This window comes from Triturus cristatus, chromosome 11, assembly GCF_964204655.1.
Source record: "Triturus cristatus chromosome 11, aTriCri1.1, whole genome shotgun sequence".
Lineage (NCBI taxonomy): Eukaryota > Metazoa > Chordata > Amphibia > Caudata > Salamandridae > Triturus > Triturus cristatus.
The window spans coordinates 379,191,005-379,335,183 of NC_140594.1; positions in this window are offsets into that span (position 1 = coordinate 379,191,005).

Consider the following 144,179-nt stretch of genomic DNA (forward strand, 5'->3'; position numbering starts at 1 on the left):
ATCTTCTCCACGAGGAAGTTTCGGCCCTCTTGGCCAAGGGGGCCATCGAGCGCGTTCCGAGCCCAGAAGTAGGTCGTGGTTGTTATTCCCACTACTTTCTGGTTCCCAAGAAGGGCAAAGGGGGCCTACGCCCTATCTTGGACCTCCGGAACGTCAATGCCTTCCTCCGGAAGGAAAGGTTCAAGATGTTGACTTTGGCTCAGGTTCTAGCTGCCCTAGACCCCGGAGACTGGATGGTAGCGTTGGACTTGCAGGACGCATATTTCCACATCCCCGTCCTGCCGGCCCACCGGCGTTACCTGCGGTTCACGGTGGGCCCAGAGCACTTTCAGTTTACCGTGCTCCCCTTCGGTCTCACCAGTGCCCCTCGGGTGTTCACGAAAGTGATGGCGGTGGTCGCAGCTCATCTGCGCAGATCAGGGGTTCCAGTCTTCCCCTATCTCGACGACTGGTTGTTGAAGGCGGGCTCGCCCCAGGCAGTCGTCTCCCACCTCCAGACTACGGCGGATCTCCTGCATTTGCTGGGGTTTTCCATCAACGTGCCGAAGTCACACCTGAGTCCCTCTCAGAAGCTCCTTTTCATCGGAGCGGTTCTCGATTCGGCGCAGTTCCGGGTCTATCCACCGGAACAGCGGGTCTGGGATAGTCAGGCCCTGATTCCCATCTTTCGGCCTCTATCCTGGGTTTCGGTCAGGCTAGTGTTGCGGCTTCTGGGGCTGATGGCCTCCTGCATCCTACTAGTGCATCACGCTAGGCGGCGCATGCGGGCTCTGCAGTGGGACCTGAAGTTTCAGTGGGCCCAGCATCACGGCAACCTGTCCGACCATGTCTTGATCTCGGAGGGCACTGCACAGCAGTTGCAGTGGTGGCTCACGGACCGTGATTGGGTCAAGGGCAGGAGCCTCTCCCTTCCCCAACCGGAGCATGTCGTAGTGACGGATGCGTCCCTCCTGGGATGGGGTGGCCATATGGGAGAGGCGGAGATCAGAGGCCTCTGGTCTCCGGCGGAGTCTCGTCTCCACATCAACCTGTTGGAGTTGAGAGCGATCCGGCTTGCACTGAAAGCCTTCCTTCCCTCTGTCAGGGGCAGTGTCGTGCAGGTGTTCACGGACAACACCGCCGCCATGTGGTATTGCAACAAACAGGGCGGGGTGGGGTCGTGGACCCTTTGTCAGGAGGCTCTGCGCCTCTGGACGTGGCTGGAACACCAGGGCGTCACCCTAGTGGTTCAACATCTGGCGGGCTCTCTGAACGCCAGAGCAGACGAACTCAGCCGCCGGTGCATGATGGATCACGAATGGCGTCTGAACTCCGAAGTGGCGCAAGGTCTCTTTCAGCAGTGGGGAGAGCCTTGGTTAGATCTATTCGCCACCAAAGAGAACGCGCAATGTCAGCAGTTCTGCGCGTTGGAATTTCCAAGGCGGCACTCGCTCGGCGACGCTTTTCGTCACGAGTGGAGTTGCGGTCTGTTGTACGCCTTTCCGCCTATACCACTTCTGCCCAGAGTGCTGAAGAAGATCAGGCGCGACCGGGCCCAAGTCATCTTGGTGGCTCCGGACTGGGCACGAAGGTACTGGTATCCCGAGCTACTCAGTATGTTGACCGATCCTCCGATACGTCTGCCCCTTCGGGAGGATCTTCTGTCGCAGCAGCAGGGGACGGTCCTCCACCCGAACCTGTCCAGCCTCCACCTCAATGCGTGGAGATTGAGCGGCGGCAGTTGATGCCATTTGACTTGCCTCCTGAAGTCTGTGATATCATTCTGGCAGCCAGGCGTCCCTCCACAAAGACGGTATACGCCTGCCGGTGGAACAAATTTGTGGCATGGTGCACAGCAAAGGCTGTGGATCCCCTTTCCGCCCCTCTTTCTGAGGTTCTCCTCTTTCTTCTTTCTTTGGCCCGGCAGGGCTCTGCCCTGGGCACCCTGAAAGGTTATCTTGCTGCCATCTCTGCCTTCTTGCGGCTCCCTGATCAGCCTTCTCTTTTCAAGTCCCCTGTAGTTACACGCTTTCTAAAGGGCATTACTCACACGTTCCCTCCTGTTCCGTTTGTAATGCCTCAGTGGGACTTGAATCTTGTCCTGACATTCCTGATGTGCGCTCCCTTCGAGCCTCTTCACAATTGTCCCCTTCGTCTTCTGACTCTTAAGACTGCTTTTCTGGTAGCCATCACCTCGGCTAGACGGGTGAGTGAGCTCCAGGCTTTATCTTCAAAGCCTCCTTTTCTGTCTGTTCATCCGGACAAGGTTGTCCTTCGACCTCGTCCCTCCTTTCTTCCGAAAGTGGTGACTCCGTTTCATCTTGGGCAGTCTGTCACCTTGCCCACCTTCTTTCCGCCTCCGCATCCTTCCAAAGAGGAAGAGAGGCTCCACCGTCTGGACCCAAAACGTGCGCTCTCCTTTTATTTGGACCGCACAAAGCAGTTCCGGGTGGACGACCAACTTTTCGTTGGATACGTGGGTGCTAAGAAGGGCAAAGCTGTGCACAAACGGACCATCTCTCGGTGGGTCGTTTTGTGCATCAAAATTTGTTATTCCTTGGCAAAAAAGGACCCTCCTGCTGGGCTGCGCGCCCATTCTACTCGGGCCACTGCGGCTACTACTGCTTTGGGACGGGGTGTCCCTTTGCAGGACATCTGTCAGGCGGCGACGTGGGCTTCGCTACACACGTTTGCCAGGCATTATTGCCTTGACCGCCAAGTCCGGAGGGATGGCTTCTTTGGCCGTTCTGTCCTCCAGGACTTTCTGGTGTGATCTTGGTTCGCAGACCCACCACCGGGGATGGTATTGCTTGGGTATCTATTCTAAGGTGAGGAATCTAACTAACGTGTTTCTTTCAGATGAACAAGTTACTTACCTTCGGTAACGATGTATCTGTAAGAAACATTAGTTAGTTAGATTCCTCACCGACACACCCATCCTCCCCGTTCTGCGAACTGACATCTAGGGTTAAGGTTATCCTTTTCAGGCCCCTAGATTTTATTTTTGGCACCAGTGTCGGTCTTTGCATGGCTCTGCGTTCCTGGCGCGGAAGGCTATGTACAAGAACTGACATCAGCGCGCGAGGGCGGCGTCTAAGTACTCCGACGACGTCATCCCGGCGCACGACGCCGACGACGGACGCGGAGCCGCAGACGACGCCTAGCGACGCGCAAGGGGTATTGCTGACGAAAAATCTTCCGGATCCAGTCTGACGCCTGGGGATATTCTAAGGTGAGGAATCTAACTAACTAATGTTTCTTACAGATACATCGTTACCGAAGGTAAGTAACTTGTTCTATGAAACCTATTGCATTGCAAATGCTTGAGTTAATTGGGGCCTGGATCTGCTGTGGAGCACACAGGGGGTTGTGCTAAGCACCACGGTGGATCTGCGAATCCTCACACGTTCAAAAAAGGTTTTTGACCATTTCTTGCCCATGAGGGGTCGCTCACAGACCCCTTCTAGCAGTCCCATGGAGTCAGTGTACCTCTACCCTGACCCCTTCTATCACTTTTAAATTGTATTTCCCCCCGGGAGCTGAGTCCAAATGCACGAAATGGTGACCGCAACTTTTATCTCAGGTTGTGGTCAGCCAATCACAGGATTGCTGTTGGTGCATAGCTCTTAGGATCGGCCACTGTGGATCTGCATCTCTAGGTATACATTGATCTTTTTACTTTATTAACTGCAGAATTACTGAACATATTTACACCAAATTATAAAGAGCACTCTTTCTAGACCAAGGGTTTGCTTTCAGCCAAATTTGAGGTAATTCATTTTAGCAGTTCAGGCTGTAGTCATGTCTAAAATCTCTATGGGAAATTGCATAGAAAAAATTTGTTTTGGGACACCCCCTCCGCCTTTTGGGTGCGTATATATATTTTTAGTCTTTTAGTGACCATATATATATATATATATATATATATATATATATATATATATATATATATATATATATATATAGACCACACAGATTCTCCGTACTTCGGCACTGTCGTTTCGGTGAACAGAGCTCCACGAACCACCGGAAATGTAGGCATTCATTTTCATTACTCCTCAAATGACGCGTTTCGGGCACCACTTGCCCTTGATCACATATCGGAGAATGCAGGTCGCCATCTTTTTTTGTATGCTGTGTACTGAAACCACGTGGTAAACCAAACATAGTAAAAATAGTAAAAACACTAGCACACTGCTCCGCATATAGTTGAGTCTGTTTGCTTATCAGTGCCATTCTGACTCTTATACCCAAATCGTACATCTACTTCACCATTAATGGCTTAAAGTGCACATTTTTACAACATGGTAATAAATAATTATGTATACATACGATAAAATGGAGGAAAAAACAATGTTTCTAAAAATTCATTGTACATGCATCTTAATAGTATATATTTTAAATGCAACAAACTCCTTGGTTAGTTAAAAACAAGTTTATCTACAAGGATAAAACCAAAACCATTTATATTCTTTATGGCAGAAATCCTACATAAAATTACATTTCGTAGTAAAAAATTATTTGCCTGTTTTTCCTTAATAACTAACGGATAGCTCACTGGTTATTATATGAGCAAAATACAGGATAAACATGTGCAAACCATCACATGACATGAAGTGCACCTTCAACATGTGCAAATTATATGCCATCTATACTCAATCTTCAGATAGTATATCACTGCATGAATGTAGATATTTATGATGTAATCCATACTCAACCGAACTTCAACTATATAGATGTTGTTCTCAATTATTAGCGTAGTGCGAACATCACAGAAAACAGTAAAGTGCTATGTGCTAAACGTGCTACCTTTTGTCCCTATTGACCTAATAAAGTGCAAGTGCTAAAATTTTTAAAAATACCATCATAAAAATATCTTTTAGCAAAAAAGAATGTACATAATGCAAGCCTAGAAGAATGGAAAGGCCGCGGCGGGAACTAACTTATATTTAGAAAAATCTAATATTAAAACTCCTCCAAGGGAACTCGGGTATTAATCACTGAGGTGAAATCTACTTACTTAATCTTAATGTATTATAGAAAATGATGCAAGTCCTCCGTGTTATTAAGGCCATATGGAAACTTACTGTCCAACTCTAAAATCATTTTGGACTCCATCTGCCTTAGCATTTTCTCTCTGTCTCCCCCTCTCCGAAGTTTGGGAATGGCCGCCACTACAAAGTATCTCAAGCAGTTAAGATTGTTGTTATGTTCTTGCTTGAAATGGCGAGCCACCGGATAAGTGGAATAATTATTTACGATGGCTCGCAAGTGCTGCAAAATTCTGACATGCACCTGCAGCTTGGTGCTGCCCACATATCTTAAGCCACAGGTGAATGTCAGAATGCAAATTGCAAACTCAGTCCTGCAATGGAAGTAACTCTGAATATCAATTTTATCAGGGCAGAATGGAGTAGAGTAGTGCGTGGTATTTTCTCCAAACTTACACACTCTACATGTAGAGCATTTGGAGAACCCTTGCTTTGGCTGTAGCCACATTTTGGCTATCGATAACTCAGGACTGTTTTTAACAATATGTGCTTGCATGGAAGGACTTTTTCTGTAAGTGACGACAGGTTGTGTCGGGAGTCTGGGAGACAATACACTATCTGTGAGGACAATGGGCCATTTGCATCTAATAATGGACCAAATCTTTCCCTCTTGTTTCCTGTAGGTGGTTATTAATCTGGGGGCATTGTTAACTTCATTTGATGTTTCCCTGGACGTGTTGGTGGCAAACAGGGATTCCCTGGTTCTCTCATTCATTTTCCTTCCTGCCTCTTTGAGTATACCTTCACTATATCCTCTTCTCCTGAATCTACAGAGTGCCTCTTCTGTACACATGTTGAGATCATCATCTGTGCTCCAAATCCTTTTTAAGCGTAGTAATTCCCCAAAAGAAATATTCCTAATGAGGTGTTTGGGGTGTGCGCTGCTGGCATGGAGTGTTAAATTGCCAGCAGTGACTTTCCTATACAAGGTGGTTGCTATTTGCCCCTCTTTTATGTAAACTTTTACATCAAGGAATTCAATGCAGTTTTTACTAATTTGTGAGGTAAACTTTAGATTGGCAGTATTGTCATTGATGTGATGGATATAATCAGTGGCACTTTTTTCGTCACCTCGCCACACAATAAAAACATCATCGATGTATCTTAACCAGTATAAAACATGATTATTGTATTCAATGCCATGTGTGCTTTTGAGGACCTGCTCCTCCCACCAACCCACATGCAAGCATGAGTAGCTGGGGGAGAAGCAAGCCCCCATCGCCACCCCTCTTTTGCAAAAAAATGTTGTTCCAAAATGTAAAATAGCTGTTGTATAAACACCATGAGACTAAGCTTAAAAGCATCTTATTATGGTTATAGCAATCTACAGGCCTGGAATTGAGATTTTTTTTTACTGCATTTAACCCGGTAGCATGCTCAATGCTAGTGTAAAATGATTTGATGTCCAAAATAATGAACAACAAATCATCCGACCATTTAATAGCTTGTACTTTTTTAAGGAAGTCACCAGTATCCTTTACATAACTTGGCAGTTGTTTCACGTAGTCCTGCAGAAAAAAGTCTACATACTGTGTTACTTTCTCCTGCACACTGTTGATGGCCAGTATAATAGGCCTGCCCGGAATGGGTGTTGTTTTTTTGTGGACTTTTGGGATGAAATATAGCCTTGGTAACACTGGATGCTCCTCGTTCAGAAATTGATACTCTTCTGGGGAAATCACACCCTCTCGTTTCCACCCTAGTAGATCTTTTTTCAAATTTTCTTTGGCCAAATTGTATTGTTTGTGGTTAGTTCTTTCATAACATTCAAGGTCATTTAAATGCCTGTAAACTTCCATTAAATAATCTTTTTGCGGCCAGATCACTATATTACCGCCTTTGTCAGATTTGGCGACAATAATCTCATGATTGTTGCTGAGTTTCCTTATCAATTTGGTATACTCCATTTCACAGTTATTTTTATACCATTTCCTATGTTTAGTTTGGTGATGCAACTTTTTTATATCTTCTGTAACCACCTCATGAAAGATATCGATTGCATCTTTCGGCATCCCTGGAATAAATTTGGACTTAGGTTTAAAAGGGCTCATGCCAGCTCCTCGTGGTCTTATATTGGCTTCTTGCAACCTCATTTGTGTGGACTGTTCCTCGGCGAAGTCCTGTTCCCCCATCTATCATTGTTACTGAGATCGTGAAGAGCGAGCAAAGTAGGCACATCTGATGCTGGTAATTCAGTGTTAGACTCGCTCACAATGGTCTTACTAGATTGGGCCTCTTTTAGTCCTTCCTTTAAAGCAAAGAACATACCTAGTTTCAACTTGTGAATAAAGGGCTTGACGAATCTTCACGAACGTTTCCCAAAACTTCCTCCTTTCGATTCAGCTGCTGTTTTGAAAGTTTCGGGTGATCCATCAAGCAGAGGCTGAGAAAAAATGGGGCCCCAAAACGCATTTTCTCTATGTTATGTCACTGGAGATTTTTAATTTTTTTAACATGACTATAGCCCGAACTGCTGAACGGAATTACACCAAATTTGGCAGAATGCTAGACGTTGATCCACAAAGCATGCTTTTTGTGATTTGTTTAAAATCCGGTCAGTAGTTTCAGATGAATTAAAGTTTAAAAAAGGTAGATATCTGGGGACTCAAGTTCTTGCAATGGGCGTGCGGATGGTACAAAAATCTGATTTGCTGCCAACACTTCAACCAGAAAGGCCAAATTCCCAGGGGCATGAGGGTAATGAAGGAAGGAGGTAGCTCCTGGGGCACCCCTCCCAGGCTTTTTATAAGCCCCGGGAACCGCCACCTCCCCGGGGCTATGAATGCGGGTGGGGCACCACTCCACCCCCCGGGACCACCACCTCTCTGGGGCACATACATTATTTAATATTAAAAAAATGCAGGCAGTAATATGTAGGAGAGCTATGTGGCTACCCGCTGCCCCCGGGACCACCACCTCTCCGGGGCTATGAATGTGGGTGAGGCACCACTCCATCCCCCGGGACCACCACCTCTCCGGGGCACATACATTACTTAATATTAAAAAAATGCAGGTAGTAATATATAGGGGAGCCGTGCGTCTAACCCCCTGTCCCGGTATTTGACACCTCATTGCAGTTTGCGGTGCTCCTGCCAAGCCGTAGCAAACACCACATTCAGCAAGCGAGAGTAAAAAATGCTCTTGCTTGCTGAATGCGGAGCATGTCTGTTTCCTTGCCCGCTGTCAAGCGAGCAGGGAAACAGACACATTGCTATGAGACTCTCTCACATACAAAGGGGAGAGCGGCAGAATACTCTACTCCGGCCTCCCTAATCACAGAACTGTTGCACACACGGAGGAGTAGAGAGTGATGACCAAGACGGTGGCACGTGCTCGGTGTAAAAATACTGCTCTTACTCCCAAAATTGTAACATGCTTCATCATTGGGCTTGCTTCAATACACCCCGCACATACCAACGCCTGGGGTGGAGCATAGGGAGGGGAAGACAATACAAACATGAAACAATATATATATTACCCAAAGAGAAGTGCAGTGAAGGTTAAAACTAGCTTAGAGTTGTCTCTGCTCAAAATTGTATTGCTGGATCCCCCGGCTAGGTCTAAAAACGTGAAGGATGGTGGTGACAGGAAAGAATTAAGAGTTCCTTCACCCCTCCTTACTGCCAAATCGTTGACATGTTTCTGCGATGTTCGTAGTGCCCAGAGTGTTGTGTCACACCAGCATTCCTCAGGACCTTTCCCATCCCAATAGCGTTATGTCCTAAATACCAGGATTAGGTACCCCTGGGGACCTACTGTTTTCACAGGGAGGGTACACCTATGTAGCACTCACTTGACATTCTGTAGGGGACAATACAAAGAGAATAGGTATTCGTGCTGAGGTAACTGACGTGGATACTTACTCAGACACATTCAGTCCCTTCTCATAGTCTAGAGGCACGCATACACCACCTTTTCCTACATGAATGACCACATTAGTCCTGAAAATTCATACATGTCCACAGTGGGGCATATCATCCATTCCTAGGGTAATTCACTTCTAAATATTCGCAGGTAAACGTACATCGCTGGACAGAAATCAAATATACTCTTGCTAGGCTCATTCATGCTGCGCTGCGGAAAGCTCAACTCACCGAATCGTGCTAAAACTGGTGAGAAAATGGGAGAGACCCCCTGTAGTCAAACTCTGGGGGAAACAAATAAAAATATGGAAAAGTGTGATTAAACAGTAACACTTATTATCGAAATGGCCATTAGGACCCAAATGGTGGATGCCGATAAAGTTATATATTGAGACACCTGAGATCCTGAAATCAGTAAGGGATCACGATGTCGTGTGGCAGCTGATCACACGATAATGCCCCTACAATCATTGTATGTTAAGGTTGCCTCATCCCTACATTCCCTCTGATGTGGGATTGCATCGTGTTGTGGTTTTTCGTGGCGTTACAGTCCGAGCTAAGTGAGGGAATGGACCAAGAAGCGTGGTTCCATCCTGTGGCCTTGTCCTCCTCCCCTATTCCTTACTATGTCAAGGTGGGTGCTCTGCCCGTAGAGTATCCAGTTTCCGCCGTGAAGGTAGCCGGAAGCTGAATCGGTCTGCCTCTCATAGCGGTAATGCTTCCCATCACGTGACGTGCTCGGCATGACGTGGGCGAATGTACGTGACCGTAACGTATGCTAGCGTCAGCGTGTTGCCCAGGGAAAATGGCGACCAGCACTTTTTAGGTCTCGCTGAGACATTTTGTAAGTGGGCTTTCAAAAGAGCTACCCACATGGTTTTGCTGGCCTAGGGCTTGAGTGCACGATGGCGTGCACGTGCACATCTGCTCCTCTGCTCCTTGCATTCCCCCCTCCCTTCTCACCCAGTCCTTTGATGCTCTGCTCGATTACTTTCACTTTAGCCGCTTTGACCCTTGCATTCCCCCCTCCCTTCTCACCCAGCCCTTTGATGCTCTGCTCGATTACTTTCACTTTCGCCGCTTTGATGTTTGATTGCAAACGCGATCACTTCCGCTTGGCATAGCCTGTACTTGTTCTCTTTGTCCTCACATATGCTCTTCCCTCTATGTTCTGGTCTCACATGTGCTATTCCCTCTGTATTTTCACTCTGCCCTCACATGTGCTTTTCCCTCTCCATTTTTCTCTCTTTCCTCACACGTGCTAATCCCTCTGTATTTGCCTCTCTTCCCTCACATGTACTCTTCCCTCTGCATTTTTTCTCTATGCTCTCACATGTGCTCTTCGCTCTGTATTTTTTTCGCTGCCCTCGCATGTGTTCTTCTCTTTATATTTTTCTCTCTGCTCTCACATGCTCTCTTCCCTCTATGTTTTTATCTCCGGTCTAACATGCACCCTACCCTCTGTATTTTTCACTTTGCTCTCACATGAGCTCTTCCCTCTCTATTTTTCTCTCCTCCCTCACATGGACTCTTCCCTCTCTATTTTTCTCTCTGCCCTCACGTGCTTTTATCTCTGTATTTTTCTCTCTGCCCTCACATGCTCTTCCCTGTATGTTTTCCTCTTTGCCCTCAAGTGCACTCTTCTCTCTGATCACATGCATACACAACTATGCACACATACAAACACACACATGCATTTACACACACATATGAACATATACAAACACACACAGACATGCATAAACATATGCATATACATGCACACCAACACACCAACCCCACATACACATATAAACCAGCACGCACACCAACATACTCAAACACATATACATACACACAAACATGCATACACAGACATAGGTATACACACAAACATATGTGTACACATCCATGAAGACAAATGAACACAATGACACACCCATACTTGCACACCAACACACACATGCATACACAAACATATACACATTCAAACACACACACATGCATACACACACAGATATATACATATAGACACACACACTATGCACACACACGCATCTCCCGTACTGTCTCAGGGGAAGAGTCGGTGTCAGCTGTCTCCTAGAGGGAGATCTCGCATGAGACAGTAAGACTCAGAGACATGTGGCGGTGGGGAGAGACAGACATGCCTTCCTTTAATTGTGTTGTTGCAAGATGATGACTATCTTCTGCCACTGGTGCATTCAGATAAGCGGCAGGAAGTTCGTCGGACACATGCACTGGTTTCAATTTCGAGAAAGTGGGGTGAACGTTTCACAGATCGGGAGTGTGTGTCAACACGTGTTTCTCCTTCACGGCAAGGCCAATCAGTACGTTTTGTTTAACCGTGTGGTCATGAATCCTTTAATTGCATAAGTGAGCGGGTATGGATGTAAACAAAAATGTAACACTAATACCACATTTTCTGTCACTCTTGTGAACAGGTTTGCTGTGAATGTATGAATGAGAATGGCGTTTTAGAATACGTTGCATGGAAAAGGGTCAACATGGTGTATACGAGTTTTGGGATGTTTTTAAATTTTTTTTAAATTTTTTTTTTATTGCATGGTTAACGTCATGATATACCGGATTCGGATGCCTCATTGCAGATCAGTTGTTTGGCCCGTGGTTATTTACGAGTTTGGAAAATACTTTTGTATTGTTTCGATTCTTTTTGTCTCTGCCCTATCTCTTGGCTGCGTCCTTACTCTCTCCCATCTTCTCTCTCCACCTCTTTGCTACATGTTCTCTCGTAATGTTTTCATTTTCCCCAACTCTCTCTAATTCTTTTTTTGCTCCTTTTCTGTCTCTGTCCCTTCTCTCCTCTTTCTCTCCCCACCTGTCCCTTCTCTAACCCCACTCCTTTTCCTCTGCCCGCCCCCCCATCCCTCTCTCTCGCAGTACTGCAGCATAGGCAGCACCAGGTCTCTGATGCCTTCTCAGTGTTGGCCCTGGGGGTGGAGGAGGTAAGTCAGCCCCCCAAGTGAATCCCATTATCAACAGATAGTGAACCTCTATTTACCAACAAGTACGGAGCGGTCTCGGGTGACGGCTGATGCGAACAGTGATCTGCTCTCGGCCCCGGCAGGGCCTGTGGGGTGGGGGCGTTACCTTACACTAGGAGAGGAAGTAAAAGTGATATCCTCCCCTCCCCCCCACTCCACCACTGTCTCTCCTCACCCTCCACCTCTCTCTCTCCTCCACTTCTGATTCCCTTCCAACTCGGTCTCTCCTTACCCTCCATCTCGGTCTCTCCTTACCCTCCACCTCGGTCTCTCCTTACCCTCCACCTCGGTCTCTCCTCACCCTCCGTCTCTCCTCACTCTCCACCTCGGTCTCTCCTCACCCTCCACCTCCGTCTCTCCTCACCCTCCACCTCGGTCTCTCCTCACCCTCCACCTCGGTCTCTCCTCACCCTCCACCTCCGTCTCTCCTCACCCTCCACCTCTGTCTCTCCTCACCCTCCACCTCTGTCTCTCCTCACCCTCCAACTCTGTTTCTCCTCACCCTCCACCTCACCCTCCATCTGTCTCTCCTCACCCTCCACCTCACCCTCCTCACCCTCCACGTGTCTCTCCTCACCCTCCCTGTCTCTCCTCACCCTCCACGTGTCTCTCCTCACCCTCCACACGTGTCTCTCCTCACCCTCCACATGTCTCTCCTCACCCTCCACACGTCTCTCCTCACCCTCCACACGTGTCTCTCCTCACCCTCCACACGTGTCTCTCCTCACCCTCCACATGTGCCTCTCCTCACCCTCCACACGTGTCTCTGCTCACCCTCCACACGTGTCTCTGCTCACCCTCCACATGTGTCTCTGCTCACCCTCCACGTGTCTCTCCTCACCCTCCACACGTCTCTCCTCACCCTCCACATGTCTCTCCTCACCCTCCACACATCTCTCCTCACCCTCCACACATCTCTCCTCACCCTCCACACGTCTCTCTCCTCACCCACCACCTCACCCTCCACACGTGTCTCTCCTCACCCTCCGTGTCTCTCCTCACCCTCCACGTGTCTCTCCTCACCCTCCACATGTCTCTCCTCACCCTCCACGTGTCTCTCCTCACCCTCCACGTGTCTCTCCTCACCCTCCATGTCTCTCCTCACCCTCCACGTGTCTCTCCTCACCCTCCACGTGTCTCTCCTCACCCTCCACACGTCTCTCCTCACCCTCCACACGTCTCTCCTCACCCTCCACACATGTCTCTCCTCACCCTCCACACATGTCTCTCCTCACCCTCCACACGTGTCTCTCCTCACCCTCCACACGTGTCTCTCCTCACCCTCCACGTCTCTCCTCACCCTCCACACGCGTCTCTCCTCACCCTTCACACGTGTCTCTCCTCACCCTCCACACGTGTCTCCTCACCCTCACCCTCCGCCTCACCCTCCACATGTGTCTCCTCCTCACCCTCCACATGTGTCTCCTCCTCACCCTCCACAGGTGTCTCCTCCTCACGCTCCACATGTGTCTCTCCTCACCCTCCACACGTGTCTCTCCTCACCCTACATGTGTCTCTCCTCACCCTCCACGTGTCTCTGCTGCACGCCTCACACTGCTGCACGCCTCACACTGCTGCACACCTCACACTGCTGCACACCTCACACTGCTGCATGCCTCACACTGCTGCATGCCTCACACTGCTGCACGCCACACACTGCTGCATGCCGCTGCACGCCACACACTGCCACACACTGCTGCACGCCGCACAGTGCTGCACGCCACACACTGCTACACGCCACACACTGCTACACGAAACATTGCTGCACGCCACACACTGCTGCACGGCACACACTGATGCAACCGGCACACTGCTGCACGCCACACACTGCTGCACACTGCTGCATTACTCACTGCTGCATGCTGCACGACACTGCTGCACGCCACAGTGCTGCATGCCTCACACTGCTACACGAAACACTGCTGCACGCCGCACACTGCTGCACGCAGCACACTACTGCACGCCGCACACTGCTGCACGCCGCTGCACGCCACAGTGCTGCACGCCTCACACTGCTGCACGCCGCACACTGCTGCACGCCGCACACTGCTGCACGCCGCACACTGCTTTTATGCGAGTTTATGCTACAGACATTGTAAATGACAATGCCTTTTATTTGTTTTAAAACCAAAACATAAATAAAAGGCATTGTAATTTTACAATGCCAATAGCTCAAACTCTTATAAATCCGAGACCTATTGCATTGCAAATGCTTGTTTATCTATTATTTTAGGAAACAACTTTATCTGTTCCCATTCTCTCTAGACACGAGGATATGCAGCATTGGGGCAGAACACCCCCTGTTAGGCCTATAGTGTCAGGTATCGGATTCATCCTAGAAACCTTACAACAATATTGTGATTTTTATATAAAACCCCCTGTACGAAAGATGCCAGCCAGGACACCCACACTACAGGCCAGACCCGGGTGATGGGGTCCCTGGGGCTCAAATTGGACCATGAGAGGGGCTGCATGGCCCCCTCTCTTATTATTTTATTTTATTTATTTTTTTCCCTCCTGGTCCGAAACGGGCCCGGGAGGAAGGCCACGCGGCCCCCTCCCTTTTTTTATAACAATAATTTTTAGAAAGGGGCTGGCCCTCGAGAGTGGGTCTCCGGGGCCCAAAATTGTCCAGGGAAAGGGGGCCATGCAGTCACCCTTCTTTAAAAATAGAAAAATAAAAATAAAGCCGACAACTCACCAGAGGCCCAGCCCCCTTTCTCCATCACTCTGCAAGCGCTCTTCCTGGTGCGCTGCTGAATGGGGGGTGGCTGCTGAGAGTCCTTAAGGTCCAACAAGACCTCCAGTAAGCCCCACACAGTGGGATTACTTAGAGGTAATCAGAGGCAATGCCCTCTTTCTCCACCACTCTGCAAACACACCTCCTGGCACACTGCTGATGAGGGGATGAGGTCCCCTTGCCTCTGAAGGCCTCAGGACTAAAGTGGACTTCTGCCCCCAAGCAGTATTGAGCCAGGAGGTGCATTTGCAGAGTGGCGGAAAAAGGGTTTGTGGCCTCAGACAACTCTCAGCAATCCAGCTGTGTGGGTCTTACAGGAAGTAACAGGAGGGCTAGTTGCCCCCCAAGGGCCCTCAAAATCAAGGGAACCTCATCCCCCAACTAGTAGTGTGCCAGGAGGCGTGTTTGCAGAGTGTTGGCGAAAGGAGGGTTGCCTCCTACGAGGTCTCAGCAACCCCGTTGTGTGGGACTTACTGGAGGTAACAGGAGGGGTAGTTGGCCCCACAGATTTCTTTGGGGGCCATCTACCCCTAATGTTACCTCCAGTAAAATCTCACACAGCGGGATTGCTAATAGGTCTTCAGAGGCCACATCCTCTTTCTCCACCACTCTGCAAACAAGTCTCCTGGGGCAATACTGGTTGTAGAATGAAGTCCACTTTTCTCCTGAGGGACCTTGGGGGACAAGAATCCCTCCTTGTACCTCCTGTAAATCCTACACAGCTGGATTCCTGAAAGCTAGTCAGAGGCACGCCACCTTTCTCTACCACTCTGTAAAAATGCAAGTCCTACTTAAAATAAACATGGAAACTCACTGAAAAAAACAAAGGTTAAAGGGACGTTATAACTAGGCTGACATTTCACTCGTACAAATCCAGAGAAATTCTGCTGTTATAGTTAGTGAGCTAACTATAACTAGCTACCCCGCAATACACTGCTTATGACCTCACATATTACATCCCTCATGACATGGTCAGTGATATCACTGTTGACATTTCAAATGACATCACTGATGACATCACCCTCAGAATCTCTGACGCACCCACTCACACCCCCAAATAACCTCTCATACCGCCACTCCAACTTCCACACTACCATTCTCGAACCCAATCAATCAGGTGACTTGTGTAGTGCGACTACTCACCCGTAAGGGTCTCAAGGTGCTGGAGGGAGGGGACGGCTGATCTGTCGAAGGCACTGTGGTTCAGTCGAAGAGCCAGGCCTTGAGGTCCTTCCTGAATTGGGGCAGTGACGGTGATTGCCTGAGGTGGAAAGGCAGGGTGTTCTAGGTCTTTGCTGTGAGGTAGGGAAAGGATCTTCCCCTGGCCATTGTTTTTCGGATACGTGGGACGGTGGCTAGGGCCAGTTGGGCAGAGCAGAGGTCTCTGGAGGGTGTGTGTAATGCAAGGCAGGGGTTGAGGTATGCAGTTCCCGCATCATGTAGGGCTTTGTTGGTATGTGTGAGGAGCTTGAAAGTGATTCTTTTGTTGACTGGGAGTCTCTCAGGTGGCTGGTGATGTAGCTGCGGCGGGGGATATTGAGGATGAGTCTGGCTTAGGTGTTCTGAATGTTCTGTAGTTGCTTGAGGAGTTTCTGGGTGATGCCAGCGTAGAGTGTGTTGCCTTAGTTGAGTCTGCTGCTGATGGGTCCTTGGGTTACTGTCTTCCTGAACTCGGTAGGGATCTACTTGAAGTACTTCAGTACACCCATACCAGTACTGACACAGCCACTCACTGATTCATAGATCAACACACACATCCTCTCACTTGCTCATACAGCCACTTATATACCCACTCACTCACTAATCCAGCCACTGACATATCCACCTTACAGTCACCCATAGAGCTACACACACACCTACTCATTCACCCATGCAGTCAATCACACAGCCACTTACCCATACATTCTGATGGATACATCTGCCAGTGGATTCCTCACCTTGTGAATATCCCCTGCGCCAGCAACATTCGGAAACTTTTGTAGCAGTCAACGCCGATGAGGTCGAAGACGACGTCACAGAGGCACGGCTCCGCTCGCGACTCCGCTGACGTCACCGGCTCCATAAGAAGACCTCCTCGGCGTGATGACGTCAGTTCCCTTTTTTCCGCGCCGACGACGCCAACGGATTTCGGGAATCGTTACTGGTAGCTGTTCTGGTTACTTTGTATGTTTTTTGGATTTCTCTGTCTATCTTCCGAAAATGTCGACAAGGAAGTCTGGGTTTAAGCCTTGCCGAGAGTGTGGCAAGCACATGTCCATCACCGACCCGCACGACGATTGCGTTTGGTGTTTGTCCTCGGATCATGATGTCGGGGGTTGTTCAAGTTGCAGAAAAATGAGCTCGAAGGCTCTTAAGGAGAGAGAGGCAAAACTCTTTATCGCTCGGATGAAGAAGAAGGAGAAAAGGGGTAGAAGAAGATCCAGGTCGAGGTCGGCTTCCAAGTCGACTTCGGGACATGCTTCCAAGAGCAAGAAGCATAAGAAAAAGAGGAGACATTAATCGCATCATAAGGCTTCGGCGTCAAAGTCGAAATCGCCAGTTCGGCGTCGAAGAGATTCAGTGTCTCCCTCTCCTGTCCCGGCTTCGCCTCCGACTCCAACTACTCCGATGCCTTCGCCGGCTCCGGCTGAATCCCCGGTGCCGGTGTCCACTCCGGCGCCGGTTCCATCTCCGGATCCTGCAAGTCCTCCGGCTCCGTCTCCGGCCCTGGATGAGGATCGTCAGGCTCCGGGTGAGACTGTGACGCCGCTTGTTCCACCGTCGGCGCCGCCAGGCCCGAGTCCGGTGTTACCTGACCAGTATCCTGCTTTCCCTAATCCAGGTCAGGACCCCTCGCATTATCTCAATGCAATGTATGGGGTGTTCTCACGGGCCATGTATACCTCTGGTGCACCTATGGGTCCGATGGGTCCGATGGCTTTCAATCTGGGAGTGCCGCAGGTTTATCCTCAAGCACCGTTTATGCCGTTCTTCCCAGCGACGCCGTCTTGGCAGCTGCCGGCGCCGAGAACATCGACGCCGCTTCCTTCTTCACCGGCACGACATCGTTCGACGCCGGCTGCTCCAGCTGATCCGCGTTCGACGCCGCTGCCGGCTCCGTCGGATTCGAACACTGTGCCACCGACGCCGCAGGTGCGGATCCGTTCGAGAAGGGAGGCGCAGAGAGTGCTGGAGGAGAGACGCTTTTTGTTGGAAGAGGCTGAAGAGGGGGAATTGGTCGAATCTGATGAGGTGTTCGACGAGTTGAAGGAGGCAAGTGGTTTGGATTTGTCTCCGGAGTGGGAGATCACTCCGCCATCAGATGAACCCTCTAAGGATGCAGCACCCTATCATGCAGTTATTAGGAAGGCTGCGGAGTTGTTGGACCTTCAATTGCCATCCACTGAATTCAAGTCCAATATTTTGACTGAGGTGTTGCATTCTCCGGCTATGGTCTCGGAGCCTCTGTTGCCTTTCAACGAAGCAATTTTGGAACCTGTGCTGGATGTATGGCGCAAGCCTTTTTCAGCTCCTGCAGTATCCAAGGTAGTTGCAAGAAGATATAGGGTGGCTCCAGGGGATCCTGAGTTTTTGTCTTCACACCCTTCACCTGAAAGCCTAGTGGTTCAGGCGGCTTGTTCTGGACGTTCCAAAGGTGCGTTTCCTCAAGTCCCAGAGGGACAGGGAGGCAAAGAAGGTGGACCAATCGGCCAAGAAGGTCTTTTCATCAGCCAGTATGGCATTAAAATCTTCAAATGCGACTTGTTTGTTGGGGCGCTATATCCATGCGCTTATGGATTCTGCTAAAAAGTTGGCACCAAAACTGTCAGAGGAGGATAGAGCAGGCTTCAATGAAGTACTATCGGATGCCCAGGCGGCTGCTCGCCAGGTTATTCAGAGTGGCCTGGATACAGCAGACTCAGTTGCCAGGGTCATGGGGTCTTCAGTTGCCACCAGGAGGGGTGCGTGGCTTAAGTCCTCTGAATTCTCTTCGGATGTCCAGTCAACTTTATTGGATTTACCTTTTGATGGGTCTGGTCTGTTCGGGAAGAAGGCTGACGCTGCTCTGGAGCGCTTCAAAGAGAGTAAGGCTACGGCTAGGTCGTTGGGCCTTCAATCCCAGCCGAGAGGAACTTTCAAAAGGTATAGAGGTTTTGGAAGGGCGACTTTTCGCACTTATAGACCAACCCAGCAGCAGCAGCAGCAGCAACAGCAAGGTTCTTCGTCCAGGAGATACAGAGGAAGGATCAGGGGTCGCTCACGTGGCCGTCAACTCTCCTCCTCCTCTTCCTCCTCCTCAGCCCCTCCCACCACCGCAAAGCAGCCCTAGATCCGACATTCCGGATCATGCTGGTCCTGTGGGGGGCCGGCTTACCCATTTTCTACAAGATTGGGAGTCTGTAACTACGGATCTCTGGGTTCTAGATCTTGTAGAAAATGGGTACGCCCTTCCCTTTCGGGAGTTCCCTCCAAATTACCCTCCACGAGTGGAGGCTCCATCCGGAGGTGGTTCGTCATGTCTTTCGGACGTGGGGGACACCTCGGGTGGACCTATTCGCCACCCGCGAGAACACGCACTGCCCGTCATTTTGCAGTCTCCAGTATCCGATGCAGGGAGCGTTGGGGGACGTGTTTCAGTTGAGTTGGAGCTCATGACTCCTTTACGCGTTTCCTCCCATACCCTTGATTCCTCGGGTTCTGAGGAAGATTCGCCAAGACCGGGCCCAAGTTATATTGATCGCCCCGGACTGGCCAAGAAGGGTGTGGTACACAGGTCTTCTCCACCTCTCCTCGTGCCCTCTGCTCCGTCTCCCTCTCAGGGCAGACCTCCTCTCGCAATCGGAGGGGCAGGTTCTACACCCCCACCTCCAGAGCTTACACCTTCATGCCTGGAGTTTGAACGGGGCAACCTGAATTCTTTCTCTCTCCCGCCAGATGTGGTGGACGTTATTTTATCGGCCAGGCGACACTCCACCAAATCCATATACTCCTATAGATGGTCTAAATTCGTTCTCTGGTGTGGAGAGAGGTCAATTGATCCCTTGAAGGCTCGTTTGTCTAACATTCTGCAGTTTGCCCTTTCTCTTGCTCAGCAAGGCTTTGCTGTGGCTACAGTTAAAGGATATTTATCGGCTTTGTCGGCTTTTCTATGCCTGCCGGATCAGCCGTCCTTATTTAAATCTCCTATTGTGCTTAGGTTTCTCAAGGGCCTCACAAATAAATTTCCTCCTACTCCCTTTATTGTGCCTCAATGGGACTTAAACCTTGTACTGACTTATCTTATGGGTTCTCCCTTCGAGCCCTTACATAAGTGTCCCTTGAGACTGTTATCGTTTAAAACGGTTTTCCTCATTGCAATCACCTCGGCAAGGAGGGTAAGTGAGCTTCAAGCTCTTAGTTCAAAGCCCCCATTCTTGACTGTGCATGCTGAAAGAATGGTGCTCCGGACCAGGGCTGCGTTTTTGCCTAAAGTGGTGACTCCCTTCCATCTGGGGCAATCCATTACCCTTCCTTCCTTTTATCCTCCCCCTCACCCTTCCAAGGAGGAGGAGAGACTTCACCGTTTGGACCCTAAGAGGGCGGTGAGCTTTTACCTGGACAGGACAAAAGACTACAGGATTGATGACCAGCTCTTTGTGGGCTTTGCTGGTTGCAGAAAGGGTCGTGCGGTGCACAAGCGCACCCTTTCCAGATGGATTGTACTATGCATCAAGATCTGCTACTCCCTGGCTGGTAAGGAGCCTCCGGAGGGTTTGAGGGCTCATTCTACCAGGGCTAAGTCTTCTACGTCTGCCTTATCTAGGGGTGTTCCTGTGGAGGACATTTGTAGGGCGGCAACTTGGGCCTCCCTCCACACCTTCGCAAAACATTATTGCTTGGACACTGAGGTGAGGAGGGACGGACACTTTGCTCGTTCCGTCCTTCAGGACTTTCTGGTATAGGGGGATGGACACCCTCCTCCGGGAGTGGGGACTGCTGTGGAATCTATTCACAAGGTGAGGAATCCACTGGCAGATGTATCCATCAGAAGAACAAGTTACTTACCTTCGGTAACGCTTTTTCTGGTGGATACAGTATCTGCCTGTGGATTCCTCACTGACCCATCCGCCTCCCCGTTGTCCATCCTTCTATACCTGTAATTATGTTGATGGTATTTCAAATGTGTTTATTACTATCATGGGTATTATGTTGTTTCTTGTGCCTTGCTATTTATTTTCCACACTGTGTGTGTTGGTTTGTATATCATGTGCTGTGTATACTGTGTATATATTGCTGTCAGTCCGTCCGTGTGCCTCGGAGGCACGGAAAAAAGGGGCGGAACTGACGTCATCACGCCGAGGAGGTCTTCTTATGGAGCCGGTGACGTCAGCGGAGTCGCGAGCGGAGCCGTGCCTCTGTGACGTCGTCTTCGACCTCATCGGCGTGGACTGCTACAAAAGTTTCCGAATGTTGCTGGCGCAGGGGATATTCACAAGGTGAGGAATCCACAGGCAGATACTGTATCCACCAGAAAAAGCGTTACTGAAGGTAAGTAACTTGTTCGTTACACCCACACTTACTTATACAGATACTAACATACCCCATCACTCACCTATATTTCTCTCATAGGGGATTTCCATGTATAGTCATTAGCGTTGAATAGTCCCGCCCATCAGCAGGGACCACAGAGCACTTTATCCAATATATGTTCTTAAGGGATTAAGTTAGCTTTTCTCAAAAAGTCACACAAAAAAAGTCATAATGCTGCCTATGGATAGGCTACAGTGGTCAGAGTTCTCCGTCTTGGAATGGCAAAAGAAGAGACTTTAATTCCCTATGCTCACAGATTATATATTTTTTGTAATGGCACAGAGGAAGAACTTTCACAAACCCTTTTTCTGTGAGAAGACAGACATGAAGAAGTGCAGTGCTGTGTAGCCCATAGGCTGTCATTATAAGTGAAGAAAAAGAAAGCTGTGGCTTTAAGATCAGAGACACCACCAATATCCCGTTATGCTCAGCCAGTCAGTTACCTCAGTTCTTTATTCTGGCTCCTTCTGACAGGACCCTTGGAGCACTGAACTTGACCTTTTCAGATTTTTTCTTCAACTTAGATCTTCACACTTCACTGTTTTTTGCTTCACTCAATGTCTTCTGTCCTTATCTGTGGAGCAAAATATTTCGTGATATAAAAAAGGCATCTGTGTATTCCTATATTATTCATCTGAAGACCCTCAAGAGAAAAGGGAATGTTCTACACTTTTACTCATAGACTTTTCATTACTTGTACAGGACTGCAGACACTTCTAAAATGATTTCTCTTAATAAAAGCACCTACATTGTACGCTTAGGACCATGCTCTCATGTTATAGGTGCAGGCAGGAAAATCTGAAACTGCTAATTTTAACATGGATTCTTATTACATAAAGAACTAAAAACTTCAACATAGTGGGTACATAAATTTCTCCAGCAGAACATGTTGTGACAAACAAACTCCTATAAAACAATATTTTCCTAAAAAATGTTTGCTAAGGATCACATGGTCGTCTTTCCTGCATTCTACTTTTCATGATCCAAACTATGCAACATCAGCTCTAGTAAGGACTGTCAGTTTATTTACACAGACTAGCTAATAAAAGACTAGCAATGCCCTTGCAGAACTGTATGTAGCATGAGAATAACAAACAATAATGGTGTTATCACCTGAGAATTTTAGAACAAAAACTACCCACATCTAGTTCCCCTTAAAGATCAAATAAGGGAACAGCAATCTAGACTACTCATCCTTTCATAATTTCATCAGACAGGATGGGCAGTAACTTAGCATATTTATTTATTCCTTTTATTAATGCTAACAATTTATAAAACAGTATTACTCAATAGCCAATTAAATGTCTCATTGCTGTTTCACAGACAGCTTAGACAGGCTCAAAAGAGATTGAGAAAAAGAGAGAGAAAACATACATTTGCCTACCCTTAATTTGTAGAGGAGCTAGCCTCCTTCCCCCATTTCGACAGTAGGAAAGCCTGAAACAGGTTTTACTTCTGTCGACACTATCAACCCCTATTTGTAGCAACTGGGCATAAACAAAGTTATAGGAGGTAAATAGCACATTGAGCTAGCTTAAAAAACATGAATACCCAACCATCAATTCCTTTAGCAAATGTACAAGTGTAACATGAGGGCACATGAGCTCAAACTAAATCCCATTGCCTTCTTAACTCAGCCCTAAAAGCATTAGTGCTATATACATGGCAGAGCCATTCTCTTAATCAGAGTTCACATATACCATTATATTTCCCTCTGTTCATATGAGTGCACAAAAACTTGCTTTTGCCAAAAAAAAGTAATCAAAACTTCTCTTTCTCTCCCTGCCCTGCCATCTCGTCTTTCAAAAAGTTTCAGAGGTGGAAGTGTCAAAACAAACCTTGCTCTGAGCCCTGCTAGGCTTCTAAATGTAGAACTCGACCGTTAACCCTTTACCAGCTGTCCTATTTTGTGTGCAGGGTTTCCCATGCAGGTTTTCAATTCAAAGTGACTATGAAGAATCACAGCTGAAAGGCAGTCCTGTTATTCCTGTTTTCAAGTAATTTAGAGGTAAGAGAATAACTTCTGTTGGGTTTTTATATTTATTTATATTTGTAAGCAGTGTGCTTGTCTAGCAGTATAGAGGTCAGCTACTTGTGTTATACTTAAATGTGTGCATTTACTGAAGCCTAAGAGCATTTTGAAAGCTGCTCTGAGTTGCAGAACTGCTTTTAAAATAGTGAATTTTGCCCAATTTTGACTTTGGTGTTTGGGGCACTTAAAAATGAATATCCTACCATTTTTTGGTTTATTAGTAATCCCCAGAATGTCCTCTACATATCCCAGAGATGGGGGATCAGAAATGTATAAGGTACACCCTTATAAAAATGAGTTTTGTACGCCTGGGTAAAGTGAAATTTTCCATTTTAGTTCCCCCCATTGCTGTAAAACGCTGCTTAAATTCAATTTTAATGCTAGGAGTTCACAGTATTATTATTAGGCATTATAAAGATTAAAAAACTAATTTAATGCACTTATTTTTAATAAATTTATTTTTATATAATCAAAATTCCCCCTTTTTTTTTTTAATAACCCCAACCCTTTTTATGGTTGCACATATGAAAAGCTAGCGTCATTCCTTTCCTATCATATTTAAACACATTCATTTATAACGCTAAGCACAGAAGCCTTACTTGAAACATGAAAAAATCTGCGCCACTTTTTAAAGGACAGTTATTATTTAACATCAAAACCACGGATGTGCTTATGTAAAAAGGCATTAAGAAAGGAAATCCCTTCTTATCTTTTCTCTGTTATCCAAAATAATGAAATTGTATTTCAAAATTTTAAAACAGCTGTTTCTAATGCAGGCTTTTATCCAGGTTTACACTAACTTAAAATCTAGGTGACTCAGCCTTTTCCCCTCTGTAGCCTGCAGTCGGAAATAGCCATGTGCTATTGACACAGCTGTTGCTTGTGATCAGCAGGCGTCGAATTCTCACGCCTTTCAAGCCAGCACAAATCTATCGTTCTGTGATGTGTGTTTAATTCAACAACAACCAACTCACTCAGATAATGTGAATGGCTTTTAATACCTAATACATAAGGATAAATGCTGTGACATTTTGTATCTTAGTCCAAATTATTGTAAAGCCCACAAATTTCGTTTTTCCTTCCTTTCTATGAGGCCTATTTTATTCCTATTGATTGTGAATTCTAATTTTATCTTTAGCATTGTGGCAATTTGCACACATGTATAGTGTCTTACTCTGTCAATTTTAATGATAGCGTGCAGCTATTTAGCATATATTACATAATTCATTGCTGGATTATTTTAAAATATATTTTATTTTAATGATATTTTGCATAACAGAATGATGACAAAAAAAAACCACATTGAGCTCATTCCAGACATTTTCAGAAGGGGGTCATCCACTCAGAACACACAATAGATTGCGCTTAAGGCTAGCCATTCTTACATAAAGAGCGCAATCGCTACTTACTCACACAAGTACCACCAATGACAAACCACATAGACATTTAAACACACATTTAACCCACAAATCAACATTTAGGACAGAAACAAAAGACAGCACACAGACTGTACTAAAACCAAACCATTTGTAAATATTAATTGTAAGTCATATTTACAAGAAAAGCTCTCAAAAGTAGTTCAAAAACAGCCCAAAAGACTGTTCCATTTTCAAGAAGCCAAAATACACCAAATTCGCCAATTTGGCTGGCAGAACACCCAAAAAGTGCTCTGCATATCGCCACTTATGAATGTTACTAAGTGCATAGACCAGGATCCTTTTTATGTACATATTTAATTCCTTGGGGTACTTAGTCACCAGGGAAGAAATACGTTTTTATACCTAAACCTATTTAGGTATCCCCTCTAGGGGAGCCGGCTGATTCCATACAAGTTCCATAATGGTACCTCCAAGAAAGCAACACATTCTACGATGTGTGCTAAGAACAGGCATGCCAAGAATATTGCAGCAAATACAATATTATACACAAAGTAGCACTTAACTCAAAGTGTGCCGTTCAAGTTTTCAAAAAGTTTCTCATTACCTGCCTACATAAATTGCAATTTACATATTTCCAAATATTGGCCAATTTCCATATAATTCCAAAAAGCGTCGCAACAAATGACCTTACCAAGCACAAAATCTCCAACCTCTCAGTGCCAAGTTCTGAGTGACCTAACGGTCGTTTTTAGAATACTCACGCCAAAAAGGTTCTCATTCAGGCGCGGTAAACATTTGGAGGAGTCAAATCAGGAAGACCAGAAATATACTGGGCTGCAGAGACAGAGAATCTCAGTATGGGGTACCTCCTTAATAGAGTCCTGTCCTGTCCTCCTCAGTAGATTCTTGTCTCTCATCAAGACCACTCCCTTGGATAGCCACTTCTCTGATGAGGTCCACGTTGAGCGCCAATTGAAGAAATCAAAACCTTCTCAGGGGTTTCACTGATACACCTGGTCCTTTTAAACCAACAAAGAAGAGATTGGCACAGAAGCTGTAATATAAAAACAATGCATTTATTAAACCTCACATGAGGGAGATTGCATCACACAGTACCCTCAAGTCACTGTAGGAGGCATTCTAAGGAGTACAGAGAACAGGGGCCTTATATACCCACACAGGGGCTCAAAAGAAGGCGGTACAAGTACACATGAGAAGAGTTACACACATAGATGGTCATACAGAAAATGCACAGTCAACAAGTAGGAGGAGTAATGAGTTGCTGACATCAGTTAGAACAGCCTGACAGTTCTATACTAGGAGCAGGTGCATTCTACTAGCTAGGTCCTTCTGAGCATGTGCGAGGTTCTGGAAGAGGGAGAAAGCAAATGGCTAGCACATAGCTAACTAAAATGGCTGCCAAGTACAAAATGGCTATCAGCTCATGCTAACAGATTCCTGCAATCTTTAACAAACGGAGTCCCATTCCAGATCGCCCTCATTAGTGGAGATGTCTCCCACCCCGGTTTCTCCTCCACCGGACCCAGAGGTCCCAAGAGCGCCCCTTTCTCCAGCATTACCACCTCCTCCTCTTCCAGTACCTCAGCTTCCGGTACTTTCATTGCACCGGCATCGGTTCTGCCTACTCCTGGGGTGCCTCAGATCACATCGGCTCCTAGGAGATCTCAGTCAAGGACACGCCATCGATCTAGACTTGGATGCTCACGCTCCTCCACGAGATCAGGACATTTATGTCGCATTCTTACCGCAGGTCAAGATCTCGCTCACACCGTCATCATAGAGATACGTCCTCTTCTACTGGAGACTATTCTCCTACGTTGTCAGATTCGACCTAGGTCCTCCCCAATTGATGACATCAACACTTTTCAAGATGTATCGGTTTGCGGTGGAACAAAACTGAACATACCTATGGAGATGCCTACTCCATCGGCGTCTGTCATCTTTGCGACACTTTCCCAAACGTACGGCCTCTAGACCAGGCCTGCTGGATCCAGCCACAAAGTTGTTCCTTAAGCCTTCTGTGACAAAATCAGCACTATCGAGACTCCAAAAGAAATAACGTCCATCAGAGCAAGATCTGCTATTCTTACGGGCTGACCCTCCTCCCAATTCAGTGGTGATTTTAGTGGCATTAAAATCTCACTCTACCTCTCCATCTGCTACCACTCCCCCCGGATAAGGAATGCAAAAAGGTGGATTTGTCAGGACGCAGTTTTTCAGCTCGGCTGCTATGTCCATGAAAGCAGCCAGTGCCACAGCCCTCTTAGGAAGGTATGACCGTGCCTTGTGGGACTCTATCCTCCACTTTGTGAATCACCTCCCCAAAGAGCATGTGCAAGACTTTCTGGAAATTGTTAGGAGGGGGCTATGGTTTCCAACCAAATCACTAGCGCAGCAGCGGACTTGTCCATTCTAGCTGCCCACAGGTACTGCCACAGAATTTCTCTACGTTGGCACGCATGGCTGCGTTTAACTTCTCTGAAGCCAGACGCCCAGTTACGGCTGCAAAATGTACCCTTTTCTGGCTCCACCCTCTTTCGGCTCACATGCCGACAATGAGATGTCGAGAATGAAAACAGAAATGGATACCTTAAAAGCAGTAGGACTACGGTTGTATGATATAGCACTGTTCATGTCAACAATTGTGAGATCAAAAATAAACAAATTATTTTTTTTAAAAGCAGTAGGACTAGAAAAAGCTGAAGAACAAAGACGTTCATTTCACCCTTACCACCGACGTAACAAAATCAGCGACTTTACCAATCGCAGCGTAAACCACAGAGAGGTTGTAACTCCTAACAAACCAACCAGGGAGGACGTCAAACAGCTGCAGCAAAACCCTGAATACCCTCTTCCCCCTCTTCCATTACCCACTCCGGTAGGGGGAAGCATTGTAAATTATATGGTAGAGTGACAAAACATTACAACAAACGCCTGGGTCTTGAATATTGTCAAACATGGGTATCGTCTCAGATTCACTGCCCCACCACCAACTATTCCACCAAAGCCGTCCACATCTCTCCTCAGCCTTCTACAGGAAGAAGTCAACACTCTGTGCCTCAAGAAAGCGGTGAAACTAGTCCTTCGGAACCAATGAGGTCAAGGTCTCTATTCCAGATACTTCTAGTACAAAAGAAAGGCACACACGAGTTCAGGCCGATTCTCGAGCTTCACATCGCAAACAAGATCTGGAGGGAAAAATCCAGGATGCTGGCCTTACAACAAATTTACCCTCAACTTCAAAAGGGAAGACTGGCTCTGTTCGATAGATCTCCACGATGCCTATTTTCACATTCCGATCACAAAATCCCATTGGAAACTCCTCGGGTTCGTCGTGAGACAGAACCACTACCAATACGCGGTTCTCCCCCAATTGGCTTCAAGTCAGCACCCACAACTTTCCCAAAATACATGGGGTGGTGGCAGCGCACCTTCAGAGATACAAAACCTTCATATACCCCTACCTGGACGATTGGCTGATCAAGGCGTCCACATTTACAGAAGCCCAAAACCACGTGCAATGGACGTGCGATCTGCTTCATCCTTTGGGTCTGCATGTCAGTGTTCAAAAGTCCACGTCATCTCTGGTTCAGATTCTACATTACTTAGGAGCTACCATTGATATGTTGCAAGAAAAGGTGTTTCCTTCGGAGGAACAGCAGTTTTCCATTCTCCGAAAATGTCTCAATCTTCAGTGGATAACAAACTCATCAGAGTGCATAGTCTCATCTCTCCTCGGCTCAATGGCCTCCTGCATATTCCTGACTCCTAATGCTCACCTCCACATGCGACCTCTCCAGGAGTACTTGGAGGACCAGTGGAACCAGTTCTAAGAGAAGTGGGAGGACAAGATCACCCTCTCAACTTAAGCTGTGGAATCTCTCCAATGGTGGAGTTCACAGAAGAAACTCCTGAAGGGAATGCCTTTTCACCACCTTCCACCAACACAGATCTTGGTCACCCGAGAGAACAGACGTATCATATCAACCTTCTGGAACTACGAGCAGTAAACTTGGCATTCAAGGCTTTTCATCCTTCATTCATGACCAACAACCTGCTTGTTCAGACGGACAATACAACCACCATACACTACCTGAACAAGCACGGGGAATGCGGTCCGGAGCCCTGTCACAAAAAGCCCAATCGATTTGGCACTGGCTCATCACCAGGAATCTAACGCTGGTAGCCGTGCATCTTCCAGGGGAACAGAATGCCCATGCAGAAGCACTCAGCAGTGTTCTTGACGAAAACCACAAGTGGGTACTGAACGAAGAACTCGTGCAAAGTATCTTCAGTTTGGGGGCACACCTTCTACAGATCTGTTCGCCAGAGAGGAAAACAAAAAATGCACCGATTTCACCTCCAGATTTAACCATCCAAGGTCACTAGGGAATGGCCTATGGATCGAAAGGCCAAACAAGTTTCTTTACGCTTTTCATCCAATATCATTAATATAAACAGTCCTGCACAAGCTGGCATCCACAACAGCCCAGATAAGACACGATGCCCAGAATGGCCGAGACAGCTCTGGTTTCGTAACCTCATTCACTGGTATATCCCTCCACATCTCAGACTGCCTTGCAGACCGGATCTTCTCACGAAGTTTAGAGGTCAACTTCGACACCCCAACCTTTCATCTTTGAGTTTGGCAGCACGACTTCTGTATTTGGTGCTCCTTCAAACAAATTAATCCCACGTCTTCCCAGAAAGATGTCATTCTACTGTATTTACTACACCATGCTAAGTCTGGCCTTCAATACTCCTCAATCAGAGCCAACTTATCTACTCTCACGGCATACAGGAAAAGTCCTTCACAAATCTCTTTTTTCAGGATTCCATTTGTTAAGGATTTCCTATAGGGGTTAAAGAAAGTGTTTCCTTCCATTAGACACCCTTCCCCTCCATGGGAGCTGAATGTAGTACTGTCTCGACTCGTGCTTCCCCCCTTTGAAACCCATCTACAAAGATTCATTACAGCTTCTCACATGGAAAACTGATTTCCTAGTGGCCATTACGTCAGCGAGGAGAGTTAGTGAGATTCAGGCTCTCTGTACACATGAATCTTACATATTGTATTCCTCCAAAGTAGTGTTGCACACATATCCTAAGTTTCTCCCTAAAGTGGTCTCAGATTTCCACGTAAACCAAGCTATCGCTTTACCCACATTCTTTCTGAACCCTTCATCTCCTGCGGAGAAAGCTCTCCATTCGCTGAATGTAAAAAGGGTGTTAAAATCTTTTTGGACAAGACCAAGGCCATTTGTAATTCACAACAGTTGTTTATCAATTACAGCCCAGTCCGCAAAGGTTTAGCAACTTCTAAAGTCGATCTCTAGGTGGATTGTCTCTTGCATTCTCTGCTGCTATCAACTTGCCAACAAATCCCTTTCTGGTAGGCCCAAAGCTCAAGAATATTCCTCTAGCGGATATTTGCAAGGCAGCCACATGGAGGTCAGTCCATACATTCACCAGGCACTACTGCCTGGACAAAGATGCTAGAGCGGATGCGCAAGTAGGATAAGCATCCCTCAGAAATCTATTTAATTAATGGGGTTCATTTATTGTATTCTTCTGTCTACTCCACTGCCTTAGGGGGGATGAGCTTGCAAATTCTATTCAACGCTTATGACGATATGCGGAAATCGCCTATGAGAGAAGGTATAGTTTCTTACCTGTAATTCTAGTTCTGATGGATACATCTGCCAGTGGATTCCTCACCTTGTGAATATCTCCTGCGCCAGCATTCCACGGAACTTTTTTCCCGCTACTCCCGGTATTTCCTGATTCCCAAGAAGGACGGCAGATTGCGTCCGATCCTGGACCTCAGAGTCTTGAATTTTTACCTGAAACAGGAGAAATTCAAGATGCTGACCCTTGCGCAGGTTCTTCAAGCGTTGCAGCAAGGAGCTGGATGGTGTTGATCGACTTCCATGTCCCAATCCTGAAGTCGCACAGGAAGTATCTCCGTTTTACGGTTGGGTCGCAACATTACCAGTTTGGTCTTACTACCGCACCTCGAGTCTTCACGAAGGTGATGGCGGTGGTGGCTGCTCATCTCAGGAGGTCGGGGATTCCGGTTTTCCCCTACCTGGACGACTGGCTTCTGAAGGCAGAGTCCCCAGAGATGGTGCAACATCATCTGCAGGTAACATCTCTCAGCTGTTATTCGACTTGGGTTTTTTCTATCAATGTGCCCAAATCTCACCTGATGCCCTCTCAACGCAACCTGTTCATAGGGGCGGTACTGGACACTACTGTGTGTCGAGCATCTCCTCCTCCTCAAAGAATTCTCGACATTCAGGAGATGATCCCTTTATTCCACAATGGAGCGGTTGTTCCAGTTCTGAAGGTCCTTCGTCTGCTCGGTCTGTTCGCTTCCTGCATTCTGTTCGTCAACCATGCACGCTGGCACATGAGGGCACTCCAGTGGTGCCTCCGCAGGCAGTGGTATCAGCACAACGGAGATCTCAGGGAGTCTGTGAGGATCTCCAGAGAAGCTGCAGCGGATCTATCTTGGTGGAGCGTGGGGGGCAATCTGTCTCAAGGGAAGCCCTTCCATCTGCCTCCATCGTTGGCCACAGTGATAACGGATGCCTCCACCCTGGGGTGGGGTGCTCATCTGGGGGATCTGGAGATCAAAGGTCTATGGTCTCCAGAGGAAAGGTTGCTTCACATCAACCTTCTGGAATTGCGGGCGATTCGTTTGGCACTCAAGGCCTTCCTCCCTTCCCTTCGCGGTCAGTCTGTTCAAGTCCTGACGGACAACACTACCGCGATGTGGTATGTCAACAAGCAGGGAGGAGTGGGGTCGCATTGTCTCTGCAGAGAGGCTCTGCGTCTATGGTCCTGGGCTCAGGACCATCAGATTTGTCTAATGGCAAATCATCTGGCTGGGGTGCTGAACGTACGTGCGGACAGTCTCAGTCGGCAGTTCTCCGCCGGCCACGAGTGGAGGCTCCATCCGGAGGTGGTTCGTCATGTCTTTCGGACGTGGGGGACACCTCGGGTGGACCTATTCGCCACCCGCGAGAACACGCACTGCCCGTCATTTTGCAGTCTCCAGTATCCGATGCAGGGAGCGTAGGGGGACGCGTTTCAGTTGAGTTGGGGCTCGCAACTCCTTTACACGTTTCCTCCCATACCCTTGATTCCTCGGGTTCTGAGGAAGATTCGCCAAGACCGGGCCCAAGTCATATCGGTCGCCCCGGATTGGCCAAGAAGGGTGTGGTACACAGATTTTCTCCACCTCTCCTCGTGCCCTCCGCTCCGTCTCCCTCTGAGGGCAGACCTTCTCTCGCAGTCGGAGGGGCAGGTTCCACACCCCCACCTCCAGAGCTTACACCTTCATGCCTGGAGATTGAACGGGACAACCTGAATTCCTTCTCTCTCCCGCCTGATGTGGTGGATGTTATTTTATCGGCCAGGCGACACTCCACCAAGTCCATTTACTCATATAGGTGGTCTAAGTTTGTTAAATGGTGTGGAGAGAGATCCATTGACCCTTTGAAAGCCCATCTTTCTGATGTGCTTCAGTTTGCTCTTTCCCTGGCTCAGCAGGGCGGTGCTGTGGCCACGGTCAAGGGCTATCTATCGGCCTTATCGGCTTTTCTATGTCTTCCTGATCAACCGTCATTATTTACATCTCCTATTGTACTAAGGTTTATCAAAGGCCTTACAAACAGGTTTCCACCTACTCCTTTTGTAATGCCACAGTGGGACCTTAATCTTGTCTTAACTTTTGTGATGGGGACTTCGTTTGAGCCTTTTCATAGTTGTCCTTTGAGGCTGTTGTCCTTTAAGACGGTCTTTCTTGTAGCCATAACCTCGGCAAGGAGGGTGAGTGAGCTTCAAGCTCTTAGTTCTAAACCCCGGTTTTTAACATTACATGCTGAAAGGATGGTACTCAGGACCAGGACTGCTTTCCTGCCTAAAGTTGTTACTCCGTTTCATTTGGTGCAGTCTATTACTCTCCCTGTTTTTTATCCACCTCCTCATCCCTCCAAGGAGGAGGAAAGGCTTCATCGTCTGGACCCAAAAAGAGCTGTGAGCTTTTACTTGGACAGAACAAAGGACTTTTGTTTGGACGATCAGCTCTTCGTAGGCTATGTTGGACATTCTAAAGGAAAAGCTGTGCACAAGCGCACTCTATCAAGATGGATCATCCTTGCCATCAAGATCTGCTATGCCCTGGCTGGTAAGGTTCCTCCTGAGGGTATTAGAGCTCACTCTACTAGGGCTAAGTCTTCCACCTCTGCTTTGGCCAGGGGTGTTCCTGTGGCAGATATTTGTAAGGCCGCGACTTGGGCCTCCCTCCATACCTTCGCAAAGCATTATTGCTTGGATTCTGAGATGAGGAGGGAGGGCCACTTCACGCGCTCTGTCTTGCAAGACTTTTTGGTTTAGGAAGGTGGACACCCTCCTCCAGGAGTGGGACTGCTGTGGGAATCTATTCACAAGGTGAGGAATCCACTGGCAGATGTATCCATCAGAAGAACAAGTTACTTACCTTCGGTAACGCTTTTTCTGGTGGATACAGTATCTGCCTGTGGATTCCTCACTGGCCCACCCGCCTCCCCGTTGTCCACCTTTGTATACCTTAAAAGATGTCTTGCTTGAGATGTTGTTATGCTTTGTAGCTTCTTTCTTTCTGGTACATTGGTAGGAAATGCTTGTTTTCTTTAGCTTTCCTTTTGTTTGTGTACTATGTATATTTGATTGTATATTATATACTGTGTATACTTTGAATCTGTCGTTGGTCCACCTGTGCGCCTCGGAGGCACGGAATAAATGGGTGGAACTGACGTCATCACGCTGACGTGGCTCTCTTATGGCTCCGGTGACGTCATACGGAGACGCGAGCGGAGCCAAAGCATTATGACGTCCACGTCGGCGTAGAGAGCTGGGGAAAAAAGTTCCGTGGAATGCTGGCGCAGGGGATATTCACAAGGTGAGGAATCCACAGGCAGATACTGTATCCACCAGAAAAAGCATTACGAAGGTAAGTAACTTGTTCTTCTCTCTTAAGGGTATTTCCATGATAGTCATAAACATCCCTCCCTCCTCCCCGGTGGACAGACATTCTCATGCTCCGTTGGTATCGATTTAAGGCAGCCTTTTAAAAAGAACTGAGGTAACTGCCTCTGCCTGAGCATGATAGGAAATTGGTGGTCCCTCTGTTCTTAAAGACACAGCTTTAAGACAGATGTCACAGAGGAACACCTCAACACCACCCTCCGTCAAAACACCCCCATCGCCACGACTGACACCAACGTCGCAGCCAGGGAATTTCACCATTGGGTCTCCTGCTGCGCCGACAAGCTCGCACCACTCTGCCCCTGCCGAACAACGCCCTCTGAAAGGCGCCTGGTTCACCACAGAACTTCAAGAAGCCAGATGCTCCTGCAAACGCCTAGAGAAAACATGGCGAAACCTGAAAACCACGGAAGCACGGAACAACCACAAGAGCGCCCTAAAGGAATACCACCAGCGCATAAGAGACACCAGACGGACCGTCATAGGAGACAAAGTCCAGACCAACCTGACCAACGCCAAGAAACTCATTAACGTCATACAGCAGTTCGCAAACCCCACGTGTGAAGCCATGGATGTCACACCTTCCCAGGAACTCTGCGACAAACTCAGCTCCTACTTTCATCTGAAGATCAAGGCCATCTACGACAACTTCAGCAAGCCAATGACGAACACCACACCCCCACCCACCGCCGCCGATGTGCCGACCATCATGGCCTGGGATCCCGCTACCATCGAACTCATCACCACGACCATGAAGAAAACTCACTCAGGAGCCCCAACGGACCCCTTCCCACCGCACATATTCCACAAGGCTGCCACCGCCATTGCACCCGAACTAGGATGCACCATCAACGCCTCCCTCAGATCAGGCATCTGCCCAGACGACTGGAAACGGGCAGAGGTAAAACCCCTCCTCAAGAAGTCAACGGCCGACCCTACGGACATGAAAAACTACTGGCCCATCTCTCTCCTCCCCTTTGCGGCCAAAGTTACCGAGAGACTCTTAATCGCCCAGCTGACCGCCTTCATCGAAGAGCACTCCATCCTGGATGCCTCCCAGTCTGGATTCCGCAGCAACCACAGCACCGAGACCGCCCTTCTCGATGCCACCGACGACATCCGCATGCTACTGGATCAGGGACACACTGCGGCCCTCATCCTTCTAGACCTCTCCGCTGCCTTCGACACTGTCTCACATAGCACTCTCGCAGCCAGACTTCACGACGCGGGAATACAAGGAGCCGCCCTCGACTGGATCCAATCTTTCCTCTTTAGCAGAACCCAGGGGATTCGACTCCCTCCCCTCCTCTCCAAACCCTCAGAAATCACCTGCAGAGTACCCCAAGGATCATCACTCAGCCCCACGCTCTTCAACATCTAAATGGCCCCCCTCGCCGCCATCGTCAGACAGCACGGGCTCTGCATCATATCCGACGACACCCAGCTCATCCTCTCACTCACGAAGAACCCCGAAGACACCAGACTCTGCTTCTAGGAAGGAATGAAGAACGCGGCAGCCTGAATGAGTGACAGCTGCCTGAAGCTCAACTCAGAGAAGAGAGAGGTCCTCATCCTTGGACCCTGCACCTCCGCCTGGGACAACACCTGGTGGCTCACTGCCCTCGGAAGCCCACCCACCCCTACAGACCACGCCCGGAACCTCGGCATCATCCTTGACTCCTTTCTCTCCATGGATCGCCAGATAAATGCCGTCGCCTCCATCAGTTTCAACTGCCTTCGCATGCTCCGCAAAACCTTCAAATGGATCCCCTCAGACTGCAGGGGGACCGTCACCCATGCACTCATAACCAGCAGAATGGACTACGGCAACGCCCTCTACGCCGGAATCAACAAAACTCTTCTACACAAACTCCAAGCCATCCAGAACTCCGCAGCGAGACTCGTCCTCGGGACACCGCGTCAAGAGCACATGACCCAACATCTATGGGGCCGCCATTGGCTCCCCGTTGAGAAGAGGGTCACCTTCAAACTCCTCACCCACACCTACAAATCCCTCAACAACATTGGACCCAAATACCTCAACGAGAGAGTATCCTCTACGTACCCAAGAGGAACCTTCACTCCGCCGACCTCGCCCTGGCAGAGGTCCCCCGCATCCGCAGAAACAGAACCGGTGGGAGAGCTTTCTTCTACATCGCAGCCAAGACCTGGAATGAGCTCCCGGTGAACATCAGACGCTCCCCGACCCTGCACACGTTCAGAAAGGACCTCAAGACCTGGCTCTTTGACTGATCTGGAGCCGCACCCCCCCCCCCCCCCCCCCAGCACCTTGAGACCCTCACGGGTGAGTAGCACGCTATATAAACCCCTGATTGATTGATTGATTGATTGATTGATTGATTGATTGATTGATAATGACAGCCCATGGGCTACAGCGCTCTGCACTTCTTTATGTCTCTCTTCTCATAGCCAAAGGGTTTAGGAAGGTTCTTTTTCTGTGCCATTACAAAAAATAAATATTCTGAGAGCATAGGGAATTACAGTCTCTTCTTCTGCTATTCCAGGATGAAGAACTCTGACCACTGTAGCCTATCCATAGGCTGCATTATGACTTTCTTAAGTGACTTTTCAAGGCCTTCCCAAAGAAAGGCAAACTTACTAAAGAACAGATATTGGAAAAAGTGCTCTGGGGTGCCTGTGGATGGGAGGAACTATTCAGCGCTTGTGACTATCATGGAAATACCGCTACGAGAGAACTAGAATTACAGGTAAGAAACTATACCTTCCTTTCACATACCCAGTTACTCACCCATATACCACTGACACATGCACTCACTCACCGACATAGCCATATACACACACCCTCACCCATGCAGCCCCTCACACACACTCAATATCTCATACAGCCACTGACTCATCAAGTCACGTATGCATACAGGCAGTCACACACACCCTCACCCACCCGCAGAGACACTCTAAAAACCCATAAAGGTACTCAGACAACCAATCACTCATCCATACAGAATCTCACATACCCACACACACCCATACAGCCACTTAGACACCAACTGACAGAGACATACATTCACACAACCAGTCACTCACCCACACATTCATTGAGACACCTAATCACTCACTTTTACAGTTATTCATGCACCCACTGAATCATCCAATCAGGCACTCATGTACCCACTAATTCACTTAAACACCTTGGTGTATATATTTAACACGCATAACCTTTTAAAAATACTAACAGTCACTGGATGATGTCATGAGTGATGTCATCTGAGATATCATCAGTGATGTCACTGAACATGTCATCAGTGATGTAATACGGGAGGTCATAAGCAGTGCATTGCAAGGGCGCAAGTTATATATATATATATATATATATATATATATATATATATATATTTTTTTTTTCAATGAAAAAAACTAAGGTTAAAGCTTAGTTATAGTTAGGAAATCTTAATGTATTATTTTTATATAAAACCTACTTAAACTACACAAATATTAGAGACTTAAAATTTATAGGTATAACTTTATAGTTATAGCTTAAAAATATAATTTGCGCGCAGCCCAAAGCTTACTATATGTTGTGCACCTCTGTATAGTGTTGTCAACTTGCTAGTCACAGTAAGTTAACTATAACTCACACCTTCCCCATGCACAACTTATACCCTTATCACATCACTTGTAGCATTTTAATCATAGGATTCATAAGAACACTCATAACATATATAATGACATCATTTATGTGAAGATTGTGCATGGTAGAGGGTCGAGTTATAGTTCATTTACTGTGGCTAGCCAGTTGACAACACTCTGTACATAGGTGTACAAGTTATAGTAAGTTTGAGCGGGGCACAAATTATAACTTGAAGTTATTAACTATAAAGTTATAACTGTTAGACTTGGCATCTTTGGCGTGTTTTTACCTTGTCGTTTTGCTTCTGACCTCCTGTTTTGACTTATGCCGCATTTCATTTTTGCTGTTTTTAGGACTCTTGACACTTTACCACTGCTGACCAGTGCTAAAGTGCAAGTGCTCCCTGTGTAAATTGTATTGGTGATTGGTTTATCCTTGATTGGCATATTTGATTTACTGGTAAGCCCATAATAAAGTGCACTGCCCATGCCCAGGGCCTGTAATTCAAATTTTACTAGTGGCCCTGCAGCACTGATTGTGCCACCCACACAAGTAGCCCTGTAAACCTGTCTCAGGCCTGCTGTTTGTGCGTACAGTATGGGCACTACCATGTCGACCTGGTAACTACAACTACTTATCAGGCCCAAACCTTCCCTTTTACTACATGTAAGGCACCCCTTAGGAAGTTCCAAGGTAGCCCCATGGGCAGGGTGCCGTGTATTTAAAAGGTAGGACATGTTCTGTGGTGTTTTACATGTCCTGCCAATTACGTCTTTTCACTATTGCAAGGACTATCTCTCCCATAGGTTATCATTGGAGATGCCCTGTACCCTCTTACAAGTGTAACATCTGATTGGGAAGAGGTAGAGATTTGGAGTTTGGGGTCCCTGAACTCACAATTTAAAATTACACTTTTAAGTGAAGATGGTTTTTAAATTGTGGGTTTGAAAATGCCACTTTTAGAAAGGGGGCATTTTCTTGCTTTACCATTCAGTGCCTCTGCCTGCCTGTGAATTCCACATCTGTGGGAGGGTGTATTTACTCTAGACGCTCACACAAAGAGAGCTGAGGTGTGCCGTGCATATCCTGATGGCCCATCACCAGGTTGATGGGTCTTCCTGAGCTACAGTGGTGGGAGTTGTCACTGATACCTGGATTGGGATTTGCCTGTCCTCAAACAATGCTGTCTCCACCCCCTGTGGTGTGTCTGGAGCCAGGTCAGATTAAGGCCGGGTCTTGTGCACTGTGAAGACTTCCCTTTGAAGTTTGCCTATTTTTCTTTTTTTTTTAAAGGTTTTTATTGGAAACAAAAGCAGAGACATAGCAGACTTGCTGTGATATGCACGGTACACAAAGTCTAACACAGTGGAGCAATACTAGTATCTTATAGCATACAGTATCAATATAATCACCTTTCAATATGCATCAATAACATGCACAGTTCAATTCAATGTTGTATTTACCTAGTACACCGTACAAATCCTGAGGCACTTAAGGGCGGCCACTAGTCAAGGCATTTCTCTCAGTCTGCCAATCGGAAACATGTTATGCAATCCGCTCTCCAGCGTTATGTTTCAAGTGAATCAGCGTGATTTGAGTCGCTTGCTTTGGCAGCCATTGCTGTGTTGGCCTGCTGCTGGCTGCTTCTGTCTTGGGCAGTGAAAGGACTGGACTTTGGTTTGTACATCCTGCTTCCAAGGTACTCCAAGGACTTGTACATGTTTGCCTCCTGTTAAAATTTTTCAAGGCCATCAAATACTTCACCTACCAGTGCCGAGGCTCTTCACCTGAGAGCCCTGATTTGCCAAGTGGTGCCAAATCCAGGTCCTGGGCTCTTGGAAGTAGAATCTGGTGATCAGAGAAGAAAATCCACGCATCGACTCTTAGCGCCTGACGTGTGGCTGAAAGATCACCGCAACCCGAGTCCTGAACACCATGTCACTAATGTCTGTGTCACTCTCTGTGAAGGTAGATGTTCGATGCCCTCCTCCACCCAGCGCCTCATCCCTGGTGATCCAGTGGGAAAGCCTTGCTCTTCTGCTGGTCCACTGGTGTCTGTCTTCGTGTTTGTACCTGTTTTCCTGTTTTTTGTCTGACTGTCTTTTTTTTGTTTTTCTGTTATTGTACCTTTCATTTTCTGCCAGTAATTGTATTTGTCTCTGTACCTGTGCCTTGTGTTTGTGTCCTCTGTGCCAGTTTTTTGCCGTCCTTTTCCTGCTGCTGCAGCCTCCGCTGCCCCTCCCCCTGCCGGTTCTAGCTCCCGCCTCCCAGCTGCGCTTCCCTCCCCTTTCCTATCTATTGGCGGCTGCTGTGCAGCTGCGCTACTGGCGAGCTGAAGGTGCACCAAAGGCAAGCCTGCATGCGCCTGACCACGACCAGCGCCAGGGACCCTGGTTCTCCAGCCACCCACTGCTACTACTCAGCTGCCCTCCTTACACTCAAACCCGGATGGAACAACACTGCCAGCTGTCTACGCCGAACACGACCCATGGCCTATTTTTCTGCCGACACTGCCGACAAACCTTCACCATCCTCTGCGCCCCCACGACCGCCACCCCCACGCCGAACGCTAGCACCCCCAAAGCCCTGAGGTGCATTCTCAACAACGTGCGCTCCCTGCACAGACATGCTGTAGAGGTCTAGGAGCTTCTCAACACCCTCTCGCCAGACGTCACCTTCTTCACCAACATGTGGACCAACCCCACCTCTGCCCCCGACATTGTCACCGCTATCCCCAACGGATACAAGATCCAGAGGAAGGGCCGCCCAACCGCCCAGGAGGATGACTTCCTTCAACTCACCACTTCCAGCACAAGCGACCCCCCGTCTGCCACCGAACATCTCCATTTCCAGATCCAGATGAGCCCCAGAACGACGCTGCGCGACACCCTCGCCTACAGACCCCTGGACCTCAAATTGCGTTCACCACTACTATCGCCGACCTTATCGCACCCCACACAATCTCCTCCATGGACTACATACTCATCGGAGACCTCAACTTCCACCTCGACAACCTCAGCGACCCCCAACTCTGCCAACCACCTAGACAACCTCCCCAACCTCGGACTGAAACAACTCGTCACAACTCCTACCCACAAGGCATGACACACCCTTGACCCGATCTTCGGAGGAAGCGACAACATCCACTTCAGCCACGCAACCCCGCTATATGGACCACCACTGCGTACACTTCTACATCGACAAACCCACCGCCCCAATCCTGCACCACGCCCTCCGCTAAGGTACTGGAGCAAGGTCACCGAGGAGCACCTCAACTCCGCCCTGACCCGCGACACCCCCCCACCTCAACCGACGCCAACTCCGCAGCCACAGAACTTCACAGATGGATCAACAACTGTGCAGATAAGCTCTCCCCCCTCCACAACCCCAGGAAGGCCACCAGGAAGGCCACCTGGTTCACCGCCGATCTCCAAGAATCCAGACGCACCTGCAGACGTCTAGAGAAGAATTGGAGATACAGCAAAACTTCAGAAGTCCTCACCACATACAAGATCACCATGGCAGAGTACCACCAACTCATCAGATCCACCAAAAGGACCTTCATCCAAAACAAAATCCACGCAAACGCCAGCAATTCCAAATAACTCTTCAACATCATTCAGGAATTCACCAAGCCCCCCAGCGAAGCCACAGATGTCACACCCTCTCAGGATCGCTGTGACAAACTCAGCTCCTACTTCCACCTGAAAATTAGATCCCTCTACGACAACTTCAACGAACAGACTCTGGAAACCCACTCCACACCTCCCCCAGGAACGACAACCAGCCCACCATCTCCTCATTGTCCCTTGGCCACCACAAAAGACACCGTGCGGACCCTGAAAGGCATTCACTCAGGAGCCTCCATGGACCCCTGCCCTCCGCACATCTTCCAAAGAGCCACCGCCACCATTGTACCTGAACTACGACACACCATCAATGCCACCTTCGAACCCGGCACATTCCCCGACGGCTGGAAACGTGCAGAAGTCAAGCCCCTCCTCAAGAAGCCTTCATCAGATACAATGGACCTCAAGAACTACCGACCCTTCTCTCTCCTGCCTTTCGCTGCCAAAGTCACCAACTCCATCCTCGACCCCTCCCAATCCAGATTCCGCAGCACCCAGAGCACCAATACCACCCTACTCGCCGCCACAGAGGACATCCGCACCTTCCTCGACCTAGGCCACAGTGTGGCGCTGATCCTACTTGACCTCTCTGCAGTCTTCGAAACCGTATCCCACCGCACTCTCACCACCAGACTCCACAACGGGGGCATACAGGGAACCGCCCTCGACTGGCTTCTCTCCTTCCTCACCAGATGAACCCAAATAGTCAGACTTCCGCCCTTCATCTCTGAACCCAGAGAGATCATCTGCGAAGTTCCCCAAGATTCATCGCTCAGCCCCACGCTCATCATCATCTACATGGCCCCCCTCGCCGCCATCGCCAGGCAGCTTGGACTCAGCATAGTATCCTACACTGATGACACCATCTCATCCTCACCCTCACTAAAGACCCCTCACCACCAGACTCAGCTTCCAGGAAGGAATGGAGGACGTTGCATCCTGGATGAGCAGCAGCTGCCTGAAGCTTAACTCGGAGAAGACAGAAATCCCCATCCTCGCACCCTCCCCCTCTGCATGGGACACCACCTGGTGGCCCACCGCCCTCAGTTGCCCCCTCACAAAAAGCACATTTTCTGAGTAAAGGCCTAGCTTTCTGTCAAAGTTAATGTAATTCTATTCAGCCATTTTTTCTGCTTCACTCCTTAAAATTCCTGTGGGAATTCGCATGTGGAAAATGCATTTTGGTACTGCCTATTTTTCTCAGGTAAATGACTGGAAGATCTTTTTTTTTTTTTTAAGTTTCAGGAGGAGTTGTGAAACTGCACCAAATTTATTAGAAAAACAAAAACGCTCTCCCCATATTTTGCATTTCATCAAGGGGGTATGTTATTGTGTTTTTTATTCAGTTTTAAAAGCATTTTGTCCCAGTCTGTTACCTGTTGTCTTGCTTATTTATGTTCACTTTCCATTTGCCATGGTTATGTCTTCATCTCCTGCCAAGTTTATCGTTTTCACTCCCTCAGATTGACATTTGTGTTGCATGATTAATTTCCACTGCATTGCTCTTTGCTAACGGCTAATATAAAAGTGAGGTCCTCCACTCTGCTTATCTGTTGGGTCTTTGTAGCTCTCTTAATTAATCCAAAGAGATGGACGGACTTTGGGGTAACAATCAATTCTTAATCTTATTAGTTGTTTAGTGTATTCCAAGACAGCTTGCCAGAATAGTTCAATAATGGGGCACGGCCTGAACATGTGCATTAGATCAGCCTCATCTGTCCGACACTTCGGGAATGCATGTTTCATCTTTGGATTGATTTTATGTGGTTGGCTAGGTATGAAATAGCTTTGATGCTGCATAATATACTGGATTAAGTGAAATCTAGGATTTCTTGAAATCAGGCAGGGATATCCCAACACTTCTGATCCTTCCTTATCCATGATTTCCCCTCCTATATATGCTGACCATTTCTCACGTTTCTGATAATGAAACCCCTGCCATTCCCAACAATACTTTATATAATTGTAATATCACTCTCTAGTCTTTTCCAAATGTCAGTATCAACTATATGTTGGTGGTGTTGCCCCCTCTTGTCCCCAGCATTTTTTAAGAGATCAAGTAGCACATCAAGTACTAGAAATTGACCTGACCCTCTATAGGCCTTTGAGATTCCATGCTTCTTAATGACTGAAGTTTGTTCTGTATCATAGGATTCTCACTGATAGTCATAAACATAGGGGCCGATTCACAGAACTATTCTGACACAAAATCCTAAACTTACTACTTTTGGTATTCACCGAAGGCATTTAATAGTAGTAAAGTTAGGACTACTAACTTTACTACTACTAACTTGAGACAAAATCCTAAACTTCCTACTTTTGGTATTCATAGAAGGCATTTAGTAGTAGTAAACTTAGTAGTCCTAACTTTACTACTACTAACTTGAGACAAAATCCTAAACTTACTACTTTTGGTATTCACAGAAGGCATTTAGTAGTAGTAAAGTTAGTAGTTCTAACTTTACTACTACTAACTTGAGGCAAAATCCTAAACTTACCACTTTTGGTATTCACAGAAGGCATTTAGTAGTAGTAAAGTTAGTAGTCCTAACTTTACTGCTACTAAATGCCTTCTGTGAATACCAAATGTAGTAAGTTTCGGATTTTGTCTCAAGTTAGTAGTAGTAAAGTTAGTAGTCCTAACTTTACTCCTACTGAATGCCTTCTGTGAATACCAAAAGTAGTCAGTTTAGGATTTTGTCTCAAGTTAGTAGTGGTAATGTTAATAGCCGTAACATTACTACTACTAAATGGCTTCTGTGAATACCAAAGTAGTAAGTTTAGAAGTTTGTCTCAAGTTAGTAGTAGTAAAGTTAGTAGTCCTAACTTTACTACTACTAAATGGTTTCTGTGAATACCAAAAGTAGTAAGTTTAGGATTTTGTCTCAGATTAGTTCTGTGAATCGGCCCCATAGAATCAGCCCACCTGTGTGTATGTTTGTGTGTTCGTGTGAACAAGACTTCGCAGACAGCCGGAACGCGTGGATGCCATCGCTAAAATAAATATTGAAGATAACTAATCCCCTTTGAGTGCTGGATTATTTCTGGGCAAAGAGGAAATTGGTTGCTTAATATATATATATATTTCTGACATTAAAAGGTAGGCAACCCAGTGTTGAACAGTTCAGTGATAACTCCACATGTCATTGACAGGCCAGCTTCAAATTAATTTTTCTACAGAGAACTACAGTATTGTAGCATTATAATTAAAACCACATTACATTGCAGCATTTAGAGTTGAAATGTTCTAATAAAACCAGTTCTAGCTACAAAGAAAAATTAAGGGAAGGGTGCATGTGAGGTGTACTAGCTGTATTCAGCATACACTGTAAATTTAAGTAAACCAGCATCTTCCATCACCCAGCACACTCCTTAATGGCAGTTTGCCTCACAGCCTCAGATCTGTTTTTTCTTGGTGATGCTGACTGGATCTCAGGACACTTGAGTTTTTTTTGTTGTTTTTCTTTTGCAAACCTTCTTTTCTGAGATTTTTTCTTTTGGAAAATATTACTCAACAACTTAAAAAGACTACAACAATTACCCTGTATTTAATACCTTCAGAGAATATTGTCTTCTTCAAAATGCCTTTACATTTAGTGCAAGAAGGCTAATAGAGTGCTTCTGACCCCCATGACCGCTGCGTGGTCTTTTAACCTGCCTCTTTCTCTTTCAAAAGCTGTCCTTTTTGTCAGAAAAAAACAATAGGGCTTTTAAAGATAGAGAAGCATTATGTCTGGGAGGAAAAATGGAAGATCTCTGGACTGAGCAGTAAAGGAAGAAACATAGGAAAAGAGAGGGAGCTGCCTGGACTGCACCAGGCTCCTCCCATAGATGGAGATCCAGAAATGCCGATAATATCGCCACCATTACTCCAGGCACTCCAACCCTTATCAGAAGGACTGATTGACGTTGAGACCATTGTCACCGACGTGCTTGCTGTTGAAAGGTTCTAAAGTTCCTACAACAAAGACACCAAGAGTTCAGATATCGAGCATTACTTCCATGGTACCTCCTCCTTTAACGTCAGTTCCTTCAACGTTAAGGCCTCCTCCTCCTACTTCGACGATGACAGTTACGGCACAGCCAGCAGAACAGATTATGACATTGGCTCATTATGAATCTTTGACAGAACACTTGACTGCAGTAGCTTTAAAATACCATCCTTTGATGGCAACAGACTATATGGTGGCCTCCTTGAATTCAAGACATCATATATCAGCACGGAGAATGTCTATGTCTCAAGAGTCAACCCTGAAATTGATGTCAATGATGTCGTTGAGAAAATAGAGGCAGTCTATGGCTTCAATTCAGACCATGTCTTTTAATCGCTCTGACACAGCCATCTGCATACAAAGAGCCTGTCTTTCCAGTGAGACCAAGACTTATCATTCCAGCAGACGATCCAGTGCAAGAACTTTTGTCGCCACTGGTTTTACAACCATTTACTGAACCTCTAGTGCCACATCATGTCATCACTCCTCCGACACAAGTACACCAGATCCACAACAGACTTTAATTCCAGTAATTCCACAATTATTGCAGCCTACTACCCATAGTCGTCCGCATACTCCCGACGATAAACATCCTTTACAAAGACTGCGTTACAACGCAGTCCATTACCCCGCGTTGTTGAGAGTACCCAAGCACACGTAGAAATATGGTTTACAAAATTATTATGTAAATTAGGCATGTAACACAATAGACAAATCTCCGTTTCTTTCTTTTGAATTTCTTCAATTTAATATTCTCGTTTTCATAGTGGTTTCACAGTCTTCACAGTGGTTCCCAAGCCAACACGTGTTTCGTCGCCTCTAGTAAAATCGAACATGCGACTTGTTCACTTCTTATTAGTTCGAACCCCAACTCGAATTCAGAGCCAGACGCGAGGGGGGTAGCTTCACATCGCAGAAACGTTCTCTTCAATCCAGAGATGGGGTTCGAACTAATAAGTTCCGAATACCGCTGTTAATTGGAAGTACATACCTTACAAGGGCCTGTCCCCCCCCCCCCCCCCCCGTCGCATGAATGTATGACTTGGAATTACCGTCATACTTGATATATTATTTACAAGACAGTGTTCAGCCGTGAACAAGTCGCATGTACGATTTTACTAGAGGCGACGAAACACGTGTTGGCTTGGGACTGTGAAGACTGTGAAACCACTATGAAAACGAGAATATTAAATTGAAGAAATTCAAAAGAAAGAAACAGAGATTTGTCTATTGTGTTAAATACCTAATTTACATAATAATTTTGTAAACCATATTTCTACGTGTGCTTGGGTACTCTCAACCTTGACTTTGTGTTGCTCTTGCCACAATTGCTTAGGGAGGTTAGTGGTTCTCCCCAACCCTTGAGCACCGTAACTAATTCTGAACTCCACGGATACCGGGTGTACTCACCATATGCGCCTATTGTCTATTAACAATACCACTGCCCAGAACGTAAACTACATTACCCCGCGTTGTAATGGACAATACGTTGTAATGGATTGCGGTGTAAAGCCCCGCGTTGTAAGAGATTTCACAGAGTAAACAATGTGGGATAATGGCACACGTTGTACACTCTTGCGGAGTAAATGGTCATATTCCTCCTGAAATCCTCCAGCTCTCCGAGCACATCTAAATATCACACCCCTTGAAAACCTGGCTGTTTTAGCACAAGGGTTGCTCTTTGCTTTCATCTTACCTGGATCTAGCACCAGGAAACCCCTTGGGGTAGCTGTGCGATTTACAAGATGCAATAATAATAATAACCTCTAATATATCATACACACCTATGAAATCCCCAGCCTCTCCATTAAAGTCTTCACCAGTTGTTAATATTTTGACTTTCCAGTATGTTTTTGTTGCAGGTGCGGCAAAGCTTAACATACAAACAGTGGTTCCTTTCTCCACAGTATCAGTTAAAATGGAGACATTATAACCTAATTTCTCACTGGTTCCATACTTCACATGGCTCACAGTGGAAACATTCTTAATGCCAACTACTTATCAGCTGCTCCACATATCCTCAAGAAGTACAAATCTGCACAGCAGGATCCTGTATTTTTTCTTCTGGAAACAAAGCTGAGCTCAATAATAGTCTCTTCAGCCTGCAAAAAGCAGCCATCAGAACGAGAGACATTGGTTCCACTGGAGAGACAAAACAAGAAGATGGTTGCACTGGGCCGGAAGTTCTGAAGTTCAACAGCAATAGCCCAAAATTGGCCAGTGACTCTGCTGTTCTCGGCAGACATAACAGAGCAGCCTAGGAATTCCTGCTCACATCAGCAGATGAACTGTAGAAATACAGAGACCACATTTTCTTGGAGACTACAGTGAAGGGCAGATTGTCTCCAACCAGGTCATAAGTGCAGCCATCGTCACAGCAGGTCTAGCAAGGAATACCCTCTGGCATTGTACTTCGACATGCATCATGAGTTAATCAAACGTAAATGAAGCCAGATGCACAATTCGTTTTATTGAATCTACCATTTTAGATTCTGTGCTCTTCGCCCTCATGCAGCGGAAGAAATGTAGTAAATTATAAAGGAGGCAGAGACTTTTAAAGCAGGGGGCTTGGAAGAAGAAAAGTGATGATATTATTTGCAATTCTCTAGCATTGAATCTTTCAAAGATTCACATGCTTGAATCTTCCATGTCGTCATGGTGGGAGTCTCACGATATTAGAAAATGTAGCAGTATAAAAGAAAAACTCCATAAAAACCAATACAAATGCATCACACTTTGGTAAACCATCACCATCATTATATGGTCCAAAAGTCAGCCAATGAGACGCCAGCCCTAAGATCACAATCCTCAGCAGAGCCACCATACCTCACATTTCCAACCGCACGTCCTGTGAGACGGAGTCTTCCTGAGCTCTGCTCAGTTTTTCTCTCCGTGGTGAACTTTTGACCTGGCTTTCATCTCAGTATTTCTCTGGAATAGAGATATTGTTAATTTTCTTCATTTGGAAAGATGTCTGAAGGCTCTAAGAAGAGGCTTTTCAGACCATGTAGATCTTGTGGGTAGGCCAGACTCTTCTCTGAGGACCCCGACAAGGATTGTTTATATTGCTTACATCCTAAACAAGTCCCTAAGGAGTGTGAGCATTGCAGGACTTTCTCTGCCAAAACTCTTAAAGATAGAAAGGCATGTTTGCTTCCATGGCTTCAGAAAAAGAAATCCAAATCAGAATCTGGTTCTGAGGATGAAGAGGCTCATTCCATTCCAAAAAGAAAATTAGAGCCTACTGCTTCAAAAACTGACTCTAAAAAACTGAAAGTCAGTAAATCTAAGGACAAGAAACTGGAACTGGAACTGCAACCTCCTGAAGGTGTTCCTAAAAATTCTTTTTCTTCAGTGCCTCACACTCCTCACAAGAAGTCTACGGAAAAAAAGGCTCCGTCGACGGATCCGTCGACTACAACTCCCGTCGATGAGAGTAACGGTGTCAACAACGGTTACACCAACGACGACGTCGATCTTTGAGTATTTGGTGACTTGAATGCCATCGTCGACGGAGCCGTCGTCGACGAGGTCGTCGAGACCGCCATCAACAAAGCTGTCATCATCGTTAAAGTTGCCGTCGACGACGCTTTCGTCATCGTCGCCGACGGCAACTTTAACGACGATGACAGCTTTGTTGATGGCGGTCTCGACGACGACGGCTCCGTCGACGATGGCATTCAAGTCACCAAATACTCAAAGATCGTTGATGACTCTATCTATAAAAAGGTTTCCACCGTTGACGGGCTCGTTGACGGAAGGAAAAAGATCCTTAGTTATGCCTGATGCAGGAAAGTTTTCTTCGGATTTGACATCCCGGAGCAAAGTCTCACCGCTTCCTCCCTCCCATCTGTTGGGAATGCAGGAATCAGAGGAGGAAGGTTCTTTTGGAGCTGCGTACATTCCCTCTCAACCTAAGATAAAAAGTCAAGAAATGGATGAGGAAGAATATCACCATAAATCGGAATTTTTACAGGAGAAATTCTCTTTTAAAGACTGCCCTCTTCCAGGTTGACGGCGGTATGAATCCTTTCAAGATACTTATGAGTATGAGGAGGATGACCCTTTAATAGCCAGAGAAGAGTCAATGTCCGTGCCACTTTCATTGGTCACGGATTGGAGGCACATGATTAAGGACTATTATAGGCACTTTCCAGAAGCAAATGCCCCTTTACCGGCCAATCCAAGCAAGACAATAGGCTCACCGTCCGCTGAGAAGGCAGCACCTGCGCAGGCCTCACAGAAAACACGCCCTCCTACTGTAATAGCCATTAGAGATGACTATATTGAGAGTGATGTAGAAGAACAACCAGAAGAAGGAGAGTTGACGCAGGATGAGCCAGTAAGTGATGAATGGGATCAATATATTGCTGCATCATCTCCTTCGCCTTCCCCAGTAAATTCTCAGCTGAAAGATATCGAAGGATTGCACGAGCTAATGGAGCAAGCCTCAAAAAGGTTTTATCTTCCTCTTCCAGTGAAAAAGACAGACAGTTTCTTATATGATTTCAAAGATTCAGCTAGAAAGTCAAGTCGGACCATCCCTATGGTGAGCTATATATGGGAGGAAGACCTAAAAATTATGAAAAATCCAGCTTCTATTTTGGCTTCAGTCCCAAGAATAGAAAAGAAATATAAGGCCCCAGAATCGTCTCCGGCATGTCTGATAGGTCAACCCAGATGGAATGAGTGGTCATGCAAGTGGCGCAGAGGCGCTCTAGAAACCGGTACCTACATGTTCCGCTCCACCATACAAGGGAGGTAGAAAACTAGATGGCGCAGGTAAACATTTTGTGGTTATGGCAGCCACATCCATCAAAGCCTCTAATGCTTTGGACATAGTTAGCAGGTACAACAGACAAATGTGGTCTTATTTAGCGCCTTTGTTATCTCATCTTCCTGAGGATAAGAAGGAAGAAGCGACGCAAGTACTTCAGGATGGAGCTAGGGCAGCATCTTAAATGATCGACATAGCCATGGACATCTCTGCAGTGGCTTTTAGACAGATGGCAGGCCACCTCGTTCCGGCCGGAAATTCAAGCCAAAATTATCGATATGCCATTCGATGGAGAAAATCTTTTTGGCAAGCACGTGGATGATGCGCTTCAGGGGATTAAAACTGATACAGACGAGTATGGGGGAAATGGTTGGGCAATGTATTCTGAGTGGGTGTGTTGGGGGGTGGGGGCGGGGGGTGAGGCTTTGGGTGGAGATGGGTGGAGATTGGTCTAATTCCGTGTATTTGCACAGTGGTGATTTGTCCGGCTCAATGTTCCTTATTTTTACAAAACCTAATAAAACTTGTTTATCAAAAAAAAAAAAAAAAAACTGATACAGACACGGCATGTGGTTTAGGGACTCTTCAACAGCAAAGGATTCAGTCCTTTCGGGACAGAGGAACAAGAGACCATTGCCATCAAAGGCTGTCATTTCGATTCATAGGTATCAACAACAAGGGTATCGCCAATTTACCAATCAACAGCAGTTTTGATCATCCAATGTGCCTTACCAGCAACAGGCGAACAGAAGGAAGATATCAGCTAGAGGAAACTCCCAGGACAATGGTAGGAGGCAGTGACACTCTCAGGGCGCCAACCACCTCGTCAACCATCAAACCTCATCAGGACCACTACCTCTCTATGTTTTACCAACAATGGTCGTCCATAACATCAGACAGATGGGAGTTGGACATTATACATCAGGGTCACACCCTAAAATTCATTCAAAGACCACCGTCCCGACCTTCCATTCCCAGGAAAATTCAACATCTATCCGTATTAAAGAAAGAGATTTTGAATCTCCTTATAAAAGGAGCAAAAGAGGAGGTCCCTCAACAACATCGAGGGAAAGGATTCTACTCACATTGTTTCCTAATAAGGAAAAAACAAAGTACCAAGTGGAGGCAGGTGATGGATCTAAGAGGCTTAAACAAGTACATCAGAAAGCAGCTCTTCAGAATGTTATCGCTGCAAGAAATTCTGCTGATGCTGAACAGAGGAGACTATATGCTATCTTTAGATCTATTAGATGCACACTTCCATGTTCCAATACACGTCAAACACCGAAGGTATCTCAGATTTGAGTGGGTGGGGCGCCACTACCAATTCAAAGTATTGCCCTTTGGTCTCCGTTCTGCACCAAGAGTGTTCACGAAGTACATGGCGCCAGTGGCAGCAGAGATTTCAAGGGCACCAGGTCTATCCGTATCTGGACGCCTGGTTGATAAAAGGTCTGACGTATCAGGACACTCAGAACTCTCTAAAAACTTGCTGGAGTCTTTTCAAATCCCTGGGTCTAAAGATAAATGTGGAAAAATTCTCTCTGCTTCCGTCCCAGAGTCTACAGTTTTTAGGGGCAGTGTTAAACACAAAAGAAGCAAAGGCGTATCTGTTGGAAAAGCGCATTCACAAAATCTTAAAGCCGAGTTCTGATGGATACATCTGCCAGTGGATTCTTCACCTTGTGAATATCCCCCTGCGCCAGCAACATTCGCAAATTTTTGTAGCTCTCCACACCGACGAGGACGACGTCACAATAGCATGGCTCCGCACGCGGCTCCGCTGACGTCACTGGAGCCATAAGAGTACTCGTCGGTGTGATGACGTCAGTTCCCTTTTTTCAGCTCCGTCGACGCTAACAGTTTTTTGGGACTCTCCGCAGCTTTTCTGGTTACTTTGTGTTTCTGCTGTGTTTCTGGTCTCATCTTGCTTCTTTCTTAAGGATGTCGACAAGGAAGTCGGGGTTCAAGTCCTGTAGGGAGTGTGGAAAACACATGTCCATCACGGATCCACACGAGGATTGTGTCTGGTGCCTGTCGTCGGATCACGACGTCGAGGGGTGCTCTTGCTGCCGCAAGATGAACCCAAAAGCATTAAAGGAGAGAGAAGCCAAGCTATTTATAGCGAAAATGAGAAAGGAGAAGAGAGGTCGAAGGCGTTCGAGATCAAGATCCAGATTGAGGTCGAGGTCGGATTCGAAGTCGACGTCGGATCATGCTTCAAAGTCAAAGAAACATAAAAAGAAGAAGAGGCATGGCTCTCGACGCCGTCCGGATAAGGAGATGGCTCTCAGATCGACTTCACCAGCTCCTCAACGTCGTAAGGACTATGTTTCTCCCCCTCCTTCTGTGTCGAACCCGGCTTCACCTGTTTGCCCGGCTTTGCCTGCAGCTTCTCCGGAGCGCTCTCCGGCTCCGGCTCCATCTCCGACGCTGACGCATTCTCCGGCTCCGGTGGAAGATGCTCCTATTCCTAATGAGTCTTCGACTCCAATGGCTCCACCGTCGGCGCCGATAGGCCAGAGTCGGGTAATGCCTCAGTCTGAGCCTTACCCTCCTTTTCCTAGCCCGGGACAAGACCCATCGCATTATTTGAATGCCATGTATGGTGTCTGTTCTAGAGCTATGTACCCCTCTGGAGCACCTTCGGGTCCCACGGGTCCAATGGCCTTTAATTTGGGGGTTCCTCAGGCCTATGCTCAGGCTCCCTTTATGCCATTCTTTCCAGCGGCACCGTCTTGGCATTTCCCGGCGCCGAGGACGTCGACGCCGATTCCTTCATCTCCGACTCCAGCTCGACCTCGTTCGACTCAGGCTGTGCCTCCGGATCGTGTTCGGCTCCGGCTCCGTCGGAGTCGTGTGTGGCGCCGCTGACGCCGGTTCTGATGATTCGATCCAGACGAGAGGCACAAAGAATTCTTGAGGAGCAGAGATATCAAGCAGAAGAAACGGAAGAGGGTGAGCTCCTAGATTCAGATGACTTGTTTGATGAACTAAAAGAGGCAAGTGGCCTTGATTTGTTCCCAGAATGGGAGCTTTCTCCTCCTACAGATGCTCCCTCTAAGGATGTGGCTCCTTACCACACTGTCATAAGGAAAGCAGGGGAGCTCTTGGGCTTGCAGCTCCCAACGGCTGAATTTAAGTCCAACATCCTGACGGAGGTTCTTCATTCTCCCTCCACTGTTGTAGAGCCTTTGCTTCCTTTTAATGATGCCATCACTGAGCCAGTCATGGAGGTTTGGCAGAGTCTAAATCTGTTGCTAGGAAGTATAGGGCGGCTCCAGGAGATCCGGACTTTCTAACATCCCATCCTTCTCCTGAGAATCTGGTGGTTCAAGCTGCCTGTTCAAAGAAGTCATCTGGGGCATTTCCACAAGTTCCTAGGGATAGGGAGTCGAAAAAGCTTGATCAGTCGGCCAAGAAAGTGTTCTCCACCAGAAAAAGCGTTACTGAAGGTAAGTAACTTGTTCTTCTGATGGATACATCTGCCAGTGGATTCCTCACCTTGTCCATGCTGGGAATGCTTTTATCCTGCATTCCGTTAGTCCCAAATTGCCATCTTCACATAAGGCCACTTCAGGAACTTCTCGAACTACAGTGGGGCCAAGCTCAAGGGTCTTTTCAGGATCTAGTCCTTATCACTCCTCTAATAAAGAAAGCACTGTCATGGTGGGGGTATGCTCAGACGTGAGTCCCGTGCTCTCCATGCCACTGGAATCAAGCTATCCTGGCTGAAGAGGAGTGAAACCCCGAAACCAGTCCTAGGATGCAGGGAGGACCTGACCTGGTAGTTCGGGCTGGACTGTTCCCATTGGGCACAGGGTCAAGACTGATTTGCATATGGCTGGGTCCAAACTGGAATGGCATGGTGAGCAAAAAAACAATGGATTTAGGCCCAGATCTCTGTACTGGGATGAATGTATGACATTGTTCTGCATTCTGTCCATCAAATAGTTCTTTTTTGCATGGTGGGGAATAATACACTTCAAACCTCAATCTCCCAGTTACATAATGACAACGGATGCATCCGTGCAAGGATAGGGAGCACATCTGCAAGACCTAGAAATAAAAGGTCATTGGAACGGACAAGAAGCGAAGATGCACATAAATTTGTTAGAACTAAAAGCAGTGTTTTTAGGTCTTCAGGTGTTTCTTCCCAGAATTCACGATTCCCCAGTCCTTGTCAGAACGGACAACACGACAAATATGTTTTGTCTTCTAAAACAAGGAGGACCAAGGTCAAAAACCCTATCAGCACAAGCGCAGGAAATCTGGCAGTGGCTTCTGAAGCACAATATCACTCTACAATTCAGCATGTCCCAGGAATCCACAACACGTGGGCAGATTCTATAAGCAGATCGTCAAGCCTATGCCAGGATTGGGAACTGGATTGACATCGGCTTCTACAGATATTCCGCCTATGGGGCACTACAGGCTTGGATCTGTTTGCCACTCGAGATAACAAGAAATGCAAACAGTTCGCGAGCAGATTTCCTCAAAGAGGATCATGGGGGAAAGCCCTTCAAATTTGATGGACGGGAATGTTTGCTTATGCATTTCCTCCATTCCCTCTGATTCCAAAGGTGTTGAGGAAAATGAAATCGGAACCGTGCCACCTGATACTAATAGTGCCGGCTTGGCCCGAGACAATTCTGGTTCACGGAGCTTCTACAAAGGTCAGTTGCTCCTCTGGTGCAGTTTCCACCGGTGCACGATCTGATATCGATGAACAGGGGACAAGTGGTACATCCACAAATAAGCTCACTGAATTTATCAGCTTGAAACCTCACAAGACAACATAAGCGGCAGCCCTTAATGGCTCTACTACTTACAGTCTTCAGGGGAACAAACACAGCAACATCCTCAGCCCCGGTACTCTTGTAGACCATGTCACGACAGATGACAGCAGCCACAACAGTCCTCTAGAGATTGAAGTCCAGGAAAATCATGCTCCCAAAATAAAAAGCAAAGAGCAGAACAATCCATCTATTCTTTTCTCTATTCTGGGGGTGAGGGAGTGTAACAAAACACCTGAAAGATTAAAAGAGAATTACAACTGACAAATCGGTCTTACAAATTATCCAGAGAGGCTACAACATTTAGTTCAAGTCTTCACTGCCTATAACTCCACTGAAACAAGCCCCACAACATGAGCTGCTTCATCTTCAGGAGGAAGCAACAAATGTACTCTGATAACATGCAATAGAATCAGTTCCTCAATTACAAAGAGGAAAAGGTATCTATTCCAGATATTTTTTGGTACCCAAAAAAGGTGCCAAACAAAATGCGGACCTATGTTACACTTCAGCATAACTGTATTATTAAACTGACTAAGTCTCCTGGGGAAATAAACCACAACTCCGGTTTAAATTCTGGGCTATGTAGGAGCCTCTCTCAGCACCATCAGAGGAGAAGTGTTTCCTTCTGAGGCCAGGGGGTGTACCATTTGTCAGAAATGTCATGTGTTATCACATGCTTTTAAAGATGACTGGGAGACAAATCTACTCTGTCCTGGGATCCATTGCCTCTTGCATTGTCCTACTACCCAATGCTCTTCTCTACATGAGACTAATACAACAGTACATGGAAGACCAATTGTCGTAATATCACAGCAACTGGTAAGACAAAATCCCCTTGAGTCAACAGGCACAACAGTCCCTTCAATGGTAGCTCAGCTGGCAGAATCTACTCAAAATGGTTCCATCCCACCAAGATCTCCCTACTCGGACAGTTGTGACTGATAGCTCTCTCACCAGGTGGGAAGCACATCTGGATGATCTCACAAATCTGATAGAGACTTCTAGCCGCAAATTTCATACCTTAGACTCTTCCCAGGTATCAGACTCGATTCTGATTTTTTTTTAGCACTCCCCTTGTGTGCCAATAGGTGGCGTTGTTGGGCTCCACGTGGCATTGGTAGCGTCGTCCATGCCGGAAGTTATGTGTCTGGCGCTAAAATAGGCGCCACTCCAGCGCACTGACCTAAGTTCCTTCTTTCCAAGCCATCACCATGGATCTAGATTGAGCTCACCTCAGTCACCTTTTGACTGACTTTGACCTTTGTGTCGACAATTAGTGTTACTTTTTTGCTACTTTTTGTCACAATGTCTCTGAAGAAACCCACTGGGTGCAAACCTTAAGGAGCCAGTCATCAACAGATGTTGGTGTCAGACCCCCACTTGATCTGTCTATGGTGTCTTAAAAAAGACCACGACTCTGCCTGGTATGTGAGTGAAAGACACATGGAAGTTCTCTGGACCGTTCTTGGAGTTGCGTGCATGAGTTCTCATCCCGCTCTAGGACTTCTTCTGTTAAGTGTTTCAAGACGAAGTCCAAGAAGTCAAACTTGCTCTTCAACTTTAACTTATTCCTACACTGACCCCCTGCAAGAGTCTGTGGCCGATGACAACTGGTATGAGCACCTGGCTGATGCCAGTGGTCAGGTTACCTCACCAGACTTTGGCCTCTTCTCTCCTCCCATAGTGGCTGCGGAAGAAGGGACTACCTTTGCAATTGTGGTCCGGCGGCAGGCTGAGGTCCTGGACCTACAGCTGCCCACCATAATAGTCAAAACAAACATTTTCACTGAGGTGGTTCCACGTGGGGTATCCCCATCAGAACCCTTACTCCCCTTCAGTGAATCCTCCACTGATTTCCTGCCTTGGGCCTTGGCCAAGCCCTGCACAAGCATTCCTGTGCACAGGACTATCTCCCGCTGCCATCACCCCCTCCCAGGTACCCAGCCTTCCCCACTCAGCATCCCACTCCCAAGAGCCTGGTGGTCCAGGCCTAAATATCTCGAATCAATCCCGGCATGTTCCCTACCACACTTTCAAATAGGAAATCCAAGATGCTCCCATCCTCCCTGTTCTGCAAACTGACTTCCCTAAATTAAGAGATCCTTTTGGACCTCATTTTTGGGACACTGGTCACTCTTCCTCAGCTTGGCTCAGTGCTTCTGGTGTGGAAAAAATAGTTGCAAACTGAGGTCAGAGCGCTTAGGCGGAACTTATATATGTGCCACATAAGTCACTTCGCTCGCAGACGACTTCACTGACGTCTCACAGAGCCAAACGATGCCACTTACTGGTGTGCAAGAGGGATTGCTCAAAACATTTCCTGATCCAGTCTGATGCTTGTTAATATTCTAAGATAAGAAATCTGTGGCTAGATAGAGTCTCTACCAGATAAAGCGTTACAGAAGGTAAGTAACGTGTTCTTCAGGTTCAGTGGTCTCTGCAACTATACCACATCATCTTATTCTAACTGAAGACAGTACACCTCACTCTTAAGGCTTTCCTATCTGCACTGCTCACAGACAGAATTCTAGTGTAGACGGACAACAGCATCACCGTTCACTATTTAAACAAACAGCCTGGAACAAGATCAAAAAACTATTTTGTTAGAAGCCCAATCAATTTGAAATTGGTTGCTGGCAAGGAATCTAGCTCTTTAAGCAGTGCATCTGCCAGATATACAAAACAATTAAGCGGAGACCTACCCAGCAGATGCTTCTACGAAAGTCATGAGTGATAGCTTGACAACATCTTGCATTTTTTCAAGATTGGGATTTCCCAAAAATAGACGTATTTGAAACCGGACAAAATAAAAAATACCCAAACCACAGATCCAGAAAGTGGGATCCATAATTGATGGACAATGCTCTTTTGATGACCTGATCAAACAGAGTTCTATACGCTTTTCCACTAATACCATTAATATTATCAGTCATGTTTAAGTTCAAACGGACCCTCTTGACCATGATCCTCATAGCTTCAGTGTGACTGAGGCAGCGGTGGTTTCCAGAGCTGCTTCACCTATCTCTCAAACCCCACAAGAAACTACCATACAACCATAATCTTCCATGAAGAACGGGAAGGAAGATCTTCCCCCTCAAAGTACATTCATTCAAAAAGCGGGGGGAGGTAAAGATGAGGTAGAGATCCAGAAAGTAGTTGTTGTGGTAGTATGAGAATCAGTAGACTGAAACATTTGACCATGATAAGTCAATCGGTCGTATGAGGAGCCACTGTGGGTTATGCACCCCCTATTTGGTGTGAATGACATATAACCGTATTTTGTAGGAGCTTTTTAACTCTGATGAATTTTAAAAGCTCATGCCTACTTACTTCAATGTTAGCATCTTGATTTTAACAACCTGCTCAACCATACCAAGTCCACTTTATTAGACAGATTTCATGGACATTGTTAACAATCTAGCACAACCATTACGACCATGACAAATTCTAGCATCGACGAAACATGTTGGCTATTTGTTTCTTTACATGGCATAATGTTGTACTGCTCATACGACTTTTGGACCTGTTTTTGAGGAATAAAAAGCTATTGTACAACTGAACACAAATTGAAGACAGACTCTATATTATATGTGTCACTGCTTGCTTACAGTTGGAAGTGTGCGCCAACCACTTTCATTTTTACTATGTATTTTGAGCCCCACTTTTCTGGGTCGCACATATAACAATTTGGGTTGAAGGGTGCTTCCTTAGGATGTCAGAGCACTTTATATCACCCTTTGATACCAAAATTCTCATATCGCACTGCCTTTCTTTGTTTCCAATACAATTGTGCTCAATCTTTGGGGAATTGCAACTACTTTATTCACTGCTACCTTTGTAATAGGAAGCATAACTGCTTATCATAAAGGCACAAATTAAAGGTCATGGTTCACAGTCCAAGCTATCAAAGACTTTTGGGGCTAAAAAAGATTTACCCTGCAGTTAAAAGGCCTTCTCCCGCATGGGAGTTAATTCTGATAGACATTTCTAGCTGCAGACTCCTCACTTAAGAATATTCCACAGGTGTTAGACTGGGTCTGGAAACTATTAAGCATTACCTCTGCATGCCGGCAGGTTGCTTCGATCTGCTCTGCATCATCTGCGTCAGAAGTGACATCATAGTGTCTATATAGGCGCCACCCTGGCGGTCTAACATCAGTTCCTTCATTCCGAGCTAACAGCGTGGGTCTGAAGAGCTACCTCAGTCCGTGTCAGTTGCTTTGCTGACAGCGCCGGGACGCCCCTTTGCTGGGGCAGCTGTTGCGCTATATAAATGGCAGTAACATAACATAACATAACAGTCACTTTTTGACCAAACCTTTTAGACTTTTAAAAACATTTTTAACCAGGTGTGCCAGGACATCATGTCCCCTGCAAAATATTCAGGGTTTAAGCCTTTGCGGGATTGCACAGGCAGATTCCCACTTGGTTTGCCTCTGTTGCTGGGGCCTGGGACTAGACTCCAAGGGGGAGATGAGGTGGTGTATGATCCCCCAGAGGACCCTGCTAAGGAGAGCTGGTATAAGGAGCTTGGTGACGCCAGAGGCATGGGCACTTCTCCAAACTCTGGTTGCGGTCCCCTCAGGCCAGGTTTCAGAGGAAGGTGCATCCTTCGCCACTGTCATGCTTAGGGCAGCAGAGGTCCTCAATCTACAGCTCCTGGTTGGCAAGGTCAAAACCAATGTGTTGACAGAGGTGCAACCTGGGGCGGGCTACTCTGAGCCCATGCTCCCTTAAAATCAAGCCCTCACTGATGTGGTCTTGACAGCCTGGTCAACATTTTGCACAGGGGCACCTGTGCACTTAATGATTGCTCGTCTGAAATGTCCCACCCGAGTAACCCAGACATCCTCCCCCAGGACATCTCTCCTGAAAGCCTGGTGGTGCAGGCCTCAGCAGCAAAGCTCAACTCAAGTGCGTTCCCTACCACTCCAACGGATTGGGAATCCAAGAATATGTACACCTTTGGAAGCGTATCTTTTCTTGCACCAGCCTTGCCCTGCGGCTGGTGAACACTGCATGCCCCATGGGCCAATATTTCCATGTATTGTGGGATTCGGATGCGCAGCTACTTCCTACGTTTCCAGAGGAAGGCGGTTCTATCCTCAACCAATCTTTGGTGTACGGCAGGTATACAGTGAAGTTCACCATCCAGTGCAAACTGAACACCATAGACTCCATGGATAGAGTCATGGCTTCTGCTGTAGTGCTGAATTTGGACATCTGTTTGCGGTCCACTGGGTTCTCAGGCGACGTCCAGTCATTGTTAATTGACATGCCCTTCGATGGCTCCTGCCTATTTGGCACCCTGCCATTTTTGGAATCACCACGGCCCATCCCGCCTTCCCAAGAACAGCTGACGGAGGACCATCTCTCCATACTCCGTGAGTAAATGCCATTTTCTTTGGCCAAAGAAGCTATTGAGAGGGTGCCTGCACCAGAAGTAGGGCGCAGTTGTTATTCCCAATACTTTCTGGTCCTGAAAAAGGACGAAGGTCTCTGGATCTGCACCCTCTCAACACCTTCCTTAAAAAAAGAGAAACTCAAGATACTTACATTGGCTCAGATTCTGTCTGCCCTGGATCCGGGAGACTGGATGGTAGTACTGGACCTGCATGACGCGTATTTCCTCATTCCCTCCCTGCCAGCCCACAGGCATTACCTGCAGTTCGTGGTGGGACAGAAGCATTTCCAGTTCGCTGCGCCCCCTTAATCCTCTAGAGTGCTCCTGGGGTGTTCATGAAATTCAAGGCTGCAGTTCATCTTCTGAGGTTGGGGGTTTCAGTCTTCCTCTACCTTGACGATTGGCTGTTGAAAGTGGTCTCACTCCCTCAGTTGTCATCTGCCTCCCGACTGCAGTGAACCTGCTGCATTCGCTCGGGTTCGCTATCAATATGCCACAGTCACACCTGACACCCTCTCAGATGCTCCCTATTATCAGAGCCATTCTGGACACAGTGCAGTTCCTCGCCTATCCTCTCGAGTGGCGAGTCCGGGATACTGGCTGTGATTATGATGTTTCAGCATCTGTCCCGGATTTTGATTATACTGACTCTGAGGATGCTAGATCTCATGGCGTCCTGCATCCTGCTAGTACAACATGCCCTATGGCATATGCAGACTCTGCAGTAGGATTTTAAGTCCCAGTGAGTGCAGCATCATAGAATCTTTCGACCTGGTCCAGATATCGGACGGAACTGCAAAAGATTTGCAGTGGTGGTAGACGAGCCGCGATCTGGTCAGCAGCAGATCCCTCTTCCTTCCCCTCCCAGAGCTCACAGTGGTGACAGGTGAATAGGACACTTTACCCTGCATTTTTTACTCCGCATGCCATTACCCCACATTCTTTACTCTGTAAAAACATTTACAATGCAGGGCTTTACAACACAATCTGTTACAAAACATTCCCCATTCCAACGCAATTACTATTTTAACTCCAGGGGGGTGTTACTTTGGGGAATGCGTTGTAACAGTTTGCGGTGTAAAGCCATGCATTGTAAAGGTTTTTTCTGGGTAAAACATGCACGTAAGGGCATGCGGAGTAAAGAATGCCGGGTAAAGGGTGTTTCCTGTGACAGGTGCATCACTCCTGGGGTGGGGTGGATTCAAGGGAGAGGTGGAGATCAGAGGACTCTGGTCTCTAGTGGAGTCTCAGGTACACATCAACTTTTTGGAGTTGAGAGCTGTTCACTTTCCATTGAAAGCCTTCCTTCTATACATCAAGGGAAGACTGGTTCAGGTCTTCACAGACAACACCACTGCCATGTGGAACTGCAACAAACAGGGCGGGGTGGGCATGGACCCTGTGCCAGGTGGTTCTGTGCCTCTGGACATGCTAGACCCTGTGCCAGGCGGTTCTGTGCCTCTGGACATGCTAGTGCGTCAGGACATTTTCCTGGTCGTAAAACACCTGGCAGGATCTCTGAACACCAGATCGGAAAAAATCAGCCATCAATGTCACAAATTGCGTCTACATCTGGAGGTGGTGCAAGGTCTCTTCCAAGGTCGGAGAGAACTTTAGCTCGATCTGTTCGCCATTGCTGACAACGTGCAATGTTGGCACTTTTGCGCACTGGGGTTTCCAAAGATGCTCTTGCTCAGAGAATCATTCTGCCTTGAGTGCCTTTCCGATGAAACCTCTCCTGCCCAAAGTTCTCAAGTAGATCAGGACTGACCAGGCTGAAGTCATCCTTGTGGCTCTGGATTGGGCACAGGGATTATGATATCCCAAACTCCAAATCATGAGCATTTGTCCTCAGGTCTGGCTGCCGCTTTGGGAGGATCTCCTGTCACAGCAACGCAGCAGGGTCCTATACCCAAGCCTACCCACACACTCCACCTTCTTGCCTGAAGATTGAGCGGTGACAATTCAGGGTTTTCAATCGCGCTCCAGAAGTTTGTGATGTTCTCTTAAGAGCCTGGCGACCCTCCACTAAAACTATCTACGCATGCCAATGACATACGTTTGTGGCTTGGTGCGCCTCCCTCCAGGTGGATCCCCCTCTCTCTCTGCACCTCATTTAGAGGGTTTGTTGTTTGTTCTTTCTTCGGCCCGGCAAGACATTGCTCCGAGCACCCTTAAAGGTTACTTATCAGCCATTTCGTCTTTCTTGTGGCTGCCAGATCAACCCTCCCTGTTTAGGTCACCAATTAAGACTTGGTTTTTGAAAAGGCATACAAAGGGCTGCTTACTCCCTTTGTTGATACCCAAATGGGATCTTAATTTGGTCCTCACTTTTCTTCTGTGTTCTCCCTATGCATAACTGCTGTTTGCGGCTCTAGGCCATCAAAGCAGTGTTGCTGGTGGCCATTACATCTGCCATTGGGTTCTGTCCACCCTCCATACACATCTTCTTTCCTGACAAACTGGTCCTTTGGACATGTGCCTCTTTACTTCCGAAGGTGGTCACCCTCTATCATATGAGCCAGAGCATCACCACCTGCTTTCTACACTCTTCCTCATCCTTCCAAGGCAGAGGAGAAACTCCATTGTTTGGACCATTAGAGAGCTTTCTCTTTCTATATTGATCTCACCAAAGACCATGGGTAGGATGATCAGCTCTTCATTGGGTTCACCGGAGCGAAGAAAGGAAAGGCTGTGCAGAACACACCATCTCAAGATGGTTAGTACTCTGCATACAAATCTGCTATGCACTGACAAGGAAGCAACCCCCTTAGGACTAGCGGGCCTACTCCACTAAGGCCAGGTCTCTAACTAACTATTAGCTTGTGGGGTACCAGTTCTGGGAAATCTGCCAGGCTGCCATGTGGATATCCCTACATATGTTCATGAAACACTACTGCTTGGATAGTCAGGGCCGTCATGATAAGCATTTCCCCAATTCAGCCCTCTAAGACTTTTTGATCTAAGCAGTTTGCAGACCCAACTCCAGGTAGGTAGTGCTTGGGTATCTATTCTAAGGTGAAGAATCTGCCATTAGAAGTCTCTAACAGAACAACAAATTACTTATCTTTGGTAATGCTTTTTCTGGTAGAGACTTTATCTAACCACATATTCCTCACCAATCCTTCCCACTTGGCAAACTGGACTCTACCTAAAAAGAGCCTGCCAACACTGCACACTGGTCAAAAAGGTCACATTGTTTTTTTACGTGGATCCGCATTTTTGGCGTGGAACTAATCATGAAACAAACTGATGTCAGCGCCCACATAAGCTCCGTGATGTCACTTCCAGCACAGCCAATGTGGAGTAATTCAGCACCACCTACCGGCGGGCAAAGGTACTGCTCAAGATTGTCCAGATCTCTTTGACACCAGGGTAATGAATATTCTAAGGTGAGGATCTGCAGTAGATAGTCTCTACCAGAAAAAGCATTGCCGAATGTAAGTAACTTATTCATCAGGTCCTCTCTGATATTGGGGATTACCCTGCACAGAGACCATGTAGAAGGTTAAATCATGGTCTGACAATAGATAGATGTAGGAAAGTAGGATCTGCTTTTATGGGTAGCCCCAATTTTTGCCTCATGCTATGCTGTGTCTGACTAGTCTGACTGGGATCCTGCTAATCAGGACCCCAGTCTCTGTGCTTTCTCCCCTAAATTGGTTTGGTAAGTATTTAGGTAGATCCCAGATTTGACACTGGTGTACCCTTATAAGTCCCTAGTATATGGTACTGAGGGACCCAGGGCATAGGTACACCAGGGGTCCCCCATGGGCTGAAGCATGCATTATGCCACCCAGGGGAGATCACTCAAACTGTAACTACAGGCCTGCTATTGCAGCCTGTGTAAGCTGGTGCTAGCACCACTTACAACAGATATAGGTTTCCCTATATCTAAGGTCACTGCACTTAAATCCTATAAGTCAACCCCTAAAGCAGACCTATCAATCCTGAAGGCAGGGTGCTCGGTTCTAAGTGTGAGGGTGCCCCTGCATGAGCAGGACACACCTACAACCTTTGGTGTCCATTCTCCTGGTTTGTAAGTGCATCAGCCATTACGATACATAGAGTGGCCATGAGTCATTACGCAATGATCATCTCTAAACTGGCTGTAACAAACCCTGTCATGTTTGGTATCAAACATTTTGGACTCATACCCCAACAATACCGTAAACGGTGTGGTAGGTATGCTTCCATGCACTGTAAAACTCCCCCGGGAGGCCCTCAGTGCTCCCAGTACCAATCTTCGAGACCTGGACAGCGCAACGTGGCTGCTGCTGACCAGAGACAAGATTCTGCCCTCTTGCTGCTGAGCCAAGCTCAGACAGGGGAAGGCAGAACAATAAGTATCCTGTCACAGAGAGGTGTGACTATCTCCCAGGCAGGGTTTAGTGTATTTAGGCCGGGTGGGAGCACTTGCCAGCGATACTCAGTTTGCTTGAGGGGCACATTTGGTGACCTCCTTTCATAGTCCAGTTCAAACTAGCTTAGGAAGCCGTTGGCTCCCGCTCTGGCGCAAAACTAAACAAAGGACATGGGAGTATCCTCCCCACTGTCCAACCACTACCCTGGGAGGAAACCCTAAATCGCCCCAACCCTTTCCGTAGGGTACTTAAGAGCTTACCTGTAGGTGGGTCCCTAGATTCATCGTGGGACAAGATTCATTTCAAGACACCACTTCTTCGACCATCTGGGTACTCTGGACTTTGCTGGACTTCGCTCTGCGTATCGAGACTGCAACTGGGAAGACTCCTGCTGCTCATGGTCTCGTCACCCTGCTTGTCTGCTGCAACATCCATGCCTGTGCTCCATACAGGAACCTTCCGAGTCCTGTGGACATCCAAGACACCTGAAGGAATCTTCCTTAAAGTGAAGTAGTCACTTCCCTGCATCTGCAGGGACTGCAACGAAGCTGACCGGTCTGCAGATCCTGAGCTCCCACTGACTCCAAAAGGCTCAGCAACACAGGTGGTGGTTCTTCACATCCCGCAAGGTCTGCCCTGTCCTCTCACCAAGTTTGAGGACAGTATCCCTTGTCGGAGCCGCAGAAACCGAACCCCTGTGCACCGCGTTGACTTGCCATTGCAAAGGCTTGTTGGCTTCCTTCCTCCAAGATCTTTGGGCTCAAAGTAGCCCCAAACTCAAGCATCTCCTGTGACCAAGATCTTCGTTTTCACTGCATCACTTGCACGGTGAGCTGCTGGAGGTCCTCTTGTGACTCCAGTGTCTCCGGCCTGTGTGTCCTCTTGAGGGTCTTCTTTGAGTTCTGTGGGCTCCCCTGATTGCTCAGGGCCTGCCCTGACTCCCCTGCTTGTGGTGAGTCACCTTCACCTTTCTGGACAGGACACTGCACCTTCTTCGCGTTCCATGTTGTTTGCAGTTGCCAAGGCTTGTTTGTGCTCCAGACGGACATCGACACCTCAACTCTTGACATCCGACGTGGGACAGTTCGTGAATGGCTCCAGGTCCACTGCATCGCCTGGTCCTCACAGCTGCAGCTCCACGGTCACCATCACCTCCCCTGCAACACCCGACCTCAAGGGGCATTCGCTTGCCGTGCCTCCTGGTCACTCCTGAGTGGCATAGACTCTGTCCCCTCTGCTTGCAGGTACTTCTCATTTTGAATCCACCTTTGGGTTCCACCGGACACTTTCACCTTCTCCAGCAGCAGCATCTTCCTGAAGTCCTCCATTGAATTTGACAGCGATTTCTGACGCCACTTCAAACCTATGCACCTGGCTTCCCTGGTGTAGGTATCCTGGTTCCTTGGGTATCCAGGGGCTCTCCAAACTTCTGTCTCCCACAGGTTTTTTTCAGGGTCCACTTGGAAGGGTCCTTCTTTAAAATTGCAACTGCAACTTACCTGTTGACTTGTATTGAGTATGCAGTCATGTTCCCACACTGCACACGACCTCCGCGAGGTTCCTAGATACTCAACTTTGGTGGTTGCTTGGGTCTCCTGCACTTCTACGTCTTCTGGGTATAGTCTTGACTCGAGTCAGGGTTCGCATACCACTATTTTAGTGCATGGTTTGGTCTTCCCCTGGTGACAACTGTGTATTCATGCTACTTACCTGTTTTTATTGCAAGGTATTGTGTGCATTGTATACATCTCTGTTAGGAGATATCTATATGTGTTAGTGGGTGTCTTATAATAAATACATATTTTTATAAATACACTGTGTGGAACTTTTTCACTTAATCTATACCAATAAGATTATGTTCTGGTAAAATAAGCTGCTTCACACTCCTTCCGGACTAAGCCTGAAGGCTACTCTCCACAGCTACTACTTAGAGAGCTTTCTAAGGTTGTCTAAGACCACTAAAATCACCCTAAGGGTTGTCTGAATTAGCGCAGGGTGTCCACTTACATAAGTGTACACCATATACTAAACCAGCTTCTCACATTGGTGTGCGACGGTTGAGATTCAAGCCTACATTGTTTTATCGAATAATCTTGGTGTGAATTAATTGAAAAACCAACACTAATGTTAGGCACATGTAATACAGGTTAGAATAAGTAAGCTCTACTGAACGTAGGGTTGGGTAGTTAAGGTTCTGGCACAACTCTTTCTCCAACCACAGAGAGTTTAGTTTGCACTATTGTAGGTAGGTGCAACACCTCACTACACCTAGAACCATGTCTTTAGTTGGGGATGCTAGTGCACCCCAGTCTGCTAAGTACAGCGGTCTAAAGTTCCAGGAACTAAGGACCCTGTGTAGTCTTAGAAAGATAAAGACAGGTGGCAACCCCACCATTAAGCTACTCTTAGAACTGCTGCATCAGGATGATAGCCATTCTGTAGGGGCAGAAGAACAAGAAAATGTGGGCAGGAATACTCGTGGAGAAGGAGCACCAGGGGTTCCCCCGATGATCTCAATTCTGAGTATGGGCAGGAGGACTCTAATGATTCCAACCTTCCAAACTCTGACCTATCAGGGAATAGTGCAGAGGGCACATAGGATATACCTTTCGTTCCTCCTGAGAGGGTCCAGAGTAGACCAAGGATGTCCAGATCCTCCTCTAGAGAATGCAATGCTTCAGGCACTTCCATAGTGACCTCCATATACAGCAGTGGCACCTCACTAAGCATCAACACAAAAAAGAAACTCATTGTTCGGGCAACAGGAATGTAAGCAGACGAATTGACACCTTTCACAATTCGTCTGTTTACATTTCCGGCCTGTGCTTCACACAGGTGAAAGTGTGCATGTGTCAACGCACAGCGCAGACGAGAGCAGGAGGAGTCCAGAAGATGGTCTGACTGCGCGTGTGAGAGAGGAGCACTCTTCATTTCAGCTCCAATCTCACATTGACAAGGCATTAGACATGCTGCGCATGCCTAGTGTAGTGCAGCAAGTCTGAAGATAGCATCCTGCTAGGGCAGTGACGTGTTTTTGACACAGTCGCCCCATGCCCACTCAAATGCCAGGATAAAGCCAACTAGCCAAGTAAACAAGAATCCAGTCTTCTGATTTGGCAGTATCAGCACGTGATCTCAAAAAACATCTCCTGCGATTGACAGGTAACAACAGAACCTGACTTGCGCGCTTAAACCCTGTGCACTCCGTTGCGTCAGTTGCGGTAGGTAACTTGGGCAGGGGGGAGGAAACCCAATGTCTGGCACAAAGGAGGAGGAGTGGGGTCATGAAGGGACACCACCCTGAAACATTGCACTATGACAAGCCACCTCCGCAGGAAGAGTTACGGCCACACAGGCTGAAACAAAGCGAACTTTGAGAGCTCAGAGTAGTCTGCCCTCGTTAAACTCCCCCTCTTCTCTGCCGGTGGTAGTGGAGTTCAGTCGTCCACTGCTGCCTCACGAGGATGCCTGCAGGGACCAGGTGAAGGACAGCTTCCTCAGGTAAGACCATTTATACTACCAAACATGGGGCGAGGCAAATGTCACCTCTGCACATTCACACGAAATGTACCTGATGTAAATGTACCCCCTGTAAATGGCTTTCGCTTTTCTGTGGGAAGTGTGTCCTTGTGTTCAGAAAGCCTATGTGATGCTATAGTAAATTGGTACTTTTATAGTTCACTGTGCTGGTTACCTGCATCCCCTAGCCTAAGTGCAAACCCAAAGGATGACCGTGGACCTCTCGTCAAATCCCTGGTTTGCTGTTCACCGCTGCCAAGTGGACCCATGCCACGGTTGGCACCATTAGCCAGCGTCTCCTTCTTAACAAATAGTATTTTTCATGCTGTGACTTTATGGCTATACTTTTTAATGGGAAAAATACAACTGCAAAACCCAGAATTCCAAGGGCTGTTGGATAAATAAAGGTGTTGCTCGTGCCACTTGGCCAATTGCTAGCCACAGTGGTTGTTTGTAAGCTCACTGTCGTATTTCTGCTCTAGCAGCAAACACATAAATTATCACAGACGTGAAAGGTGCAACACAACACACAACACAAGATTGTAAGACAGGAGTACATGGTGGAGAGAGCAGATTGTTGACTGTGCGTGGGACTGAAGCAAGAGGATGGGTTTTTGAAAGTATTCTGATTCGTTGTTGACTAGGGCTAAAAACAATTTAGCTGATGCAATTCTATTTATTCAGGATTTTCAGTGTTATACTTAATGTAATTTATGAAGAGGTGTTTGCACCTTGGTTTTCAAAGAATGGATACTAGGTGAGATGTGCAACTGTTGATGTGACGCAGAACAAGCGTGTGCGTAGAGGACAGTTTGTACAAGGCATTTTTAAGGGTACACTCAAATTGTTTGAATTACATAGTTGCAGCGGCAGAAGGTAGTTGCGGATATGGGATATAGTTTAGGACAGCACGGAGGGAGCTAGGAAGCTGTTTCCTTTTGGAGTTGGATTTGGATGCAACAAAGGGAAGGGATGGAAGGATACTGATCAGAATTATGAATGCATGGTCAAATGTGTATTAAAATGTCAAAATAATACTACAACAGAATGTGCTGCATTATGTGGCATAATTTGTAATTTCTTGCTGCTTAATTTAGTCAACACTTCTGCATAACGTGGTCTTCCTATGGCACACAATTCCAGCGGCCCTAATTGAATCACACAGATTGTAACACACACAAGCAAGACACATAATCGGAAACACAGACACACACCAGCCCTCCTCACACAAACACACTCACACTAATATCACACACATCAGTATATCACGACACGGCAGTCATGCAGTCCAACACCACTTTGGGGTACCAGTGTTAAAGCCAGGGCCACAGGATGTATTCGATGCTGCTGTGTTTTAGGCATAATTATGGATTTGATACCTTAGCTATATAATCCATCATCTACAGCCTAAATTGAAGATTTTAACAAAAACCATCAGAAAAAGGACCAAATGTTACTAAAAATGCAGTAATATGTGGCTGCACAGTGGAAGGCCCTTTGCATAGTGTTAACATGTGCAAAAAATGACATAGCAATGACATATTACCCTGCATCACACTGTAAAATGTAGTCAACCCTGCTGCATAATTTGGTACTTCCTGTTGCATCATTCCAGTGGACCTGATTAAAGTGCCCCTGCTCTTCCGGTCCTTGATAGAGGCGGAGAGAAGCAAAGGAGAGAGATGGGAGGTTAATAGGGGTCATAAAGAGGAGGCTGGGGCATTGCTTGGTGTATTGCATTATTACCCTTCCTGCTTCCCCAAATTTGCTTGAAAATGCTCAATTTACCCACTCTTTTTTCAAAATTTTCTTGGGGGGAAAACCCACCCGAACCCCCCATAGGTTGTTCGTGCTTGCTCGCTACGCTCCTTCGCCGCAGTGAAGTACGCCATGAATTTTACACACACCATTTTCAAATTTCACCAGCCGCCACTGATTTACAGTAAGAGGGACAACTCTTTAGGCAGGGAATACCAAATGTTCAAACGTGAAAATGTCAGACTTAAACTCAGGAGAGATCAGTTGGCCCTTGACAAAGAGTCCCTGGAAGTACAGAAGACTAGTAAGAGACAGGGACTAGAGTCCCATGGTGGCGGCAACAGTTTCCCTAGAATCAGAGAAACATGTTTTGACAATAGGAACCTGAGCGGGATAGTCCCTCCTTACCAGGAGGGGGATGACATCTATAAATGGATCACTGTTTTGGAGCGGGCCTGCAAAGCTCAGAAGGTCCCTCAAGACCAGTGGGCAACTATCTAGTGGCTCTCCTCTGTTAACAAAGTTAGAGATAAGCTTCTCGCTGTTAGAAAAGAGGATGATGACAATTACTCAGTAATGAAGAGTGCTCTCATAGATGGGTAGATACTGAACAGTAAAGGATTAAGTTCAGAGACACCCAGAAGGCACACACCCAGGACTTGGTAGATTTTGTAGACAGTGCTATTAAGGCTCTGGAAGGTTGGCTTCATGAAAGCAAGTTACAGGACTATGAGGGATTGTACAATTTGATCATGAGGGAGCACCACCTAATAACTGTCAGAACCAACTTTTGCACCAGTACCTGCTGGATGCTGATCTGACCTTTCCCCAAGAACTGGGAAAGAAAGCAGACAAATGAGGCCGCACCAGGGTTAAGCAGAATAATAACGGTAATGGAGTTGACCAGAAGAAGCAAGATTCTTCTGAATCCCAGAATAAGGGTGGGAACAAGGGTAAAGGCAAAAATGGCCCCAAAAACCTGCATCTGGGGGTGAGTTCTAAAATTCCAAGAAAGGCAAAAAGAGACCTTGGTGCTACATTTGTAAGGTAAAGACCCAAGGCCAAGGAAACTCCTACTACCACTGCCCCTTAGGCACCTGCTCCTCCTAGCACAAGTAAAAGTGGTAGTACAGCAACCAAGTGATTAGTGATTAGTCAGGTTAACCTTGGGTTCTGAGATGGGTTCTGACTTAGTCAGAACTCCTGCTCAGGCTGTTATAGTCTGTGGTGGTGGCATAGACCTTGCCAACTTACGGGTAACTCCCACTAACTTGGGCAAGTGCAGACAGCAGGATTTGACAAATGGAAAAGAAGCAATGGCTTACATGGACACAGGCTAGTGTCTCTATGGTGACAGAGAAACTTGTGTACCCTGACCAGAGCATACTTGAGCATATGTACCAAGTCACTAACACTAGCAGTGTCAGGACTGACCATTCCTTGGCAGTTGTGAACCTCAGCTGGGGAGGGGTAACTGGACCTAAAAAGGTTGTGGTATCTCCAGACCTACTGGTAGATTGTCTGCTGAGCAATGATCTAGAAACTTCAGCTTGGGCTTAAGTGGAGTTTAGGACTCATGCAGAGATGATGGGCATCTCTGCCAGTGTATTTGCTGTCACCAGGGCTCAGGCCAAATAGCTCAGCACTGACAAGACACTGGATCCTAGAAAAGTGGACCAGGTTCCTCCCAAGAGAAAGAGCAGGAAGGGTAAGGCTTTATCCTCCTCACAAACTCCCAGTGAAGATCACCTCCCGAGGGAGATGATCTCAGCCCCTGTAAAGGTACTGTCCCAGAGGAACTTATGCATGATCAGGCAGAGTTCTTGGGGGCAGTGGGCCTTCCTGGGCAGAATTGAGTTTGGAGCAGCAGACCTGCCTCTCTCTTGAACCCCTCAGATAGCAAGCTGCTGCTGAGGAAGCAGGGAATATCAGTGGGTCTCATAGGATGTATTGGGAAGATGGGCTTCTGTACTCTGAAGGTAGAGACCTTAAGCCTGGTGCCACCAGGAGGTTGGTAATACACAAGTTCAGAAGTTTCCTGTTCTCCCTAGCACATGATATTCCTCTTGCAGGACACTTAGGGCAAAGCAAGACTTGGGACAGTCTTGTCCATCACTTGCACAGTCCCATATGTCCGAAGACACAAAAGAGTTTTGTCACACCTGTGCCACTTGCCAAGCCAGTGGTAAGTCGGCTGGCACCACTTCCAGTGGTTGGGGTCCCCTTTGAAAGGCTGGGGTTGACATTATTGGTCCCTTGAACCCCTCCAAGTGCATCTGGGCACAGTTACATCCTAGTGGTGGTGGACCATGCCACTAGGTACCCAGAAGCTATTCCCCTTAGAACCACTACAGCTTGTGTAGTGGCCAGGGCCCTCCTGGGAATCTTTTCCAGGGTGGGCTTCCCTAAGGAGGTCTTAAAGACCATGTGGAAAGTGTGTGGAGTAACCTACACGTTGACCACACTCTACACTCCACTCCACAGTGCAACAGACTTGTTGAAAGGTACAACAAGACCCTAAAGGGTATGATTATGGGACTCCCAGAGAAGCTGAGGTAACAAGCATTTGCAATGCAATAGGTCTCGCATTTATACGAGTTTGAGCTATTGGCATTGTAAATGACAATGCTTTTTATTTAAGTTTGGTTTTTTAAAACATAAATAAAAGGCACTGTCATTTACAATGCCAATAGCTCAAACTCGTATAAATGCGAGACCTATTGCATTGCAAATGCTTGTTGTAGTTCTAGGTTTCTGTTGTAACCTCTAGGGGTGTGAGAAGTTGTGTTGAAGGGGTAAGCGGTTGAGGTAGGTGAAACCTGTCAGTGCTAAAGTCTTTTGCTAAACATTTTGGACCTGCCAATCGTGAGGATGTGACTTAATGGCTAGAGCGGGCGACTTTGAAGTTGGCGAACTGGGTTTGAGATTGGTGTCGGCGCAAACATCCTGTGATTCTGGGTAAATCAATTAATCTCCCCGTACCAAAAAAACGAATGTGTCCTACAACTGATGCTCATGTAAAGCGCCGTGATACCTTCGGGTCGAGTTCACGCTATATAAGAAAACTGCAAAAAAATAAACTCTCAAACATTTTTTCCGTGAGAAGTTGTCTTCCTTCAGAACTTGGCGTTGTTTACTCCGGGGTAGACTTTCTACAAAAGTGTTTATTTCGCATAATGGAGACTCCAACGGCATTATATGCTTCGTAGCCCAATTTTGTATTCAGGGAAAGGGTGGGTTCCGTGCCCTACCATGTATTCCTGTGGAGCACTTTTTTTCCAGTCAGAGGCACTTACAGAAGGTACATGCTCTGGCGTGAGAGGCAGCTGCCATCTCTAGTGAATATGGCACTTTATTTTAAAGCAAGCGCCTTATGCCTCGCCTCAGCTGTGGAAAGCGCTACATAAATAGGAACGCATTAGTGAAGGCTTGGAGCGAGGTGAGATCGTGTGCTGCGAATGAACGCGCACGCTTGGTATTGTCCGTTTGATGTCACCGCACCCCATACAGGCCCTTTTGACAAGTGAGAGTTCTTTGTCCTGAGGGCTGGGGTCTGGGAGGCCTTGAGGCTTCCCTCGGGAATCTCTGGGGGAGGGAAGCTTTCCCTGCTGCTGCTGCACACGCTGTCCCTCCCTTTTGTCCTCGAGCCTTGAAAGGAGATAGGAGTCTTGACTCAGCACCCGGGAAGGAGGCGTGAGGAGCATCTGGGGCCACCCTTGCCAACACATGTTTCATTCGTAGCGCACATGCAGACAGTACAGCTTAAAGACAAAGTTCTGAGCATCCAATATATAATTTTCTCCCGAAGTCAGAAGTAAATCGAGACCTTCAATATGACTAGGAAGGACCCGCGCAAGGCCAACACAACAAGCATAAATTGAGATTCCGCCCAACAATGTGGTGGGCGACTGTAAGCAAATCAGATGCAGACCGGTCCAAGTTTGATAGCCGTATACTTTTGGTGATCCTGGCGGTCGGGTGCCAGAATTGTCGGGCACTGTTACAGAAGATTTTTCCTGCGTTCGCAACGGACCGGCCATTAAGCTTGTACCGTTCTGCATCTGACTTGCATTGTCTCCCACCACTTTGTTGGGCAGAATTTCATTTTTTTCTCTCTTTCCTATTAAGTTTTGAAGCAATTAATTCTCTCTGCACTGTCTATTATTTAATAAGTGTTAAAGTAATTCTGTCCCTGACAGAACCAACATTACTTTACATTCTACTGTTTATGTGTCTGTCATTTGTTCATGTTTTTGCCCTAGTCCTATTTCAGTAGCTGTGATTGTGTGTATAATAAGCTGTTACAGCAAGACGATGCTCATAGGAACAAGGTGATATCCACATACGAGGGGAAATGTTGGGGCAGCCTCGAAAAATAACCATTGAGGTTCTAGGTTTTCTTTCAGGTTCTGTGGCGATATGACTCAGATAGCTTCAACTGAATTTTAAAAATAGTCCCCTGGTGTACTTGGACTTTGTGGGTCTTGTTATGCCACAGTTGGTAGTGATCTCTTCCATTTACCATCAGCTTCCATACACACAAACCTCTGACTCTTTCTGGCTTAGTTTCTGCAAACCATACATATGTATGCCATGCCCGCAAATATAAATGAGGCCTAATAGCTCGTTATTTACAGCACGTTTACTAATAAACGCATGTTATCTACAATCCCAAAAATGCATTTTCATTAGAAAGTGCGGCTGAACCTTCACCACATACTCATTGCTCCAATAGATAATATATGTTAAGAACGCTTGAGCAGTGTATCACCATCTAGGTGCAGAGGACCCTGTATACACAAGGCTGCTGCTTTGTTACCTCACCTTTTATGGACTGGGTAGGGTTATTAGGCTATCCTTAAATGTGATGGATTGTCAAGTATATGCAGAAGCTAATTCCAGAGTGAGTTTATTTCAAGGTCCCCTTAACCCATGACTTGTGAAGTGGTGGTGGCATGAACCTGATATGCTCAGTTTGTAAGGTATGCGTTTGATACTAGGGTCTGGGCCATACAGGTTTGGGGGGGGGGTATTTTTGACACTCATTCACAATACACCCTGTGTTGTTCATGAAGTAGTTCATTACTGTGTGTGTGCACAGGCACACCCCATTTATTTGAATGCCTCAGTTTACTAGTAAGCAAAGAATGAGCAATCGAATGAGCTTTCCATGAAGGACTTTGCCGCTCCTCTTTCTTACAGAGATTTAAAGGTCAAGCAAAATAGCAGAAATATATACATCTAGTTGGCCTTTCTGCCTTTTGGGATTCCAAGGTGGCTGGAAAGTCTGAACCTCAAAGCCAGGTTGCTGAGCTGCTAAAGGGGCGATGAAAGTAATCCTGTAGAAGGCCACTCTTTGCTTGTACCCTTGTTCTTGTGTGAGCTTAATAGCTTATGAAAACTTTGTTGCTACCCTGAAAAGGCATTTTGGTCTCACACTGACCATTTGAAGTTCATACTCCGAGTGTCTTCCAAACTTCTTCCTTGATGACCAGCACACGCTCAGTCTAATCTTAAAATGCGTTATTCTTTTTACCTGGTTATTGTCTGTAAAAGTGGCTGTAAATATGACATGCCAGTTTATGCTGTTTAGAACCCGACTGGCTCCCGCTCGGCCAGCTGGCTGTGTCTTGTAATTCACAATGTGTTATGTGCTCCGGAAATCTGAGCGACTCGAAGAATTCACAGAACACGCCCAAACCTGTCACCTCTGGCCAGGCTTAAACTTTCCCAGGCTGTGCCAATCTGACAGTTTTGGCACTGCCCACGTTTGGGCCGCGGCTAATGACCGAGGTGAAGTGGGTGCTCTGTGCCCGGCGTGCAACTGACGGACAACACGCGGCGTCGAGCGCCTCGCCACATGTTCTGTGCCCAGAAGGCTCTGCTAATTTCCTGACGGGCTGGGAAGTTTGGCTGCAGATTAAAGGCATGACTTCATATTTCCCATATTCATTTAACAAGGGGGGAAAATGATGGCTTTTGCAGATATAAACATCCCGTCAGAAAGATAAACACTCGCGCCGGAGCTGCTTATGGTCCAGCCCACAGGGGTAGAACAAGGACGGGTTCACAAAACGTATTTCGTTAAGGATATGTGCGTTACGATTGTGAGGCAGTGAAACAAGCGCGCACTGAAGTTTACGAGGAGGGAGTGGGGGCGGGCACAGTGCAAATGGTGTGCACTTTGATGTCCTCCGTGGCCGCGCGGCTCACTGAGGACATCAAAGGAAGTGATCAGGCAGTGCTTTTCAGGCTGCCAAATGGTGCGCGCGCCCGGCGCACATGCACTGTAGTTGGCGGCCTGAAAAGCACTGTTTGCACTTCCAAAACTCGCTTACTATAAGTCTCGCCAGAGGCAGCGCTAAAGCGCTGTCTCAGGCGAGACCTAAAAATGGGATGTCCTATTACCCTGCCTTCTCTTTGCCTACAGAGAGGTTCCTCAGAAGGGGGTTGGCTACAGCCCATTTTAACTTATGTTTGGACATCCAGTTAGGGGTCCTTTGTTTCTATTGAAGGAAGGCTGGGAGCAACCTCTCAAGCCTCCTAAACAGGACATTGTGGACTATGTCCTTGGCCAGCGTTCACACATGGCTGAGTACATGAAGAAGGCCAGTAAAAACCTGGAGATTAGCAAAAAACTTCAAAAAGCTTGGCATGACCAAAAGGCTGTCTTGACTGTTTACCAGCCAGAAAGTGTGGCTGTTGGAGCCTGCGGCCCCAGCAGCTCTCCAAAACAAATGGAGTGGCCCCCACACTATCCTTGAACAAAAAGGTGAGGTCACCTAATTGGTAGACCTAGGTACTCCCAGAAATCCCCATGGGGTACTTCATGTGAACCGCCTGTAAACGATTGCTGACAGGGCTGACATGGGCTTGCTCATGGCAGCTGACGAGGGACAGGAGAAAGAGAGTGATCCTCTCCCTGATCTCCTCTCCTAGAACCCTGATGATCGGTCCGTGGATATAGTAGCCTTGGCAGGCAGCCTCACTGCCCAACAGCAAGCTGATTGTAGGCAAGTCCTCAATCAGTACAGACACATGTTTGCCTTGATACCCAGTCAGACCACCTGGTGTACCCATGAAGTGGACACAGGTGACAGCCTGCCTTTTAAGAGTAAAATCTACAGAAAGCCTGTCCATGTCAGGGATTGCATTAGGACAGGTGTCCAAAGATGCTGGAATTGGGGGTCATTGAGCCTTCAGATAGCCCCTGGGCTAGTCCAGTAGTCCTTGTGCCAAAATCTCACACCAAGGGTGGAAAAAGAGAGATGAGGTCTTGTGTGGACTACAGAGGCCTCAATATAGTCACTAAGACTGAGGCCCATCCTGCTCCAAGGGCAGATGAACATATAGATACTTTAGCCTCAGCCAAGTTTGGGAGTACATTTTACCTGACTGCTGGCAAATAAGACTAGCTGAGGATGCCACGCCAAAACAGTATTTTCAACCCCTAGTGGGCATTACTATTCCATTTATTGTGATGCCCTTTGGTCTGAAACATGCACCTGCCACATTTCAGAGGTTGGTGAACACAGTCCTGGCAGGTCTGGAAGCCTATAGTGCAGCATATCTAGATGAAATAGCTATCTTTAGCTCCCCCTGGGAGTATCACCTGGTCCACCTCAGAAATGTTCTGGAGGCCATGCAAACGTTAGGCCTCACTGTCAAGGCCACCAAGTGCCAGATAGGGCAGAGTAAGGTTGTGTACTTGGGCCACCTGAGAGGTGGAGGCCAGGTTCAACCATTGGAGAGCAAAATCCAGACCATTGTGGACTGGATTGCTCCCACTACCTAGACTCAGGTCAGAGCTATCTTGGGCCTGACTGGGTACTACAGAAGATTTGTCAAGGGATCTGGGTCCATAGTGACTCCCCTGAATGATCTTACATCTAAGAAAATGCCCAAGAAAGTTCAGTGGACAATAAGCTATCAAAAGGCATTTGATGACCTGAAGCCAGCCATATGCACAGCTCCCATCCTGCAAAGTCCAGACTTCTCCAAAACTTTTATTGTCCAGACAGATGCGTCTGAGATAGGAGTAGGGGCTGTGTTATCACAACTAAATGCAGAGGGCCAGGATCAGCCAGTAGCTTTTATCAGCAGAAGGTTGAGCCCCCCCCCAGGGAGAAAGGTTGGTCAGCCATTGAAAGGGAATCCTTTGCTGTGGTCTGGGCCTTGAAGAAGCTGAGGCCATACCTGTTTGGCACTCACTTCATTGTTCAGACAGACCACAAGCCCCTCTTATGGCTTAAACAGATGAGGGTGAAAACCCCAAACTTTTGAGGGGGTCCATTTCCCTATAGGGGATCGACTATGTTGTGGAACATAGACCTGGGCATAACCATGTCAATGCAGATGGACTCTCCAGATATTTCCACTTAGAAAATGAAGACTCAACTGAGCAAGGTTAGTCTCATTTCCTTACGTTTGGGAGGGTTGTGTTAGAAAGTAGGATCTGCATTAATGGTTACCCACACTTTTTGCCTGGTGCTGTGCTGTTTCTGACTATTCTGACTGGGATCCTGCTGATCAGGATCACAGTCTCTGGGGATTCCCCCCTAAATTGATATGGTAAGTACTTAAGTACATCCCAGATTGGACACTGGTGTACCCTTATAAGTCCCTAGTATATTTCACTATGGTACTGTTATGTTTCATAGGGTACTCCAATATAGGCCGGAGAATTCTCCCAACCTTTTACCTAGGTTTACCATACCATTACACTACATAACAGGTGTTGGTATTGACCTTTTACCTAGCTAAGCGCTGCATAAAATGTTGTGTAGTTTTCCCCAAAAAGTAGCCTCCTTAATTATGCATGAAAATTCTCAGAATCAAAGAAGGATTACCATGTTCTGCATAATAATTATGTATAAGGGTCATCCCTTCCGTCATCCTCGACCGACATGACACAACAAGGTAGAACCCCCTGAGGGTACCTTTGTATACACCATGTCTTTGCCAAGGCAGGAAGAGGAGAAAGACTTCCATGCTGACACACTGACGCTAGACGCTGTGGTTCCTGCATGCAGACACTCCAGCTTGCAGTGGTCTGACATCCCATGCTACACGACATAGCTTCCCCAATGTTGGTTTGGCACTGTTTTAACAGTAAAACCAGAGTATTTCAGTCGTGCTTTTCTCAGAGACCCCTACTCACATTATTCCAGAGACGTCTGTAGTGGGAGGGAAAAAATCTGCCACAGCTGGGTAGGCAGATCCTATGTATTGGTTGTAGGTTTATTCAAGGTTGAATGAAAAATAGTTCCTATTGTGCATAAAACCTTATCTCAGTTTCCTTGAAACTTTTTCAAGAATAGCTGCCGAAGACCTTGCTGCGCCAGCACAACGTGTGAATGCAGTGGAGGAAGGAGAACAAGAAGGCAAAATAAACATTTTAGAAAATGTCAGAACTGCCCTTACTTTAAATCTAGCAGACTACGGAGTCACAGATAAAGGTGGGACAGTAACATTCGTGATTGAGGCACACAAATCATATAGAACTGAGGTATTCTATTCATGGGTTAAATTCCCACCAGCAGATGCACACACAAATACATTTCATTCTTACAATGATGACGACACACCAGAGGAATACTGAACGTATGAGGACATTGAAGTTCTGCTCTCCTACCAGGAGCACATAAACTGGTTTAAAGTCGCTCTCCCACATACAAAAAATAAAGTAAGACTCGGTCCGCTCGGCAGAGACGGAGCGACTTGGCTGGTCCTAGCGGCTTATACACTTACCCAGACATTGACACAATGCCGGTAGCATCCCTATGTCCCCTACACAAAGAAATAATAAAACTTTACAGAAACCTGACACAGTCCATAATGAGAACACTCACACTTCAGCCAACAAGGGCTACACCAGCAGGAAAATCAAGGGATCTACAACTAAAATAACTCCATAAACGCTACACACAGTTATGGGTTAAATGTCCACTAGACGTGAACAAATGCCATTCTGGATAGCTCAGAAAATAACACAGCAAGAGGCAGTGTTTCCACACCAAGCCCTCAATAAAAACACAGAATTCGAACAATCTGCTTCCCAATGGGGATAGCTCCCCAGATAGAAGATTGTACCTCTTAGGGTACAGCTTTTGCTGCCATCTATACCAGAACTCATGGTATCCCTTCTATAGCAGTAATACCAGAGGTATTAAGACAAATACAGAATGAGTATGGAGCAGAACCTGCTCTGAACTTACGGATGAAATTGTTAGGAAATTTTGCCCAGGTATCAGCTTTTATATTAGGAAACATAAAAGGGGAACCAACAGCGGTGGCAATACGCCAACGGCTGAGGGATTTCACTCCTTTACAACAGAAGCGCAAATGACCGAAAATTATCGAAGCTACCTATGCCGAATTAGGTAGAGATAGTTTGTGAGCTAGAGCAACAAAACCTGAACTCGTGGGTGGTCCTGAGTAGGATAACACCAAGCAAGCACCTTTTTCTTCCAAGAAGAAATGGGATAATAAAAAGCAAAAGAACAGAGAGAATAGGTCACAATCCAGGGGTGGGTCTCCTCAACAGGAGCCCTCCGAAAGGAGGTACAACCTTAGGAATCGTGATAAGATTAAAAAACCTGACATGCATCAGGATACTGATACATGTTCCTCTTATTCCTTTCAGGGTTCATCAAAAAACTCTGTTAGCGAAAGATGGTCAGAACACAGACAAGTTGAATGGACAAAGTCCAGAGACACACAGCATACTTCAGACTATAATATCAAAAAAGAAGATAAACAAAAATCAAAACCTCAGTTTAAAAAGAAGGTAGCAGGTCTTAAAGTTAGACATGCCCAGAATTCTGAGGACTCAACTTCTGAACGGAGAATGGGCTCTGACGATGCTACACAGTGCAGCAGAAGTAACAATAGCTCGCCAGAACCTGATGGAATTTCTAGTGACAGCGGAGTTGGACAAGCACATCACGGTGGAAACACCTGACACAAGGGTAAATGTCTCACATCGGTTACATGAGATAACACTCCGAATGGTGGGGGACAAACCCAGGAAAATTAGAAGTCTCTTTTGGGAGAACCTCACTTTTGGCTATGACATCCTTTTGGCCAAGAACGATTGGCTGCCTAAGATTGTTATGGAGTGTCCAAAGGGAAAAACAGTAATTTCACCAGCTTTTTCCGACCTCGTTCTAATATACTTAAAACATACATATGTGCAGGAGTGGGCGGTAGCACTTGCTCCAGCGGTATATCGCAACCATGTAGGATGGAATGCTGAGTCACCTCACCATGTAATCCCAGTAAAAACTACTCCAACTCCGAAGAGACAATACCCTATTAAACAAGAAGCGAAGAAACAAGTCAGGGAGATCTTAGATGAACTTGAATACCATGGTGTAATAGAAACTTGCATCTCTCCAATTAATAATCCTTTGTTTCCTGTAATGAAACCTGATAATTCATATCGCCAAGTCTTAGACTGCAGACATCTGAACACATGCACAAAGACATTTGCAGTACAGAATGCACACAGTGCCACATTAATAAATAACATTGTGCAGAAAAAATACAAAACAACACTAGCTATCTCAAATGGATTTTTCTGCCAAAATATAGCGCCTGAGAGAATATATTTTACAGCATTCTCTGTGCTTGTTTCTCAGCATCACTTCTGTCAACTCCCCCAATGGGTGTAAGAATAGCCCTGAGTTGTTCTCAGCTAGGGTAACCGAGTTACTTCAAAATTTGGATGAGGAGGCATTGTCCACTGTGGATGATATTTATCTAACGGATAATGATTTGAAGGATCATTTGACCAGGGTGAGCAACATAATTTTGGGGTTCGCCTCTGAGGGCTACAAATTCAACTTTAAAAAATCAAAAATAACCCAATTCAATGTCTTATTTTTGGTATGTGAGCTTTCAAGTGAAGGGAAAAGACTAGCAACTAACTTTTTAGAAAAGTGTGCGCTGCTCCAACCTCCAAAAACTCTAAAAAACTTACAATCCATATTGGGATTCCTAAATGTTGGCAGAGGATACATTCTGGATTACGCAGAAAAACTTAAACCTTTCTACGATTAAATCAGACCTGATTTTTCAGTTAGACATTGGACACATGAACACACAGATACACTTTGTTTCTTACAAGCTGACATAATAGCTTCAAAACACCTACACGCACGTGTAAATACCACAAATTTGGTGATCCTTGTAATAGCAGGTCAATCAGGGTAAACATACCTAACCTTCAATGAAGGCGAAACAATACCCATAGCATACAAATCACACTTGTACACAAACGCTGAAATGCGTTTTACTTCAACAGAGACAATTCTGACAGCAGTACAGACTGCTGTAGTGAGAGGAAGAGCACTGGCTCAGGGGAAATGAATAATAGTAGTAACTCCAGTACCAGTCTTGGAGGCTGTTACAAAGGCCAGCGTTCCAAATGTTAAAGCTTTACATCAGAGATGGATACAATGGGCTGATTCTCTCACTTCAACAAATGTAGACTACAAATTTAATTCTACACTAAAAATGCAAGCATTTCTGCAATACGAACAAGAATATCCTCTCCCACATGAAATAATGCCTGCAGATCAGTTTGAACACATTATTTGCACTGACGGTTCTGCCTTGCTCGCCATAGGTAGTAAACAGCAATAGAGTGCAGTTTGTGCAATTATAAAAGGACGTATGCAGGACGGCTAGTTCCATCTGAGCAGCACAAAGACGCAGTCTCTAGGAGGCACAGCTAGTAGAATTATTAGCACTATAACTGGCACTAATACAAACTGATCGTAAATGCCTCGCGGCACTCAGACTGACTTTTAGTTGCGGCATGAGTTGGTAGGGTGGGTGGGTCTAGGGTGGGTATGGGAGTTTCGGGAGTTGTGGGAATGTTAGACGGGCACTGCCCCCCCCCCCTAAGTACGATATATTGAGAGATGGGTATACAATACAATTCAATGTACCAAGTTGGTGGACCACCGGTTATCCTGAGGTGATATATGGCTGCAATCTCATACTTACTACATTTATTTACAGGTTTGACTTTTGTCGCTTGCATTGTCTCCTCTACCATATATATGATTAATGTGATGAATGCAATTTGTAACCCATTGCTCCTTCTCATGAAAACTTAATAAAGTGTTTTAGAAAAAAAAAATACAAACTGATCGAGAACTCCCCACACTTATAGTGTGTGATTCGTTTTACTGTGTCCAGTCTTACAATGAGTTTCAAGTTTCAAGTTTATTTTTATTAGCGTAGTTACTTAAAACCATCGCAACAAAATGCATTGATAAAAGATTTCATTGTAAATTACGACTTTAAGAGAAATTTGAAAGAGGAATTTGGTTAAAACAGTTAATCGGTCATTTCAAATGCAATTTATAGTAAACAATTCATTTGCTTAGTGACTTTTAGCTGCCGTGCGTTTAGGCGGCGGCATCGCTCTGCCAAGTGCAATGTTAGTGCTTGAATGTTCCTGTCACATACATGGCATTTTCTTCTCCACCTGCCTCAAGAACTTCACCAGGTGACAGTTCAGCTGCAGGTCCTCTGGAGCAAAACAAGCCAGCACAGCTTGTCTTCGCATGCGAATGCCTCTATGATTGAAAACTGGTTTTAAAAGTCGTTTTTGCAAAGTGGCGGATGAAAAAACTTTTGATATCGATAAACGTTTGGCAATTTTACAGGATCTTAATGAATTCCGGGCACTACAAAGCAACATGCAAGTAAAACTCACCGCCACTGGAGAAATGAAACCAGTAACGGCAAGACCTGCCTGGATCCCAAAAGTCAGGGATCTGGTCAGAGAAAAAAATTGTGGACAAGAAATAATTAGGGCCATCATACAGAAAGCCTGTACCTGTCCTGACTGTCGAAGGAACAAGAACAGTACTTCTTCCACTTCTTGCCACCAAAAAAGAGAAGAGATTTGTCTCAATTGATCTGATTAAACCACACTATGTGGCCGATTCTGAATAGTAGGCCAAGTGGTCTCCTGGGTAGCTGCCGCTCTCCTTTCGCTACCATACAGGAAGTTTAGACAGAAAGGCTTATAACATTCGAAAAGTCTACAATTCGAAGTAATAGAGTTTCCAACAATGAAATGCAACTCATTGCTATTGAAATTGAATAACAACAAAATTAAAATGTGAAAAGCAAATATCAATTCGGCCTAACACCGACACCTACATCAATATGCTGTACAAGAGACAACTGCCAGTTCATCAAAACCTGCTGAGCTACCAAAGATAGATCGAACTGCATCTGGCTACTTCATCAATTTCAACACTTTTTCTCTCAATCCAAGTGAACCTAAATCACCGACAGCTCCAGTTTCCCTGCAAAAAACAACTTCATGAGTTCTTTCTGAAAAATACATACCTAGTTTCACCATGACTATAGCTCTGGATAATCACTGGAATACTATTTCCAAAATTCTGGATAGGGTTAGTGACTGTCTTTGCCTTGATCATGAACGGATACCATCTACTAGAACGGTCTGCAGTATCAACGGTGTATTTGTTGCTGAAACCTCATATGTCATATCATCGTGAACAAAGAGATCTGTCCTATGTGAACATTACAGAGGTTCCACTTCCTGAATGAATAGTGTAGGACAGGGTTTCCTATGATGTATTTGTTCCCACAGAACTTTTAAAAGTACCACATGTATTTAAAATGTCTTTAAATTATATTATCACCTGTGAATAATATGCTGTCTGATTTAGAACTGTCTGCAGCATTTTCAGCAAATGAAATGTTTGATGACGCTTCTGATTTCAACAAAATGTACTTTTACCAACGCTATGGTCATAATTTGTTTTGCATAAAACGAGTGCACCACGTAATGTTTTCGTATACCACTAATGGGAACATTGCCCAACACCACCGAAAGGGAGTTCACAAACATTTGCATAAAAGTTTGCTCATGTTTCTGGATTTAACACATCAGACCCACCCACATATTATTATATGCTTGCACCTTCATCTGCAAAGAAAAGTATGCTCACTAACACAGAACAGATATATTCTGCGTCCTTTATTACCTAACTGTCTGAACAGGGTTTTTGCTTATGGAAAGGCACCATAGTCATTGAAACAGTCCAAGGGATTAAAGAATGACAGGTTCAGCAAACCAATGCACTATTTAGAGCATGCCTCATACCACAATAAATGATTTTCCTGAACAACACTGTGCAACAGACTTTCTGTCTCTGTTTAGCCAAGATTAAAGACTTGAACACACCCCGCATTCTCTCGTGTTCACACTTTGAGGATTGGCAAAATTACACAGAAAATGCTGAGGGTACACTAGATGACATTATGCAAGGCATTTCATACAATTCAACAGACCCCAATTGGAAGGGATGGTTAGTTTGGCCTATCGACACAAATAGGTGTCAGTCAAAATTCAGGGGCACCAACGAAGGGTTTAGTATCCCATGGTCTGACTTCTGCTATGTACAACAAGAACATCTGGGGGTGTTGACATCATACAGTGTTGAGAAGTTATGCCTAGATTGGCTAAAAACCTCAACACTGTCTGAGGTGAAACAAAACTGGTCCCTACTGTCAGGTGACATGGATCTCAGGGATATTTTAAGAGGTCCCCGAAAACCACATCAGAAACGCTTCCTATACGCCACATATAATGACCTTTGGAAAATCACTCAACGGGAAGCTGCAGGGAGATTGGGTGAAATTGACAGAGTTAACTTCCACACTAACATCCAGAATCTGAAAGAAACAGTTAGTTATAGATTTCTCACCTTAGAATTACCCCCAGGCGTCAGATTGGATACAGGAAGTTTTTCGTCAGCTTTACCTTTGTACGTCGGAAGGTGGCGTCGGTCGCCTCCGCGTCTGTCGTTGATGTTGTGGTAGCTACTTAGACGCCGCCTATGCGTGCTGACGTCAGTTCTTTCTTTGTCCGCCCACCCAGCGCAGATCCGGAGAGAGCGGTACCTCCATTAAATTTTTGACTGAACTTTTTTAGCAACTTTTGTCGACGTCTTTTTGAGTCCAACCGACTCCTGGTGCACATAGGGATGCCCGGCCTCGAGGCTTGCGGTTCCTGTACCTGACTGGTGTCGGTGACGGATCCGGACCGCTTGTGCCTCTTGCCTGGAACGCGACCACAACCCCAAGTCGTGCTCCGACTGCTGGACCATGGCTCCGAAGTCTTTTCGGGAGGGGTCCTTAAAGCTTCTAGAGCGCCGGCAGTTGGCTCCGTGCCGTTTGTGGTCCCCGTCACGAGGGAGATCGAGGGACCAGTCGCGGAGCCATCATCACTCGTCATCTAAGTCTTCATACTCGGGGTCAAGAAGAAGTCGGAAAAGCATTGTCGCTTCTCGACTTCTCCCCGTCGATCGGCTGACGTGACAAGGGATGCGGGCGGTGCCCCTCCGGCAGCTTGGTGTGCTGAGCCTGAAGGGTCGACTCCGAGTTTCCCTCCCTTCCCGGGACCCGGAGCGACGCCTGCCCAGTTTTGTCTGTTTTACGAAGCTATGCATGCCATCTTTAGGTAACCCGACTCCACCGGCGCGCCTTCGGGCCCTGCGGACTCGGTTGGGGGTCCTGGGCCTTCTCTGCTGGCAGCTCCGGCCCTGGTGCCGCAGGGCCCCCATGGATCCAGGCCTGGATCCGGATCGGCGCCAGTTGACCTCATTACACCTTCACCAGCGCCACTTCCTTCGGCACCGCACCCGCATTCCACACCGGTCATGCTCCCGGCCGGCGTTGACCCCGGCCTTCATCCTGATGCTGACACGGAGCCAGACCGGTGTCACTTGATGCCGGATCCGGCACCCAATGGGGTTTTTGTGCCCCTGTTCACTCCTGGGGTCCCTTTCATGTCAGAATGACACCCAGAAGATGAGGAGGAAGACTGGGTGGGGTCAGGTGATCCTGGTACCAAGCAGTTGGATTTTGACCCAGACTGGAGAGAAGACCTGGGGGATTCCAGTGGTCTCGATACCTCCCCAGACCATGGCATGTTACACCCTCCTACCGTGGCTTTGGAGGAGGGAGCTTCCTATTCAGTGATGTTGCGTAGGGCGGCTGAGGCTCTCCATCGCGAGCTCCCTACAGTGGCGGTCAGGACTAACCTCCTGACAGAGGTGCTTCAACCACAAGAGAGCTCTTTGGAGCCCCTGCTGCTGTTTAATGAAGCCCTAACTGACGTCCTTTTGGGCACCTGGTCCAGGCCCAACACGGGGTAGGATGATTGCCCGATGCCACCGCCCGGCCCCGGGCGACCCCACTTTCCTCTCCCAACATCCCACCCCTGAGAGCTTGGTGGGCCAAGCCTCTACCGCCAAGAGCGCATTCCCTCAACAAAGCAGACAACGCTCTAGAGCATTTCAAGGACTCACTGGCTACGGCCAAGTCCTTGGGCCTCTCCAGCCTCCCTGCGCAGTCTGCTTTTCACTCTTTTCGTGGTTACGGAAAGGGTGCCCCACTACCTCCCACCCAGAGCCACAGGCCAACGCAAGTTCCCCAACCTTCATGCGGCCGTTGACGTGGGAACCACCGCCGTGGTTCTGGGGGCCAGTGGGTGGGCCAGTCCACCAACCCCCCCCCGCTGCTTCAGCCTCCAATCCTTCCTAGTCGGACATTTCAGGCCCATCAATCGCCAGTAGGCGGCAGCATCTGCCATCACCTCCCCCACTGGTAAACCATCACGTTGGTCATCAGATAGTCCAAAGGGGCTACTCCCTCCCCTTCGAGGCTACCCCTCCAGCCATCCCACCTCAGTACCATCGTATGTCGGAGGATCATCTGGGCCTTCTCCAACAGGAAGTCACGGCTCTCTTGGCCAAGGGAGCCATCGAGCGTGTTCCTGCCCCAGAAGTAGGTCATGGTTGCTATTCCCACTACTTTCTGGTACCCAAGAAAGACACGGGCCTGCGTCCTATCTTGGATCTCAGGAACGTCAACCGCTTCCTCCGGAAGGAGAAGTTCAAGATGTTGACGCTCTGCCCTCGACCCTGGAGATTGGATGGTAGCGTTGGACTTGCAGGTCGCTTATTTTCACATCCATGTCCTGCTAGCCCACGGCATTACCTGTGGTTCACAGTAGGCCACAAGCACTTTCAGTTTACCGTGCTCCCCTTTGGCCTTACAAGCGCCCCTCAGGTGTTCACAAAAGTTAGGGCGGTGGTCGCAGCTCATCTGCACAGATCAGGGGTTCCAGCCCTCCCCTATCTCGACGATTGGCTGTTGAAGGTGGGCTCCCCACAGGCTGCGTCTCCCACCTCCAGACTACAGCCGACCTCCTGCATTCGCTGGGGTTCTCCATCAACGTGCCGAAGTCACACCTGGCCCCCTCTCAGAAGCTCCTCTTCATCGGAACGGTTCTGGACACAACGCAGTTTCGGGTTTTTTCCTCCCGAACAGTGAGTCCGGAATATTCGGGCTATGATTCCGATCTTTCAGCCTCTATCCCTGGTTTCGGTCAGTATGACCCTGAGGCTGCTGGGGCTCATGGCCTCCTGCATCCTGCTGGATGATCATGCCAGGTGGCATATGTGGGCTCTGCAGTGGGACCTGAAGTTCCAGTGGGCGCAGCATCAGGGGAACCTGTTTGATTGTGTCCAGATCTCAGAGGGCACTGCACGGCAATTGCAGTGGTGGCTCACGAACCAGGATTGGGTCAACAGCAGATCCCCCTCCCTTCCCCAACCAGAATACATAGTGGTAACAGACGCATCCCTTCTGGGATGGGGCAGCCACATGGGCGGGGCGGAGATCAGAGGCTTCTGGTCTCTGGCAAATTCCGGGCTCCACATCAACCTGGAGCTTCGGGTGATACTTCTTGCACTCAAAGCCTTCCTTCCCTCTGTTCGGGGAAGAGTAGTGCAGGTGTTCATGGACAACACCACCGCCATGTGGTACTGCAACAAACAGGGCGGGGTGGGGTAGTGGACCTTATGTCAGGAGGCCCTCCGCCTCTGGACATGGCTGAACATCAGGTCATATCCCTGGTGGTTCAAAACCTGGCAGGTTCACTGAACGCCATGGTGGACGAACTCACCTGCAGGTGCATGATGGATCACGAATGGCGTCTTCACTCGGAGGTGGTGCAAGGTCTCTTTCAGCAGTGGGGAGAGCCTTGGTTAGATCTATGTGCCACTAAAGAGAACGCGTAATGTCAGCAATTATGCGCATTGGAACTTCCAAGGCGGCACTCGCTAGGTAATGCTTTTCATCGCAAGTGGAGTTGCGGTCCTCTATACGCCTTTCCGCCTATACCACTTGTGCCCAGAATGCTGAAGAAGATCAAGCGCAACCGGCCCAAGTCATTCTTGTGGCTCCGGATTGGGCACCAAGAGTCTGGTATCCCGAGCTGCTCAACATGGCAATCGATCCTCCGATCAGACTGCCTCTTCGGGAGGATCTTCTGCCGCAGCAGCATGGGACGGTCCTCCACCCGAACCTGTCCATCCTCCACCTCCTTGCGTGGAGATTGAGCAGCAGCAGTTGACGTCATTTGACTTGCCTCCTGAAGTCTGTGATGTAATCTTGTCAGCCAGGCGTCCCTCCACTAAGACGGTATATGCCTGCCGATGGAACAAATTATTGGCATGGTGTGCAGCAAAGGCTGTGGATCCCCTTTCTGCCCCTCTTTCTGAGGTTCTCTTGTTCCTCCTTTCTTTGGCCCAGCAAGGCTCGGCTCTGGGCACTATCAAGGGCTATCTCTCAGCCGTTTCTGCCTTTCTAAGGCTTCCTGATCAGCCTTCTCTCTTCAAGTCCCCGGTTGTAAATCGATTCCTAAAAGGCATTACTCATCTCTTTCCTCCTATCCCCTTCGTAATGCTTCATTGGGACTTGAATTTGGTCTTGACCTATTTGATGTGCGCTCCCTTTGAGCCGCTTCACAACTGCCCTCTACAACTCTTAACTTTTAAGACTGCATTCCTGGTAGCCATCACATCTGCCAGAAGAGAGAGTGAGCTCCAGGTTCTTTCATCCAAGCCTCCTTTTCTGGCTGTACATCCGGACAAGGTCGTCCTAAGAACTCGTCCATCCTTTCTTCCCAAGGTGGTCAACTCCTTTCATATCGGGCAAACCATGTATGTTATGTTATGTTATTTACATTTCTTAAGCGCAACTGTTACCCGATGGTGTCCTGGCGCTGCGTACTGCCTTCCGGTTGTCAAAGTGTAAAATACCTGTGAGGTGAAAAGCCAGGTTTTGAGTTCTTTCCTGAAAGTTAGTAGTTCTGAGGTGTTCCTGAGGTAGAATGGAAGCTCATTCCAGGCCCCAGCGGCACAGGAAGTGACTCCTCTTCCCACCCATTTTACTTTTCTGAAGGAGGGTACTACCACTAATCTTGCTTTTGACAATCTCAGTGCTCTCTTAGGCACTTACCATTTAAAGCATACTTTAGGTTTTCCGGGCCACTTCCATGGAGGGCCTTAAAAACTATGCATGAGGATTTAAATTGAATCTGCTGTTTAACAGGGAGCCAATGCAGCTGTTTTAACCCTTTTTTTATTAAGGCAAATTTAGATGTTCCGGTCAGGAGTCTTGCTGCTGCAGTCTGCACAAGTTGAAGCCTATTAAGAGGTTTCTTTTGGATGTTTAAATATAAACTGTTGCAGTAGTCCACGTGTGATTAAGATCTTATTATTACCTTGTGGTTGTCTGCTGGAAGGACCGGCATGATTTTTCGTATCATCCTTAGTAGATGGAAGCTTGTTGAAGTAACCGCACTCACTGATCTTCGAAGGTCAGTTAATTATCGATTAGGACTCCTAGGTTTTTGGCCTTTCTGGTTGGCTTTGGGGGCAACCCAAGGTCTTCAGCCCACCAGCCTGGTTGCCAGAAATTAGCATTGGCACCAAATATAACGACCTCCGTCTTGCTAGAGTTCAACTTTAAGCAATTCATTGACATCCACAGCCCGACTGCTTCATGCAGTTGTGGAACTTTTTTCCTATCTCTTCCTCTTGCCCAGGAAATAGTGGCATCACTATTTATATCTGTATCTGCTTAGGATGTCAACTGAAGTCAAAAGGATCTAACTAGTGCGGCCAGGGGTGTAAAATAGATATTAAAGAGTGTGGGACTCAGGGAGGTCCCCTGCGGTACTCCACATGGTAGGTAGAATGGTAGTGAACAGTCTTTGTCGAGATCCACCGCTTGAGTCCTTTCTGTAAGAAAGGATTTCAGGAGGTCTCAGGCCTTGCCTGCTACCCCGCAATCTGATAAATGGTCTATCAAAATTCCATGGTGGACCGTATCAAAGGCCTCTGAATGGTCCAACATAATAAGCGCCACATTACCTCCCTTGTCCAGGGCTTCCCCTTACTTCCTCCGTAGATTTTATGAGGGCCGATTCTGTGCTGTGCTCTGCCCTAAATCCATATTGGGTGGAGTCTAGTGAATTCCTTACATGGAGATGGGTGGTAAGTTGGGTGTTCATAGCTTTTTCAAATATTTTTGCTGGCAGTGGTAAGCCAGAAATTAGCCTATAGTTGTTGGGGTCCTTGTGATCAAGGTTGTGTTTTTTCAATAAATGGAGAATGGAAGCTATTTTCCATTTGTTAGGGAAGTGCCTCGATTCAAACATCGCATTAAAAAGAGGAGTCAGTGCCTTGCTAATACGCTCCGGGACGAGTTTGATTACTGAGACTGGGCATGGGTCATTTGAGGATCCTGATTTAATGGCGGCCAGAAGTTTAATCGTATCCTGTGTAGCCAATGGCAGGAACTTGTTAAGGATTGGTTGGGACTCCATTGAATTTGTCAGCGACATTGCAGGCTCCAGGGTATGTGTGGTTAAGGAAGGGGTGAACGAGGAAAAAATTGCTTCCAGCTTCTGTTGAAAGAAGGTAGCTATTTCCTCACAGAGTTCTGGGGTGCTTTGGGACTTTAGAGTAGGTGGGGCAGTCAGGTTGACTACCGTTGTAAAGAGTTAATATGTGGACGATTTAGCCTTTGTAATTTGATCCATGTAAATTTTTTTTTAGTGTCGGGCAATAACTGTTTATAAACAGTGATGCTTTGCTTATAAGATATTTTATCCCCATCCTTGTAGCCTCTTCTCCATTTTCACTCTAATCCCTTACATATGAGTTTATGCTTTCTCAATTCTTCAGAGTACCTAGGAGCTGAAGGCTGGGAGGGTTTAGGAGTCCATTGTTTCACTGGGGCTAGTTTATTGCATGTTGCGTCTATCCAATCGGTGTAGGAAGTTGTAGCTTCTTCAACATCTACAGGAAGACGGTTAGCTGTCGCTCGAAGAGAGGCAGCTAGCTCCAAACTATTTCTTTCTTTCCAAGCTCTAATTTCAATTTCTCTATTGGGTCCTGGTATATTCTGGTGGGATTCAGTGTTTGTTAAGTCAAATAACAGAGCGGTGAGATCAGTCCATGTCAGAGGTAGCACCTTAGTGTGATTTATTAGGGGATTGTTCGAGAATATCCCATCTAGTGTCTGTCCTACCATATGTGTGGGACCCTCCACTAGTCTTAGATCCCCGCTGTTCATCATCTTAACCAGAGAACTGGTATCTGGATCAAGATGAGCTTTCAGATGGAAGTTAAAGTCCCCCAGAATCGTAAAAGAGTCACCAGAGAGCCAAGCCTCTAGTACAGTCCTGATTGACTCTAGAAAGGCACCTCTAGGGCCTGGAGGTCTGTATATAAGAATGCCCTTAAAGGCATTCTGCTGGGCTGTGTAGAAACTAAACGATACTGCTTCACAGTCTGTATTAGATGCAGTTTGGAAGGAGGCCTGAAGGGAATAAATAATTATGAGCTCTCCTCCTCTCCTGCTGGGTCTATCTTGGGTATAGCATTGAAAACCCAGAGGTGTAGCTTTAACAAGATCTGGTCCTGAGGCCTTATCAGACCATGATTCTGTGATAAATGCTAGTTGTATTTTGTTTTCTTTAAAAAAATAATGCACATTCTGTACTGTGTTTTATCAGGGATCTAGCATTTAATAGCGAACACCGCACGGTGTCCCCTTTGGATCTTCTTTGTTTGCTTTCCATTTTTTCTGGCTGTTTTATGTGCTCAAATAGGATGTGGGGAAAACTAAGGTGGCAATTTACACAAATAGGCACCTGTTCATTGGAAGTAGCCCTAAGTTCTAGGCAAGGGCACTCTGTCTTTATACTTTTGGGCTTCCATGCTAGTAGATCATCTCTAATAAGCTTGTGGGCCTAAACCTTACCTCTGGGGACCAGGGGGACTGGCCCTGAGCCCGTTCCGAGTGTGGACGGGCACGGACGGGCTTGCCTTTGGCACGCCACTGTGCGTGTCCGCTGCGCGGTTGCGTCAGTGTTCTCTTAAATAGCATGGGCTCAGAGACTAACAACTAGCCTGCTAACCGAAATGGTGGCACGTTCCCCCAACTACCCTTCCGGCTATACCCTTCCGGTCTGAGCAGTAAACATGGCAAAGTGTGATCGTGCGTGCAAATTACCAAGTAACACAGCATTGAATTCTAGAGCAGCGTTTATATCTAGCACTGTTAAAAACAGTTTTAGAGCATTTAAAAGCAGGAACACAATATTAAAAAAGGACCTGGCGAGCTATAACACAGCTCTATGACAGCCAGGAAGTGCAGAGCTGCGTGGTCGAGTCAGCGTTCTCTCAAATAGCATGGGCTCAGAGACTAACAATTAGCCCGCTAACCTTTCTGAGGTTCTATTGTTCCTCCTTTCTTTGGCCCAGCAGGGCTCCGCTCTGGGCACTATCAAGGTCTATCTCTTGGCCATTTCTGCCTTTCTAAGACTTCCTGATCAGCCTTCTCTCTTGGTTGTAAATCGATTCCTAAAAGACATTACTCATCTCTTTCCTCCTATCCCCTTCATAATGCTTTATTGGGACTTGAATTTGGTCTTGACCTATTTGATGTGTGCTCCCTTTGAGCCGCTTCACAACTGTACTCTACGACTCTTAACTTTTAAGACTGCATTCCTGGTAGCCATGACAGCTGCCAGAAGAGTGAGTGAGCTCCAGGTTCTTTCATCCAAGCCTCCTTTTCTGGCTGTACATCCAGACAAGGTTATCCTAAGAACTCGTCCATCCTTTCTTGCCAAGGTGGTCACCTCCTTTCATATCGGGCAAACCATCACTTCGCTCACCTTCTTTCGGCCTCCACAACCTTCGAAAGAGGAAGAGAGGCTCCACCGTCTGGACCCAAAACATGTGCTTTCCTTCTATCTGTATCGCACTAAACAGTTCCGGGTGAATGACCAACTCTTTGTTGGCTACATGGGCGCCAAGAAAGGTTGGGCCGTACACAAACGGATCATCTCCAGATGGGTCATTTTGTGTATTAAAGCCTACTATTCTCTAGCAAAAAAGGAGCCTCCAGGAGGGCTACGTGCACCTTCCACCAAGGCGATGGCAGCCACTACTGCTTTGGGATGAGGAGTCCCTCTACATGACATCTGTCAGGCAGCTACATGGGCATCGCTGCACACATTCACAAAACACTACTGCCTGGATAGCCAAGTCCGGAGCGACAGCTTTTTTGGCCGTTCTGTTCTCCAGGACTTTCTGGTGTGAACTTGGTTCGCAGACCCACCTCCGGGGTTGGTATTGCTGGGATATCTATTCTAAGGTAGGGAATCTATAACTAACTGTTTCTTTCAGATGATAGAGTTACTTGCCTTTGGTAGTGATATATCTGTGTGAAACAGAGGTTAGTTATAGATTCCTTACTGCCCCATCCATCCTCCCCGTTCTGCGAACTGATTTCTAGGGTTAAGGATATTCTTTCAGGGCCCTAGTTTAGTGCACCAGTGGTCAGTGTCTTGCATGGCTCTGCGTTTCTGGCGTGGAAAGTCGTGTACAGAACTGACATCAGCGCACGAGGGCGGCATCTAAGTAGCTACCGTGACTTCATTTCAGTGACCACGACGCTAACGACTCACGTGGAGCCGACCGACGCCACCTTCCGACGCGCAGAGGTGGGTAATTCTAAGTTAAGGAATCTATAACTAACCTATGTTTCTTTTTTTTTTTTTTCGAAAACCTTTATTGCACATAAAAACTCAATACAAACATGGGCCTACAACCACCAGGGCCGGCCGCTAATATATACATGTTCAACAACATCAAGGCAGTTATAGGCCCCCTGGGGCTCAGCCGAATTAACAAATTACTGTGTGCACCTCAGAGGTTATCAGGATACATAAATTTTAGAAATACAAACAAAGAAAGAAAAAATAAAATAACACCAAAAAGCAAGGCGGAAACCATCGAAAAGGGGGCGTCTAACCACAGCCGGGGGACCACTCAATACATACTCCACCCTCGGGTGGTAAACGAGGATGATCAAGGGGGAGGTGGGGGCGACGGGAGAGCCACAACCATCTACAGGTAAAATGTAATAGTCCGGGAACCTCAGGATCAGGGGGACAAGGCAGCATCAGATGTGTCCACGAGGGGGGGTGTGCAGATGTTCCCTCGGTACGCGTTCCACTGACCCCAGATTCTACCCCACGCCCCCGGCTTACCCCGAGCCACATACACAGTCTTCTCTCTGCACATGCACCAATCCATGTTCTCCTTCCATACTGACACGGTGGGAGGCCGCCGGGAACCCCAAAGCTGTGCGATGTCCCTCTTAGCAACCATGTTCCCAATGGCCGCCCACCGAGCCTGAGCCGCATTATAGTCATTAGTCTCCCACACATTCAGCATACATCGGCGAGCCTCAGGCAACAGAGCGACCCCAGTGACACATTCCATGACAGCATGCACCCGGCGCCAATACTCCGCCACCTCACAGCACTCCCAGAGAACATGGAGAAAAGTGGCGCTGAGCCCACAGCCGCGCCTACAGAGCCCATCGTCAGAAAAACCCATCAAAACTAAACGAGGGCCCGTCACGTAGACACGGTGGAGAATTTTTACGCTGGACAAGACGGAGACGCGCGGGTATGGCCACCTCCTTAGGGGAGGACAGCGCAGACTGCCAATCCTCATCGTCCAGTTCCACCCCATCCCCGATCCACGCCTCCCGAAGACGCACGAGGAGATCCGCCCAAATGTTTATTAGTTTTTTATAGATAAGGGAAATAGTACTGTCGGGCAAGTGACCATCGAGTATGCGGTCCTCGAGTGGCGAAGACACAGGGACTGCAGTCTCAGCCCCGAAGGCCGAGAGCAAGGCGTGCCGAACCTGAACGTACCGAAAGAACTCCCTCTCACTCAATTCGTACTCACTCTGCAGCGCAGCAAAGGATTTAACCGCACCCTTCACCCAGAGGTCACCTACTCTGCTGATGCCAATCGTGTCCCAACGCTCAAAGCCCTTCGTCGTCCAAAGGCTTCCCAATCTTTCAGACGCAAACAAGGGGGTCGCACCCATCAAACGATCATTCCAGCCCATGGCCACATTCGCAGCCTTCCACGAGCGTTCTGCAATCTTAGTGGGACCGGTTAAGTTCCTCCCAGCCGATCGAGAGTAAAGCGCTCTGTTAAAGTTGCCGCCAGGCAACAAAAATCTATCCATTTCGAAAGCCGGATTCGGACCAGGTGCGTACGTTGCGTGGTTAATAGCAGATAGCTGGGAAGCCCAATAGTACCTCCTGATGTCCGGGAGCGCAATGCCCCCGTCATACCAGGGGAGAGTTAGTTTTGCAAGAGCAATACGTGCACGACCGTCCCAAACAAGTCTCCTTTGTAAGCTCTCCACTTCCCGGAAGTAGGCCGCCGGAATAATATCAAAGGAGTTCTGAAGTGCGTAAAGGAATCGGGGAAGAGACATCATTTTAAAAAGTGCCGCACGTCCGAGGGGAGACAAGGGAAGCTTACGCCAACGGGCCACGTCTAACCTCAATCTCCGAAGTGGAGAGAGGAGATTATGCTCGTAGCGGACAGCCGGGTCCAATGAGACGTACACCCCCAGGTACGTAAAGCCGGAGTGGGACGCCTTAATGGGAAAACGAGAAGGCAAGAGAGGAAAGCCACCGGATATAGCATAGACACAAGATTTGGACCAGTTAATGATCAAACCAGAGTTCTTGCCGAAGGAAGTGAGAATGTCAAAGAGCACATTGAGTGACTTACGTGGTGAGGTGAGGTACAAAAGAATGTCGTCCGCGTACAACGAAACACGATCCTCGAAGCCAGGAGCCCACTGGATCCCTCTAATCGACGGTTCCCAACGAAGCCAAGCAGCGAGCGGTTCCAAAGCCAAAGCGAAGAGCAGGGGAGACAACGGACACCCCTGCCTAGTGCCCCTCCCAAGAACGAAAGGCCGGGAAACCCTACCATTAACGACAACCTGTGCCAACGGAGCAGCGTATAAGAGTTTAACCCAACTAATAAATCCCGCCCCGAAGCCAAACTTTGCCAGGGCGGCCCAAAGATACGGCCATTCTATCGTATCAAAGGCCATCGTGGCATCCAAGGAAACCAAGATGGCCGGCTCTGAAAGATATTCCGCCCTTGCAAGTACGCCATGTAGGCGCCGCAAGTTAAGGGCAGTATTCCGGTGCGGGATAAAACCGGATTGGTCCGGATGCACCAGATCACAAATAACAGTAAGCAGGCGGTTAGCAAGAACCTTGGCAAGGATTTTCGGCTCGGTGTTGAACAGAGAAATAGGCCTGTACGAGGCGCAACGGTCCCGAGGCTTACCGTCCTTGGGAATCACAACTATAGTGGCCAGACGTTGGTCATCAGGGAGAGAACCAAGTTCAAGCAACTCCGAAAACATGCGACGGAGAAATGGCGCAATTTTATCTGGTTGCAGTTTATAGAGTTCAATTGGGAGTCCGTTGGGGCCCATAGCCTTGCCTGAGCGAAGGGAACAAATCGCGGTAGCAATCTCGTCGACCGATAGTGGGGCATCTATCTGCTCACGCTCATCCACCGACAGGCAGGGCAAAGCAATATCCTTCAACAAGTGACGAGAGTCAGCCTCATCTCTAGCAGACACCGGGGAGTACACAGCACAGAAGTAGTCCGCAAAACACTCCACAATCTCACCAGGGTCAGTCACACTTACTCCCTCCGACGTCTGAAGCACGGGGACCACTCGATTCACTCTCTCCTTCTTATCAAGCCAAGCAATCAATTTACCCGCCTTATCCCCAGCATCATACAGTCTACCCTGCAGTTCCCTATACATTGTCCGAGCAGCATCCGTAACAAGGGACTTATATTCGAACTGCTTCAGGCTGAGGGCGTGGAGCCCATCCTGAGTGACACCCGCCGCCAAGGCAGCCTCCAACCCCGATATCTCAGCCTCCAACGCAACCACCTCCCCGTTCTTAGCTTTCTTGGCCTCCACAATCAGGGATAGGGCGTGTCCTCGGAGAACCGTTTTGAAAGCCTCCCACAGGGACACTGAGGACAAGACGGACCCCTCATTCTCAAGAAAATACTGATCAAGCGACTTAATGAGACACTTGCGAATCTTGGGGTCACGCAAGTACCAGGGGTCAATGGGGGCGATCCGCCCGGCGGATCGCATCCCGGTATCGAAGAGGAGCCACAATGGGGAATGATCGGAAATGCCCCGGGCCAGGTGCTTACCCTCCCGGACCCGGGTGGTCTGGGCCGCGGGCATAAGAAAATAATCTAGTCTGGAAAGACTCTCGTGGGCCCCGGAGTGGAATGTGTACTGACTCTGTGTCGGATGTATCAACCTCCAGCAGTCCACTAGACCGAAAGTGTCCAAGAACCCGCCAAGCCACGCCTGGGCGGCAGAGAGGGCTCTGGGGGGTAACGATCCAACTCGCCAGAAATCACGGAATTAAAATCCCCACCCACAAGCAATAACCTATGTTTCTTACAGATATATTGTTACTGAAGGTAAGTAACATGTTCATTTACTCACTGGGCAACATTGTATCTTCTCCTATAGATATAATGGAACAGGATCTGTCCATCTTACAACACGGATAATCACAGTTATGTTCTATTGTGTTATTAAGATGGACGCTACAATCCCTGTGCTCTGGCCATGTGCACTGGCGACATATCAACAGCACGTCTCTGTTCTCTGCATATAATTTGACTGAAAAGCAGATAACAACGGCACAAAGGGATGCAAAATATACAATGCTGCGCATTGAAAAGTTAGACCAATTACCTTTTACCTTGGCAGAGTCTCCGTCCACAGAATGGTTAATTCATGGCCATAAACCATTGCCAGTAACAACTTTCAAGTTTAAATATTGCCTAGAACACCACCAGCTAGGCAGTTATGAAGCAATGGGTAAGGAATTCATCCATGAATCTTTGGAATTACTGTATATATTTAGATGCAGGAACGGGGACACTGAAGTGTTTGTCAGCGATACAGACTGCGAGAATTCTCTGAGTGGATCTCTCATTTATATGGACATTATGCTTCATGGGGCCTCTAATGGTTCAGTAGCTAACTTATACTGTTATATGAAAGGTTCCCCAGCTGCAGTTATTAGTCCAGTAATCTGGTAGAGACTTCAAGCTGCAGATTCCTTACCTTTGAATTTCCCAGGCGTCAGGCTGGATCCATAAACCTTTGCTGAACAATACCCATTGCGCGTGACGTCAGGAGGCTCCATTCGGTTCCGCGTGACGTCGTTGGCGCCGGTAGCATCGGTTATGACGTCGCAGTGCCTACATAGGCGCCAACCAGGGGCGCGGACATCAGTTATTTTCTTTCCGTGCTAGTCAAGCGCCGATCCGGAAAGAGCTACCCCTCTGCCGCTTTTTGGCAGGCTTTATCTCGACTTTTGTCGATATTTTTGACAACTTCGTGTGTGAGGGATGTTGTGTAGGAAGACAGGTTTTAAACCGTGCTGGACTTATTCCCGCATGGTGTCTTGAATGCGACCACGAATCGAAGTTGTGTTCAGACTGCCGGACAATGGCTCCGAAGACCTTGAGAGAGCGGGCAATGAAGCTGTTAGCTGCCCGGCAGTCTACACCATCTAGCGTGACTCCGAGGAGGTCATGATCCCGTTCGAGTAAGAGGGGGTTGCAGGATCGCTCACGGAGCCCTAAGTCCTCTTCCTCCCATTCGAGGTCTTCAGGGCACTCGGGGAAGAGGCACAAGAAGAAGAAGTCCAGGCGTACTTCGACTTCACCTCAACTTAGGTGTCCATCATCGAAAGAGGTAAGGAACACCAACGCTCTAGGCAAGGTTCTGCGGAGCCAGAGTCGGCTTTGGGCCTCCCTCAATTTCCGGGAGCCGGAGTGACTCCTGCTCAAATTAAAGAGTTTTACGAGGCCATGTGCCACGTATTTGAGCAGAACGACCCTGTTGGTGAGCCCTCAGGCCCCACAGGGTCGGGTGGGGCCCCATCGGGTTTGATGCCGTTGGCTTTGGCCACGGCGCCAGTGGGGCCTCAGGGATCCGATCCCTGATCCGGTTTGATGCCGGTCGTGTCAACGTGACCGTCCACGGTGTCGATCCCGAAGTCAGTGCCCGCGACGTTGTCGGTGGTGCAAGCCCCATCTTCATCCCCGACGACACAGAGCCGGAACGGCGACGTCGACAGAACCCAGGGGTTCTAGGTTGCCACCTGAGCACTTTGTAGACGTGCTATGCTCAGGAGAGGAATGGGAGGAGTCTCGATACCCTCTAGAGAACCAGGATGTCTCTGAGGAGACAATGGACTGGTATGGGGAACTTGGGGAAGCAGGTGGCTCGGATACTTCGAGACACTGGCATGCTCTCTCCGCCTGCAGTCGCTATGGAGGAGGGGGTGTCCTATACCATGGTGGTTAAGAGGGCAGCTGAGGGAATGTATGACATTACAACGCAAACATTTACAACGCATGCCTTTACAACTGAGTTTTTACATCACAACATCCATTACAACGCATGATTTTACATCGCATGCCATCACAACGCATTTTTAGAAACTACACTTACAACGTATTCCATTACATCGCAATATACCATTACAACGCATACCAATTCAATGCATACCATTACATTGCATTTAAGGTAAGTGTTTGATAGTGTAGGGGGAAAAAAATACTATTCCCACTCCAGTGAGTGCAACAGTAATGTAAGTGTTGGATAGTGTAAGGATAAAAACTATGCGTTGTAATGGTATGCTTTGTAATGGTATGCATTGTAGTGACATGCGTTGTGATAACATGCGTTGTAGTGACATGCGATGTATTGGCTGCGTTGTAATGGCATGCAATGTAAAGGATCTTGCGTTGTAATGACTGCGTTGTAAAGGTAGTGCGATGTAATGACTGTGTTGTAAAGGTTGTTTCCCAGCTGAGGTCCTTGGACTGGAGCTGCCCTCAGTACAGGTCAGGAGTAATCTCCTGACCGAAGTGCTTCAACCTGGGGCTTCCACCTCTGAACCCCTTTTGCCCTTTAATGAAGAACTTATGGACCTCCTTCTAGGAACATGGTCCAAGCCCAGTACAGGGGCTCTTGTGAACAGGACGATTGCATGCCGCCATCGCCCAGCACCGGGCGACCCAAAGTTCCTCAGCCAACACCCCACCCCAGAAAGTTTGTTGGTGCAGGCCTCTACTTCCCAGGGCACATTCCCTTCCGCCCCTCCAGGGACTCATTTGGAAAGATGGTGTTTTCTTCCTTCAGTCTGGCATTGCGGTCGGTGAATACCGCATGCTTATTGGGCCGTTTCTCCCACTCTCTTTGGGAAATGGTTGCGCAGGTGCTGCCACAAGTTCCAGGGGAGGCCCAGGCTGTCCTCTCCCAAGCTGTCAAGGATGGGAGAGGTGCAGCAACATTTGCCATACGGGGTGGTTTGGATACGACCGATTCTCTGGGCAGATCTATTTCAATGACAGTGGCTTTGAGGCGCCACGCCTGGCTTCGCACAACTGGCTTCTCGGGGGTTGTCCAGGTCAATTTGATGGACATGCCCTTTGATGGAACCCATTCTTTTTGGGGAAAAGATAGACTCGGCACTGGTCAGGTTCAAGGACTCCCGAGCTACGGCTAGATCCTTGGGCCTCTCCTTCACTCCTCGTGGTCAGTCTTCCTTTCACCCCTTTCGTGGTAACGGAAGGGGTTTCCAGCAGCCAGCCCTATCCTAGCCCCCGTCCTGCTCAGACTACCCAAGCCGTGCGTGGACGTGGACGCGGTACATTCCATCCTCGGAATGTTGGCCAGAAGTCATCTACCACACTGTCCCCGGCAGCCGCAGCCTCCAAGCACTCTTAGGTTGATTCTGCAGGACCACACTACTCCAGTGGGTGGGAGAATTAGTCATCCTCTCCCCTGCTGGAGATCTATAACGTCAGACAAGTGGGTCTTGCAGATCGTCCAGTAGGGCTATTCTCTTCCCTTCCTTTCTATTCCTCCTACTATTCTGCTGAGTCAGGAATGGCTGCTCCAATAGAAAGTTATGGCTCTTTTGGACAAAGGAGCTATAGAAAGGGTTCCAGCTTCAGAAGTAGGCAGTGGCTGAGGCTGTTATTCCAGCTACTTTCTGATTCCGAAGAAGAACAAGGGGCTTTGGCCTCTTTTGGAACTTCGGATCTTCAATCTCTTCCTCAAAAAGGAGAAATTCAGATGCTCACATTAGCTCAGGTCGTGTCTGCCCTGGACCAAGGAGACTGGATGGTGGCGTTGGACCTGCAGGATGCGTATTTTCACATTCCCATCCTGCCGGGCGAGAGGCGTTACCTGCGGTTCAAGGTAGGCCACAAGCACTTTCAGTTTACTGTGCTCCCCTTCGTCCTTACCAGTGCCCCTCGGGTGTTCACAAAGGTGATGGCGGTGGTTGTAGCTCATCTGCACAGGTTAGGGGTTTCAGTCTTCTCCTACCTCGACGACTGGCTGTTGAAGGCATCCTTGCCCCAGACAGTCATCTCCCACCTTCAGACTATGGCCAACCTTCTGCATTCGCTGGGGTCTCTATAAACATGCCAAAGTCACACCTGACTCCTTCTCAGACGCTCCCTTTCATTGGAGCTGTTCTGGACACAGTGCAGTTTCGGGCTTATCCTCCCGAGCAGCGAGTCCAGGATATTCAGGTTATTATTCTGATATTTCAGCCTCTATCCTGGATTTCAGTGAGTTTGACGCTGAGGCTGTTGGGCCTCAGGGCAGTCTGCATCCTGTTGGTAAGACACGCGAGATGGCGTATGCGGGCTCTGCAGTGGGACTTAAAGTTCAAATGGGCACAGCATCAGGGAAATCTCACCGATGTGGTTCAGATCTCGGAAGGAACTGTGAAGAATTTGCAGTGGAGGTTAACGAACCGAGATTGGGTCAAAGGCAGACCTCTCTCCCTTCCCCAACCAGATTTCACAACCGTGACGGATGCGTCACTTCTGGGATGGGGCAGCCACTTGGGAGACATGGAGATGTGGGGTCACTGGTCCCCGGCGGAGATGGGGCTCCACATAAACTTGTTGGAGCTCAGAGCGATTCGCTTGGCATTGAAAGCATTTCTTCCCTCTGTCAAGGGGAAGTTGGTGCAGGTGTTCACGGAGAACACCACCGCCATGTGGTACTGCAAGAAGCAAGGCGGGGTGGGGTAGTGAACCCTTTGTTGAGAGGCCCTGCGTCTCTGGACATGGCTGGAACAGCAGGGCATAACCCTGGTGGTTCAAAACCTGGCAGGTTCCCTTAACGCCAGGGCAGACAATCTCAGCCGTAGTGCCTAGCGGATCACGAATAGCGTCTCCAGTCGGAGGTGGCGCAAGGTCTCTTTCTACAGTGGGGAGAACCTTGGTTAGCCTCTGAAGAGAGTGTGCAATGTCAGCAGTACTGCACGCTGGATTTTCCAAGTCGGTTATCGCTTGGCGATACGTTCCGTCGCGAGTGGAGCTCAGGCCTGTTGTACGCCTTTCCGCCCATACCACTCCTGCCCAGGGTTCTGAAGACGATCAGGAGCGGCCGGACCTTAGTCATCCTTGTGGCGCCGGACTGGGCAAGGAGAGTCTGGTATCCAGAGCTTCTGAGTATGAGTGTCGATCCTCCAGTCAGACTGCCCCTTCGGAAGGATCTTCTGTCACAGCAGCAGGGGAGGGTTCTCTACCCGAACTTGTCAACTCTGCGCCTCCATGCATGGAGATTGAGCGGCGGCAGTTGATGGCTTTTGACCTTCCTCCCGAAACCTGTAATATTATTCTGACAGCCAGACGGCCCTCCACTAAGTCGGTATACGCCTGCCGTTGGCAAAAATTTGTATCATACTGTACAGAAAGGTGTATTGACCCTCTTTCTGCTTCTCCTTCTACTGTCCTTTTGTTCATACTTACCCTTGCCCAGCAGGGCTCTGCTTTGGGCACTCTCAAGGGTTACCTTTTTGCTCTGTCTGCTTTTTTGCGGCTGCCAGACCAGTCTTCCCTCTTTAAATCTCCTATTGTAAATAGATTTTTGAAAGGGTTGGTTCATTTATTTCCACCTACACCCTTTGTTATGCCTCAAAACTTATCTGATGTGTGCTCCTTTCGTGCCTTTGCATAATTGTCCCCTCCGGCTGTTGACCATCAAAACAGCCTTCTTCGTGGTGATTACATCGGCCCGGAGGGTAAGTGAATTGCAGGCTTTATCCAGCTTGCCTCCTCATCCTATGTCCTTTCCAGACAAGGTGGTGCTTCGCACAAGGGCATCATTCTTACCAAAGGTCGTGACCCCATTCCATCTGGGTCAGTCCATTAGTTTGCCCACCTTCTTTGCTCCCCCACATCCCTCTAAGGAAGAGGAGCGTCTTCACCGACTGGACCCAAAAATAGTATTGTCGATCTACCTTGACCGCACAAGAGAGTTCCGGGTGGATGACCAACTCTTTGTGGGGTATGTGGGAGCAAAGAAGGGAAAGGCAGTGCAGAAAAGAACCTTCTCTCGCTGGGTTGTTCTCTGCATTTAAATCTGTGACGCCTTGGCAAAGAAGCAGCCCACTGAGGGATTATGGGCCCACTCCACCAGGGGAAAGGCTGCGACTACGGCCTTGGCTTGGGGTGTCCCAGTCCAAGACATCTGTCAGGCAGCGACGTGTTGCATCATTGCACACGTTCGCAAAACATTGCTGTGATGGTCAAGTGGCCAGAGACGGGCTCTTTGCCTGCTCAGTCCGGCAAGACTTTTTCGTGTAGCCCATGAGTCCGCAACCCACCGCTGGAATGGTATGGCTTGGGTATCTTATTCAAAGGTAAGGAATCCACAGCTAGAAGTCTCTATCAGATGAACAAGTTACTTACCTTCAGTAAAGCATTATCTGGTAGAGACTCTATCTAGCTGCAGATTCCTTACAGCCCCACCCATGCCTCCCCGCTTTGCGGACTGATGTTGTAGGTCTAGGATTACTCCCCTTTCAGGGCTCTAGTTTTGCACACGTTTACATCAGTTACTACGTGGCTCTGCGCTTCTGGAGTGCAAAAACAAAAAGTACTGATGTCCGCGTGCCTGGGTGGCGCCTATGTAGTCACTGCAACGTCATAACCAACGCTACTACGCCAACGACATCACGCGGAGCCGAATGGAGCCACCCGACGTCACGCTCAAGGTGTATTGCTCAGCAAAAGTTTCCGGATCTAACCTGACGCCTGGGAAATTCAAAGGTAAGGAATCTGCAGCTAGATAGAGTTCCTACCAGATAATGTGTTACCGAACGCAAGTAACTTGTTCTTCAGGCTGCTCTTGAATGGGAATTAGTTAATGTTGAATCATCAAAGTTGTGGGATGCTTCCAGGCATCGCATATCTTGTTACTGTAAGTTCCAGGGTTACTTGTTGTATGCAAGTATTGTTTTCACCGACCCACACAGTCAGGAAGGCACCGTTATTGCCTTCATTGAATGTTTCCTTTATACGATGTGCCCTTAACCTCTGCCCGAGAGACTTTTGATCTCTAGGTTGCAAGGTCCTCCGCTGAGATACAGCCACTCGTACGATCTAATTGCCCTTTCCATTTCAGAGAAATGGTACAACGTATCGTTAACATGTCTGATACTAAGGGTATAGTACTCCTATTTAAGACCATGGGTTCTTGACTGTTAAGCACCTTTCAGACAGTCTTTGGAGTAATTCCAGCTTACATACTCTACGAATCGGATGCATTTTTGGAGGGCTTCCACTAATCCTGCTACTGATAGCGGGAATCCTGATTTGAATTTTTCTGCTACGCAATGGGCATCCCAGTCACCAAGGAAATGGAAAAAACACTCTTGGAGTGACGTTACCATGATCGCATGGTACTCCATCTTGGCACACCTGGACTTCGGGAGCTAAGCTAGTCTTGCCTCCTATCATTTTGACTAGGCCTGGGCAAAAATTTCGTTCCGTTCGCGGAAATTGCGATAATTTGACATTTTTGCGTTCCGCGGAGAGCGCGAAAATGTCAAAAATTCCGTTTTCCGCAGCTTGGCGATAATTTGTTTCTTGCTCGCGCTGTAAAATGATACATTCTCGCGCGCGCGCGATCGCCTTACCTGAATCCCTGCGTTCGCCGACAAGTTTTCTTGATCCGGTCGCGTTCTCCATGAGATGTTGTATTGTTTTTAGCCATTTGCGCTGTCTCGCGACAGTTCGCGCCCGCAGTGACGTCATGCGTCGCGCGATCACGTCTTTCTTCTCGCGATCATGCACCGCGAGAACAACTCAAAACAAGATGGCCGCGCCCGCAAGCAACCACATGGGTAAGTTGGCGACCCGCAACCATGCAGAAAATCTCGCGAACATGCCGGAAAAAAACTTCCGCATCTTCGCGATATTTCTGCTTGTTTGCGATAATTTTAAACATTCTCGCGATAATTTGCGAAGGTTAATTCCGCAAATTCCGCCCACCCCTAATTTTGACCAGTCTGGATTGACTGTGTTCTGCCTTTTCTCCGCTGCCTATCCTGTGGACAAGAATGCGTGTTGGACCTCTGTCTAACACTTTCATCTGTTGCGGCGTGGATGCATTGCTGGACCCGTTAACATCCCACGTATTGCAGTGTCTCCAGCGTATTCCAATGTTCATTTCGGCATTCTTAGAGCCACCACAGGATGCTTCGGCCCCTGTTGGATAGGGTACTGGCTCTACCACAGGCACACAGGTTTTGGATACTACAAACGCAGCCCCAGCATTGGCTGTGGGAACTGAGGAAGATCATCGCTGCTCAATCGACCTTACCTGTGAGGTGTTACAGGCACTGTCGTCTGCGAAGGCAAGCAGCAGTGATGTTGCGTCTCCAACACAGGACACATAAACATTTGGCTCTCCGTGTGCTGGGAAGAATTTGGCTTTTTCCAAACAACCAAAATTAAAAAAATATATATATATTCTATACTATTACTGAGCTACATGGCTTTCAGGTGTACTCAGTGGCTCAGACAATATATATGAACATATTTTAAAAGGCTATTAGAGTTTATTTTTTAGAGATTTTATGAATTTCTAGGCTTTTTCAAACACCTTTGTAACAATGTGTACATGCTTGTTTAGAAGGGCATTCCCTTTTTTAGTATGTAGTCCGGTCGGATGAGGAGTGGGTGTTATGTTTCATAGGGTACCCCTTTATAGGTCTGAGTATTCTCCCAACATTTCACCCACGTTTACCGTACCATTACACTACATAACAGGAGTTGGTAGTGACCTTTTACCTAGCTAAGCACTGCATAAAATATTGTATGGTTTTCCCCGAAAACTAGCTTTATTAATTATACATGAAGATTCTCAGAATCAAAGCAGAATTACCATCTTCTGCATAATAACTTTGTATAAGGGTCATCCCTTCAGTTATCCTCGGCTGACATGACACAGCAAGGTAGAATCCCCTGAGGGTACCTTTTTGGTATATATTCACCATATCTTTGCCAGGGCAGGAAGAGGAGAAAAACTTCCATGCTGACACTGACGTGAGGCGCTGAGGTTCCTACATGCAGACACTCCAGCTTGCAGTGGTCTGACATTCCTCGCGGAGTGTTGATCTCGAGACCAAGATGGGGTCCCACAGTCTCTTACTTCAGGTAATGGGGCTGGTTTCAGCCTAGGGGAGTCTTGGATCTACACCTTCTTACTTGCTAGGTACACTTAGGTGAATCTAGTTAGGGTTGCATCGTAGGAGTACGCATTACTATTGTGCTGTATTTTTATACCTGCCTGTATTCATTATTTTAACACTATCGTAGGAATCTACCATCCAATTACTGTATTGGTGCTTATAATCATTCATATCTGTTTCTGTATTATGGTTGTTTCAGCACACCTATTTTACACTAGAATGACGCTGGTTCAATAAATGCTTATTGAAAATGTCCCCACCGTGTATTCTGCGTATCTCTCTGATACAAAGTGAGCATGAGTGACTGAGCGAAAAGTGCTGTACTGTTTCCACGATCCCTGATGGGACAGGGCTGTCAACTTCGATAGCTGCCAAGTACCATTTTCTCCTTGGTAAGAGGAGTTTACAGTGGCACTGTGAGCTAGCTGGTATACAGGTGAACATACCCGGTGGGGGTGTCTGTAATCAGTCGGGACACCACTCCCACAGTCTATGATGTCTAAATGCGCAGATCCTATATAGGTTTACAGGAACTACACAACACTACCCAGGGCATAGGTACACCAGGGGTCCTCCATGGGCTAAAGCATGCATTATGCCACCCAGGTGGATCACTCAAACTGTAACTACAGGCCTGTCATTGCAGCCTGTATTATAAGCTGGTGCTAGGACCACTTAGGACAGATATAGGTTTCCCTACAGGTCACTGCACTTAAAAACCTATTAGTTACCTCTAAACCAAACCTTTCAATTCATTACAATACATAGAGTGGCCATGAGTCATTACGCAATGACCATCTCTAAACTGGTTGTAACGAACCCTGTCAAGTTTGGCATCAAACATGTTGGAATAATCCCCTCTCACCGTAAATGGTGTGGGAGGTATGATTCCATGCACTGTTGAGCTCCTCCGGGAGGCCCTTAGTGCTCCCGGTACCAGTCTTCTAGACCCAGACAGCACAACGTGGTTGTTGCTGACAAGAGACACGATTCTGCCCTCCTGCTGCTGAGCCAAGGTCCAGCAGTGAAAGGCAGAACAATAGGTACATCACTGCCCATGATGTGGTTCAGACCATGCAGGTTTTTTCATCTGGTCTGGACCTTCATATTGGTATACTGGCAGGAGAAAACTAATATAATCTATGACATGATAGGAAATAGACTTGAGGTGAGGCCCTTAATTGCCCTTCTAGTAAAAATGAAACTGATACTTCATGGGTTGATATGATTTTCAGTACTAGCGCTATTGATTACTAATAGATAAGTGACCATGAATTTCTGCAGAACGATTATGTCAAAAAAGGAAGATGGGTTAAAAGGCTTGGCCATTTGCAATGAGAGAAGTGAAACATACACCAATCTTCAACCATCCGATTTATTACCTAAAGACATATGGGGCACAATAGCTTTATCTAACTTAAGCCGATACTGACGAGCCATGTGGTTAGAGAATGTGTACAGTTTACTGAGATGGAATCAGTGAATATTTTGTATAAAAGACACATTATGTACACAGATCCAGTATTGTATAGCCATGATAGATCACAAACAGCCGTCTCTACTCCCAGGTTGTCATAGTAAATCAATTTTTCCTACACATCAACTCCTACGGGATGTCATATTCTCCTGTTCAAAAAGTAGTGGGGCAAACTTCCAGTACATTGAGTGCTGGGTAATGGAGGCTGCCAGTTTCCTTAAATTTACTTTAGTCTTAAAGTCTTAAAGTCTTTAGACTTTGAGTGTCTATATAGGTGTATAAATGCATATGATAGTCTTGTATGGAGTGACTGTAAGTATGAGTGACTGTACAGGTGAGTGAGTGGAGATGTATATAGACCTAAGAGTCAATGAGTGGGTATGTAGTTATTGGTATTGGAGTATCTATGGTTTTCAAAATTTTGAGTTGATGTATCAAAGGTTATATTAGGGTGTGAGAAGATGCACTAATTTATCACATGGATGACGTCATCAGTGATGTCATCAGTGATGTCACTGACCATGTCATGAGTGATGTAATATGTGACATCATCAGCAGTGCATTGCGGGGGCGCGAGTTATAGTTAGCTGAACTAACTATAACGGGGGAATTTCTAGGGTTTTGTACAAGGGAAATGTCCAGCTAACTATAACGCCCCTGAAACCTATGTTTTTTTCAGTGAATTTCTAAGGTTTTTTAAATGCCAATTCCTAACTATAACGCCCCTGAAACCTATGGTTTTTTCAGTGAATTTCAAAGGTTTTTAAACTTCTAATTCCTAACTATATCAGGCCTGAAACCTATGGTTTTTTCAGTGAATTTCAAAGGTTTTGTAAATGACAATTTTTAATGTATTAATTGTTATACTGATTTTTTTGATACTGATTTACTACATTTTTAAAACTATTTAATTTTAGATATATTTTTTTTAATTACATTATAATTACATTATACATTACAATACAAAATATACTGTCTCAGAATGAATTACTTTAGTTTAAATACTTGGCAAATAGGCAACAGACTTTTAAGTACTGTAGTTACAGTTGTTGCAATGGGCAACACAATATCAAACACAAAGCAACATTGAGCTCAATGTGAATTTCTAATTAAATGCAATTAGTTACTTTATGGATTACTTTTCTAACCACAGGGCTGGATCCTAGATTCAGTCCTTGGACATCTCCTGTAAACAGTTGAGTAAAAGTGCTTTGGTTGCAGTAGTAATTTTTAAGGAATATTATTGTATTTTAAAAGTTGACACTTAGAAACTTTTTCCCATAGAATCACCAATGTTATCCTATGGCAGAAAATTCACTTAGCAGGTAAGTAGTGTTATCGTTACTTTTTCTTACTCAGTGGTGGATCCTGGATCCAGCACTGGCCAACCTCCTGTAAACAGTTGAAAGAATGTGTTTAAGTCATACAGACGATTTTTTAGGAATATTTTTAGTTTGTGAAAATAGACACTTAGAAACTTTTCTGGTGAAAACCACACAATGGATTCATATGGAAGGAAATACAAGTTACTGGTAAATACGCTTAGAATTACTTTTCAGGGTCAGTACTGGGCTAAAAGATGCAGCCCTGGGTTCTCTCCTGATAACAGGTGAGTAAATCGGAATTCGTACTTCGGCTGATTTTACAGGAATATTTCTACAATGGTGAAGGAAGGGGGCGGGGCCTGAGGTGACGTGTGGAAACACGCCCTGTGGCGCGTTTTATGTTGGGGAATTAATTCCTCTTCAATCCTGAGGTCCCCTGGGGGCCAACTAGCCCGCCAGGTACCTCCAGTATGCGCCAGGGAGCTGCATTGCAGAGAGGTGTTCAGAGGCCACGCCCCTTTTTACAACATTCTGCAACGCAGCTCCGTGGCGCTTACTGGAGGTACCTGGTGGGCTAGTTGGTCTCCAGGGACCCTCAGGATTGAAGAGGAATTAATTCCCCAACTTAAAACGTGCCACAGGGCGTGTTTCCACACACATCACCTCAGGCCCCGCCCCCTACCTTCACCACTGTGCACACGTGCCCCGTGGGGTGTTTTAAGTTGGGGGATTAAGTCTCCTTGAATCCTGAGCTTCCCTGGCGGCCAACTAGCCCACCAGGTACCTCCAGTATGCACCAGGGAGCTGCGTTGCAGAGAGGTGTTAAGAGGCCACACCCCTTTTTACAACACTCTGCAACGCAGCTCCGTGGCGCTTAGTGGAGGTACCTGGTGGGCTAGTTGTCCCCTAGGGGACCTTTGGATTGGAGAGGAATGAATTCCCCAACTAAAAACGCGCCACAGGGCGTGTTTGCACAGTATCACCTCAGGCCCCGCCCCCTACCTTCACCACTGTGCAAATGCGCCCTGTGGCACGTTTTAAGTTGGGAGATTAACTCCCCTTGAATCCTGAGGTCCGTCTGGGGTCCAACTAGCCCACCAAGTACCTCCATTAAGCGCCACAGAGCTGCGTTGCAGAGAGGTTTAAAAAGGGGCGTGGCCTCAGAACACCTCTCTGCAACACAGCCCCCTGGTGCATACTGGAGGTTCCTGGTGGGCTAGTTGGCCCCCAGGGAGCCCCAGTATTGAAGGGGAATTTGTTCCCCCTCTGCAAACGCACCAGGGGGCGCGTTTGTAGAGTGATGAAAGGAGGGGGCGTGGCCTCCTCCCCATCCCTTTTTTTAAAATAAAATTCTTTTTAAGAAGGGGAGCCCCCCTTCTTTTTCTTATTTTTTGGCCCTGGGGACCCCATCCCCCAGGGCCTGCCCCCTAATTTATTTATTTTTTTATACTGTGGAGGGGGGCCGCGTTGCCCCCCTCCCAAGGCCTTAATCTGCCCCGGGGACCCCATCCCCCGGGGCATGGGCCTTTTTTTTAAAAAAACAAAACATATTTTTAGGGAGGGGGGCTGCGTAGCCCCCCTCCCGGACCACTTATGGCCCCGGGGACCCCATCCCCCGGGGCCTGGCCATCTCGTTGGGGACCTTGGGGGGGTCCCAATCCCCCCATGGTCTCAGCCGGCTCCCCGCTTCCTGCGGGAGCCGGCATTGCTTTTCCACATGGGGAGCAGCTAACATGCTGCTCCCCATGTGGAAAAGCAATCAGCTTTGCTATTTGGAAGAGAGAGCAGGTTTCCTGCTCTCTCTTCCAAATAGCAAAGCAGTTTGCAATGACAGGGTGGGACCAGGAGCCGGCCCTGGGGGGTGGCGGTCCCCAGGGCCATCGAGGGCTCCATGAGGGGGGCCGCGCGGCCCCCTCCCACCTCTTTCAAAGCCCCGGGGGGTGGTGGTCCCCGGGGCTGGGGGGGTCTCTCACGGACCCCCCATTTTACATATTTAGAGCCCCGGGGAGGTGGCGGTCCCCGGGGCGTGTGGGGGGGCTTGAGTCCCCCCACACAGGGTATATATTTATTTTTAAAACCCCGGGGGTGGCGGTCCCTGGGGCCATGGGGGGGCCGTGAGCCCCCCCATTCATTTTTTAAGCCCCGGGGGTGGCGGTCCCCGGGGCTGGGGGGGCCTGAGAGCCCCCCCAACAAAGAAATTGAAGCCCCGGGGGGTGGCGGTCCCCAGGGCTGGGGGGTTGAGAGCCCCCCCCACGTATTTTACAAAAGCCCCGGGGGGTGGCGGTCCCCGGGGCCCCCGATTATAATGCCATATTGCCCCTGGGACTTGGCCCCCCCCCCGGGGGCTAAATCAAAACGAAGCGCGGGAGCCCGTGCTTCGTTTTTTTTTTCGTTAGCTGGAATGCATCCCGTGATTTTTTTTAAAAAAAATACATTTTTGTTTGGGCCTTGGGGGTCCTTGTGGGACCCCCTGAGCAGGCCTAGGGGGCAGGGTGTTTCTACCCTGCCCCCTTGTCGCATTTTGCGCCTTTTTTTCGGTTTTCTTGTGCCTCGGTTCTACCGAGGCACAAGATGGCTGCCAACACTTCCTGATTCAGAGTGTTGGCAGCCAATTAGCATTCAGCTTGTGCTCGGGAGGGTTCGGGGAGGGTGCGGGGAGGGTGCGCGGATCCTCCCCGGCCATAGATATCACTAACTTTTTTACCCTAATATTCTCAGGAACTACTGAACGGATTTACACCATCTAAGCAAAAGGCACGAGTCTGAACTGAGGACTAGCTCTTTGCCAAATTTGGTGTAATTCCGTTTAGCAGTTCGGGCTGTAGCTGCGACAACAGATCCTATGGGAAATTGCATGGGGAAAACGCGTTTTGGGACCCCCCTTTTTTCTCGGCCCCCGCTTGACGAATCACCACGAAACTTTCAGGGTAGGAGCGGAGCGGAGTTGGCCAAAAGTTTGGAAAATTTCGCGAAGATTCGTCAATCGCCGCCAACTTATTGGGAATAGAATGTTGCAGATTTCCTATAAAAAATAGGTCCTAACTATAACTATCTACTGGCGACCACCAGTAGATAATATCTATATATTTATCCAGTATTGGGGTATCTGTCATAGACTCACATGCCTGAATCATTTCCCGTCGTCAAGATGGGAGTCCTACAGTAAAATATACAAGCAGTGCCATAAATAATACATAGGCTAAAATGGCCCAAAGCTATCTAATAGTAGCCTATCTATGTCCTTTTTAAAAAAAGGACCAAATGTTGGCTTCAGCCAATTAGCTGTTAGCGCCCTCTAGAACACTCCGAGCAGAGTCAAGTTGTCTTCATAATTTCACTGCACGTCGTGTGGAAGGGAGCCTCCCTGAGTGCTACTCAGTTTCTTCTCTTCAACAAATCTGGACATCATGTCAGACAAAAAAGGCCATTTCCGCCCTTGTAATACCTGTGGGAAGAAAAGGGTCCATGTGGATGATCCACACAAGGAATGTATTTATTGCCTATATTCTAGGCACGAGGTGAGAGATTGTAAAATCTGTCGCACCTTCTCAAATAAGACCCCCAAGGACATAGAGGTAAGCCTGTTATTGTGGCTCCAAACCACAAAACAGCAATCTCATTCCTCGGATGAAGAAGAGGGCAGAGCTTCATCATCTCAGAAGAGGGCTAGAGCCAAAGACAGTTCCTCAGGTGAGGGGAGAAAACACCTTAAAACTTCTCAGGAAAGGGCTTCAAGTAAGGAGAAGGAAGCTAAACACGCCCCTGAACCGGCGTTGTCTGTGCCCTCTACACCTGTCAGGAAAGAAGGAGATCGCCCTCGAACCTTCTTCTGATCCTGTGAGTAAGGAAACTTTGAAAAAAACAGCGCCGATGACAATTGCTTTCTCGTCGACGACAATGTGTAACATCGTCGACGGCAACGGTAACGGCGATCCAGTCTCCTATTCTTTCTGTCAAAGTTTCCACATCGACGACGAAGGCTTCATCGTCATCGAAGACCGCCAACATCTCACCGTCAGCTGTGACACCCTCAACGAGGATACCTGTGGCGAAAGACTCTTTCACTGTTTGTCTGTCGACGAAGATACCGTTGATGGCAGAGACATCGTCGACGAAGGTACCGTTGATGAAGGTACCGTCAACTAAGGCACCATTGACGAAGGCACAGTCGACGAAGACACCGTCGATGATGACACAGTCAATGAAGATATCGTTGATAACAGCTCCGTCAACGACGACACCGTCGATCAAGGAAGTTCCTTATTGGGTAATTTCTGCACCGTCGATGAGGATCCCTCAGGTCACTAGAGTGACAAAGACATTCTTACACCCGTCTATGCAAGACTATAGCAAAGTATCCCCTCTACTTCCATCACATCTATTGGAAGGGTATGTAGAGGAAGAGGATGATTGTAGGAGAGTAGGGTCTGCAATCCTATGATCACCCATATTTTTTGCTTTTGCTTCATTGGTTTACGACTTTCTCCGGCTGTGGGCCTGCCAATCAGACCCACAGCCTAGCTGTTCTCTCTCGAAATTAACACACATGTACGTTAGGTGCATCCACTAATTGGAACTGGGCCGCCTTGTCAGTCCCTGTCTCAGCATACCACAGGTATCCAGGGCATCGGTGTACCCAGGGCCTACCAGGGGCTGAAGCATGTATTATGCCACCCCTGGGATGGCCGCCCAAATCTGACACAACTGGCTGCACGACAGCTGGGGCCACGTGGTGTAATCACCCGTTGCTGTAGGTGTAGTATTCCTACACCTAAACCCTAACATCGACACATGGGTTCCTATCAGTCACTCCTATGGCAGGCCTTATCAATCCTGAAGGCAGAGTGCAGGGGATCATGTGGGACGGTGCTCTGGCGCGAGCTGAGCCCGTCGACGGCTTGTGGAACCAAGTCCTAATAGCCGTTCCATGGTGACGCGGGCCAACTACTTTTAATGCCTTATAATCCTAGCGGTTATTTGCTAACTTTGGCCTCGCATCACCTACACATGTCGAGTAAGGTGTCATACGAATGGGAATACGAACCCCTCGCCAGTCCGGGTGACGGGGTTGGCATTCCCCCCCTTTTAGAGGGACACGACATGGAAGTAACCTTGAACCCCGGTTAAAGTTGACTCAAGCCTCAGCATCACAAAATGGATGCTGCCACCAGACACAAGTCTGACCTCCCGCTGCTGGGGGACCTTCCAGCAAAGGGAGCTTGGACAAAGGGTTTCCTGTCGAGGGCGGTGTTAGCACCGTCCCAGACAGGGTTTGTGTATCCCAGGTGGGCAGGGCTGAAAGGAAGGTGACTGCAAGTGGCACCCCGGTGCTCACTGTGCATAGCCCGGCTCAAACCAGTTTCGGGGGCACACCGGCCCCTGAGCTGGCGCGAAGCCGGACAAAGGATAGGGGTGTAACCACCCCCCTCCTGGCTCCACCCATAGGTAGAACCTAGTCACGGGCCAGCCCCTTTTCTTAGAATAAAGGTAGGGGCGAGTCCCCTTCCCAAATTGGATAATCAGATAATCGGATACCTCCGAATCACGAACCACTTTCCACGAAAGGAACTCTTGACTATTTCTGAAGACTCTCCCTTGTGGCTAAGGAGTAGCCACCCTGCACCAGCAGGCACCACCTAAGCGCTTGCGGTTTGCTGTAAGTCTCTCCTACGGATCAAGACTGCCCAGCTCGACGAGACCCGAGTTCCCTGCCATCTCTGACCTTTTACCTCCCTCATCAGCTCAGCTGAGAGTCGTAGGTGTGACGAGACCTGCGGGACCGGCTATCTTCAGGACCTGCACGACGCTTATCTAGCACGCCCACCGAGGGACCCTCGAGTGAGTGCACCTAGGGTTTGAGAAACCCTAAACCCTGAGCAGCTCCAGCATCGAAGTCTGTCTCCCCAGCATCCACGAGATCTGCGTGGGGGCCCTTCCGCTCCTTGCTGTTCACCGCGTTGTCCGACCACTTGCCGACCGGCTTGTGGCCCGCTTCACGGCGCACCACGTTTTGTTTCATCACTAGTCTGGTTGCTCCAGACTGGCTCTTGCTCCCCTTCAACAGAGGAGTACCCCGGACCCTCCTGGTCCACTCCCGACGCCATCTTGACTCCCCCGCTTGGGTGGCCACTGCCAAGATCCGCTGCCCCTTCCTGGGCCCAGCATCATCGACAGCAGACACCTTCGTGGGACAGCTCGCCCTCCATCCTGGTCGCCACCGCGCCTCCCGGTCCGAGGAACAGCCGAGTCCGACGTCACCCACTCCCCTGGTCGAGGTGACTTCCGCCGGTACCCTCCTGGTACCCACACGATCGCTGGCTAGCGGTTGAGAACTGAGTCCCCTCTGCTTTCAGGTTTTCCTTCACCACCGATCCAGGCTTGGATCGCTCTGAACATCGTCACTGGTCGCCTGCCAGCAACTTCTTCTTTCAGGCTCCCGAGACTACACGAGGACTCCCGACATCTTGACGAACTTCACGCAGCCGCAGCCTCCGGGCTAGGTAACTCGAGCATCTCGGTGCTCCATCGCAGGTTCGCTCTACAAGTGTCCAGTTCCTTTTTCGTTTAGTCCCACTGATCGGATCACTCCGGGATCAGTATCTCCAGACTCTAACCATTCGCATTTCACTGTTAGTGTAGGTGGTTTCTCGTGCCCCTCGGGCATTTGTGTAAATTGTGCAACTGAAGTATTTTCCTAAGAGTTTTGTAGTGTGCTTAGCTCCCTGACTCATAAAGAGCCAGGGTAGTCCTGTTATAAATAAATATCCTTTTATTTTCATAACAACTTGTGTGGTATCCTTTCACTTGGTGTTCAAGGGGTATATGTGATGGTAAACAGCTGGCTTAACACGCCCTCTAGAGTTTAGCCTAAGACTGCTCGTATCCACGCTACTAGGATAGCTGGTCTAAAAGGTTGACTTACAACCAATCATCAATAAGGGTCGTTTGGAATGATACACAGTGATCACTCGAATAGTGAGCACTACATATCAGGCCAACTTCTCACATTGGTGAGCAGCGGTTGGGATTTGAGCTTGCTGTTGTTTTACCACACACGTATCCTAAGAATATCGCAGTGAAAGATCACATAAGTACCCAGGTACATATAACTTAACTTAGAATACTCCGAGTTCTACTGAACCGGCTGTTGTAGTGTAACAGGGCTTAGCACACCCTGACTACAACTCCTAGCAAGGGATCAGTAGGTAAACCCATAGTGTAGGTAGGTGCAACACTTACACCTCACTAGAAAAGCATGTCGATCCACGGAGAGTCTTCGCAGACTCCCTTAGTGGTCAGTGACCCTCCACAGGTCGTGTCACGATATGCAACTCTTAGCTTCAAGGAGATGCGACAACTGTGTGCCTCCAGGAAGCTAAACCAGGGTTCTAACCCTACCATCGCAATACTGATAGGTCTCTTAGAGGCGTACGATGCTAGGAGGTCCTCTAACACAGGTCCCCCCAGTGCAGATGGGAACATGCCGCCCTTAGAGGGAACCCTCGGTGACCCGGACCTCGACCCTCACACAGAGGAGGAGGACGAGGACGAGTTATCGGGAGACGAGGCAGACAAAGGTCCAGCGGTAGTCGGCAGGCTTACAAGGACCAACTTAAGCAGGCATGAGAATGGAACTGGGGGAGCCCCGGGCCCACGCTCAAGCAGGCTTAACCTTGGGAACGGACGAGCTAGGTCTCTCTCCAGAGGCTCTGGCAGATCGGTTCATACACATGTCTCTCAGGCATCCTCTCAGAGAGGAATGACTTCCCCTCAGAGGAGGGAGCATGAAGCGAAGATGCGGGAGGTCAATCTGAGGATCGAGCGGGAAGAACTTGCCCTCGCCAAAGAAAGACTTGCCTTGGCCCGAGAACAGAAATTAAGTGGGTTAGATCCCACTGGTGGCAGCATTCTCCTTAGAGAGAAAGACAGGGGTATAGACACTAGACACCTGAGTAAAATCGTGCCCCCCTTTAAACAAGGGGACGACATCCACAAGTGGATAACTGCCTTGGAGAGGGCCTGCACTGTCCAGTGCGTCCCCCCAAGTCAGTGGGCAGCTATAATGTGGCTTTCCTTTGAAGGTAAAGGAAGGGACAAGCTCCTCACTACAAGAGCTGAGGATGCTAACAACTACCAGGTCCTGAAGAACACACTGATTGATGGGTTCGGCTTAACCACGGAACAGTACCGGGTGCTGTTCCGGGACACCCAGAAAATTCAGTCTCAGGATTGGGCTGACTTTGTCGATTGTGCCACTAAGGCTTTGGAAGGCTGGTTGCTGGGTAGCAAGGTTACTGATTACACAGGATTGTACAATCTTATCATGCGAGAACAGATTTTAAACAACTGTCAGAACCAATTGTTGCATCAGCACCTTGTCGACTCGGATCTGACCTCTCCCCAAGAATTGGGAAAGAAGGCGGACAGATGGGTCAGAACAAGGGTCAAGCAGAACCAGAATCAGAACCAGGGTGGTCAGAAGAAAGCAGACCAGAAGGGTAACAAGAACGAACAAAATGACCAGAAGTCTTCGACAGGTCCCCAACAAACCAAAGAGGGTGGGGGTCAGGCTTCGCAGAAGAAGAAGACTCAAGAAGGCCAGTCAAAAAGGTGGTGCCAATACTGTAAAAGTAAGACTCACTGGTTTAGTGAGTGCACCAAGAAAGGAGGGCAAACTCCTGCCACTGCAGCCCCTAAGGCACCTGCACCCCCTAGTACAGTCAGCAGTGGTAGTGCGCCTCCCAAGGCATTAGTTGGGTTAACCTTGGGAACCGAGGGGAGTGACGACTTAGTCGGCACGCTCACTCAGGCCGTCCTTGTCTGTACAGGGGATATGGATATGTCCCCTGACGCCAGTCCCAATACTTTGGGCAAATACAGACAGACACCTTTGATAAATGGAAGAGTGGCTCAGGCCTACAGGGACACGTGTGCCAGTGTCACCATGGTGACGCCTAACTTCGTGGACCCTGGACAGATCATGCTAGGTACCAGTTACCTAGTGACCAATGCCAGCAACGTCACTACCAATCACAGTATGGCAGTTGTTGATTTCTCCTGGGGAGGGGTAAGTGGCCCGAAAAAGGTTGTGGTTAGTTCAGACCTCCCCGTAGAATGTCTGTTGGGCAATGATTTGGAAACGTCACAATGGTCAGAGGTGGAGCAGAGGACTCACATGGAGATGTTAGGCTTGCCAGCACATGTCCTTGCTGTGACCAGGTCACAGGCCAAAAGATGCCCCACTGAACAGGTGCTGGATCCTGGAAGAACGGACCAGGCACCTTCCAAGAAGAGGAGCAGTAAGGGTAAGGCTTCGCCTTCCCCCTTGCCCCAGGTCGTGGATCAAGTCTCCGAGGAGGCTGACCTTAAAGAACTGAGGGAAACTGAGCCGCAAGAGCTTGAACCTGGTCAGGTTGAGTTTCTGGGCTCAGGGGGACCCTCCAGGGAAGACCTGGGGAAGGCACAGTTAGACTGCCCCTCCCTTGAACCCCTCAGACAGCAGGCCGCTGCTGAGGCTGCAGGGAACGCCACAGGTACCCACAAAGTGTACTGGGACGATGGACTCCTGTACTCCGAGGCAAGAGACCCCAAACCTGGTGCGACCAGGAGGTTGGTCATCCCCTTGTCTCTGAGAGGTTTCCTTCTCACCTTGGCCCACGAGATTCCCCTTGCAGGTCACTTAGGCCAGAATAAGACTTGGGACAGAATTGTTCCACACTTTCACTGGCCCCACATGTCCGAAGATACGAAGGAGTTTTGCCGCTCCTGTGTCACTTGCCAAGCCAGTGGTAAGTCAGGTGGCACGACAAAGGCCCCCCTCATACCACTGCCAGTGGTGGGGGTACCCTTTGAACGAGTGGGGATCGACATTGTCGGACCAATGGAACCCCAGACAGCATCAAGGCACAAGTTCATACTGGTGGTGGTGGACCACGCCACCAGGTATCCTGAAGCTATTCCCCTTAGGACCACTACAGCACCTGTGGTGGCACGGGCCCTACTTGGAGTGTTCTCCAGAGTGGGCTTCCCTAAGGAGGTCGTCTCAGACAGAGGTGCAAACTTCATGTCGGGATATCTGACTGCTATGTGGAAGGAATGTGGTGTCAACTACAAGTTCACCACACCCTATCACCCACAATGCAATGGGCTGGTTGAGAGATTCAACCGGACCCTAAAAGGGATGATTCACGGACTACCTGAAAAGCTTCGGCGGAGATGGGATGTCCTGATACCCTGCCTCTTGTTCGCCTACAGAGAGGTCCCACAGAAGGGGGTTGGCTACAGCCCTTTCGAGCTTCTGTTCGGACATCCTGTAAGGGGACCCCTTTGTTTGGTAAAGGAAGGATGGGAGAGACCTCTCAGAAAGCCGGCATCAAACATTGTGGACTATGTGCTCGGTCTCCGCTCGCGGATGGCGGAGTACATGGAAAAGGCGTCTAAAAACCTGGAGGCGAGCCAAGAATTACAGAAAGCTTGGCACGACCAAAAGGCTGTCCTGACTGTGTACCAGCCTGGACAGAAGGTGTGGGTGCTGGAGCCAGTGGCCCCAGCAGCACTCAAAGACAAATGGTCTGGGCCCCACACGATCATTGAGCAAAAGGGAGAGGTCACCTACTTGGTAGACCTGGGAACTCCTCGGAGCCCCCACAGGGTGCTCCATGTAAACAGGCTCAAGGCATATGTCGACAGGGAGGGCATGGGCTTGCTCATGGCCACAGATGAGGGACAGGAGGAGGAGAGTGACCCTCTCCCAGACCTGCTCTCTCAGAACCCTGACGATTGATCAGTAGATGGTGTTGTCTTTTGTGGCAGCCTCTCTGGACATCAACAAGAGGATTGTAAACAGGTTCTTCAATCCTTTCGACATATGTTCTCTCTGACACCCAGTCAGACCAAGTGGTGTACCCATGAGGTCGACACTGGGGACAGTCTGCCCGTCAAGAGTAAAATCTATCGGCAACCTGATCATGTCAGAGACTGCATCAAGACAGAGGTGCAGAAAATGTTGGAGCTGGGAGTCATTGAACCCTCGGACAGCCCCTGGGCTAGTCCCGTAGTGCTCGTGCCGAAACCTCACACCCAGGGCGGTAAGAAAGAGATGAGGTTCTGCGTGGACTACAGAGGTCTCAATGCAGTCACTAAGACTGACGCCCACCCGATACCAAGAGCAGACGAACTTATCGACCGGTTGGCCTCGGCCAGCTACTTAAGTACGTTTGACCTGACAGCTGGGTATTGGCAAATCAGGTTAGCTGAGGAGGCCAAGCCCAAAACAGCATTTTCTACCCCGGGTGGGCACTATCAGTTCGTGGTAATGCCCTTTGGGTTGAAAAATGCACCTGCCACCTTCCAAAGGCTGGTGAATCGAGTTCTCACTGGGTTGGACGACTTCTGTGCGGCGTATCTGGACGATATCGCTGTCTTTAGCTCCACCTGGGAGGATCACCTGGTCCACCTGAGGAAAGTGTTAGAGGCCCTGCAGAAGGCAGGCCTCACTATCAAGGCCACCAAGTGCCAGATAGGGCAGACACAGGTTGTATACCTGGGCCACCTTGTAGGTGGAGGCCAGGTTCAACCATTGGAGAGCAAAATACAGGCCATCCAGGACTGGGCTCCTCCAACCACCCAGACTCAGGTTCGAGCTTTCTTGGGCCTGACTGGTTATTACCGGAAATTTGTCAGAAATTATGGATCCATTGTGACCCCGCTAAACGACCTGACAAGTAAAAAGATGCCAAAAAAAGTTCAGTGGACAGCAAGCTGTCAGAAGGCATTCGATGACCTAAAGCAGGCCATGTGCACAGCACCTATCCTAAAGAGTCCAGACTACTCCAAACCATTCATTGTCCAAACAGACGCTTCGGAGCTGGGTGTGGGAGCTGTTCTATCGCAACTGAATTTTGATGGTCATGACCAGCCCATAGCTTTAATTAGCAGGAGGCTGACCCCCAGAGAGAAGAATTGGTCAGCTATTGAGAGGGAGGCCTTTGCTGTGGTTTGGGCCCTGAAGAAGTTGAGGCCATACTTGTTTGGCACTCACTTCAAGATTCAGACCGACCATAAGCCCCTCTTGTGGCTAAATCAAATGAAGGGTGAAAACCCCAAACTACTTAGGTGGTCCATTTCCCTACAGGGGATGGACTTCACAGTGGAGCATAGACCTGGCACTGATCATGGCAATGCAGATGGGCTCTCCAGGTATTTCCACTTAGAGCAAGAAGACTCACCTGGTCAAGGTTAGCTTATTGTCCCAAAGTTTGGGGGGGGGTCATGTAGGAGAGTAGGGTCTGCAATCCTATGATCACCCAGATTTTTTGCTTTTGCTTCATTGGTTTACGACTTTCTCCGGCTGTGGGCCTGCCAATCAGACCCACAGCCTAGCTGTTCTCTCTCGAAATTAACACACATGTACGTTAGGTGCATCCACTAATTGGAACTGGGCCGCCTTGTCAGTCCCTGTCTCAGCATACCACAGGTATCCAGGGCATCGGTGTACCCAGGGCCTACCAGGGGCTGAAGCATGTATTATGCCACCCCTGGGATGGCCGCCCAAATCTGACACAACTGGCTGCACGACAGCTGGGGCCACGTGGTGTAATCACCCGTTGCTGTAGGTGTAGTATTCCTACACCTAAACCCTAACATGGACACATGGGTTCCTATCAGTCACTCCTATGGCAGGCCTTATCAATCCTGAAGGCAGAGTGCAGGGGATCATGTGGGACGGTGCTCTGGCGCGAGCTGAGCCCGTCGACGGCTTGTGGAACCAAGTCCTAATAGCCGTTCCATGGTGACGCGGGCCAACTACTTTTAATGCCTTATAATCCTAGCGGTTATTTGCTAACTTTGGCCTCGCATCACCTACACATGTCGAGTAAGGTGTCATACGAATGGGAATACGAACCCCTCGCCAGTCCGGGTGACGGGGTTGGCATTCCCCCCCTTTTAGAGGGACACGACATGGAAGTAACCTTGAACCCCGGTTAAAGTTGACTCAAGCCTCAGCATCACAAAATGGATGCTGCCACCAGACACAAGTCTGACCTCCCGCTGCTGGGGGACCTTCCAGCAAAGGGAGCTTGGACAAAGGGTTTCCTGTCGAGGGCGGTGTTAGCACCGTCCCAGACAGGGTTTGTGTATCCCAGGTGGGCAGGGCTGAAAGGAAGGTGACTGCAAGTGGCACCCCGGTGCTCACTGTGCATAGCCCGGCTCAAACCAGTTTCGGGGGCACACCGGCCCCTGAGCTGGCGCGAAGCCGGACAAAGGATAGGGGTGTAACCACCCCCCTCCTGGCTCCACCCATAGGTAGAACCTAGTCACGGGCCAGCCCCTTTTCTTAGAATAAAGGTAGGGGCGAGTCCCCTTCCCAAATTGGATAATCAGATAATCGGATACCTCCGAATCACGAACCACTTTCCACGAAAGGAACTCTTGACTATTTCTGAAGACTCTCCCTTGTGGCTAAGGAGTAGCCACCCTGCACCAGCAGGCACCACCTAAGCGCTTGCGGTTTGCTGTAAGTCTCTCCTACGGATCAAGACTGCCCAGCTCGACGAGACCCGAGTTCCCTGCCATCTCTGACCTTTTACCTCCCTCATCAGCTCAGCTGAGAGTCGTAGGTGTGACGAGACCTGCGGGACCGGCTATCTTCAGGACCTGCACGGCGCTTATCTAGCACGCCCACCGAGGGACCCTCGAGTGAGTGCACCTAGGGTTTGAGAAACCCTAAACCCTGAGCAGCTCCAGCATCGAAGTCTGTCTCCCCAGCATCCACGAGATCTGCGTGGGGGCCCTTCCGCTCCTTGCTGTTCACCGCGTTGTCCGACCACTTGCCGACCGGCTTGTGGCCCGCTTCACGACGCACCACGTTTTGTTTCATCACTAGTCTGGTTGCTCCAGACTGGCTCTTGCTCCCCTTCAACAGAGGAGTACCCCGGACCCTCCTGGTCCACTCCCGACGCCATCTTGACTCCCCCGCTTGGGTGGCCACTGCCAAGATCCGCTGCCCCTTCCTGGGCCCAGCATCATCGACAGCAGACACCTTCGTGGGACAGCTCGCCCTCCATCCTGGTCGCCACCGCGCCTCCCGGTCCGAGGAACAGCCGAGTCCGACGTCACCCACTCCCCTGGTCGAGGTGACTTCCGCCGGTACCCTCCTGGTACCCACACGATCGCTGGCTAGCGGTTGAGAACTGAGTCCCCTCTGCTTTCAGGTTTTCCTTCACCACCGATCCAGGCTTGGATCGCTCTGAACATCGTCACTGGTCGCCTGCCAGCAACTTCTTCTTTCAGGCTCCCGAGACTACACGAGGACTCCCGACATCTTGACGAACTTCACGCAGCCGCAGCCTCCGGGCTAGGTAACTCGAGCATCTCGGTGCTCCATCGCAGGTTCGCTCTACAAGTGTCCAGTTCCTTTTTCGTTTAGTCCCACTGATCGGATCACTCCGGGATCAGTATCTCCAGACTCTAACCATTCGCATTTCACTGTTAGTGTAGGTGGTTTCTCGTGCCCCTCGGGCATTTGTGTAAATTGTGCAACTGAAGTATTTTCCTAAGAGTTTTGTAGTGTGCTTAGCTCCCTGACTCATAAAGAGCCAGGGTAGTCCTGTTATAAATAAATATCCTTTTATTTTCATAACAACTTGTGTGGTGTCCTTTCACTTGGTGTTCAAGGGGTATATGTGATGGTAAACAGCTGGCTTAACACGCCCTCTAGAGTTTAGCCTAAGACTGCTCGTATCCACGCTACTAGGATAGCTGGTCTAAAAGGTTGACTTACAACCAATCATCAATAAGGGTCGTTTGGAATGATACACAGTGATCACTAGAATAGTGAGCACTACATATCAGGCCAACTTCTCACAATGATGATGACAATGATGGCCTAGATGATGTAGCTCACAGCCCATCTGAGCTTCATGTGAAGTGCCAGGAAGATGATGAGGAGGATGAAGATTTTCAAGAAGGGGCACAGTATTACCAACAAGGGTATATGCCACGTCATAGTTACCAATTTAATTTCCGACCGGAACCACGTCCCAGGGACACGGCCCATTTACTGCCATCATTAATTGAGGACCTTCAAGCTATGCTGGCTGATTATAAACAAAGATTCCCTCCCACACAACATCAGTCGGGGAATCAGGATCCTCAAGTGGAAGAACCTACAGGAACACCAGGTCCTCAACTGCCTAGCACACCTGGGAATTTACCGTGCTCGGGGGCAGTCGACCCCGGAGCACACAACACTTCTTCAGCTGAAGAAGAGGTAAAGGAAGGTGAACTGCCTGATTCAATATCTGCTCCTGATCCTTGGGATGACTATGTGATTCCTACACCATACCCTCCTCCACACCTTCCGTCAGACTCTCCTCCATAGGATATCTAGGGGGGTTTCACAATTCAATGCAGAGGGCAGCCAACAGGTTTCATCTGTCCATGACTGTGAAGCAAACTGAGTGCTACCCCGGTTACTATCCCTCCTGATAAGGAAGGGCATAGATAGGACATTCTTGATACTGATACTGCAAAGTCATTGGGCCCTCTACAATACAAAAGAACACCATTTAGAGGTGCTAGAGGGTGAGGATTCGCCAATTACAAAGGAGGATACCAGAGGGCTCAACAATATCAGCCTTATCAAACCAAATATCGGTAGTCTCATCTTATCGCCAACCATCTACAGCTGGTTTCTCTCACCAAGGAGGCCGCAAATGAGCATTCCAACAAGGCCGCCACTCATGCAGAAAGCAATGAGTGTGGCAGGCCAGCCCATCTTCCCTTCCTATCCGTCATGTGCAACGGTGACACAAAATAACATCGGATCGATGGGTGTTGATGGGTGTTGAACCTAGTCACCAATGGTCACACATTGAAATTCCTCCAGTGACCACCAACCACTCCACCCAGGGGTCCCCCTCCCCCTCGTCTTCACTTTTTATGAAAAGAAGTCTTGACCATGCTTCTCAAAAGAGGCAATAGGGAAAGTACCGTTCACACAAAAGGGGAAAGGTTTTTATTCTCATTTTTTCCTAATAAAAAATAAATCAGGAGAATGGAGACCAATTCTGCAGCTAAGGAATCTCAACAAGTTTCTCAAGAAGCAGACGTTGAAGATGGTAACACTCTCAGATATCCTGGGCTGCTTAAACAAAGGAGATTTTATGACTTCACACGACATGGAAGATGCATATTTCCATATCCCAATCCATCCGAAACATCGGAAATTCCTATGGTTAACAGTGGCTGGTACCCACTATCAATTCAAAGTGCTCCCGTTTGACCTCAAGTCGGCACCACAGCTTTTCACCAAATGCCTAGCACCAGTAGCAGCGGTCCCAGGGGTTTTGAAGTATTTCCATACCTCGACGATTGGCTGCTCAAAGCAGCTACTGCACAGGAGGCCAACATATCAACAAATGCTTGCCTTCATTTGTTCAATACGTGGGACTAACTCTAAACAGAGGAAAATCAGTCATACATCCAACTCAAGTAATATCTTTCCTGGGAGCATCCTTAGACACCATTCAATGCAGAGCGTTCTTGTCTCAGGAAAGACAGATACGTCTACAAAGGCTCGCGAAGACCATTTCAAGAAAAGAGTCAATCTCTGTACAGAGGTACAAATCGCTCCTGGGAATGTACTTGTCAGCGATAAATCTGGTACCTCTAGCCAGACTGAAAATGAGGCCTCTTCAGGAGGTATTGCAAAAACAGTGGCAACAAGTTGTGGGGTCCATCAAAGATGTAATTCAAATATGGTGAAAGCTCTACTGTGGTGGTGTCAGACAACAAATCTTGTTCAGGGCCTGACTTTCTTACAGAGCACCCAAGATTTCATCCTAACAACGGACGCATCCATGGAATGCTGGGGAGGTCATCTACAGAATTTACAGATCCAGGGCAAATGGTCTTCAATGCAAAAGAAGCAGCACATCAACAGCTTGGAGCTCAAAGCCATATTCATATCCCTTCAAGCTTTCCTACCACTGATAGCAGGCTCCTCCAGGTTGGTTCGTACAGACAATACGACCAGCATGTACTATGTCAACAAACAAGGAGGAACAAGATCCATTACACTATCCCAGGAAGCACAAGAATTATGGGAGTGGACAACGCACCATGGAATCTCGTTAAAGGCCTAGCATGTCAGAGGTCTGCACAATACTCTAGCAGACACATTAAGCAGGTCCCAAACCAGATGTCACGAGTGGGAACTAGAGCAAATTCAGCTGGACAAGATATTTCAAAAATGGGGGAAACCAGCGTTGGACCTCTTCGCAATGCAGTAGAACTCCAAATGCCAGTACTATGCTAGCAGATTCCCTCTACCAGGGTCAACAGTGAATGCCCTTTTAATGTGATTGTGATGAATTTATGAGTACCATTTTCCCCTTATTCCATTAATTCTCGGGGTACTAACCAAGATGAAATCGGAAGGCTGTCACCTGATCCTGGTAGCACCACATTGGCCCAGACCATTCTAGTTTCCAGAACTACTTCTACTATCGGAGTCAAAACCCATTTGCCTGTTATCATCCTCAACGATGTTATCAAGGGCCAAGGGCCAAGTGAACCATTCGGACCCTCACACTTGAACGCAAGGATCCTGAATTCCTTGAATTTAAGGACTTAAATATAACACAAGAATGCAGAGAGATAATTGCCAAATCCCGTGCTGAAACCACTTTCAAAACATATTGTTTGAAATTAAGCGGATTCTGTTTCTGGTGCGAAAGGAATAACGTTCACCCACTCCAAGCTCCTGCTGAACAGATTTTGCCTTATCTCCTTTCTCTGGCCACATCAGGTCTCACTTTCTCTTCTGTAAAGGTTCACCTGGCTACAATTTCCCTGTACAGGAAATCTCCTCAGATTCCTTCTCTCTGTGCATCAAATCTCATAAAGCAGTTCATGAGAGGTCTTTCCAGCGCTTTTCCTCCAGTGCGCGTGCCTCCTCCGGAGTGGAAACTCAATGTGGTCCTGGCATAGTTGATGAGACAACCGTTTGAACCGATTCAACAAGCGGAACTTAAATTTCTCACATGGAAAGTATCCCTTTTGCTAGCTCTTACTTCTGCAATAGAGTGAGTGAGATACAAGCCTTTACAGTCAAATAACCTTTTCTACATTTCACTGAAAATTATGTAACTCTACGGATGAACCCAACGTTCATTCCAAAAGTACCAACGCAATTTCACCTCAACGAGCCGGTGATCTTACAATCTTTCTTTCCAAACCCATCTAGTCCAGCAGAATGGGCCTTGCATACGTTGGATATCAAAAGATGCTTGAAATTTTATCTTCACAAGACAAAGGAAATAGGGAAAACAGATCAGCTCCTAGTAGCTGACGGACAAGGAAGACAAGGGACAGCAGTAACGAAGGACACGATCGCCAGATGGGTCGCATTCGCGATACTATTCTGCCATGAAAAGTCTAACAAACTTTTAACAGTGAGGGCTAAAGCACTCTCCACAAGAACAGCCTCTGCATTTGCTGCCTTGTTTGCAGGAGTGACATTAGACAAGATAAGCCGTGCTGCGACATGGAAGAATGTTCACACGTTTACAAAACACTACTGCCTGCAATCTACACAACTAGAGGATGCAGAGGTTGGCCAGGCTGTACTGCGTCATCTCTTTAACTAAGGTCAGCCTCTTTATTTTACATAAGAGGAATTCTTTCTTTCTTTATTTATTTTTGATCAAGGTAAATGATTATGTAACTGTGTTTGACAATTTGTACCATAATATGGTTTGTGATGTATCTTTGGATATTTACCTCAACATTACTGGTTTTAATATTTCAATATACTGCAACGTTTAGCACATGCATTGTCTAAAGGATAGTGGATAATTATTGGGAGTTTAAAATTACATGTCTCCCACCTTCCGCCAACGACAGTACAGTTATGGTACTGCTTGCTATTCTAATTCATGCATGTGAATCTATGAAAGATACCCCAATACTGGATAAGAAAACAAGTTACTTTCCTGTAAATATACGGTTATGCAGTATTGGTATCTTTCATTGATTCACATGCAACCAACCCTTCTCCCTGTGGAGTCAGTTCTCATTGATTTTGGGATCCTTGCTTCCCACTTGTGCTTAGAATATCTGAAGAGAACTTTCCTCTGCTGGGAGTGATCTAGAGGATGCTAACAGCTGATTGGCTGAAGTCAACATTTGGTCTTTTTTTTAAAAGGACATAGATAGGCTAAAATGGCCCAAGGCCATCTAATAGTAGCCTATGTATTATTTATGGCACTGCTTGTATATTTTACTGTAGGACTCCCATCTCGACAACGGGGAATGATTCAGGCATGTGAATCTATGAAAGATACTAATACTGGATAACCGTAGTTACAGGTAAATAACTGTATGTGTATGTGTATATATATATATATATATTTCGTTTCCAAAGCTTTCGTACATCCACCGAAAGTTAAACTCGAGCCCAAATTCTTCAAGCATGAAAGTATTTATTTGAATAAACATGAAGCAAGCAAAACGCCCGGTGCGTTTTGGTGCAGCTGCACCTTGGTCACGGGTCAAGGAAACGTTTGTCCAATCACTAAACATATTGTGCAAATTTCATCAAAATAAATGTAGGACCATTTTTGTGGCCGGGGGTCTCCACACAAGCACTATAAAATATGGAAGAGATGGGCGGAGTATCGGGGCCTCTGGCTGGAACCTCCGGTAATGGAGGAACCTTTGATATCGGTTTAAGACCGGGGTCAGCATAGGGGGAGGGAAGAGTAGGAGCACAGGGGGAGGCGAGCCTGGGTTAGGACCGGTGGATCGTTTCCTTGCTACCGCAGATGGGTGGGTATGGACCAGTGCGACCTTTGGGGGGGGGAGTGGGCTGTACTGCTTGTCCTTAGTATGATTTTGCAGATGACTCTGGAGTGCAGAGCTCTGCGTAATATATGCAAATTGACCAATAAAATATGTTTTAAAAAAAATTAAAATGTAGGACTACTTATCCACATGTCATAGGAGAAATTAATCTCCATTTTGGAATGGTCAAATGAAATGCATTTTTAGAAAAGATAACCACATCACTTCATGAAACTAAACAATCACTGGATCCATGGAGTGTTAAATTACACAGATCTATATTAATTGCGAACCATTGGCATAATTATTATTTCCTAGTGGTTTTTAGCAATTGATTATTTCTATCAATCAATCAATTCGCCATCATTGTCATTGTACAATTCTGCCCCAGTGGGCTAAGATTAAAAATCACTCCATGAATTTAATCATATCATTGATTACATTCTGTTCAAGTCAAACAGATATCAAGTAAATAGTTTCCTTAGCATCCTGTTGGATGACTTAAAATATCCACAGTTGTGTTAAACGTTCTGATGCACATCTTCAACCTGACAAGCTGATAATTCCGTCTCCTACGAAAAATTTAAAATAGTGCAATGAATATTATAGAATGTGAAAAATGTAAACCAACAAACAAAGCTTCCAATATACATGTTACCTATATAATAGAATCAATCCGGCCAGATTAAAATAAAACTCTTAGACAAACATAACCCAAATGAACCCACATCTCCTCAACCTTGTTTAATCCATTGGGGTGTACTGTGTCGTATTTTATGATAAATTTGGATTCAAGACACCTCAGTTCTTTTATTCTGTTCCCTCCCCTCTCTGATATTTGGATTCTGTCCAAAGCACAAAATTACAACAAGTTGGTGTTTTTATTGTGGAACTCTTTAAAGTGTCTTGCCACCGGATATTGTTTATCCTCCTTAGCAATTGCCCTCATGTGTTCCAAAATACGTTTTTTACTGGGTGAATAGTACTTCCTATATATACAAGTGAGCATGGACAGCTCAGTGCATATATACAGAAATCAGATTTATAAGTGAGATTTTTGGTTATCACAAATGGTTTCTGTTCTTTGGATAAAACAATTCCAAGTGTTTGGAGCTACATCTACAGGCTTTGCATGACCTACAAGGATAGAAGCCCTGTATAGAATTGTGATCTCCCTCCTCTTTAAGTGTGTTGCTGCATAAAACATCCTTTAGTGCAGTGCATTTTCTATACGTTATTTATGGTTGGGTACCTACAAGTTTGCTCAATGATGTATCTGTTCTTAACACATGCCAGTATTTGCTCAAACTTCTTCTAACTTCCCACGCTTTGTTATTGTAGGAGGTTATGAATCTTAAGGGTTCTTCAACATTTTTATCAGTTTTTTTTACTTTCCGTGTGTCTGCTCTATCAATGGTCAATACTTTTCTACAAACTTGCTTGACCGCTTTTTTAGAGTAGCCTCTAGCCAAAAATCTCTCTGTCATGTGTCCTACTTCCAATTTAAAAGTCTGATCTGAGCTGCAATTTCTTTTCGCCCGTAAAAGCTCACCGTAAGGGATGCTGTTGATCAGATTTTTTGGATGGCAGCTCCTAGCGTGGAGCAAACTGTTGCCTGCCAAAGATTTATGGAACAGTCTGCTAGTTAATTTGTTATCAAGTACATCAATTTTAACATCCAAGAATTCAATACTTTCATGGTGTACTGTACTGGTAAGCTTCAAATTGTATTGATTGTTGTTTAATGTATTCACAAAATGTGCTGCCTCTACTTCTGTTCCCTTCCAGATACAAAACACATCATCTATATACCTCACCCAGAGGACCACATTATGGGTAAAGGCCATGATGTTACTGGCCACTTGCTCCTTCCACCAGCCCCGAAAAAGACCCGCGTAACTGGGGGCGAGGCAAATTCCCATTGTGGTCCCCTGGGTTTGGCAATAGACGACATGGTTGAAAAGAAAGTAGTTATTAGTCAAGCAAGTGTTCATCATAGCGAGCAGCATTTCAGTGTGTTTGAAATAAACTACGTCTCTCTATTTTAGAAAATGTTGGTTAGCTGCAATTCCCAGAGTGTGTGGTATGCAGGTATATAAGCTATTGACATCTAATGTCATCAGCAACATTCCTTCAGTCCAATTGACTTTCTCGATCACCGTCAGGAAATCTCTAGTGTCTTGTATAAAAGACAGAAGTGCCAAAATGGAGATTAGTTTCTCCTATGACATGTGGATAAGTAGTCACACATTCATTTTGATGAAATTTGCACTATATGTTTAGTGATTGGACAAAGTTTCCTTGACCCGTGACCAAGGTGAGGCTGCACCGAAATGCGTCGGGCGTTTGGCTTGCTTCATGTTTATTTAAATAAATACTTTCATGCTTGAAGAATTTGGGCTCAAGTTTAACTTTCGGTGGATGTACGAAAGCTTTGGACACAAATATTTGAGGTTCGCGACCTCACTCGAGCCCGCCGTCAAAAGTGACAGAGAGATCCGCGACTGTTGGTGGATATATATATATATATATATATATATATATATATATATATATATATATATATACACACATATTGCAAATAAAAAAGTACTGGGAAGAAATAATATCCAACAGTTGAGTCTCGTCTGTGCCAACTTTTTATTCTCAAAATAAATTGTTTTCAAACAGCTAACACGTGTTTCATGCACTCTGCGCTTCTTCAAGGCTGTTACAAATACAGAAATGTACATATAAGTTTCAACATAATAGGTGTTATACCTACACATTCTATTCCTAATTTTTGTTTTGACATGATGTGACAAATCATACACAAATTAGTAATATATTTTCTTAGTCTCTTAAAGACATTTTTGGCGAGTTGAGCTCTTAGTCACAAACATTGTACTTCTTCCTTTACTCACCCCTACTGTACTTCATAAGGATTCCTCTACAACTTAGTATATACATTCAAATCCATATCCTACCCAAGATATTCCCACACCAACACCTCTATGTTGTGGTCATATATCTGTCCTGAAAAAAGTAAAATAAAATAAAAATCCAATGGCCGTTGTACCACATAACTATTTAAACACCATGTTTGTAGCAGTATTGTTGCGAAGACGCAACATCAAGTCTTGTTCGGACTTTTGCATTTATGAAACACATTCATCTGGTGAGACCTATGTTTTTATAGATTCTTAGATCTTACATGTATGCTTCTGTGATGATAATTATCAAAGGAAGCTGATTAAGAATTGAAAGAATACCTTTTGACTATGTTGTCTCTCGCATATAAATTTACTTTATGTGTAGATCTCATATAAGATTTGTGACCAGTTTCCGCATGCAAAAACCTACAGGGCCATGTAAAAACCTTTATTTGCGACTCGCTAAATAGGATTTGCAAATCGCTATTAGGAAGGGGCGTTCCCTTCCTAATAGCGACCCCAAATGCCATGTATGACTGTTTTGCAGTCGCAAAACAGTCGCAGTTTACCACCCTTCACAGAAGGGTGGTAAACCACTTGCCAACGGGAAGAAGTCCCCAGTGGACCCCTTCCCCTTTGTGACTGTCTCTAAAAATATTTTTTAAGGGCAACCAGTCGTCCCAGGGACCACTACCTGCCCTTTAAAAAGCAAACAAAAACGTTTAAATTTTCTTTTTTTAAACACTTCCCGTTTTTCTTTAAGGGAAAACGGTCTGTATTAAAAAAAAACTGCTTTATTTAAAAGCAGTCCCAGACATGGAGGTTTGCTGAGCCCAGCAGGCCACCATACCTGGCAGGACCAGCCATTCCCAATGGGGTCGCAAATTGCGAGTTCCTCCTGAATATGCATCGCAATCAATGTCGCAGACACTGTAGGACATACCAATTTGCGAGTCGTAATTGCGACGCAACTTGTGTGTCGTCATTGCAACGCAATTTGCGAGTCGCAAATTGGCTGGTCGTGCATCTGGCCCCAGGTGGAAGGTACACATAAAAGCATTTACAAACTGTGGCAGTAAGTATCTCATGGCAGTGCACTTTTGAGATACACACAAGGTTTCTAAAATAGATGGAATTTGCTTCATTGGAATAAAACATGTCACATTCGATAGGAGAGGCGGTGGCTTAGAAAGAAATGTTAGGGCAAGAGAAACGTTTTGGATAAACAACTTACAGACGATAAAGTATGGACTCAACTTAGATCAAGAACCTTGTACACTGTTATAGCTATGACTAACTTAAGACTCTAACAAGATATAAGTGTAAATAGTTTAATTGCAATAAAGATAAGAAATACAGGTACGAACGTATATCGACTTAGCTTGATATAACGGGTTCTAACTCAAACTAATTTCACTGTATATATTAGATTTTTCAAGAATATACAGATACCCGTATGTAAGAATGGGTTTTCTCTTGCTAAGGATAAGAATGCTGCAGACAGTCTCCCAATAACTAGTTCATAAATATGATACAATTGCTTATAAATAAATATTTCTGTATAAAGGATTTTTTTCAGTATGAAAGCGTACCTTTTCTCTAAATGACAGAAGTACATAGTCTATTAATACGTTTATGCCCTTCTTAATAGGAACTGTATACTTTTATTGAATGATGGCTAATAAATTAAGGAATTCGAGATGAATAACATTGAATAAGTGATAGCACGATAGCAACAGAGATAGGTTATTCTATAAGGTTATTCTATAATATCGACCATGGTTCGATAATGCTGCAAATCTTAAAAATGAATTAATCCAAATCCTACAAAATATATATTTTTTTGTTACGTTTGGTGCTAATTATTTAGTTAGTGACACAAATGGAATAATTCATGTCGGTGGTGTGCTAATTATACCTCTGTACCCCGGGAAAAGTTAAGAGACGAGTAATATATGAGCAAGAGATTATCAATATGAAGCTTGAGATATAGGATGAGAGCTAGCGTAATGGGTTCAGAAAATGAGAATGTAAGAACAAGTAAAAGTTCCTGGTGTTCTATCACGAGCAATGGTTATTAAAAATCCGCAAAATAACTGCACATGCGCTTTCAGTGATGAGTTGGTGAGGTTTATATAGACCAGTAGGATTAGTGCATGTCCGTGAAGAGGGGAAGGAGCTACATGAGAAGTGCTGAGGGCTGAAATGGAGTGGAAGGTAAGATGACATGCTACCAATTAGTGAAGAGATAGATAGAGTGTCTTAAATGTGATAATATAACTCAAATTAGGATAGTGCTGATTTGCAAGCAACAGCGCAAGCAGAGTAAGAATTATAAATCTTAAACTGGGAATTGAACGTCATAGCGCAAGCTGAGTAAACTTTTATAGCTGGTAAATAGTGTAGGGGTATGTAAATCATAAAAGAGTTTTTGTTGCCGCATACTTAAGCCATATGCCATGTTTTCTGAATTAGAGCGTGTAGCAGAGGGGTTCATAAAACAATACGAAATCTTCGAAAAAGTACCTCAGAAGTCCCAGTGCAATACAGAAAGCTCACCTAGAACCTAACAATACAATGTTGCAAGAGTAATGATAGTATAAAAGACTGACAGCAAGACAACCTTGAAAATGTAACAATTAACAGACTGCTACCACAGAAGACCCAGCGATATTTAGGAACACATAATGATACTAATGTTGCACGAGCAATGAAAGTTCGAAAGAATGACAAAAGAAATTAATTTAAATAAGTAGGCGGTGGGTGCTAAAGAAAGCAAAGGCATAAGAACGTTAGGGGCATCAATGTCTAAGAAGACATGATGCCAGAGAGAAATATTCAGTATTTAAAATGCTGATTTCCTTTCGCAGAATGAAAGACATGGTTGGAAGATTTATATATGTGAAAACAAATAATTTATAAAGATAAACATTATTTTTTGGTGGTAGAATCTAGAAAGCAGGCTGTTTTCAAGTTTTGCGTGAAACATAATTTATCAATAAGAGCACAGTATTTAGCGACATAGATGGGAAAGTTAAAAATGGAATTGAAAAAATTAGTGCAATTTCATTTTAAATTCCAGTATCATGGGGCATTCATGAAGCTAGTGAAGGAGATGCAAGCGTAGTTGACAATACAACTGGTGTACACACCTATTTCTGACAGGTGCGAAAACCTAATTGATTGTCTTGAAATAGGTTGAGTGGGGCAGTGAAGCCATTTAAGATTATAAGATAGTAAATGTGATTTTACAGCAGAACTTTCTAACTTATTATGAGAAAGAGAATGAAGTTGCCTAAAGAGCACTGAAAAAACATTGATTGTAATAAGAATATTTAAACTCCAGCCTCAGCAAGATTAAATCTTGGTCATAAGTAAGTGCCAAAGCATTAATTAGCACCGAAACAAGTTATTTTATTGATAATTTAGGTTATAATTTTGCACATTAATATATACTTGCAGGCAAAAACCTATGAAGTGAACATACGGATACTGAGATAGAGCACTGACTGAAACAATTATAGAAGATCTACATATGAAGACATTTTTACATGTGAGCGACAACACAGACAAAAGGTATTCTTTCAATTGTTTATAAGCTTCCTTTGATAATTATCATCACAGAAATATACAAATAAGATCCATGAATATATGAAGATGTGAGGTCTCACCAGATGAATATGTATCATAAATGCAACAGCCCAACAAGATTTGATGTTGCGTCTTGGAAATAATACTGCTACTAACATGGTGTTTAAATAGTTATGTAGTACAACGGCCATGGGATTTTTATTTTATGTTATTATTTTTTATTTATTTTTTCAGGACAGATATAACATAGAGGTGGTGTGGGAATATCCTGGGTAAGATATTAATTTAAATGTATATACTAAGGTGTGGAGAAATCCTTATGAAATAATGTAGTTGTTTGTAAAAGAAGAAGTACAATGTTTGTGATTTAGAGCTCAACTCGCCATTGATGTCTTTAACAGACTAAGAAGATATATTACCAATGTGTGTGTTTGTCAAATCATGTAAAACATTTTTAGGATTAAGATGTATAGGTATAACCCTCACTATGTTGGTATTTATTTGTGCTTTTCTATATTTGTAGCAGCCCTGAAGAAGCGCAGAGTGTGCAAAACACGTGTTGGCTGTTGGAAAATAATTTAATTTCAGAATTAAAGATGTTGTGACAGACAAGACTCAACTGTTGGATATTTTTTCTTCTCAGTGTTTATTTGAATTATACTTACCAACAGTGGTTGGGTACCAGTGTACTGAGAGTTTTAGCCCCGGTATTATTCCTGGTACCCACAAGTGTACTATTATCTATATATATGTATTTATATAGAATTACCGTAGGAAGGTAGGAACCTTCTGATGGATACATCTGCCAGTGGATTCCTCACCTTGTGAATATCCCCTGCGCCAGCAATGTTCGGAAACTTTTGTAGCAGTCCACGCCGATGGGGTCGAAGACGACGTCACAGAGACACGGCTCCGCTGACGTCACCGGCTCAATAAGAATACCTCGTCGGCGTGATGACGTCAGTTCCCTTTTTTCCGCGCCGTCGAAGCCAACGGATTTCGGGAATCGTTGCTAGTAGCTTTACTGATACTTTGTGTATTCTTCTGAGTTTCATCTGTTTCTCTTCGAGAAGATGTCGACAAAGAAGTCGGGTTTCAAGTCGGGAATGTGGCAAACACATGTCGATTACAGATCCTCATGAAGACTGTGTTTGGTGTCTCTCATCCGACCATGATGTGGAGGGTTGTTCATGCTGCCGAAAGATGAGCTCCAAAGCTCTAAAAGAAAGAGAGGCGAAGTTTTTCATCGCTAGGATGAAAAAAGATAAGAGAGGAAGAAGAAAGTTCAGATCGAGGTCGAGGTCGGCGTCCAAGTCGACTTCGGGGCATGCTTCGCGAAGCAAGAAGCATAAGAAGAAGAGGAGGCATTCTTCTCATCATCACTCCGATAAGAGTTCAGCTCCGAAGTCGAAGTCGCCGGCTCAACGCCGGAGGGAATCCGTGTCTCCTTCTCCAGTCCCGATTTCACCTCCAGTTCCTTCTTCTCCAGTGACTTCGCTGGCTCCGGCTTCATCTCCGGTTCCGAGGCCATCCTCGACGCCGTTTCCATCCGTCTCCGGCCCCGGTTGAGGATCTTCAAGTCCTGGGTGAGCCTGCGACGCCGTTGGTTCCACCGTCGGCGCCGGTTGGCCCGAGTCCGGTGATGCCTGAGCAGTACCCTGCATTCCCTGGTCCAGGTCAGGACCCCTCGCATTACCTAAATGCCATGTACGGGGTGTTTGAGGGCCATGTATACCACTGGTGCACCTGCGGGTCCGATGGGTCCAATGGCTTTTAATTTGGGAGTGCCGCAGGTCTATCCTCAAGCTCCATTCATGCCGTTATTTCCGGCGACGCCGTCTTGGCATCTACCGGCGCCGAGGACGTCGACGCCGCTTCCCTCTTTACCGGCGCCGGCTCGACCTCGTTCAACGCTGGCTGCTCCTGCGGATCCACGTTCGACGCCAGTGCCGGCGCCGTCGGATTCGATCACGGCGCCGCCGACGCCGCTTGTGCGGATTCGATCTAGAAGAGAAGCACAGAGAGTGGTGGATGAAAGGAGGTTCCTGTTGGAAGAAGCTGAAGAGGGAGAGCTGGTTGAGTTTGATGAGGTGTTTGAAGAGCTTCAGGAGGCTAGTGGACTGGATTTGTCTCCTGAGTGGGAAATCACTCCACCTTCAGACGAACCCTCAAAGGATGCAGCACCGTATCATGCGGTCATCAGGGAGGCTGCGGAGCTGCTAGACCTTCAGTTACCAACCACGGAATTCAGGTCTAATATTCTTACTGAAGTGCTGCATTCGCCTACTGCAGTCTCGGAGCCTTTGTTGCCTTTTAATGAGGCCATCATTGAACCTGTATTGGCGGTATGGCGTAAACCTTTTTCTGCTCCCGCAGTCTCTAAGACAGTCGCAAGGAGGTATAGGGCGGCTCCAGGGGATCCTGAGTTTTTAACGTCGCACCCATCACCTGAGAGGCTGGTGGTTCAGGCGGCTTGCTCGGGTAAATCCAAGGGTGCCTTCCCTCAGATTCCAGGGGACAGAGAGGCGAAAAAGATAGACCAGTCGGCCAAAAAAGTCTTTATCGGCCAGCATGGCCTTAAAGTCGACAAATGCAACGACTGGCTGATCAAAGCGGAGTCGCCAGAGAAGGTGCTGCATCATCTGCAGGATACTACTCAGCTGTTGTACAAATTGGGTTTCTCAATAAATGTGCCCAAATCTCACCTGGTGCCCTCTCAGCGCAACCTGTTCATAGGTGCGGTACTGGACACTACTGTGTCGAGCATTCCCTCCTCCTCAAAGGATTCTCGACATACAGGAAATGATTCCTTTGTTTTACAATGGAGCGGTCGTTTCAGTTCTGAAAGTCCTTCGCCTGCTCGGTCTGTTTGCTTCCTGCATTCTGTTGGTCAACCATGCACGCTGGCACATGAGGGCGCTCCAGTGGTGCCTCCGCAGGCAGTGGTATCAGCACAAAGGAGATCTCAGGGAGTCTGTGAGGATCTCCAGAGAAGCTGCAGCGGATCTGTCTTGGTGGAGCGTGGAGGGCAATCTGTCTCAAGGAAAGCCTTTTCATCTACCTCCATCGGTGGCCACAGTAATAACGGATGCATCCACTTTAGGGTGGGGTGCGCATCTGGGGGACATGGAGATCAAAGGTCTTTGGTCTCCAGAGGAAAGGTTGCTTCACATCAACCTTCTGGAGTTACGGGCGATTCGTTTGGCACTAAAGGCCTTCCTCCCTTCCCTTCGCGGTCAGTCTGTTCAAGTCCTAACGGACAACACGACCGCGATGTGGTATGTCAACAAACAGGGAGGAGTGGGGTCTCTTTGTCTCTGCAGAGAGGCCCTGCATCTATGGTCCTGGGCTCAGGACCATCAGATTTGTCTGATGGCAAATCATCTGGCCGGGGTGCTGAACGTGCGTGCAGACAGTCTCAGCCGGCAGTTCTCTGCCGACCACCAGTGGAGGCTTCATCCGGAGGTGGTTCGTCACGTCTTTCGAATGTGGGGAACCCTCATTCGAGAACGCTCACTGCCCGTCATTCTGCAGTCTCCTGTATCCGATGCAGGGAGCGTTGGGGGACTCGTTTCAGTTGAGTTGGAGCTCTCGACTCCTTTACGCGTTTCCTCCCATACCCTTGATTCCTCGAGTTCTGAGGAAAATTCGCTAAGACCGGGCCCAAGTCATATTGATCGCCCCGGACTGGCCAAGAAGGGTGTGGTACACAGATCTTCTCCACCTCTCCTCGTGCCCTCCGCTCCGTCTCCCTCTCAGGGCAGACCTCCTCTCGCAATCGGAGGGGCAGGTTCTACACCCCCACCTCCAGAGCTTACACCTTCATGCCTGGAGATTGAACGGGGCAACCTGAATTCTTTTTCTCTCCCACCTGATGTGGTAGATGTAATTTTGTCTGCCAGACGTCATTCCACCAAATCTATATATTCCTATAGGTGGTCTAAATTTGTACTTTGGTGTGGAGAGAAGTCAGTTGATCCTTTAAAGGCTTGTTTATCTGACATTCTGCAGTTTGCCCTTTCTCTTGCTCAGCAAAGATTTGCTGTGGCTAATGTTAAGGGATATTTATCGGCTTTGTCAGCTTTCCTTTGCTTGCCAGATCAGCAGTCATTATTCAAATCACCTATTGTTCTACGATTTCTCAAGGGCCTTACAAACAAGTTTCCTCCTACTCCCTTTATTGTACCTCAATGGGACTTAAACCTTGTCTTGACTTATCTTATGGGTTCTCCCTTCGAACCCTTACACAAGTGTCTCTTGAGACTGCTGTCTTTTAAGACGGTTTTCCTCATTGCAATCACCTCGGCAAGGAGGGTAAGTGAGCTTCAAGCTCTAAGTTCAAAACCCCCGTTTTTGACCATTCATGCTGAAAGAATGGTACTCAGGACCAGGGCTGCATTTTTGCCTAAGGTGGTAACTCCCTTCCATCTGGGGCAATCCATTACCCTTCCTTCCTTTTATCCTCCCCCTCACCCTTCCAAGGAGGAGGAGAGACTTCACCGTTTGGACCCTAGGAGGGCGGTGAGCTTCTACCTGGACAGAACAAGGACTTCAGAGTTGATGACCAGCTCTTTGTGGGCTTTGTTGGCTGCAGGAAAGGTCGAGCGGTTCACAAGCGCACCCTTTCCAGGTGGATTGTCTTGTGCATCAAGATATGCTACTCCCTGGCTGGTAAGGAACATCCAGAGGGTTTAAGGGCTCATTCCACTAGAGCAAAGTCTTCCACTTCTGCTTTGTCTGGGGGCGTTCCTGTGGAGGACATTTGTAGGGCGGCAACTTGGGCCTCCCTTCACACCTTGTGAGAAAGTGGCTCTGTATATACTGTTCCTTAATAGGTACAGGATGTACAGAGTCCACAGACCCCAAGGGTTTAACAGAGGTTAAAGTTAGATATAACCTTACTCTCCAAAGTGGTAGCCTGGTCGAGCAGTAAGGCAGTATCAGAGGACGTGTAAAGCATTTGTTGTACACAATCAGTCAGCAAATAGTTCCACACACTCAATAACTGATTTCTAGGCCAATGGCTTGTATATAAAAAATATATGCTTGTTTTATTTTAGAACCAACACTTGGAATTAAAATATACTTTCTCGACAAGAGATGTTTCATAAAAATACTTTTGTATATGCAATAGACTTTTTGTAAACAGTTACAAATAGTTGCAGTAGGCAACTCTATTTCTAAACACAATACATTGAGCTCAATGATAAATTCAAATTATATGCAACAGATTACTTTCAGATTACTTTTGTAATTCCAGGCTTGGATCCTAGATCCAGTCCTGGGTCAGTTCTCAGAATCAGTTGTTGAAAGTCGACTTTGGTACTGTATTGATTTTTAACTAATATTTAGCTATTTCAAAAGTGAGCACTTAGAAAATATTTCAGAGCAAACAATCAATGGTTCCCTATGGAAGGAAATATAGGTTACAGGTACAGTATGTTATCGTTACTTTTGTAATCCAGTACTGGGTGTCTGGGTTCAGTACTGGGACATTTATCCAAAACAGGTAAGTAATTACGTTTTCAGATGTTATACGATTTTTGAGGAATATTTAGAAATTGTAGAAATCAACACTTAGAAGAAATTTCACAGAAAAGCAGTCAATGGTTTCCTATGGGAGAAAATGGGGTTACTGGTAAGTATAGATGCGAGTATTCTTCCGAGCCAGTGCTGGGCACCAAGATCCAGCACTGTGAGCCCACCTGAGAACAGGTGAGTTTTTGCCTTTTTGTCGCTCGGCTGATTTTTAGTGAATATTTGAAGATTTGAAAAGTCCACACTTAGACGAAATTTCAAGAAAAAGCCAGTCAATGTTACCCTATGTAGAAAATAGAGTTAGCGGTTTTCAGGTAAGTTCTCGACTGGCAAAGGTGAGGTTCTGGGCATAGACTCAGGGGTCCCCCAAGGTCAGATAGGCACAGTTAGGTCACCCTCAGCGGCGCTAGGGCAGCCGGGTGCAGAGAGAGTTAGGCCCAATGTTAGCCTATGAGGAATAGGGGGGGCCTGGTTTGGTGGCTGCTGACTAGCAGGCCACGCGGCTGTGGGAGCTGGGCTCCTGGTCACTCACTCAGGGCAAGTGGGGAAGTAGGCTAGTGTAGAGATTGCACTGCCAGGGCCACTAGGGCGGCTGGGTGCAGGGTGCTTTTGAGCCGTCGGGCGCTCAATGGAAATCAATGGGAATGTTCCGGTTAGGAAAAAGGCTGCAAGCTCGGCGACGAGGATGGTTCAGGTGCCACCACCACTTCGAGAGGTGAGTTGGGTAGTTGTAGGTTAGGTGGGTACCCCGGGATTGGGCACAGGGGGCCGCAGGGCGCCGCATGCAGGGGTGCCTTTTGGTGTCGGGAAATCTTACCACTCCGGCACTGGCCAGGCTTGGCTGGTGCAGGGGGTGCTGGGTTTGCGGTTCCGGGCTGCTGCCAGGGGTTTGAATTAGGTTTCTGAGTAGGGGCCGCAGGGCGCCGCGTGCAGGGGTGCCTTTTGGTGTCGGGAAATCTTACCCTCTGATGATTGCGGTTGGGGGGGCACCTTGTTCCGAGGCTGCAGGCTTCTTCCGGAATGTCGAGGGGGGTCCTTGGGTGCCGGACTCGGGGTCACAGTCGCCGTGGGGTCGTCCTCAGGGTCTTTGTCCACTCCGGCACTGGCCAGGCTTGGCTGGTGCAGAGGGTGCTGGGTTCGCGGTTCCGGGCTGCTGCCAGGGGTTAGAAATAGGTTTCTGAGTAGAGCCTCTACTCATGGGAGTCCCAGGGGCTTAGAGCCAAAAGGTAGCCAGGTCCTCCGGGGTTGGTGAGGTTGCTGGCCACGAGAGATGCCGCGCTGGTGCAGGTTCGGGAGTCGACAGGCCGGTAGGGCTGGGGCCAAAGCAGTTGGTGTCTTCTTCCCTTTTTAGCAGCTGCAGGGCAGGTCTTTGTTCTTCTTGTAGTTTTTCGAATCTGGAATCTAGGGAAGGAAGGTTCAGGGTGCCCCTAAATACTAGATTTAGGGGCGTTACAGGTAGGTGAAGGCCAGGGACCAATGGGCCCTTGTCCTGGGGTGGGTACACCCCCTATCCTGCCTCTCTCCTGTGGGAGGGGGGCAGTAGCCTAATCCTGATAGGGTAGGGCCCCCCCATCTTCAAGATGGCGAGAGCCCGGAGATGTGCTTCACCTCGCCTCCCCCACCTGAGGGGTGGGGTGGGCAGGCTGGCACATCCCCTGTCCTTGTATGGGGTTTCCGGCCAAGCTTCCCGCCAGAGTGGGGGGTTGCAGTGGTCTGGGGAAACTCCAAGAGGCGGCATGCCTTTGAAGCTTCCCTTTGCTCATCCTGGGGGAGGAGATTTATCACCTCACCCAGGATGTGCATTGTTGCAGGCCCGGGAGAGCAGGGGCTCTCCCACCCAGGGGTCCAGCAACGTGTCTGCTGTGTGGCAGCCTGGGCAGCCTCAGAGCAGACGTGGATTGTAGGTTAGTTGTAAGGGGGCATCTCTAAGATGCCCTCTGGGGTGCTTGGTACATTAAATCCCACTCTGGCATCAGGGTGGGTTTAATGTGCTGAGAAGTTTGATACCAAACTTCCCAGTCTTTAGTGTTGCCATTATGGTGCTGTGGAGCTCGTGTTTGACGAGCTCTCAGCACCATGTACTCTTAAAT